Genomic DNA, 144,179 nt, shown 5'->3' on the forward strand with positions numbered 1-144,179 from the left:
GTCGCCGTCGCGTCTCATACTTCCATATCGATAAGGTTTGATTTCGTATGCGTCGCAAGCAGGGATGTAACGGAGCTCTGCTTCTGCTTCCGTTTCTGCGGAACTTCCGTTTTGTTTTACACATCCGCTTCTGTTCCGGTTCTGTTATTTTTCAAACGGAAGTTATAGCGGATGTCGGAACCTAGCGCGACGGTGGGACATGAGTGGCGTACATCAAAGACCAACAGGTCTATACCTGTCATTCGCTCATCTCTCAGCTTGCCACGTGCTGCGATACTAAACATCAATCGCTTCATTCCATTGCGCGCCAATATTTATCCTGTCCACCTAGTTAGTAGCGAGTGAACAACTATTCAGTGGTGCAGGGCTTATCTACGATCCCCTTAGAAGCAAACTGCCGGGAGATAAAGCTGCTAAGCTTTTGTTTATTAAATACAGTTTACTTCTTTTATAATCACTCCATTTAATTTAAAAATTTAATTGTGTGCTAACAATTACACATAATTTTTACTGGTTAGTTTTGGATTGTATTATAGGTACTACCTACGAGTAAGTTTTCTTTTCGTTTCTAAAATCTTTTACGACATAATAAAGGTCTAAAAGGATTCTTATGTGATTTTTAGTGATTACCTAAACAACTAAACATCTTAAAGTTCAAGGTGATTTAAATTTTTGGATTGTAATGAATGATATACTTAAGATAAAATATTAGGTAACTTTTCTTTTCGTTTTTAAAACCTAAGTGGGCCTAAAGGCTGATTACAGGTTGAACAGTAAACACCTAAAAGTTCTAGGTAATTTAGGTAGTTTTGGTTTATGTTATACCTATGTGGTATTTTTTCATTTCGTTTTTAACATCTATAACTTCCGCTTCTGGTTCCGCTTCTGCTTCCGTTAAACTAAATTCCAAACTTCCGCTTCCGCTTCCGGTTCCGTTAAAACCACATCCGTTACATCCCTGGTCGCAAGTAGTCGCAACGCCGTCGCGCGACCGTCGCCCACGCAAGTCACGGCGTAAAACCAGCCTAACTGCCTGCTGTTTAGCAATAGTGAATGTGTGTTCTATGATTGTAAGATAGGTTATGGATACATCGATTAGGAAATTAAACTTCGTTTCCAGCTTTGAGTATGTAAAATTTATTTCTAATTAAGAAAAGATCTTCGATTCTTCGTCTTCTTTAGGTAAACAATTTTGACTTAATCACAAAAGTTACGTCTATTTACAGTTTGTATAAAACACAACACTATAGGTACGCAAATATTCTTATACAACTTATTTTTCTTATAAACACACTTGACATAACATTCACATCATTAATAATTGTGTTTTCTTTATTTCTCAGTAATTCATTTGTTTGTTTATATTTCATTTTCTACGCCGACAAGTTAGGATCATTAGTGATATAAAATGATAACAATTTCGATACCTAGTCCCGAAAACTACCCGTATGACAAATATTTAAGCACTAGCAACGCGTAAGATATTTAATTTGACACTTCAATAGGTACGGTCAGCCAAGAAAGTTACCACTTTTCGACTCAATTTTTTTTAGCCCGAAAAGTGGTAAACCACTGTTTTGGCTAACTTTACGTATTTATCTATCTTTAACTAGAACCATTACTTTACTTTGGTTTCTTAATTCAGAAACCATTTAATTATAAAGTGAGTAATGGCATTCGGTACTAATGTTTAAGAGTAAAGGATATTTTTAGAGTAGATACTGTAGATAGTACTAGTAGAGTAATTCGGTGGATTTCGGCACTTTGCTAATGTTGCATCGTTCAATGTTCGATAAATACAGATAGGTCTACAATGTCTACAAGTCTGTAATAAAAGTTAAAGTAGCGCAAATATAAGACATCAATATCGTGGTCTCTTGAGAGATTCAGAATCTAAGTCAATCGTTTTAACGTATACCTAGGCCAAGTTGATGAATACACAATTTTCCACAAATGCATTGCAATGCGTTTCCGAAGCCATTAGCAACTAAAACCACACGAATGACGAAATCAGGGAAAATCGTGTTGTTATTTATTCCTTATTGCCGCGTTAACTGACCAGCAGTTTAGTACGATCATTTATTTACTTAAATATTAAAGACTAACATTGTTAACTTTGCAATGACAGTGTGGAAATGTCAGCAACGACGTCTTACGAAAATAATTATGAGTTTTAATAACACTACAGTTCTAGCTAGCTTAACTCAAGGGTGATTCAAATTGCTGTAAGAGTGCCATCATCAATCTCATAACCTTTTAAGACTATGTTAAGCATTGATCTCGCGACTTGAACATCAAAAATCAAATAATGTCAATAAACCTATACTCTACTAATACAACATATGATTGCGAAAATAGTTTATATGTTGATAGTTAATTGATTCTAATTTTAACTATTATAACTTATAAGGCATAAGGGTAAAGTGGAAATGAAGAAAAATTTATTAATCCCGTTAGTTTTAAATCAAAACCATGTAACTACCGTTGTACACCCTCCTTTATAGTATAGAGCCTTAATGCAAACAATTTCAAACTGTTACCCTGGTACCTACATTTTTCAAAACCATTTTTGCAATGATTTATTGTGATAAGGGTTGTTTAAAAAGTTATTAGCTGCTCTAATTTTATTAATAGGTTCATGTTAAAAATAAGCATCATCATCATCATAATTCTATATTCTTGTTTAAAGAGCAGAAAAATCAACAAACAATATAATATAACAGAGAACCATGACTATTTTAATAATTTACCTGTTTTTTAAAAATGCAAATTATCATTCAAAATGACAGTTTTGCAACCAGTTCTCGGTTCATGAGCATTTTAAATGCCTTGATTACATTGAACATGACCTTGTTATCTAAAATTTTATCTCTTTTAGCTATATATTTTTAACAACATTTTGGTAAGTTATTAAAATATAATCCCGTATTTGTATACAAATTTCACAAATTAGTTGTTATAAGATGTCATGGCACTCATAGCTAAAAATGTAATAAGACTAGTACAGAAAATTCAAGAACAATTCAAAAGTGGAAAGTGGAAAATCATGTATTGTGTATTAATTTAAGGTAAGAAATAGATCAGAGGACATAGATGCCCATGGAAGGTATCAGGATTTGAGAATAACAATAACATATGAAATGTTATTACTAGGTACTTAAGTATAAAGGAAAGATTTTTTGATGCACAATTGGTATTAAAATGAGTATTTTGAAGCTCAGATATTTCAAACAATGTTATGAAATTATAATTTAAATTGACTCCTCCAGGAATTCTGCCTTCTTGTAGTCAATCTGTTTAGTGTACTTAAAAATTATCTTACAAAATAATTGAAACTCATATCTCTGCATTTGAGTAGGTACACATTACTCAAATATTACAATTATATTTAGTCATACGTTTTTGATTATATATAGCTTTAAAGATCAGTACAAAGTTGGTTGTTGGTAGACTCCTCCGAAAACAATAGTGTTTGTGACCTTTTCCACAATAAGGTAACTAAAAGGCCTGTTGGCATCAAACCTTATAACTCCAATCCGATTTGCAAACTCAGCAGCAGTGGCTCCTGACGCAATGGTACCTTCCTCTGTAACTTCAATCTCTGCTTTATGGATGACTCTAGTCACATATAGGGGCTTGCGAGCTAAGCGGCCCAGATTGGCCTGTGCAGGATCAAAAAGGTCATATATTCCCATTCCCTTTTTAAAAATTTCAGTCAGTTCAATGTTAGATTCAATTTTGAAACGAGGAATAAAACAGTCTATTTCATCTTCACTGTACTCTTCTTGGGAGAGTTTGAGCTCTTGAAAGACAGTATCTAGAGGTACTTTTTTAAAGTTCAAGAACATATCTTCTAGAGTGACACCAGGATTCGGCAGCATTAACAGCATGGACAGACGGTTCTCAACACCATAAGGCAATTCAATTACTCTTGCTTGAATCTCCTTAATGTTAGCAAATGGATATGTGTATCTATTGTACATCATGTTTACTTCACCTATTTTCCCCCCAGTACTATTATAGAAATTTTGTTTAGTTGTAGATGAGGCATTAAAAGGAGCAGTCCACTGCCCTTTAAAATATACTGCACTAGTAATGATCATCTGTGCATCAATCAAATTACTTTCATCAATTAATTTGGGAATTCTGCCTTTGGTTGCTGATGACACAGCTCCATTTATGGTGGCAGCGGTTGCTGCGCTATTCCTAAAGTCTAGATCGACAGTTTGAGTATCATAAAATTCTTTCGAAGATTTACGGAAGTCATTTTCCAGAGATTTAGACTTGTCTACAAATATTCCGTTGAATTTCGCAAGATTCACCGTAGTTGTGTTTACTAATAGCCATCGCGCGATTTCTTGGAAGTTCTGTCTGGTGACCGTCCGGTTTCTTTTGATTCGTAAGGCAGAGTTCAGTTGAGTCCGCGTACTCCCCAGTGCGCCTTCCGACGTCACCGCCATCACCGTCCATGCTGTGATCGGCGACAAAATCAGATTCTGCTTCCCTTGTTGCCTTGCTGCATGATATAATAGCTCGACTGAGAAATTACCAGTCGCCTCGCTGAGGCCGTTGTGTAAGTTCGTGGGATGTTCCGGTTCATTGTGTCCTTTAACTCCGTGATTTTGACCAAAACACAACACAAAACACGCGCATAATTCGAGCACAAATATAAACATAATGGTTATCAGCGTAAACCACTAAGGACACTAGTAAACAGTATATCCCTTTAAGTTTTTGTTACCGAACACAATTAGCACAAAGTATTCGCCGCGGCGTATCGTTAGCCTAGCGACGACTGACTGACGATTCATACATCGGGTAACAGGAAAATGACCAGTTGCCGCTGCCGCGTTATCTACAGTAAAGTGTTTACACTAAAATGGACTGGACAAACATACATACCAACTAAAACCGGTTTCAAGAGATTGGATTCCCGGGCTCGGGGAATCATTTAAAAAAAAAGTTGTCAAGTGAAGTGACGTTTGACGTCCGAAACGCGATGTTGCTATGTTTTAATAAATTTGACATTTCAGTATTTTGTGTATTTTCCCGCAAATGTCTTTTTAGGGTTCCGTAGTCAACTAGGAACCCTTATAGTTTCGCCATGTCTGTCTGTCCGTCCGTCCGTCCGTCCGTCCGTCCGCGGATAATCTCAGTAACCGTAAGCACTAGAAAGCTGAAATTTGGTACCAATATGTATATCAATCACGCCAACAAAGTGCAAAAATAAAAAATGGAAAAAAATGTTTTATTAGGGTACCCCCCCTACATGTAAAGTGGGGGCTGATATTTTTTTTCATTCCAACCCCAACGTGTGATATATTGTTGGATAGGTATTTAAAAATGAATAAGGGTTTACTAAGATCGTTTTTTGATAATATTAATATTTTCGGAAATAATCGCTCCTAAAGGAAAAAAAGTGCGTCCCCCCTCTAACTTTTGAACCATATGTTTAAAAAATATGAAAAAAATCACAAAAGTAGAACTTTATAAAGACTTTCTAGGAAAATTGTTTTGAACTTGATAGGTTCAGTAGTTTTTGAGAAAAATACGGAAAACTACGGAACCCTACACTGAGCGTGGCCCGACACGCTCTTGGCCGGTTTTTAAAACAGGTAAAAGTTTATTCGGTCATGATTCTGCATATAATTTGTTTTAGTAAAATAATATGTAACGTCACGCGGGTAAAGAAACCGGCGGAATGGCGGTTCGCGCTTAGGCTTTTTTATACGATGTAAGGGGAGACCGCCATACGGTACCTTTTCCTGCGGAACGTCACAATTTTAGGTAATCCTAATCAAAATCATTTCCTCTTTTTTTTAGTGCTTATATTCTCTTTGTTTTTATCATTCGCTTCCTTTTATCCTTCCTTAACGCTCTCGACGTAAATGTGTAAATTTGCACCCCGTGTTTTTAGTGCATGAAAATGTATTAATATTTTTTAAGAAAAAAAACCGCCGCCTTTGGGGTTCTGGTGAAAACTACTTGCGAATGTTGGATTATGTAGAAATGTGTAGGTATTTTTTAAAATGGCTTTTAATACTTTAATTATTTGATGGCAACACAAATGAATATACGTATACCGCACAAACTACTAAGAAGATACTACGTATACCGTTAAGGTTTGAGGAGTTTCCTCAATTCCTCATGAATTCGATTATAAGAAATCGAAGCTTGACCAAATTTGACTTGAAAACTCAATATTCTTAACAAACATAACTAAATAAATGTCACTGTTCTGAACTTAAATGCAGGCTATTCTTATAAAAATACCAAAGTTACTATAAGTGTGCCGTTTAGATTTAAGGAGTTCCGTTCTGATTTTCATCAGCAGTTCCACTGCACCAAATCTCACTGTTCTGAACTTAAATGCATGCTGTTCTTATAAAAATACCAAAGTCACTATAAGTGTGCCGTTCAGATTTGAGGAGTTCGGTTCTGACCATCATCAGCAATTCCACTGCACCAAATGTCACTATTCTGGACGTAAGTGCATGCTGTTCTTATAAAAATACCAAAGTCACTATAAGCGTGCCGTTCAGGTTTGAGGAGTTCCGTTCTGACCATCATCAGCAGTTCCACTGCACCACATGTCACTGTTCTGGACGTAAGTGCATGCTGTTCTTATACCTAAAAATACCAAAGTCACTATAAGCGTGCTGTTCAGATTTGAGGAGTTCCGTTCTGACCATCATCAGGAGTTCCACTGCACCAAATGTCACTGTTCTGGACGTAAGGGCATGCTGTTCTTATAAAAATACCAAAGTCACTATAAGCGTGCCATTCAGATTTGAGGAGTTCCGTTCTGACCATCATGAGCAGTTCCACTGCACCAAATGTCACTGTTCCGTACACAAATGCATGCTGTTCCTTTAAAAACACAAAAATCACCATATGTATGCCTTTCAGATTTGAGGAGTTCCCTCGATTTCTCCAGGATCCCATCATCAGAACTGGGTTTTGAGAAAAATGGGACCAATCTGTATGCATATACATTCAATAAAAAAAAATTCAAAATCGGTCCAGTAACGACGGAGATATCGAGGAACAAACATAAAAAAAAAACAGACGAATTGAGAACCACCTTCCTTTGAGAGATTTGAGGCGGCGGTTAAAAAATACAGACGAATTGAGAACCACCTTCCTTTGAGATATTTGAGGCGGCGGTTAAAAAATACAGACGAATTGAGAACCACCTTCCTTTGAGATATTTGAGGCGGCGGTTAAAAATTACATTACCTTGACAGACAGGGAGACGCACTAGTTATTCAATAAGGGTTCCGTAACTATGCTTCCCTTCTGAGATACGGAACCGTAAAATTTATAAGTAATTATAAATAATATAATTCATTTATAATTTAAATCATGGGCATTTTGCCTTCTGCAAAAGTAAAAGAACATTGTGTCATATAATGGAAGTTTTGACGATTAACATTGCTAGGCCCGTTCGTATTGTAAGTAGGGATGTACCGACTAGTCGGCCACATTTGTAGTCGGCAAGTGATGGAAAAACATCAGTACAAACATAAATTGACAGCTGATATTGTTGTATTATGATACTATTTGTTACGCCTTTGTTAGTCAAAAGAACAAAATGTCCTACGCTTCCTAACCACTAAGCCAAACCGTTTGTTAATAATTTTTAAGAAAAAAAAACCGTCGCCTTTCGGGTTCTGGTGAAAGCTACTTGCGAATGTTGGATTATGTAGAAATGTGTAAGTATTTCTTAAAACTGCTTTTAATGCTTTAATTATTAGATGGCAACACAAATGAATATACGTATAACGTTAAGGTTTGAGGAGTTTCCTCAATTCCTCATGAATTAGATTATATTATAAGAAATCGAAGCTTGACAAACTTTGACTTGAAAACTCAATATGCTTAAGAAACATAACTAAATAAATGTCACTGTTCTGAACTAAATGCATGCTTTTCTTCCAAAAATACCAAAGTCACTATGAGTGTGCCGTTCAGATTTGAGGAGTTCGGTTCTGACTATCATCAGCAGTTCCACTGCACCAAATGTCACTGTTCTGGACGTAAGTGCATGCTGTTCTTATAAAAATACCAAAGTCACTATAAGCGTGCCGTTCAGATTTGAGGAGTTCGGTTCTGACCATCATCAGCAGTTCCACTGTTCCAAATGTCACTGTTCTAGACGTAAGCGCATGCTGTTCTTATAAAAATGGCAAAGTCACTATAAGCGTGCCGTTCAGATTTGAGGAGTTTAGGTTCTGGCCATCATCAGCAGTTCCACTGCACCAAATGTCACTGTTCTGGACGATAGTGCATGCTGTTCTTATTAAAATACCAAAGTCACTATAAGCGTGCCGTTCAGATTTGAGGAGTTCAGTTCTGACCATCATCAGCAATTCCACTGCACCAAATGTCACTGTTCTGGGCGAAAGTGCATGCTGTTCTTATAAAAATACCAAAGTCACTAGAAGTGTGCCGTTCAGGTTTGAGGAGTTCCGTTCTGACCATCATCAGCAGTTCCACTGCACCAAATGTCATTGTTCCGTACGAAAATGCACACTGTTCTTATAAAAACACAAAAATCACCATATTATGTATGCCTTTCAGATTTGAGGAGTTCCCTCGATTTCTCCAGGATCCCATCATCAGAACTGGGTTCTGAGAAAAATGGGACCAATCTGTATGCATATACATTCAATCAAAAAAAAATTTTTAAAAATCGGTCTAGTAACGACGGAGATATCGAGGAACAAACATTAAAAAAAATAAAAAAAACATACAGACGACTTGATAACCCCTTCCTTTGAGATTTGGAAGGCGGTTAAAAATACAGACGACTTGATAACCGTCCTTCTTGAGAGATATGAGGCGACGGTTAAAAAACCCGCCGCCTTTGGGGTTCAGGTGCCGTAGCCGAATGGCATTTCTGCGACGCGAAACGAAAACGAAACGCCGCGAAAGCTAATAGTCAGGCTCTGTCGCGCCAATATGCACGAGCGATAGAGATAGATATCTATTAGCGTTTCGTTTCGTGAGCGTTTATAGTATGAATTTTTTGAAACGAAAGTTTCTAAACAAAGGTATTGTTCCTTTTGTATTGAGCGAGAGCTTCTGTATTTGCACGCGCTAAGACAACAAGAAGCAACTGTATCCTGATAATTGTAAGGTTCAAATCTGTGCAGCAGCAAATTTGAGATAGATTATTTTGGAAATGTGAAGCGATAGACCACACCGCTATAGGTGCGAAAATACAGCGCTTCTAATACTTTGATACTTGGTGGTGGTGCTGTAAGTAATGAAACACGTATATTATCACTGTTATTTTTTATTAATGATTTTGTTAACAATCAACAATTGTATATAGCAATATATAAATAGTAATTACATAAATATTAGGTAAAAGTCTTGATACATAAAATAACATAAATAACTAAACAAACCGTAAACCGTATTTATAACAAAACATAACAATGGCGGTCAGATTTAAAAACCTTATCACGCCGTGTCTTGCGTGGGCGACGGTCGCGCGACCGTCGCCTTCAATCATCGAGGACATATCTGACCGCCATTTGTTTAGTTATTTATGTTATTTTATGTATCAAGACTTGTACCTAATATTTATGTAATTACTATTTATATATTGCTATATACAATTGTTGATTGTTAACAAAATCATTAATAAAAAATAACAGTGATAATATACGTGTTTCATTACTTACAGCACCACCGCCAAGTATCAAAGTATTAGAAGCGCTGTATTTTCGCACCTATTGGCTTCGTGCGGAGTGCATGGAGGGGGTAAGCAAAGCGATCGCAGTGCTTGCGGTGGTCAAAATCGACACTGATTGTGGTTGTCATCTATCAAAACTCATAAAATATAATACAATGTGTAATGTTTGATATGGGGCATCAATGCTGTTTCGTTGTTAATTGTAAAAATAATGGCATAAATAGTCGTTGCACGTTCTATGCGTTTCTTAGAGCACACTGGAAATTGGATCAAAGAACTAAATGGATAGCTACGGTGAAAAGAAAACGTAAGTGACATGTCAAAACAAAACATTATTATATATACATATTAAACATATTGTTCAATACGCTGTTAGTATTTTTCCTACCGTAAAAGATTATGCTTAAAGATTCAGGCCTAGCCTGGGAATAGGCCCGTGTCGGATATTTCTGCGGCCGCGGACATGACTAGGTACTTACGTTTAGATTTGTTTTATATGGCATTAACGGGACGGAGGTTTAGCGAATACCATATCACTAGCTCGAAGAACTTGTACCATTACTCCTATGTTCTTCAAGATTCCTTATATGCCCTGCCAGCACCAATTTATTGACTCTTTCTGTAGTCTGGGGTTGGAAGTTTATACCGTGAGTAATGGCTTTGGAAACTGATTTTTGGTATTATATCCATGTCTTTATAATCTATCTACCTAAATTACACTTGAAATAGTAGCTCTTGTTATTCGATGTATTTAAAATTAACGAAAAATCGTTAAAATATAATGTTTGTTTACATGTCATTTTTTGACATTTTCCACTTCAACTTCACGTGGTAGTGGGCGTAATTGTCGTGCACGTAGCCAATAGTGGTGTGGTCTATCGCTTCACATTTCCAAAATAATCTATCTCAAATTTGCTGCTGCACAGATTTGAACCTTACAATTATCAGGATACAGTTGCTTCTTGTTGTCTTAGCGCGTGCAAATACAGAAGCTCTCGCTCAACACAAAAGGAACAATACCTTTGTTAAGAAACGTTCGTTTCAAAAAATTCATACTATACATGTGCCATTCGGCTACGCACCCTGGTGAAAGGTACTTGCGAATGTTGGATTATGTAGAAATGTGTAGGTATTTTTTTAAACTGTTTTGAATGTAAGTCTTTGATTATTTGATGGAAACACAAATGAATATACGTACCTATACCGTTAAGGTTTGAAGAGTTTCCTCAATTCCTCATGAATCCGATATCCGATTACAAGAAATGGAGCTTGACAAAATTTGACTTGAAAACTCAATATTATGCTTAACAAACAAAATCAAAGAGAACAAATTAATCTCCTAACAAATAAATGTCACGGTTCTGAACTTAAATTCATGCTGTACTTATAAAAATACCGAAGTCACTATAAGTGTGCCGTTCAGATTTGAGGAGTTCCGTTCTGATCATCATCAGAAGTTCCACTGCACCAAATGTCACTGTTCTGAACGTAAATGCAAGCTGTTCTTATAAAAATACCAAAGTCATTATAAGCGTGCCGTTCAGATTTAAGAAGTTCCGTTCTGATCTTCATCAGCAGTTCTACTGCACCAAATGTCACTGTTCTGGACGTAAGTGCGTGCTGCACAGAGAACCTCCTATAGAGTAGAAATCTTGTATATTTTGTTCGCGATACGAGTCACCAGTGTTTGGGGTGCGAGGAGCGGGCGGGGAATGTATTAAGCGCGCTGTGATTGGCCGTTTCAAGGACGGCGGGCAGTCGCGCCAGATGAAAAGGGACAGAAGTATGACTGTCCCTCTACTGACGCGTAAGTAGCCAATGTAAGTTGACCTATGCCGGCTCTGAATAAATTATAAATATGACTTATTTGTGGAATATAATGCCGTCTGTTTTTAAATTTGAGCTTCTTGTTACCTTTCCACACCATTTCACACTACAGGTGGACATCTTTAAGGCATCAAAATACCCTTTTCCAATTTTTTAGTGCGAAAAACACGCGCTGCTTTCGGGTCTGTTACTTGGTCGATACTGATCGGGCACGGCGAGCGCCCGCGCTTATATCAGTGCAAATACTAGGAAGGCTGGCGACCGCGAGTCGTCTTGTAATGGATGTCTATAGGGGTTGGTCTGTGGCGTGCTGTTATTATAAAAATACCAAAGTCACTATAAGTGTGCCGTTCAGATTTGAGGAGTTCCGTTCTAACCATCATCAGCAGTTCCACTGCACCAAATGTCACTGTTTCGTACGTAAATGCATGCTGTTCTTATAAAAACACAAAAATCACCATATGTATGCCTTTCAGATTTGAGGAGTTCCCTCCATTTCTCCAGGATCCCATCATCAAAACTGGGTTCTGATAAAAATGGGACCAATATGTATGCATATACATTCAATCATAAAAAAAATTAAAATCAGTCGAGTAGCGACGGAGATATCGTGGAACAAACATAAAAAAAAACATACAGACGAATTGAAAACCACCTTCCTTGAGATTTGGGGCGGCGGTGAAAACTGGAAATTGTATATAAATATTCTCATTAACCTTTGAACCTTTAAAAAATTAGTTGAGAATTATGTTCTGGCCGACTAATCGGCCACCCAAGCAAATCAATAGTCGGTACATCCCTAATTGTAAGACGTTTGCTCTCGTGCAATGTGTTGCGATGATTGATTTCGATTGTTACCACACACCAGGGTTGCCTGAATAAAAAAATGCAAATATAATCAAAATATTTATTTATCTAAATTCTTCCATAATTCCAGTACGTTTATCTTCAAATTGCTTATGCGCTTCCACTAATATCCTGCCGATAGCTTTGACTAGCCTGATTTTGAACCTGGATACGGTTGTGTTCTCTTCATAAGAGATGGCGTTTGTGTCGCGTTCGACGTAATAATCAATCGTTCTGGACAGCATCTCTCTCGCGTTCAATATGTGCTCGACTTGACTAAAATGATAAATATCATTTATATGAAATGGACGTTTACTTTAAAAAATAATATGAACTATTAGTATCATCAAATTAAAGTAAAACATTGATTGGAATCTTACCTAGTTGGTACGTGTACGTCGAGCTTGTGTCGGGCGAGTCTCAGTACTGTAGTGTCGTCGTATGTTTCACCCTGCAAAAACACTCAAGGTTACAAACTGTTTAGAGTATTCTATTGTACAATGCAATACTACATTTGTCTAGTAGACTGGCGCTAGATCAAAAAGAAGCCGCCGAAGTATCTGACCAGTATGTATACTCGTATGTCGCAGGGAAATGGCCAAAACAGAGATTTCATCAAATCACTAAGGGATATGATCAAATCACGCAGGATGTCAAAATAGCGAATCCATTTTATCATTTCTCTAGAAAATTTCAGTCATTTGACTAAATCCCTGACTCTGTTTAGTGAAATCACAAAATCGACCAATAGACACGCCACGTTTTGTCATTTCACTAGATTTGTTTAAGGATTTGAAAAAATACCTGAACCACGTCAGTAAGTTGACGAAACGAGCTTATAAAGTCAACTAGTTTTATCATTTCGCTAAACAAGTTCAGTGAAAAGACAAAATGTTTTAATAAATATGAAAATAATTTAAAATGAAACATTTTTTAGCTTTGTTTCATCACTTATTCTATTTTTTTTTCTTATTTATAGAAAACCAAAAACTCTTAAAAACGGATTCAATTTTACCATTTCACTAATCTAGTTAAGGATTCAATCAAATCAAGTGACAAACCCTGAGTGTCTCAGGGCGGGACATCGACAAGATACCGACTTTTAAAGTCGAGAAAAGAAAAACTTTTTCAAATGTAATATATTTTTTTTATATACAATATTAGATTCTTGGCTTTGTCATTTCACGAAACCAGTTCAGACATTTGATCAAATCACCAGTTGAGACTATCATTTCCCTAAATTTGTTTAGGGAAATGTTAAAACTAGTTGACTTTTTGAGTTCGTTTCGTCAACTCATTGTCGCGGTTCAGGGATTTTATCAAATCCCTAAACAAATCTAGTGAAATGACAACACGTGGCGTGTCTATCGGCCGATTTTGTGATCTCACTAAACAGAGTCAGGGATTTAGTCAAATGACTAAAATTTTCTAGAGAAATGATGAAATGTATTCGCCATTTTGACATCCTGCGTGATTTGATCAAATCTCTAAGGGATTTGATCAAATCACGCATTTCTCTAGAAAATTTTAGTCATTTGACTAAATCCCTGACTCTGTTTAGTAAGATCACAAAATCGGCCAATAGACACGCCACGTGTTGTCATTTCAATAGATTTGTTTAGGGAATCAAATCTCTAAGGGATTTGATCAAATCACGCAGGATGTCAAAATGGCGAATACATTTCATCATTTCTCTAGAAAATTTTAGTCATTTGACTAAATCCCTGACTCTGTTTAGTGAGATCACAAAATCGGCCAATAGACACGCCACGTGTTGTCATTTCACTAGTTTTGGCCATTGCCCTGCGACATATACATGTTTTCAGCTGAGATCGCGTGAAAACAGAAAGGGAATCATGTCGGGACACCAAATACGGCCCGAAATCAGCTCACTCGCGAATAAGAGGCGTACGTTTTTAGACAAAGTTTAAGAGAAGATCATCGTAGTGACGTACCGTAACCACTGTTTTGAAGAGAAAAGAACGGAATGGAGATTACTCCACCACCCCTCTAGGCTCTCAATCGAATATAGTGATGATGTATGTGGCCATTTTCAGAATTTGGGACCCCCAATTAGCGTAAGTTGTTAACAAAAATTAACTCACTGTCAGTTTTGTGACGATAATTAAGCATGAAATTTCAATAAAAATATTGTTTTTGTGTTAATTACATAAACTTTAAGCGATAATCTACATTCAGAATGTGAAAAAAGTAGATTTTTATACAGATTTTATCCTTAATTGTCGTTACAAAACCGACAGCGAGTTAATTTTTGCTAGCAACTTACGCTAATTCTGGGGACTCAAATTCTGAAAATGCCCATGTACGTACTACAGACACGGCTCCCTGGGTCAGCGTCAGTACCGCCTGCGGACTGACGCGGGACGTTTGTACACGACGAGCGCCCGGCGCTCGAGCGAGTGGAAACCACCAAAGTAAGCGAGTAGGGTCCCGCGTTCCCGCTTTGCGTCGTGGTTCACGCTTTCGCCGCCAACGTGGGCGCGGTCGCCTTTGCTGAAGAGGAAAATAAAGGTTGCAGAATTTTTTAGGAGCTAGAGCTTTTGCTTCGATCGAGATAGTTTAACAATAACCAAAACATTCATTTTGAAAAATCCCCGACCGCGACATAGTGGACCGATTTTCATGAAACATGGCTAAGATCACTCCCGACTAACTTAGATATCATTAAAAAAAAACTAAATCTAAATCGGTTCATCCGTCCGGGAGCTACGATGCCACAGACAGACACACACAGACAAACAGACAGACGGACAGACAAACAGACAGACAGACACGTCGAACGCTTTTGCATCGGGGGTTAAAAATAGGTTAATATAGTTACAGTCACGTAATTACTGTTTTGGCAGAAAGCCAATCTCACAGTTTTGTGCAAAAAAAAGAGTAGAAACGGGTAAAACTACCAATTTTTTTTTATATAGCAACACTTGACTGTTCTCATACAAAAGTGTCAGAAGAGTTGCCACATGCAAAACGGTTTACATAGACGGTGGTCCCTATTATTTACTACTCTTTTTTGTCAGTCTATAATTGACAACGTTTCAAAATTTTCAATGTCCCTAAATCGAAAACCATTTCGAGATATACGCTTGTAGATCACATAAATATTTTTTTAAATTTTTTTTCCGTATTTTTAGTATAAAAAATCTTAAAAATAGTTTAAAGGGGAAGTGACGTCAAATAGCTTATTTAGAGCTGCCACTATAACAAAAAAATCTTCCAGTTGGGATGTCACTTGAGTTTGACAGTGACACTTATCAGAGTTCGTAGCAAAGATATTAAAAATTTCATGGCTTAGTATATGGTTCGTAGTCATTCACTGCATTCACTATTGGTTGACAGTGACACTTGACAGTCAGACATACCGGACTGTTTGAGGCTGACTGTTAAAACTTTTTTTTTAGAAATGATTTTGTCGTTTTCTTAGGTGTATGAAACAACACATGTGACGTCACAAAGCTGTGTCTTGACGTTTGTAACTTACGCTCTTTCTGCTCGAAGTAGTAATAAGAAGGGATTTTCTCATTAAAATAGCAGTTTTTGGAAAAATAAAAAAAATACGTGTGTCTATTGAGTTCTTTCAAACCAAACAATAAAAAGTAGTACTCAAAAATATAAAATGTCAATTATCTTCCCCGATAATTGTGGCTGGTTCATCTTACGTCCACACTATGATACTACATTGTATATTAGATACCTGGTGCGAAGTCTGACTTCAGGTTTCAACTTCCCCTTAGCCCTTAGCTTGGCGCTGGCGAGTAATATCGAGTTGGGACCACATAGTAACGCAGCGGGTGTTAGCTCGTCAATGCCTGAGAACCGCGACAGGTCTTCTACGTTGACAATCGGTTGCACTATGGGGCTTTTCAAGAGTTGTTCTAAGTACAGGTTGGTGATAGCTGGAAATTATAAATATATGGTCAGATGGGAAGTGGGAATTATGAGGATCATGGCAGATTGGAGTTCGCTTGGCTATTGACTTAGGCACTATATTTATAGTAATTACGATAGTAGCGCTTGTAATCTGACCTAGAACTCAACAGCTAGGCCTTAAGAGGGCTTTCGTGTGAAAAACAGTGAAATCGCAACCGAGCGCTTGATCATACCATGTGTGGTATCAAATTAAAGGACGTTGCGAGTAGTTTACAAATATATATCACATTATAGGACTTTTTCTACTTGGTCTAACAAAATATGAGAAAATGTTCAAAAGTGGTAATAATTGTACCGGTGAAGGCTCGTTTTCAAAAAAATTCCAAAAATAAAGAATAGTAATTTATAATCACTAAGGCATAACAGCAATTTTAGTAAACGTAGCAGATTAATTAAGCACAAAAATTACTTCGATGTGATGTAGATTTTCAAAGAAATTGTCTCTTAATATTAGGTAATTTCTGAAAGAAATTGAATTCGTCTTAGCCTCGTTTACTCTTTTTCAAAAGCTTATAATAAAAATGTAGTCTGAGAAGATTGTAGTACAGGATATACGAATTATAAATTTACCTGTTTTAGTATTCAATATTCTGCAAATTTTACAAATAAGATCGACTAATTCAGCTCTATACGTGAGTTTTTCTAAACGTGCATTAGAGAAAAATTCATAATTAATTCAGTGAATTAGTTTTCAAAAATCCAGTCTTATAAAAATCAAGATAATAAGATGCTTTAACCGAAACTTGAACTAAATAAATCTATTGGATAACAGAAAGTGTAGTATTTAACCGACAAAACTATCAATTTTACATTCTTTTGACGTTTTTTTTTTTGAAAGCAGCCTTAAAGAAATTAATTCAATTGCCACCCGATGTATTCTTTCACGAAAAAGCGACATGGGAAATATTATCATTACGTACAGCCAACCAGTCTGAATCCTAGGCCACGGTAGAACCCTTTCACAGTAAAAGTCAAACTGACTTCTATAGAAAATAAAGCACGGTATCAATATGGCAGGGTTCTAGAGTGGCCTTGGATTGTAATTGGTTGACTGTACATAAGTTCCGAAAAACTAAACACATGGTATGTACGACTACGAGCCAGGTTTTGAGCTACGACTTTCGGATTTTCTCACCGTACTGTTATTGCTATCTAGTTACTTACGAAATATATGTAGTAAAACAAACTTACAAGTAACATAGTTCAGGCGGTCTTTCCTCAATCCATAGCGCTCGCACCACGCTTCGACTGCTTTTTCGCCCTTCGTGCGCGTTCGCTCAAACTCCTCTTGGATCCAGTACAGGGCCACATGGTCTGATGTCGCGCTGAACTGGCGTTTTATCTCACGGATCTCTGAAATACAAATACTTATGTAAGTATACATATATTATGAAGGTACGTAATCCATTTGGTGCAGTGCTCCAAAATGAGTGGAATCAAGAAATACATAGGTTAAAGCACAGTATAAGGATAAATCAGTAGTTAATCTCCGGCAGCGGCGACGCGGTCGTTACTACTGCGCAAGGTCACGCAGGGTTGTACCTGTGCTACTGTCCTACTCGTAGTAACTGTGTATGGCGCTATGCTAGTACCCTACTCTTTCTACCTTTATATCTAATAAAGATTCAAGTACGTGTTTGTTTCTTAAATACTGACGAAATCGTATTTACATAAAATGTTTGAATAGATGTTTGCACAATATTTAAGTAGGTACCAAACTTTCGAGCTAGATAGATCGCAGCATCTACCTAAATGTCGTTACAGATAAATCCTTATTGATTTTAATGTATCATTCTAGCTTTAAATCTCACTTTTACGCCATTTACGTAAGCAATAATGTACCTAACACTGCAAAAATATAACAACCACTTACTTTTCTGGGTGTCTAGGAATTCTAAAGAACATTCTGACATTTCCGCATTTTGAAAACTGTTCTCCATACACCCATAAACACTACAGTAACGAAAATATGTCTTCGGTGCTGACGTCATTTTCTCCCGAACTCAACACGTCAACACAGCGCGCAAACGCGGCCCCGACTGTCCAGCCCAATACTTACCAGTTTCGCATGTATTCGGTGCATATGGAGAGTAGTTTTCGATACACCGCGCGGAGTGAAGTTTGTTAGAAGAGTTATTACTGCTTTATACTGTGGTTAAAGTCATAACGCCTGAAAAAAGGTTCGGGCAAACTTTTCCTATTTGATGGTTAAATAAAAACATTATACCAGAATAAATATATAAAGAAGAAATAAGTATATTATACCAGAATATGCAACATATTGTTTGATACAACATAATGATTAACTACGTCTCTAAAGACTTCTGTCGGCAGCGATATCAAAAGTGGAAGTGTCCACGTTGTCAGCGCAGTGAGTCAGCACGTTGTACTGTTTCCTAGTACCGAGGCTACTAACAGGCCTCGCGAGAGTGAGCGAGAGAGAAGATGGGAGACTCCTCTTCTTCTCGTCGGCCGCAGTTAGACACAGAGTAGCGAGTAGCAGCTACATACCTTCCTTCCTGTCAGCAACATTACTAAACACTCGACGTTGTCAGCGCAGTGAGTCAGCATGTTAGCTGCCGCTGTGCTATTTCCTAGCACCGTAATACTAGTAGCCTAGGATATTGTTTCTTCCTTTAACATGGTCCTTCAGCCGTGGAACAAGTAAGTGTTTTATTAAAATCAGTGCGTCAATTTGAGCGAATTCCATCAAGCAAAATTTCTGTTCGTCTCGTTCGGCGTAGCAGATTTTGAAGGTGTCGCCATTGTGCCGCGCCAGCAACGTTCGACGAGCCGGCAGCAACGCGTTCTATAAACGCATCTCCGAATTTACTGCGCTGCGCTGCGAGCCATATCGCGCGCGCGTGGAAAGGAGCGACAGAAACAAACAAGTAACGTTTGGGTTTGAATGTACTTGTCAATCATTTTGTTTCAGAAAATTTGGTGAAAAAATATAGTAAATTTAGCTTGTTGTGTGTGTGCACGTTAAAAGGTTATGCATGGTGTGGTGTTTTAAAACATGGAGAAATCCGAAGAAGAGCGTCGTGCGCTTGTAGCGCGCCGGGGCGCTAAAAAAGCAGCGCTAACGAGGATTAAAAACAAAATGGACTCGACCTACGTCAATGACATCGAGATGTTGAAATTGATGATAGAGAGGGCCCAGGAGGCATTCGATGGCTATGAGCAGCTCACACTGGATGTAGGAGACCAGGAGGATCCCGATCCCATCGAAACCACATACTTCGAGTGTGTCGCCGCGATGCGAAATCGCATCGTAGAGTTGTCTGGACCTGGACCCACCTCTTCAGTCGCTAGATCGGTAGCGCCAGCGACGCCCCACGTATCTTCTAAATTAAAATTACCTAATATAGAGATGCAAACTTTCTCAGGTAAATACACCGATTATAGACCTTTTATTGAAATGTTCAATGCCCTTATTCATAATAATGAAGGTTTTGACAGTGTGCAAAAGCTTTTTTACTTACGAAGCTTCCTAAAAGCTGAAGCATTTGATTTAATCAAAAACCTACCTGTCATAGGTCAAAGTTATGCCGAAGCTTTAAGAATTTTAGCAGATAGGTACGATAATAAATTTAGAATCATCAATGAACATATAAATGCATTGTTTGAGTTGCCTATGCTAACAAAATCGAATCATAGTGCCTTGCGCTCACTGATTTCTGTAACTAAACAGCATTTAGCTGCACTAAAGAACCTAGGTGAGGCTATAGAGAAATGGGACAGCATTCTCATTTGTCTGTTAATTAAAAAACTTGACCCAATATCCAACCGTGAGTATCATTTACGCAGGGATTCTTTGATGCAACCATCCTTAAGTGACTTTTTGAAATTTCTAGAAAGTCGGGCACTTGCCCTAGAGAACAGTGAGGGACGGGGTGATACAGCAAGCGGTGCTGCGAGTAAGGTAGCTGTAGCTAAGGCAGCTTCATCATCGTTTGTCACTACTAAACCATCCCAGGACTGCCTATACTGTGGTAAGCAACATAAATTATATGCATGCCCTAAGTTTTCTCTAGCTTCAATATCTGAGCGACTTGAGTTTGTTAAGGAAACAAAGCTTTGCAAAACATGCCTTAACACTCACCCAGGAAAGTGCAAATTTCATTTTAAGTGTAAGGAGTGCAAGGAAAACCACAATTCATTGCTGCATGTGAATGAAGAGAAGCCATCAGTGTCGTTGGCTAACGTTAATAATGAGCCACTGGTGTTGTTGCCAACGGTTAAGGTCAAGGTGATTTCCAAAAGCGGGAAAGAGATCATTGTCAAGGCTATGCTTGACTGTGCATCTCAGAATTCCTTTGTTACAGCAAAGCTGGCAAAGGAACTAGGTCATCCGCTCTCACCTGGAACTACTATAACTGGTGTAACTTTAAATGATAAATGCATCAAACATAGTTTGCAACTAGATATTTTCTCATGTGTTTATCCATTTAAAACAAATGTAAAACTGTTAGTGGTAGACAAGTTTACCAAGGAAATGTTGCCACAAACTGAAATTGATATTTCAAAAATTAAGATCCCTGAAAATATAACATTAGCCGATGACTCCTTTCATATCCCGAGCAAGATAGATATTTTATTGGCTGCAAATATCTTTTTTCAGTGCCTGTTGTCGCAGCCTGAGGAGCTGCGCGATCCTGATGCCGCACCCAGCTTGGTACACACACAGTTTGGTTACATTGTAGGAGGTGATGTTCCATCTTCTATTCTTAAGCGACCTGCTGTCACTCTTTTCTGTCAAGAATGTCAAACTGATATACGTGATACGATGTCCAATTTTTGGCATACAGAAAAAGTACCTGAAATATATGCGGAACATACATCTGAACAACAGCAGTGCGAAAAATTGTTCACTGAAACTGTCAAACTAGAAGATAATCAATTTACAGTTTCTTTGCCATTGAAAATACCTATCTATGATGTGAATAATACATTAGGAGATTCATTTGGGCTAGCTCTTAAAAGATTCTATAATCTAGAAAAGAGATTTCAGAAGGATCAGATGTTGTATGACGGGTATAAGGATTTCATACATGAATATATTGATTTAGGTCATGGATCATATGTTGACATTTCCTCATATGATCTTAATAAAGATCCTGTCTATTTTATGGGACATTCAGCTGTTTTGAGGCCCGATGCAGTCTCTACAAAGCTTCGTGTGGTTTTTGACGGATCAATGCTAACAAGCAATAAGATTTCGCTAAATAATATTTTAATGAATGGCCCAATTGTTCAGCAGGAGTTATTTGACATACTGTTGTCTTTCAGGGTACACAAGTATTTCATTGCTTGTGACATTAGGCGTATGTTCCGCAATATATTAATTCAAAAAGAGCAGCGTTCTTTGCAAAACATTCTTTGGCGAGACACTCCAAATGAGTCAATAAAGTGTATTCAATTAAACACTGTCTCCTATGGCATGAAGTCATCTAGTTATCTTTCAACAAAATGCCTGAATGAGCTGGCCACAAGATTTGAGAGGCAATATCCTCTGGCCAGTTCGGCAATACTTAACTCGACCTATGTAGATGACATCATACATACAGAGAATAGCTTGGCAAAGATTGTTGACACACAAAACCAATTGATAGAATTACTTGCTAAAGGTAGTTTTACTTTGCATAAATGGGCAGCCAATGACCCTTCAATTTTGACAAACATTCCAGTAGAACAGCAGGTTGTTGGGGAACTGGAACTCAATAAGGACATCAAAACTTTGGGTTTAAAGTTAGATATTGACTCTGATTCTTTTAAACTTTCATGTCCAATGTCAAAAAATGTCCCTAAGACAAAAAGGCAAATTTTAAGCTATATAAGCCAGTTTTATGACCCGTTAGGTCTAGCTGGACCCGTTTTTGTCCAAGCAAAAATAATCATGCAAAAGTTGACTCAGTCTTGTACTGACTGGGACTCTGAGCCCTCACCAATGCTATTTAAAGAATGGCTAGATTTTTACAATGATTTGCAGGCAATGAAAGAGATTAAAATCAAACGAAATGTTACTGTTGACAATATTCAGTCTGCTCAGCTTGTAGCATTTGGTGATGCCTCAGTTTCTGCATATGGGACTGCTATTTATCTAAGAGTCACTGACAAGCATGGTAAAGTATCTATGTCTCTTCTTTGTTCTAAGAGTCGCATTGCATCTAAAGACAAGAAATTGACTGTGCCACGATTAGAATTAAATGCATCACTTTTAATGGCAAAATTATGCTTGAGAGCATACAATACATTAAGTAAGAAGATTTCTATTGAAAGTGTGCATCTTTTCAGTGATTCTCAGGTTGTTCTGGCATGGCAAAAAACGGATCCAACAAAGTTAAATGCTTATGTTGCTAATAGAGTCAAATTAATCAACGAATATACAAAGGGTTTTCAATGGTTGTATATAAAAACTGACCTCAATCCCTCTGACTGTTTGAGTCGAGGTGTACAACCCAGCGAACTACAAGGTAACCAACTGTGGTGGTGTGGTCCAGCTTGCATGTCTGATCCAGAGTATAAATTCACCGATGACTGTAAGAATGTACCTGACAACTTACCGGAGATCAAGCATGCAGATGGATCCAAGCCGGTGTGCATGGCATCATATCAATCGGTTTCTCTTGCAAATGATTTGTTAGATAAGTTTTCTAACATTAATAAGGCAGTAAATGTGCTTGCTTATATACAAAGGTTCTGTAAAAATGTGAGGCTGGGTTCACAAAAAGTTAAGCTTAATTTCATTACATTTAGCGAGGCAACTCAGGCATTGCATTTAATTATAAAAAATGAACAGGAAAAGTTCTTTGATAAAGAGCTAGCCTCATTGCGGGCAGGTAGGCAAGTTGCATCGTATTTGCTGTCTGTCAATCCCTTCATTGATGCTAATGGCATTCTCAGAGTAGGTGGACGTTTGCAACATTCTTCCTTACCTTATAGTCAAAAGCATCAGATAATCTTACCTAAAGAGTCTAAGGTGACTCACCTTATTATTGAAAATGAACATTTGAAGCTGTTACATGCCAGTCAAAAAGAAGTGCTTAGCAATTTAAGTCAACGCTATTATATAGTAAATGGTTTGCGATTGGTAAAAAAGTTTGTAAATAGATGTCTCACATGTTTTAGACTAAAAGGTGTAACCGCAAAACAGCTGATGGGTTCATTGCCCGCTGGTAGGGTCAACATAGACCGTGCGTTTGCTAAGGTTGGCATAGACTTTGCGGGACCAATCCTAATAAAGCAGTCAAGAGTGAGAAGTGTCATCACTACAAAAGGTTACATTGCTGTGTATGTGTGCTTCGTTACCAAAGCAGTACATTTAGAGTTGGTGTCAGATCTGACTACTGATACATTCTTGGCTAGCTTCAAACGTTTCATTGCAAGACGTAATGTTCCAACCGAGGTTTATTGTGACAATGCTGCTACTTTTAAGTCAGCTAGTACTCAGTTGTCTGAGCTATATAAATTAAATAATAATAGATGTCATCAAATGCAAGTTCAAAATGTAACTGCCAAATTGGGAACAACATTCCATTTCATACCTAGTTACTCCCCTGTCTTCGGAGCCTTATGGGAAGCGGCGGTGAAAAGTTTGAAATACCATCTGAAAAGAATGTTGGGCTCACATGTTTTAACATATGAATTATTATACACACTACTTGTTCAAATTGAAGGTATTTTGAACAGTAGGCCGATAACGCCAATGTCATCAGATACAGAGGATCTTTCCTACTTAACGCCGGGGCATTTTTTAACCGGTGCTCCCTTAACTTGCTATCCTGAGCAGGATATCACGAACTTACCTGATAATAGATTAAAGTTTTGGCGGAAATGCACTGCATTGCAGCAACACTTTTGGCGATATTGGTCTAAACAATACCTAAATGTCTTGCAAAACCGTCCTAAATGGAAGACTGCTTTGCTAATATTAAAGTAGGTGCTCTAGTTATCTTGCGTGAAATAGATACTCCACCTATGACTTGGCCTATGGCTAGAGTAACCAAGGTTTTTCCAGGTCAGGATGGGAAGGTAAGAGCCTTAGAAGTAAAAAAGGCAAATGGTAAAGTGCATACAACTTCTATTACCAAAGTTTGTATACTGCCTTTAGATGAATAATATTTTTCTTTAAACAAAATGTGTTATGTGACACTTTCATAATATGCTATGTTGATATTTAGTTCAGTGTATTATGACATGGCTAAAAATCCTACTAAATTATAACTGTTCTATGAGTAGGTAGTCATGGTATGGATTATTTATGTTGATGCTGGTTGCATCCAATGTTTATTTTGTTCTATAAAATGTGTCTTATGTTATTTACTATTTCATAACTACATCAGCAATCTTGTGAAATTGCCTACATAGCTGCTTATTAAGTTTTTTAGTAAGTGTTAACATAATTTCAATTTACAAACCTTAAAAGATTACAGTCCACTCAAATATAAAGCTGTGTAATGCAACTATGCAAGAAGCTAATAAAAATGTAGTATATATATATTTAAGAAGCTATTGATTTCAAGCCTATTTGTTATTTTCTGTCGGCGGAGTATGTTGCAGAATGTAGTTTGTATACCTATGTATGTCTTATGACTAGCAACATTAATATTCATGGTTTCCATGGTAACATATGTACAATTTCTTCTTGGACAATATATCATTCGTCTCACACGTATTTCTGATTTTCTATTCATTTAAAATACTTTATAGGACCCTAGGACATTGTTTCTTCCTTTAACAGCACAGTAATACTAGTAGGCCTGTTCCCTAGCACCGAGGCAACTAACAAGCGCAAGCCTCGCGCGAGACGCGGGTGCACAGTGAACGCGGACAGACTCCCCGTCTTTACTTTGGTAGTAATCTGTAACACGGAGGTACTAGCAGCTACATACCTTCCTTCCTGTCGGCAGTATTACTAAACACCTCGACGTTGTCAGCGCAGTGAGTCAGCACATTAGCCGCGGCTGTTGAAATTCCAAGCACCGACACTACTAGTAGGCCTCGCGCGAGACGCGGGTGCACAGTGAACGCGGACAGACTCCCCGTCTTTACTTTGGTAGTAGTCTGTAACACTGAGGTACTAGCAGCTACATACCTTCCTTCCTGTCAGCAGCATTAGGTACTAAATACCTCGACGTTGTCAGCGCAGTGAGTCAGCACATTAGCCGCGGCTGTTGAAATTCCAAGCACCGACACTACTAGTAGGCCTCGCGCGAGACGCGGGTGCACAGTGAACGCGGACAGATTCCCCGTCTTTACTTTGGTAGTAGTCTGTAACACTGAGGTACTAGCAGCTACATACCTTCCTTCCTGTCAGCAGCATTACTAAACACCTCGACGTTGTCAGCGCAGTGAGTCAGCACGTTAGCTGCCGCTGTGCTATTTCCAAGTACCGAGGCTGCTAGTAGGCCTCGCGCGAGACGCGGGTGCACAGTGAACGCGGACAGACTCCCCGTTTTTACTTTGGTAGTAGTCTGTAACACTGAGGTACTGGCAGCTACATACCTTCCTTCCTGTCAGCAGCATTACTAAACACCTCAACGTTGTCAGCGCAGTGAGTAAGCACGTTAGCTGCCGCTGTGCTATTTCCAAGCACCGAGGCTACTAACTTAGTAGGCCTCGCGCGAGACGCGGGTGCACAGTGAACGCGGACAGACTCCCCGTCTTTACTTTGGTAGTAGTCTGTAACACTGAGGTACTAGCAGCTATATACCTTCCTTCCTGTCGGCAGCATTACTAAACACCTCGACGTTGTCAGCGCAGTGAGTCAGCACGTTAGCTGCCGCTGTGCTATTTCCAAGTACCGAGGCTACTATTAGGCCTCGCGCGAGACGCGGGTGCACAGTGAATGATGACAGGAGGTTCCCTAGGCGAGTCAGCTGCTCGCTTTCAGATAAGGCACCTGGAATTTAAACGAATTATAATTAGTTTCAGGTTACTGACAGGGTGTGGAATAGTTTTTGTAGATATTTTTTTTTATTTCAACTGAGTCTATTTGGACAACTGTTTAGTTTTAGGTCTGGTTTTAGTATACTGAATTATTAGTGTAAGTAATTACAATAGGCTAGTTTCCTACTAGTCAAATCAGCTTCTTTTTAAGAACTGTCAAAACGATTTGCTAATATGGAATTAATATGAAATACTGAGGAGTGACGTCACGGTCGATTAATTTACTGAATATCTTTCTCTTTGACTTACTAAATAGAAATTATGTTTAAACATAACCACTGTCCATATTTTTCTTCTAATTATGTGGTGCTTTATTTCGTGCACTGCATAAAATATTTTAATTTAAGTATAGGAAACTAGCCTATTGTGTAACCCTTGCATTTATCAGAAAAGTTTAGTGTTAATAGCAAATTATAGTTTTAAACTGTTGTTACAGTTTTTAGGGTTCCGTAGTCAACTAGGAACCCTTATAGTTTCGCCATGTCTGTCTGTCCGTCCGTCCGTCCGTCCGTCCGTCCGTCCGTCCGTCCGTCCGTCCGTCCGTCCGTCCGCGGATAATCTCAGTAACCGTTAGCACTAGAAAGCTGAAATTTGGTACCAATATGTATATCAATCACGCCAACAAAGTCCGAAAACAAAAAGTGGAAAAAAATGTTTTATTAGGGTACCCCCTACATGTAAAGTGGGGGCTGATTTTTTTTTTCATTCCAACCCCAACGTGTGATATATTGTTGGATAGGTATTTAAAAATGAATAAGGGTTTGCTAAGATTGTTTTTTGATAATATTAATATTTTCGGAAATAATCGCTCCTAAAGGAAAAAAAGTGCGTCCCCCCCCCTCTAACTTTTGAACCATATGTTTAAAAAATATGAAAAAAATCACAAAAGTAGAACTTTATAAGGACTTCCTAGGAAAATTATTTTGAACTTGATAGGTTCAGTAGTTTTTGAGAAAAAAACGGAAAACTACGGAACCCTACACTGAGCGTGGCCCGACACGCTCTTGGCCGGTTTTTTACTTACTGCACTGGCTCAGCGACCCGAAATGGATTTTGGCCTCCGACAATAAACTCCGCCATTTGCTCATATCCTGTGCGATCTGACCACTCGGTCACTTTAAGATCACACATGTCTTTCTGGACCTCATCGATCCATCAGTACCTGGGCCTTCTGGCATTTTTCAGTACATCGCCACAGGTAAGCTCTTTTATCCGCACGATCCTCTCCCATCCTCTCCACAATTTATTAAACCTTTGAATAACTTACCTAAGTCAATAAGGTCGTTTACTGCAATTTGTATAGCTTTAGATGACGGCGGCTCAGGCAGTTGTGACAGGAAATCTTCGACCTTATCGTCTGGAGCATACGACTTGCAATCCAACACTGTTTGCTCTAAAGGTACCCTGAAATAAAATAAAAGTTATGAATAAAAGTGTAGGTACAACATTTTCGTGCTTTTTAATGCCAGAGAGCAATTAGACCTTATTGGGATAATTTATTTACTTATTTAAACTTTATTGCACACAAATACATATGTATACATATACACATTCATACATAAACATAAGGGTAGGCACTAGGCATAGCACATGAAACTGCTCAATAAATTTTGCTTACCTTAGTATTTCCGGAGTGGAGAACGGCGTAAATTCACTTTCCTTTTCTTTTGTGTACAGTTTGAAGCAATACCCTGTAAAACATAACATTGATTAAGAAATAAAGTGCAGTAAAGGATATGATAAAGGTAGTGTTATTTATTAAAATAGTTGTAAAGTTTTTTGTTATGCGATAGCGTGCGTGTTTCTAAATTTAGAATAAAATCGTACAATCGAGCCATACTACGAAATATAAAAAAAAATAACATACATTTTTTTTATTTATTATCATCATAGTTTTTGCCCGATATTCACAAAAGCATCCAAAAAGGGTTTTACTTTTATGTTCCGTTACATTTTATTGAGTGTAGATAAAATATAAAAATTTTACCTTCCAATAAAATTGTTATTATTTTGCCTGGTATATCCGAGGTCTTTATAGAGAGTACGTCGTAGACGTCGCATCGGACCGATAGATGGCGCCATCGTTCGTTGTAAGTCGCTCCGGCGTCACACCGCCGCGATGTTGGTAGTCCCGTTTTTCCCCACCTGCAACATAAGGCTCCTCGCGCCCCGACCCGCCACCAGCCACCCTCATTGTTGAGGAGAAGTGCCGACGGTATATTAAGCCTACCAGGAAGGCATCACTCAGACCTCGGATATACCAGGCAAAATAATAACAATTTTATTGGAAGGTAAAATTTTTATATTATTTGTGCCGTTTGTATATCCGAGGTCTTTATAGAGACCTGTTTATCATCTCCTGGTGGCGAGTCAGCTGGCGCGCAAGCCTTTGGTAGCCCTATTGGCATAGCATAGAAGAATAAGTGAATCAGTTGTTGAACCGATTTGACAGATGTATCAGTCGAAATCGCCTTCGATCCGCGAATATCTCGGTGCCAGAAACGCCTAAAGAGATTTTCGTGATGACGTTTAGCTTTAGTCAGCGAATAGTTAGAGAAATGACATTATTATACATCGCAGATCAAAACCAAAAAAGATGTAGGCGAGGCTGACTTGAACAAGATACAAAAACCTTAGATACACTATTATTATTAACAGACACGTTATTTTATCGGGTTATAAACCCAATTTCAGACACAAAGTGTGGATATTAACTGTAAAAGTAGTGTAACTATCTGTACTGTAGCAGGGTAACGTAATTGATACTGCTTTTGTCAACCCTTCGTAAAAATTATCTAAATCAATATTAGCTTTGAAATGACTATTTAAAGTCCAACGTCTTACGTCCATATCAAACACAGAAAAAGGTCATCACTCACGCGCCCAAGGGCTATTTGTTACAATACTGGTATTTTCGATCAGACTATTTCGCGTCAAGCGAGCGCGGTTGCAAGCGAGACTCCTGAACTCTGAACTCTTTTTAGTGAGGGCATTTGAGGATACCGATCGCTCGGTAAAACTAGCCTAGAAGATGAAAAGTACGAGCGCTGTCGATTGTTACTACACTGGACGGAGGTATCAGTCGATTTCTTCAAGTCAGTCATTGACTCTAAGGGTAATCCATTACCTAATCCAAAACCCGATGCGACGGATTTCTACTTCGTGCAATGAAGGTCGACAGAGTAGACTGAGAGGTGGAGACGTCCGTGTCGCATCGCTGGTGGTCGCTGAACACGTCGTGGTAGCAGGTCAAGGGGTGAATTAAAACACCGCCACACATGCGCGCTTTAAGAGCGTAGGCGGAGCGCAATAATGGCGGTGCACCGCACAAACGCTGGCGTTGCGCCCAGCGGGCGCTAGCGGAAACTAACGAGCGCTGATTGCGAGCGCAACGCGCGCGGGACGCGAGCGGAATGCACGCGCATTCAGCGCGCTGATAGCGTAGCGTTAGCGAAGCGGAATGCGCTTTATGTGTGGCGGAGGCTTAATACGTACCGTTGTACGGCGTAATGCAGGGCTCTCGCAGACGAAGAGGTACGATGACGGGCGAAGCAGAAGAAGGCGAGGTCACCGAAGGTCACTTACTTGGCTCCCAGGGGATGCATACTGACCTCGTACGACAGTCTGTTGGAGTCAGCAGTTACTGTCGTAGTTAATCGTAACAGAAGAGATGTAGTCCTGCCATCGTACAGCATAACATAACATACAACCGAACTGTGCATAGCATATAGTGCTATGCGAACCTTAATCCGGCTGCATGTCACTTCAGTCGCCAGCGCCACCGCCTGTTGAAGATTATTTTCCATCGGAAGAGCTTTACTTCGTACAATGTGCCGATTATTGAAGGTCTTATCGGGCTGCAGATGCAAGAAAAACAGGGGCGATTGGCCTACCGCTATCGGCAGCTGTACGAGGTAATGCTGGAAACTGCAGCGGTGCAACCTTCCTCTGTAGACTACGAAAGTTGTGAAATTGATGAAATCAGGTTCTACGATCGAATCAAGCACTATATTAATTCAGTATAGTCGAGCCAGATGATAACTACTGAAGTTCTCCTGAGTTCCTGGCCCCTTTCGCTTTGAGCTGGAATCTCAAGTTCACTAAGGCGAAGCGGGTTTATTTTTCCCAATTTGTTTATTAGAGGCTCGGTGAATAAGTTAATCTCTCGAATGGACAGGGGGCGTCACAAGCCTCCGGGAAATCGTCGTGTACTTGGAACCCCCGCGGCCAGATTACCGATCGGTTTTGGTGTCCATCCGGTAAACAGACGCACGCTCAGGATGCAGGACGCTGGCTCGAATTCAGATCTGGACATTCTGAAAAAGATTTTTTTTTTTAATTCCGCAAACCTTTACGATGTCTTTGACCTACACAATGAGCGTGTACAGGAATCACAGGGTCGTCTCGCGAGGCGCCTCTCCGATTAGATAGCTCGCGAACATCGTCAGGACACCCTCGCAGCAGTGCGGCTCCTCGTCCGGTTATTGACGTCTTACCTCGTTCAACTATGGGTGTCCAAGCCACGTTAGGACGTAGCATCTTTAGAATTTATCTGTTCTCACTTCGGCGACGGAGGAGTCCTTGGTCAAAATAGAGTGTAAATACTGTCGTACTTCACGGAAACTGGAAAGAGAAGAGTGAATACCATAGTGTACGGGATGTCAGCTGATAGCGGCGCCCGGCGTCACATTGGAGGGTAGTATCAGCCTGGTCAGCAACAGAGTCTGCAACGATACCGTAGCAGACGGAGCCTGGATAGTCGTGGTCGTGGGACCATTGTAGGGGAAGACAGTGTTCGCGGTGAGCGTGACATCTTAGGCGCGACGGGCGTTATCAGCGTGGCGGCTAGCAGCACCAAGGGACCACATCCACAATCTTACCAGCTTGTCACTGCAGCAGACGCTGCGGTGCGACGTTCGGCGGTGAGATTGAGACGGCCGTCGTCAGCTCGAAAGGCGTCTCGATGCCCCTGTCGCGTCATCCAGTATCGTGCTCGGTGGCCCTCTCGAGGTCGCCGCCGTCAGCGCGGGAGGCACCGACGCCAGCGTGGCAGTCAGCTACATCGGTGAACAGCATCAACAGAGTTCGCGGCGTCGTCACGGCAAACGCGGCAGGAAAATTAGCGACGCCTTCGCGGCAGCCGCAGTATTGCGCTCGGTGGCGCGATGAAGGTCGTCGCGTCTGCAATCTTACCTCGTGCGATCGAGGCGACATCAAGGCGCCAGCATCAGCGTGTCGGCCGACGACACCGGTGGAAAACTTCAAGTAGCTTGCGGCGTTGTCACGGGCGTCACGGCAGACGCAGCAGAAGGATTGCGACGCCTGTGCAGCGGTTAACAGTATTACGCTCCGCATCACCACTGAGGCGCCAGCATAAGCGTGGCGGCCAGCAATACTGGTGGACAGCTTCGGCAGGGTCGCGGCGTTGTCACGGCAGATGAACGCTCTACATCACCATCGAGGCGCCAGCATAAGCGTGGCGGCCATCGATACTGGTGGACAGCTTCAGCAGGATCGCGGCGTTGTCACGGCAGATGAGCTCGCTGCATCACCATCGAGGCGCCAGCATAAGCGTGGCGGCCAGCGATACTGGTTGACAGCTACAGCAGGATCGCGGCGTTGTCAGGGCTGACGCACGCTCTGCATTACCATCGAGGCGCCAGCATAACCGTGGCGGCCAGCGATACTGGTGGACAGTCAGCAGGATCGCGGCGTTGTCACGGCAGACGAACGCTCTGCATCACCATCGAGGCGCCAGCATAAGCGTGGCGGCCAGCGATATTGGTGGACAGCTTCAGCAGGCTCGCGGCGTTGTCAAGGCAGACGCACGCTCTGCATCACCATCGAGGCGCCAGCATAAGCGTGGCGGCCAGCGATATTGGTGGACAGCTTCAGCAGGCTCGCGGCGTTGTGACGGGGGCAGGTGGCCGCGCTGGTAGCCTGCGTATTGACGACTGATCACTAACGGCGCGGCGCTCGCGTCGGGGCAGCAGCAGACATACTTACAGCGTCGCACGCGACGCCTATGCGGCGGCCACAACGTTGTTCGGCGGCACCGCAGAGATGGCCATCGTTAACGAGGAGGCAACTTCTACGCAACTTTGGCGGCGCCGACGCGGCGGACAACACTGCCGCGGTCAGCGGCGCTATCGCAGCGCTACAGTAAGTTTCGGCGCCGACCTCCGCACCGAATCGGAAACCGAACATGTTCTTTCTAAAATAATATGAATCTGCTCACCCATTCGTCGGAGAAATTCAAACCTCCTTGGAGCGCGGTATTCCTTCCCCGTGCCCTCCGCCGCCGCCGCCGCCGCAGCCCGCAGGTCGCGCAGCACGCGGTCGCGAAGCACGTGGTCCCCGGCGGAGCAACTTACCTACGTTACCGCTTATATTCTCGCGCGAAACTTTTAATACGCGGATAACACTTCCTACTTTAGTCTCGGAAATGCGAATAGTTTAAAAAGAAAACTGATTAACGGTAACGATTTTTGCAGCATGGAACTTTCTTACAAAAAAGTGGGTAGAATCATAAAGCACCGCTCGTTCATTTCTATAGTGAGAACCCCGAAAGACGAATAATGATCGCTAGCAAGGCATAATATATCTCATTATTCAAGACGAACGAGCGTAAATTAAAAGGGAAGAAAGAATTGACGGATGAAATTGAAAAATTTCATAATTCCGAAACGTTATAAGCCACTTTTTAAATAAAAACACGAATAACTCTGGTTTGACCAGAAGTAACGAGGAAATAGAAACTAAAAGATTAATTTCGAGACACCATGCTGTAAAAATGTTCGAACGGAATACGCGACAACCGGTCACTTTGGCGTTCGACGAAACAAATGAGGGTGGCTGGTGGCGGGTCGGGGCGCGAGGAGCCTTATGTTGCAGGTGGGGAAAAACGGGACTACCAACATCGCGGCGGTGTGACGCCGGAGCGACTTACAACGAACGATGGCGCCATCTATCGGTCCGATGCGACGTCTACGACGTACTCTCTATAAAGACCTCGGATATACAAACGGCACAAATAATAATAAATTATGCAAGTCATATCCATATTAATATTTAAATCGCTACCTGAAATCCGCTCTCTATTGATAATAGATAGCAGTGTACTGACCGGCTTGCACGCGACCCGCTCGGCCGGCGCGCTGCTTCGCGCCCGCGCCCGACACCCACACTGTGTCGAGGCTCGCCGTGCCTGCGAACAAAACAGGGTTAGGGCCGGTTGCATCTAACCGTCTGTTACCGTCAAAGCGTTCGTTACATTTTATTGTATGGGAAGTTCCAAAGACATTTACATCACTGCAGAATATACGAAGCCATAAATTAAATTCCTACCGGTTCCCTTCCCTGTTTGAGTCTGTTCTCCTCATGAGTGCCCGTGTCTTCGACATAAACAACGTCCGGGATGGTGATGCATGTCTCAGCGATGTTGTTAGCCAGTACCATCTCGATAAGTTCTCCATAAAAAGCTTGTGTTTTCTTTGAGCGTATTTTTGTTGAGCACTTGACATCTAAGTGCTGCAGAAAAGAGGTCATAAATGATTGCCTACCAGTGCCCTGTTTGAGCGTATTTTCCTTATGAGCTCCCGAATCGACGACGTAAACTACATCGGGGATGGTGATGGATGTCTCAGCAATGTTGGTGGCCAGTACTATCTTGCGGACGCCCGGCAGAGGTTTGTTGAACATGCGAGCTTGGTCTGTCGTAGATAACCTGAAATTTAAACAAATTGTATGTGTAAAATGATTGCCGTAAGCCATTAACGTTAGCAGTAAATTAATACGTTTTAAATTGGAGAACAAAAGAGCGTAAAAGTAACACTTTATTCAAGTTGCCTATAGGGACTCCTAATCCCTCCATTATTATTTTTTTCAATACTCGAGGATATAGGGACTGTGCACTAACCTGGAATGAACCGGCAACACCATGTGTGTGTTTTCATGGCAGCATACGTCGAGCAAGAGCTTCGCCTGTTTGATCTCGGCCCAACCGGGCAGGAAAACTAAGATGGCACCTTCTGGCTCCGTTCGGTCCACGGCTTTTACTACATCTACAACCTGGATGATAAAAGCCAAGGTTAAGGTTAATAGAAGGGTGGATAAGTTTCTTTACAATGCGGTATTTGATTGGCAGATTAAATTAGACTCTATAGACCGCAATCTACATATCAAATCGTATACGAGCTCGCGCGCCGTCTAAATAAGCCTTAGGAGCTGATAAAAGTTTGGTCCTAATCTAGCGATTTTAACCTCCTGGGGTTCGATGTCCTAATACTAGGACAAAATACCTACAATGAAATTTGAATCTGCGTGAAATAGAATTGAGTTGCTTTTGTTTTGATTCGTTCGATTTTCAAACAAAAGAAATTCAGCCCTGTTTTCTAGTACCATTGATTCAAATTAGATTGGCAAAATTTTTGTATGGTGGGTGGCTAGAGGTAAATAAAGTTCTATTTTGAAGCAAATTAAACACTTCGTCTCATTGAACGAGATCAGAAACAAGAATCTATTTCAAAAACAGGTACCTACAAACCTCTTGACAGTTAATTTGGGGTTTTCCGTCTTCTTTTTTGCAGTTTTCGAATGTGTTGGAAAGTTCCAAATTGTACTTCTGCTTGATGTCGTCCAAATAAAAGGATTCTACAGGAAATGTTCGTCCAGGCACTTCTACGACTGGACAAGAGTCGAAATATCTGCAAATTAATGTGTAATTTTTTACACTATATATGTACATTGTACGGCATACATTGGCGTGCGTTCATGTACCTATACATACTCACGCCTGACACAAAAGGGCACATGAAACTGCCCAAGTTTCAGTGCCACTCTAAGGGCCACTTGTACCAACGAAAATGGAGGGTTAACCCATTTTATATGGTATTTGACAGATGACAGCTCACTAACCCTGAGTTAAGTGGTTGGTGCAAGTGGGCCTTAGCAATTAAGGAGATGAATGAAAACGAAATTATGATATTGCAGTGACAGGTTGCTAGCTCATCGCCTCCAACACAAAATAACACAAACGGATTCTACTAAACTAACAGGAGGAAAGAGTGTGGTGAAATTATTAACCCGTAGCCACACAGGATATACTTAGTATAGGTACATTGTAAGTTGAATGTATTTTCAAATCGACAAAATGAGACTAAAGATGGAAAAAACGTATTGAAAAAGGTCTCATCAACAGGTCCTTGTTTGGTCTTACCTTGTAAATACGTCTGCGTCGAGCGTGGCACTCATGATGACCACGCGTAGTTCTGGGTTGAGGGTCACCGCTCGCTTCAGTAGAAGCAGCGTAATGTCAGTGTTGACGTCACGTTCGTGAGCTTCGTCGATGAATACACGGCTGCATCCGTGTAGACCTGTTAAATTAATATCTTTATTATTACCAGGATCATTATCTACAACTCAACTAGGTACATTACATTACATACATACATGTCATGTTTAATTTTAGTGACACATATTTTAAAAACACGGTTAATAGTGCGCGGCAAACTTTTAGACCACGAAGCCTTACCTGCGCAGAAGCGATTTTTCTTATTAGGTAGGTAGTTCTTTGCTCGTATGTGTACGATGCGCGAACTTATCCCCACCACCGCGCCTAATGGTCTAAAGTCTATGTTTATGTCTAAGTGTATGTATGGTATGGTCTAAGCTTGCCGCGCACTGTACTCACGTTTATTATGACACGTTTTGTGTACTGGTGGTCTTTAGTATATAAAGTGTAGCCGTCGCCTGAACTCATGTCATGCCTAAAGAAAGAATCGATAACTGAATGTGATTTAACATGTCGCTAATAGCAATAAAATAAACGTAAGGAAGACCGTATGTTTTTATTCTTTAATACTTTTGCCCGTGTGGTGACGGGTTAAGAATTTCACCACCCCCTTTCTTCTCGTGGGTGTCGTAGAAGGCGACTGTGGGATATGGGTTAAATTGTGGCGTAGGCGAGAGGCTGGCAACCTGTCACTTCAATGTCACAGTTTCGTTTTCTTTCAACCCCTTATTTGCCAAGAGTGGCACTGAAACTTGAGTAGTTTCATGTGCTCTGCCTACCCCTAATGGGATACAGGCGTGATTGTATGTATTGTATGTATGTATGTACTTTTGGTCATTAGGTTTTGGTTTTTGGTTTAAAGATAAGAAAATAATTGCTATAATATTTCCAATAAAATCGTTCAAGAAGATTGAACTTACCAGGGTTAGTCTGTAGCCTGCGTAGCAACACTCCAGATGTGCAGTATAGTATGCAGCCCCCAGGAGGCCGAGGTGGCTTCGAGTCCAGACGGACTTGATAGCCTACTGTTTCGCCCACCTAGAATATTATTCAGATATTATATGTCAGTTATTTATTGTTCCTACAATGATAGGTGGCGAAGGATATTGTGACAATCTATAGTTTTTAACCGACTTCAAAAAAGGAGGAGGTTCTCAATTCGACTGAATGTTTTTTTTTTTTTTTTTTTTTTTTTGTATGTATGTTATTCGATATCTCCGAGAATCGTGGACCGATTTTCAAAATTTTTTTTTTGATCGAACCGGTATAACCCCGAGATGGTCCCATTGGCACCAAGTCAGGGTCTGATGATGGGATCCTGGAGAAATCGAGGGAACTCTTCAAATGTTATAGGCACATGTAATGTTTTTAGTCTATTTTTCAAAGGTACACCAGTATTTACGTCTGATGGTAATAATTTTATGTGGCTGAGCTGATGATGGAAGGTCAACTCCTCAATGGTTAGGAGTTTAAGGATAATTCTTTCACTACTGTACATGTATTCGGACTGATACATATAATATCACTAGGAACCACTAAAAATCAACAAATAAATAAACTTTTTAACAAAAAATAAAACCGCCTTCAAAAATAAGCGCGTTACAAAACACGGAGAAACTAAAAAGCCAAAAATAATAAACCTTTCAATTCAGATTTCTTATCGTATTGCAATAAGCTAAACATCCAAATTATAAACAAATCAATTATTTTTGGAGTCGGTACCAGCCTGTGTATGGTTGGGTGGGGCAAACAGGCAATAGCAAGGCGACGAACAGGTCTGGTACCGACTACAAAAATAATTGATTTGTTTATAATTTGGATGTTTAGCTTATTGCAATACGATAAGAAATCTGAATTGAAAGGTTTATTATTTTTGGCTTTTTAGTTTCTCCGTGTTTTGTAACGCGCTTATTTTTGAAGGCGGTTTTATTTTTTGTTAAAAAGTTTATTTTGTTAGGGCCAGTTGCATCAACCACGGTTAGACACATCAATACATTAACGTCACGCAGTAAAAGTGTATGGAAATTCACATACATAAAAATTTAACGAACGCCAAATTCGGTAACAGACTGTTTGACACCGACCCTAAATGTTAGAGCGTAGTGCGAAACCGCTCTTCCTACTATTAGGCATTTGATTTGATCAAGATGAAGTAGCTTCCGGGCTTAAACTCAAACCGAAAGGTAATTTTAATAACATAATTCCTTTTTCGCAAGTGTATCAGACTATGCAATGGCCATCCTTTTCATGTGAAGAGGCAGGCAGGCAGGTTCTAAAACGCAAACTCAGAAGGAGCCAGAGTTGCTTGTCTCATTATAAAAACTAGAACCTTCTGGATGCCGTCAAACTTTCTTACTTAACTCGCTAACAACCTGCCTTGCAATTCCAACATTACCAAGGTAGCAAAGCGACGAGAGGAGTCCGCGTTACTTATCCAGTATCCTTTTATATTATCTAGAAGATTCGGTGTTTTCTAAACCATATGACGACTAACCTTCTCTCCCAGCTCGCCGTTGACCCACCTCGCGAGTCCAACCGCGGCGACCCGCCTCGGATCTGATAATATCACGGTGGCTTCGGGGCAGATTCGCAACACCGCCAGAGGAGCGCGACTTGCTTGTCCTATTGTATCTAGAAGTTTCGGTGCTTTCTAAACCATATGACGACTAACCTTTTCTCCCAGCTAGCCGGCGACCCGCCTCGCGAGTCCAACCGCGGCGACCCGCCTCGGATCTGATACTATCACGGTGGCTTCGGGGCAGATTCGCAACACCGCCAGAGGAGCGCGACTTGCTTGTCCTATTTTATCTAGAAGTTTCGGTGTTTTCTAAACCATATGACGACTAACCTTCTCTCCCAGCTCGCCGGCGACCCAGCTCGCGAGTCCAACCGCGGCGACCCGCCTCGGATCTGATACTATCACGGTGGCTTCGGGGCAGATTCGCAACACCGCCAGAGGAGCGCGACTTGCTTGTCCTAATATTTTATCGAGAAGTTTCGGTGCTTTCTAAACCATATGACGACTAACCTTCTCTGCTCGCCGGCGACCCACCTCGCGAGTCCAACCGCGGCAACCCGCCTCGGATCTGATACTATCACGGTGGCTTCGGGACAGATTCGCAACACCGCCAGAGGAGCGCGACTTGTCCTATTTTATCTAGAAGTTTCGGTGCTTTCTAAACCATATGACGACTAACCTTTTCTCCCAGCTAGCCGGCGACCCGCCTCGCGAGTCCAACCGCGGCGACCCGCCTCGGATCTGATAATATCACGGTGGCTTCGGGGCAGATTCGCAACACCGCCAGAGGAGCGCGACTTGCTTGTCCTATTGTATCTAGAAGTTTCGGTGTTTTCTAAACCATATGACGACTAACCTTCTCTCCCAGCTCGCTGGCGATCCACCTCGCGAGTCCAACCGCGGCAACCCGCCTCGGATCTGATACTATCACGGTGGCTTCGGGGCAAATTCGCAACACCGCCAGAGGAGCGCGACTTGCTTGTCCTATTTTATCTAGAAGTTTCGGTGCTTTCTAAACCATATGACGACTAACCTTTTCTCCCAGCTCGCCGGCGACCCGCCTCGCGAGTCCAACCGCGGCGACCCGCCTCGGATCTGATAATATCACGGTGGCTTCGGGGCAGATTCGCAACACCGCCAGAGGAGCGCGACTTGCTTGTCCTATTTTATCTAGAAGTTTCGGTGTTTTCTAAACCATATGACGACTAACCTTCTCTCCCAGCTCGCCGGCGACCCGCCTCGCGAGTCCAACCGCGGCGACCCGCCTCGGACCGGACACTATCACGGTGGCTTCGGGGCAGCTTCGCAACACCGCCAGCGGAGCGCGGGTTGACTTCCCGCAACCCGCTGCCCCGACGATCACCGAAACTTGGGATTGGGATATCGCTGAAGTTATTTCTTCGCTGTAAAGATATAGGGATGTATTGTAAGATTAATGTCAGTGATGTTCAAGTTCTTATTGAAGTTGAAACCTTTATGTTTGTGTTGGTATACTTGGTATAGGTATTACTAACAGGATATCCTACATATAATGGGCAAGTTTGTAACGACTGACAGCACCTTAGGCCGGTACAGAAAATACAATTCAAAATGATAGGTTTAAGTAGTAAAAGTTCCGTGACTTTCAATATTACTTATTTAATTTTACTTTGTGGCACTTAATTTCACTTTTAGTGTGCCATTGGCCATTGGTAATATAAATTATGTGTAGCACCATAGATTAAATATAATAAGATCATACCATCCCATACATTAAAATGTGACCGCCTAAAAACGTGCAAAGATGGCGCCACAAAAAAAGTGTCTTGTAGCTTTCGATTATACTTGTAGATGGCGTTAAGTGTCACTTTTGACATAGATTTATGGCTCGAAAGTGACACTTAACGCCAATCTACAAATAATCGATGGCAACAAGGCATTTTTTGGCGCCATCTATGTGTGGTGTAGTGTATGCGCGTTCTTATTAGGTGGTCGCATTTTTAACCCCCGACGCAAAGACGGGGTGTTATAAGTTTGACGTGTCTGTCTGTGTGTCGGTCTGTCTGTTTGTCTGTGTGTGTGTCTGTCTGTGGAATCGTAGCTCCCGAACGGATTAACCGATTTAAATTTTGTTTTTTTTGTCTGAAAGCTGAGTTAGTCGGGAGTGTTCTTAGCCATGTTTCATGAAAATCGGTCTACTATGTCGTGGTCGGGAGTTTTTAAAAAATTTTGATTGTGGTTAGGTTATAATGTATGGGATGGTATGATCTCCTTATATTTAATCTATGGTAGCACCCAAGTACCCAAAAGAGTTGGCAGAACACATAAAATTGCTCAATTTTAAATGCCACTCTTAGCAATTAAGTAAGAGTAGTCTGTGTTATACCCCTTCAGAATCAAGAAAGTCGGTCATTCTGATCTCCATACATTTTACTAGGTGACGAGTTCTTCCAGCTTTAGTAATCCATGTTGGTTTAAAAAAAGAACTCAAGTAGAAGTAGTGCGCAGAATAGAGAGAGGTTAAGGCTGGGATTGAAAATAAAATATCGCAATGTTTTTATTGTTTAATTCTGTTCATATTTAATTCCATTTAAACGTTAGGTGGTAATAAATAACTAAGCGCATATTAGACAGGTCATAACTATTAAAATAGATGTTTCTAATCTTTCTAAGTGAAAAACTTTATAATGCTCGAAGTTGAAGAGATAAACACAACATTTAGACTTGACGACCGGTCTGGCCTAGCGCGTAGTGACCCTGCCTGCTAAGCCGCGGTCCCGGGTTCGAATCCCGGCAAGGGCATTTATTTGTGTGAGGAACACAGATATTTGTTGCTGAGTCATGGATGTTTTCTATGTAAGGTAACGGACCCAATCATGGACAGTTTAAGAAAATTTTTCGCCTCTTTTTGATATTTCACTGATAAATGTAAAAATTCTACCGCTAAGCGTGTTAAATCTTGAATGTCCAATCCTTCTTTTACATTTCAAGCGTATTGCAGTATGGATACTCCTATTGCTTTCGTCATAGTTAACAAATTAAAAATAGGTGTTTTTTCTCCAATTATGGACGGCAGTTCTCCAGTAATGGATCCCCCATTATGGACAGTGAAATAAGTTTAAAATTTTACTTTTAAAGCCAACTGATACTCAATGATTCAATATTATATACCATAAATGCAATTAGTTTGAGTTATTTTAACATAGGATTGTTTCTTGTAAATTTTGGTTTTGTAAATTGTTCCTTGTCCATCATAGGAGGTAGGCAGTTTTTCGGTTCCAGTAATGGACACTCGCAAAATAACGCCATTTCTTTATATCTTTGGAGCAACAAACTAGTATGTTTTATACCTTATCTCATGCCTAATGCAGTAAGTAAAACGCATTCAAGTTTACACCGAGTATTATTTTTTTATTATTTTTTACATGAACTCAACTCTCTTAGCAACATTACTAAGAATTCGTCTTGATATTTTTTTCAGTAAACTGATGAATTTTATCTTGTCGCCAAATCCTTCAGAAATAACCGAATTAATTGAAACTTCAAAATGAAACAGCTCTACAACTCTAGTTTATGGTACATAGCCGTCAGTTTTTAGAAACTAATTTTAGATACTTATTTTTAAGGATTTGTGTTTTTTTGTCCATAATGGCATCACCGTCCATTATGGGGTATTTCACCTTATATAATTATTTGTATATTATATATATCGTTGTCTGAGTGTCCACAACACAAGCCTTCTTGGGTTTACCGTGGGACTCAGTCAATCTGTGTAATAATGTCCTATAATATTTATTTATTTAGATAGTTATGAATTATACATACTAACTCGTACTTATTTAAATTTAAAGCGGACCCCAGGCTCTCATGAGCCTAGGCAAATGCCGGGATAATGCAAGGAGGATGATTTAAATTTAATAAAAAGGTGATAACAATTTGGAATCATTACACATCACAAATTATATAGTAAAGTCAAAATACAATTAACAATAATACAGTCAAAATACAATTAACAATAATTTTGCATATAATTTAATAGTTATGTCTTATATATATGTAGCTCTAACAGCGACATTTTACTCCTACTTATTTGGTGGCCATTATGAATAATTGATAGGTTTATTTCGTGTGGTTATTTGAGGCACATTTTACTGTCGCAATTTTTTTTGTTCCTGAGTTATGGATGTTTTCTAATGTATATGAGTGTGTATTTGTTTATATAAGTATGTACCTAAATATACAGTCAAAATACAATTAACAATAATTTTGCATATACTTTAATAGTTATGTCTTATATTTATGTAGCTCTAACAGTGACATTTTACTCCTACTTATTTGGTGGCTATTATGAATAATTGATAGGTTTATTTCGTGTGGTTATTTGAGGCACATTTTACTGTCGCAATTTTTTTTTGTTCCTGAGTTATGGATGTTTTCTAATGTATATATGAGTGTGCATTTGTTTATATAAGTATGTAAATATACAGTCAAAATACAATTAACAATAATTTTGCATATACTTTAATAGTTATGTCTTATATTTATGTAGCTCTAACAGTGACATTTTATTCCTACTTATTTGGTGGCTATTATGAATAATTGATAGGTTTATTTCGTGTGGTTATTTGAGGCACATTTTACTGTCGCATTTTTTTTTTGTTCCTGAGTCATGGATGTTTTCTATGGATCTCACATCCATAGAAAACATCCATGATGTATTTATCTATATAAGTATGTAAATATATCGTCCCCTATTAGCACCCATAGTACAAGCTTTGTTTAGTTTGGGGCTAGGTTGATCCGTGTAAGGTGTCCCCCAATATATATATATATATTTTTAATCTTTTAGAAATTTTAGTTATAATCTCGAAGTAAATTCTATATCTTGGTCTTGTTTAAGATTTTCGAGCCGATGTCGATTGCAGTATTGCTTCTCTATTTCTGATAAGTCTTTACCTCGAGTTTCCGGTGACAACCATTGTAATAGCATCACCGCTACTAGCGCCACACTGGTAAATAAATATAATGAAATATATAAAGGAAAACTATAACGATAATTTAAAGACAGTATAGGGAAGTGAATGTGTGAAAGGTAATATATGAGAGAATAAATACACGAAATGTACGTGTAGTATTTTTGAGGTATGATCTCAATAGATAATGCGAGACTGAGATTAAATGGACCGCATTCAAGGAGAATGTTACAGATCAATACTGTCACATAAAATGCAAAGGCGTTATTACTTGTTTGCCCTTTATGTGCCCAAATAGATAAAATTAAAACTAGAACCAAGGGCAAAACCGAAGTGTAAAGATAAAGGATCTTACGTTTAACTTTATACGATATAAGAACAAATAAAAGTGAAATAACTACACAACCACATAGTGTCGCTACGAGTGATGATTGGCGGTTTAAAGTTTCATTGTCGCGGTCTAAAGTTACTAAGATTGATACTGCTGAATAAGAGCACTTGGCTACAATAACAGACAGAACGGCGACAAGAAGGGAAAGACAGAAGCTTTTTGCGCGGCGCGGGGTTTCTAGGGCTTGGAGCTCGGCACGCGCCGCGACGTTCTCCGCTCGCAGCCACAGCAGCGAGGCCCTACTCTCCTCTACTCGTCCTTGACTGGCTAACCAGTATGGAGACTCCGGCCACCAGTACACCGATACCATGCACGCTAATGTTATCACAATTGCAACCGATGATACGTATCGCGTGTCCACGCTCAATATGTCTGTTACTTGAGCACTTAACAGTTTCAAAGACTGATCGGCAACAAGGTAAGCGAACCTGTGCTTCGGACCGCAGTATTCACATATAGCTAAAGCGGTTATTGTCCAAGCTCCTCCCCTAGCTAAGGCTACGATAACATTGCCTATCACGATTAATGGCACTTGTGGGAAATAGTTTACAGTTAATGACAGCAGGTACAGAAAATATAGGAACATGAAGGCAGGCTTGCGTCCACGGATGTCCATCAAGAGCGGCACTACGAATATTCCTGGTATTGCACCTACTGTATTTAATATTCCTGAAACAAGTTAATATTTATATTTCATATATGTACTATATGTAGTAGCAATGCGATAATAATGGTAACTACAATTTAAAGCTTTTTAAGATATAACCCTAAGATATCGGATTAATGTGGAATGAAATTATACATTTCTGTGTACAGTCTAATTCGTTTCTACACACATGTAGATGTAGGTAAACTAATTCGAATGGATATGTTTACTTATCTGGTGCTCCCATACTGGGCTGTTATAAATGTTAAATAACATTTGTAACAGCCCAGTGTGGGAGCACCATTGGCAGAAGATACTTTTATCTATTGAACCCCGGCCACACATGCGCGTTTTGAGAGCGTAGGCGGAGCGTTAGCGGAGCGAAATGATAGTGGTGCGCCGGACGAACACTGCATGGCGTTTCGCGCAGAAGACGCCGGCGGGGACTAACGAGCGCGGATTGCGAGCGGAACGCCGGCGTTCGTCTGGCGCACCGCTATCATTGCGCTCCGCTAACGCTACGCTATCAAAACGCTTTATGTGTGGCGATGGCTTTAGTGATATTTATTACTACTTACGTAGTTACGAGATTTCTGTTGGATTCTCATATTCTTAAAGGGATTCTAGAATAGCCTTATTAGATGCCCTAGTTAAAAATATAATACATATAACTATATCGTCACTACTTTTAAAAAAACCTGTATCTTCGTCTGTCAATAAAAAGAAAATTGTAGTAAGTATGTATGGAATGCATATAGACTTACTGCGTTATAACTTTGAGGAACAGCGTAAGATACGAGATTTTTTAAAGTAGTGACGATATGTAGTTAGTTATATACTGACATATTTATAAATAAGTAAGTATTATAAACCTTTATTCTTACCATAATAGAAATATGTTGTTGTTGTCCAACTATAATCACCCTTTACTAGAGCAAAAAGCGCTGTCCGATTTACGGTGGATGAAATTCCTTGCAACAACGACAGACAGATAATTGGTGTAAGTAAAATACGCTGAAACAAAACGCCATTTTATGTCTAACTAAATATTTGAATGAATCTGTTCTATTAAGCAACTACTTAATTCGTCAATACACCAACAATAATAAGAATCCTTATACTTTTCATACGAATTATCATGCTGACAAAAGTTGCTAAGTGGGTCAGAAATAATTTGGTGGGATATAAGTAGGTACTGTGTCAATATTTAATTCATGATATAGGATATATAATAAAAAAACCGGCCAAGAGCGTGTCGGGCCACGTTCAGTGTAGGGTTCCGTAGTTTTCCGTATTTTTCTCAAAAACTACTGAACCTATCAAGTTCAAAATAATTTTCCTAGAAAGTCTTTATAAAGTTCTACTTTTGTGATTTTTTTCATATTTTTTAAACATATGGTTCAAAAGTTAGAGGGGGGGGACGCACTTTTTTTTCCTTTAGGAGCGATTATTTCCGAAAATATTAATATTATCAAAAAACGATCTTAGTAAACCCTTATTCATTTTTAAATACCTATCCAACAATATATCACACGTTGGGGTTGGAATGAAAAAAAAAACAGCCCCCACTTTACATGTAGGGGGGGGGGTACCCTAATAAAACATTTTTTTCCTTTTTTATATTTTGCACTTTGTTGGCGTGATTGATATACATATTGGTACCAAATTTCAGCTTTCTAGTGCTTACGGTTACTGAGATTATCCGCGGACGGACGGACGGACGGACGGACAGACAGACATGGCGAAACTATAAGGGTTCCTAGTTGACTACGGAACCCTAAAAAACATTATAAGGATAAGCAATCTGCATATACAGCTACAGTAATTATATTTCGATCTGATCCAAACAAGTGCGAAATAACTTCATGTAAATACTTTGCCGTCTTCAAACTGGTCAGTGGTTTCTCCCGACAGACGCGGGATGAGGAAAAACATACGCAGCAGTATAAATACGCTTGCGCAAACCGGTTCTTAGTAAATATCTTCGAAACACATTAATATGAAATAGATATTATTGACGTTTGCAAAAAAAAAATACTAAATGAAAATGTACAACATAAACATGATTACAAATAAGTAGTCAAAGTAGTGTACAGTGTACAAATTACTCACATAACCTCAAATTCCTACACAAATACCGCGTAGCTATTTATTTTGATGGCAGAAATTAACATTGCAGATTCCCGGTTTCAAACATTTGAGAAAGTAAAAAAAAATTAACAAGTTTAAAGTAGGCAAGCTTTTTTAGATAACAAGGGGCTATTTACCTCTTTATATTTAAATTTTTCATTTTGTTGATTATTATCATTTTCAGTTCCAATTTCCAATTTGTCCATGGCGTTTTTTTAAATCACATTTCTCCAACTGAAGTTATTATATGTTTAGTCGAGGTTTAAATAAAATATGTGTGAAAAAAGACGCGAGCGCCAGGGCCCGCAGGAAACTGGATACTGTGGCAGTGTGGGAGTAAATCGACGACTCAAAATATTATAAGTAGATGACGCGAGCTGTGCTGCACCGTTATATTATATTACACACTAGCTTTTACCCGCGGCTTCGCCCGCGTAATAAAAGTATTCTTATTGAAACGTTTACAAAAAATAAGATTTTCATTTGGATCCGTAGGTTTCTTTGTAGGTAGGTTCGACTCTATTGATCGAAAAGTGGTAAACCACTTTTTTGGCTGACTGTACCTTACACATATTACTATTGTTTTAAAAGAAATTCTTGCAATGATTGTAGAATTGTTACACAGCGACCACAGCGTAGGTAGTAGGTACGAATATGTATGTATTTTACCTATATAAATATTTATAGTGGGGAAACTTCATACAACCCACATAGCCAGTATCTCGACGCTATGGTCGGTAAGGTAAAAAATACTTCCTTGCATTATCGCTTACAATTTTTTCCATTTTGCTTATACTAATTGCAAACGTAAACATATAAAAGGCAAGCAAACAACGATTCTCTTACAGCACATTGAATGTAAAAGTTATTACGGATGCAGGATACTCACCGATGCCTACTTACATACTAATCCCTTCCCACTGAGCCACCTGCATTTTACACTGCCTAGATATCGATTGCCGACCGATTATTCCGACCCCAATCCCTATTCTTATCCCCGTCCGTATCTCTATCCTTGTCCCCGTCCCCGTCCCGTCCCTGTCCCCGTCCCTCCTCTATCCCTGTCCCCGTCCCTTCCCTATTCCTATCTTCGTCCCCATCCCCTATTCCTATCCCTATCCCCGTCCCCATCCCCTATTCCTATCCCTATCCCTATTCTTATCCCCGTCCCTATCTCTATCCTTGTCCCCGTCCCCGTTTCCGTCCCGTCCCTGTCCCCGTCCCTCCCCTATCCCTATCCCCGTCCCCTATCCCTATCCCTATCCCTTCCCTAATTTCCCTATCCCTATCCCTATCCCTAACCCTTTCCCGTTCCTGTTCCTGTCCCTGTCCCTGTCAAATTATCATGCTAGGAGGTGAACTTTGAATAATCCTTTCTTAGTGCTCCTCTAAGGAACTTCCGTGTCAATTTGAAATCTCTTGAACCAGAAGTAAAGATAAAAACAACCTATACTTATGGCTATTTTGGATATTTTAACCCCATTGTACAACAACAGGGGAGAAAATTTATTTTCCACCTCATTAGATTTTAAAATCGTTGTTTTTATCGTGATCAGCGACCCGATAAACCATAAAAACGATACCCATATTGTGATTTTGACTTACCCCTTTTGCACCCCTTTAGGGGTCAAATTTTCAAAAAACTGAAACATGTATTTAGTCATATGTCTTTAAGAATGTCTTTAGGAATCCTCTTGTGAAGTTTCGAATAAAATAGTCAAACTAATGTTGTTTCCCCATACAAACTTTGAACCCCCATTTCACCCTTTTAAGAGGAGAATTTTGAAAAATCCTTTCTTAGTGCTCCTCTACGCCATATAAGGAACGGATGTGCCAAATTTGAAATCTCTAGGACCAGCGGTTTCGGCTGTGTGTTGATATATTATGTCAGTTAGTCAGTCAGTCAGTTTCTTCTTTTATATATTTTTTGATATTTAAACCCCATTGCACTACAACAGGGGAGAAGGTATTTCACTTCCGCCTTGTTAGATTTTAAAAACGTTGTATTTATCGTGATCAGCGACCCAATAAACCGTAAAAACGATACCCATATTAGTTATTTGACTTTATCACCCCCTTTTCACCCTTTTAGGGATTAAATTTTCAAAAAACCTGAAACACGTCATTAATCATATGTTTTAAGGATCCCTCCTGTGAAGTTTCGAATAAAACAGTGAAACAAACATTGTTCCCCTTACAAACTTTGAACCCCCATTTGACCCCCTTAAGAGGCGAATTTTGAAAAATCCTTTCTTAGTGCTCCTCTACACTATATTAGGAACCTACGTGCCAAATTTGACATCTCTAGGACCAGCGGTTTCGGCTGTGCGTTGATATGTCTGTCAGTCAGTCAATATCTTCTTTTATATATTTTTTTGATATTTAAACCCCATTGCACCACAACAGGGGAGAAGGTATTTCACTTCCGCCTCGTTAGATTTTAAAAACGTTGTATTTATCGTGATCAGAGACCCGATAAACCATAAAAACGATACCCATATTGATTTTTTGACTTTATCACCCCCTTTTCACCCTTTTAGGGGTTACATTTTCAAAAAACCTGAAACACGTATTCAGTCATATGTCTTAAAGAATCTTCCTGTGAAGTTTCGAATAAAATAGTCAAACTAATCTTGTTTCCCCATACAAACTTTGAACCCCTATTTGACCCCCTTAGGAGGTGAATTTTGGAAAATCCTTTCTTAGTGCTCCTCTACACTATATAAGGAACCTACGTGCCAAATTTGAAATCTCTAGGACCAGCGGTTTCGGCTGTGCGTTGATATGTCAGTCAGTCAGTCAGTCAGTCAGCTTCTTCTTTTATATATTTAGATTCAGGAAATTAACTAAAGAAAAGAAAGAAATATTATAAATATAAAAATGGGTTACATTTTGTACGGAACCCTGATGGGCGAGTGAGTCCGGCTCGCACTTGGTCGGTCTTTTTTTATATTAAGCATAAAAAAACTAAAATCCTATTTTGAAATTGAGTCCTTCAAAAGAATTGGAGGAACTATATTTTTTGATAACCTGATGAAATATCTCTTTTGTTATTCTTATTAACTATTCATGGCACCGCACACATACAAAAAACTCATTTCGAGGACTTTCTAAGTGCACACGGAGTCTAATAATGTTGAAAACGGTCAAAATTCACGCCGAACAGACTTAAATTGCCAATAGGTAACTTGAAAACGGTGCGGTGCCACTTTTACTGGGGTCATGTTAGGTAGATTGGAACCCTCTTGGGCTGGTCTACCTTCAGTGTCACTGTAGTGTGTCCTTTCTGGGACACCCTGTATAGCGTCTAAGTATTTGGTTTTCGTTATGAGGCGAAACAATCATGTCACTAACGAGAGTCGTACAGATCCAAATAATGAAGCCAATCATGGTAAAACGCCTACGAAAAACAATCAGCAACTTATCACGTATAAACACTTTGTAAACTTGAAATATCTTTAGGAACATACCTACAGTTAAAATCCTTTGGGTTCTTTCAGATTAGAGCTTACTCCACCATTACCTAAGTTTAGACGAGTATCAGGAATAATTTCACCCTTAAAAAATGTTTTTATTTCAAGCATGCTGTATATTAATTTATGACTTATCCATACTAATATTATAAATGGGAAAGTGTGTGTGTCTGTTTGTTTCATTTGTTTGTCCGTCTAAACGGAGCGACGAATTGACGTCATTTTTAAATGGAGATAGTTGAAGAGATGGAGAGTGACATAGGCTACTTTTTGTCCCTTTCTAATACGTGCGAAGCCGCGGGCAAAAGCTAGTCAAATATAATGAAAAGTAAAAGTGAACAGTGTGACGTAGTGGTAGTTTCGGCGGTAAAAAGTGAGAGCACTTTCAATTTCTATGAATATTTCACTAAGTACCTACATGACGTAGGCTGAGGCTTTACGTCAAAATCGTCGAAAGTCATAGAGGTTCCCTATAAAAAGTGTGCTGTACCTAGTGTTTTTCATAGTTTTCGTTGGTTGCTTGACAGCCTACTGATACCGGCTACAATAGCTACATGTTACACATATTTAGGTACTTACTTGTATAATAACAGGTGACAAATTTGGTCCCATTCTATCACTTTTATTTCCCTTTCAAGGTTTCGAGCAATCCCTTATTTTTAACCGCCTTCCAAATCTCAAAGGAAGGGGTTATCAAGTCGTCTGTATGTTTTTTTTCCCCTCACTAGCTCGGAAACACGTGTTTTGTCCTTTAATACCAGCGGGTAAAAACGCATTTTATCCACTAGTGGGTAAAGTAATTTGACCTTGAATAAAGTCAAATTAACTGCTTAAAAATTGATAAAAGTAGTAAAGTGATGATTTACCACCTGTGGAACTACTGGAAGCAGTGATAAACGCATTTTTTGCGTTGTAGTTTCTTCGCTATAGTGAGGGGAAAAGTTTTGTGTTACACTCGGGTGCAAATGTATTTTACTTCTCGTGTGTTAAAAAACTCGCAAGTTCAGGATTCTATTCTCGAACCACTCGCTTCGCTCGTGGTTCAACTATAGAATCCTTTCACTTGCTCGTTTTTCAATTCCACACACGGCGTTAAAATACAACTTTGCCCCCTTGTATAACAAATAACTATTTTTTCTTTTTGTTTTTTTTTTATGTTTGTTCCTCGATATCTCCGTCGTTACTAGACCGATTTTGAAATTTTTTTTTTTGATTGAATGTATATGCATACAGATTGGTCCCATTTTTCTCAGAACCCAGTTCTGATGATGGGATCCTGGAGAAATCGAGGGAACTCCTCAAATCTGAAAGGCATACATATGGTGATTTTTGTGTTTTTGAAGGAACAGCATGCATTTACGTACGGAACAGTGACATTTGGTGCAGTGGAACTCCTGATGATGGTCAGAATGGAACTCCTCAAATCTAAACGGCACACTTATAGTGACTTTGGTATTTTTATAAGAACAGCATGCACTTACGTCCAGAACAGTGATATTTGGTGCAGTGGAATTGCTGATGATGGTCAGAACGGAACTCCTCAAATCTGAACGGCACACTTATAGTGACTTTGGTATTTTTATAAGAACAGCATGCACTTACGTCCAGAACAGTGACATTTCGTGCAGTGGAACTGCTGATGAAGAGTGAGCCGCCCCTGGTTAGAGTTCCGTTCTGATAATCATTCTCATCTGTAAGTACTTCAGAATCATCCAGATTTCAAAATTGGTTCAGAAATGACGGAGATATCGAATAACAAACATTAAAAAATATACAGACGAATTGATAACATAATCCAACATTTGAAAGTATTTATCACCAGAACCCCAAACGAAGGCGGTTTTTTTTTTCTTAAAAATTATTTCCAATGTGAAAGAAAGTGACGAATAAGAAAAAAACTACAAAGTGAGTTGCATATTTGAATTCAAGAACTAGAAAACGAGATGATTTAAATACGACCAAATTAGTTGCCTAAAATGACATGGGAAAAATTTCCCATTCTTTAAACTTAGGTGTTTCCCGATTCTATCGTTGACAGTACAGTCAACGGCATAAATAAGACAAGTGATGATTTCTGTACCTTGTCATATTAACGTCTTGTTTGAAATGTCAAACAAAATTGTCAAACAATAAAAGCGATAAGGTAAGGTACAGAAATCATCACTTCTTTATGCCGGTGACTGTACTTACCCAATACCCATCTTAGTCTACGGGTTATAGCACACACTGGCAACAATGGCAACACTGCATTCTCTGAGTGTGTCAACGTCATGCTCTAAAAACCTAGATTTAAAAGCGGGAAAGTGAATGATGTGACGTCGTACCTTTTCGGCAATCGAAAGTAGATAGGTGCTTGAAAGTGAGAGTACTTTAATTTCTTCTAACTTTTTTTTCTGACGTAGCCCCTACGTCATAATCGTCAGTCACTGACGTAGTACCATAAAAAAGAAGCGTGTAAGGTACCTAGTGTTGATCATATGTTATGTAGGTATCAGCGAGAATATTATACCTATGTTTACCTATATATTAAAAGATAGATATTTTTTCGAGCTTAAAACGAAAGTTTTAAGTAGGTAACTAATAAGCGAGCCCTAGATTTGGCTATTGTAATTAAGAACACTTTTATTATTAAAACTGTCGAGCTATTGTCACTTCATGAGCGTCTTGCACCGATAGCATACCTACGGTCGCGCAATGAACGATAAAACATCAGGCCGTCCCTATCGCACTTACAAATAGTGCGAAAGGGACGGCCTGATGTTATATCATTTATCGCGCGACCATGATTGCCTGCTTGGTGTGTACCTAAGTCAAAATCGTCAGCACTTATTGGATTAAGCTTACCTAAGAATAGTCACATAATAATAGGTCATGTTCCTGCTTACAGAACAACTATAGATTAGACTTGTTAAAAAATTATAAAATTCATAATTTTGCATCTTTTTGGAGTTGCGGGGAAGGGTCACATGTTGATTACAATGCTTTATATTTAGATGTTTAGACTTACGATGTTTTATGAAAACTGAATATCCGGTAACGGTCGCAGGTTAGCAATTGACCATTTTCTTCAAAATAATTATGGCACCTACACACACGTTACAAGTCAAGGCTAAATAAGGGGGTCGCGGTTCTACGAGAATTCTCCATACTTCATCTAACCGCGATACTGTCAATTCAAGGTCAGATAAGAAGCCAAACAGCTGTGTCTCGACATCCAAAGATGACACCAAAATCCTAAACAGTCAAGGTCAACCGGCTGAGGTCTCAGATTGGGGTGACCTAGCGAAGGTCGCGGGCGCGTATCGGGGTCGGCCAAGTGGGCCGCGCGCCGAATCGGGGGCGCGAAACGGGGTTACGGGAACGGGAGTCCTGCCACTGAATGCCCAATTACGGGGTTAACTGGTAATCTCGGTGATGACATGTGACGGGCTTATTTTGATGTATTTAACCCCCGACGCAAAAACGACGGGGTGTTATAAGTTTGACGTGTCTGTCTGTCTGTCCGTCTGTCTGTCTGTCTGTCTGTTTGTCTGACTGTGTGTGTGTCTGTCTGTGGCATCGTAGCTCCTGAACGGATGAATCGATTTCGATTTAGTTTTTTTTATTTGAAAGCTGTGTTAGTCGGGAGTGTTCTTAGCCATGTTTCATGAAAATCGGTCCGCTAGGTCGCGGTCGGGGGTTTTTTTCAAAATTTTTATTTTGTGGTTAGGTTATTTAGATATGAAATGTAATAACGTAATAAATTATACAGTGCTTAGGAAATATCTCATCTAAGAGGGTTTATTTAGAATGCATAGTTATGTATACGGAATAGTTATGTATACGGAACACTCGGTGGGCGAGTTCGACTCGAACTTGGCCGCTTTTTTTAAATTATTTAATAGGTTTTAATTGTCGGGAAAGGAATAATTATTTTATTTAAAAACTGTTAACAAAATTTATCTAAGAAGTAAAAAGCCCAGACATAATATTATATTATCTAGGTCTTAGATTCTAGGTCATGATTGTTCGCCATGTGTTCTGTCCGAGAGATGGACAATTTAGTGCTACGGTAGGTACTTTAGCCCTAGCCTAGCCTAGCCCAGAACTGTAAGCCGGGCTGGGGAGTGGTGAAGCTAAATCAACTTTTGACAACATACAGTTATACAGAGAAAATATTTATGAAGCAATCTGTAACTTTTAAAAACTTGAACAAAATGTCTATACAGGCATCAAAAACACACCAGATCATTCGGTCGGATTAAAAATAAAAAATAAACTAATCGTCACCACGTGACGTTTCAACTTTGACAGTTCAATACTTTCCCGCAAAAGTTTCGCGCCAAAACGTCAAAAGAGAACGGCCGCGCGACCCCAATACTGTTCGAGCTGACACCATAACCTCCTTACGGCGAAGAGAAACTAGTGAAATTGGTCCGATCAGCTGCTCTGACGTAAACGCGTTCACTTTTGTTTGGCTGACGTAAACACCGTCCACAAACTTAAGTTTACCGGTGGTTAAAAAGAAAATGTTCACCAATTGTGTAGAACAGATTTGCTGCCAGGAACCGTTACGCAATCACACAATTTATTGTTCATGCGAACTTTTTAGATCAACATGCCAAGTGTCGAAGTGTCCATAAAGTACGATTTCCCTGGGATCACGTAAAATTATAAAAATTGAGAAACATACCCAAAACATCAATGGGCAATTGTAGTCTTAAGAAAAAGCAGATCAAGCATGCACCAACCGCAAAAGTAACTTTGTTATAAATCTACGTAACATTCGCTTTCGGTTTCATTTCTCGACGTCACACGACGTAAGCAGATAGAAACATCACACGACGTAAGCACAGAAAAACGTCACAATTGTGTACTTGTGTAGCCTTATTTAGTTCAGTATAAAAGACAGAGATAGAAGGGAACCGCGTCATAATAGGTTAGCGTGACAGCCAAATGTATACCTCATAGCGTAATATACAAGACACTTTTTAGCATATTGCGTCTAGCATGCCTTTCACCTAGGGAATCGGTTTAACTGCTGCAGAGAGAGCTGCTGTCATTCAAGATGGCGCGCAGTTTTTTTTTTTATTCAATTTCTTACCTGTGTTCATCAATGGGTAATGGAGTGCGTTCATCGTCGTAGACTTGGAAAGATTTCATCAGCTGCCTCTTTCTTCTGTCTAGCGCCGTCTTTGTCGGAGCTGATATTTGTCTGCCGTAGACAGGGTGCACGGGGATTTTTGATTCTGTCCATATAAAAAGTACCTTAATGATGATATCATCAACAGACAAGGGATAGACTCCTCAGACCAAAAAGCATTTCTTTTGCTTTGATTTTTTTTATAAATATATAAATATTCAATAAAAACTTTTTACAAAAAAAGAGACCAACTTCAAAAAGGACGAAATAAAATATTAAAGTACTTAATATTAAATATATGTGTTACCATAAATTAAATATAAGAAAATCATACCATATATCCCATACATTAAAATGCGACCGCCTAAGAACGCGCATACACTACAACACACATAGATGGCGCCAGAAAAAAATGCCTTGTTGCCATCGATTATTTGTAGATTGGCGTTAAGTGTCCCTTTCGAGCCATAAATCTATGTCAAAAGTGACAACGCCATCTATAAGTATAATCGAAAGCTACAAGACATTTTTTTGTGGCGCCATCTGTGTGGTGTAATGTATGCGCGTTCTTAGGCGGTCGCATTTTAATGTATGGGATTGTATGATCTTTTTATATTTAATCTATGGTGTTACCAACGGATATGTTTGAAGTCTACTTAATTTGTGAATATCCTGAGGTTTTGAAGTAAGGAGTTGTTTTATTAAACTACGTCCATATTACATTTAATTATCCTGTTTACTTACCTGATAAAACATCAGATTCATTCTCCAAATCAGCGTTTTGTAGCTGTTCATCTGTAACAACAAAAAATATAGCGACATACAATCTAGTACGAAAACACAAAATTACATATGAGGTCAGTGAGACATATGTAACTCCGTATAGACAGCTACAGTCTAAGAAAAAAACGTTCCTCAGAACCATATAGAAAAAGGTACGGTGGCCTAGATGGCGTTACACCTTTGGGGGACGCTCGGCTAGATGGCGCTAATATTAATTTATGACATTTTAACACATATCAAGCTAAAAATATGGTCCAAATTGTCAAAATTGATGTTTAAAAGTTTCAAGCTTGTGTCGAGAGATGGCAGTCTATGTCTGTGCTATGCAATGTAATTAAACTTTTTACGTTGACAGTTAACTCTCTATAATACTCGATCCTCTTTGGTGAGGGCGAAAACGGTCTTTCGTCGATTTCAAATAAATAAAGGTTACCTAACATTTACAGATTTTGGAAAAACATAATATATGGGTGCCAGAAAATGTTGTTTTACATATTTAAAGTCACATACAGGTCGAAGGCGATTAATTAATAATATTTTACCTTTTTTGCCAACGTTTCGGCCAGGTTGCACTGGCCGTGGTCGCGGAGGACAGGCCAGTGCAACCTGGCCGAAACGTTCGCGTTCGACCTGTATGTGACTTTAAATATTTGTACAAAGCGCGAGAACTTAGTGTTATAAATGATAATGTTGTTTTATTCGCCAATCGAACGAACCCATTCATATGCAGGATCAAAAGCTAATATGGGCCAAAAAAATTCGGCGTCTGTCACCGAATTTAGCATTTGCTTAATATTTTGTGACAAAATTCCCATAGGCTTCTTCTGTGTTACATTGATGTGTCTATTAACCTCTTGTATGCCGGAACGCGGATCCGCATACGAGGAAACCATGAAAAATACCAGAGGCATACGAGAGGTTAACTGTGGTTGATGCAACTGGCCCTATGTCTACTTTCCCATAATATGTTCAAAGTGTTTAAGAAGTAAATACTGTCCGTATAAATAAGAAGAATATGTTACCTTCTTCATCAATGGTAGAATCTTTTGTTAAAACTGCTGGTGACCCAATAACTCTCTTTGATGCTGCTTCAAATGTCACTGTGTAGATGCCCTCTACAACAAAAAATTAAAAATAAAACAACTATAAATAAATAAATAAATAAATAAATTTTGAGGACACCTTACACAGATTGTCTTAGCCCCAAACCAAAGGCTATAACTCCGTATAGACAGATAAAGTCTAAGAAAAAACGTACCTCAGTACTATTGGCTACGTGCACGACAATTACGCCCACTACCATGTGAACCTGAAGTGGAAAATGTCAAAAAATGACATGTAAACAAACATTATATTTTAACGATTTTTCGTTAATTTTAAATAAATCGAATAACAAGAGCTACTATTTCAAGTGTAATTTAGGTAGATAGATTATAAAGAAATGGATATAATACCAAAAATCAGTTTCCAAAGCATTACTCACGGTATAAACTTCCAACCCCAGACTACAGAAAGAGGCAATAAATTGGTGCTGGCAGGGCATATAAGGAGTCTTGAAGAACATAGGAGTAATGGTACAAGTTCTTCGAGCTAGTGATATGGTATTCGCTAAACCTCCGTCCCGTTAATGCCATATAAAACAAATCTAAACGTAAGTACCTAGTCATGTCCGCGGCCGCAGAAATATCCAACACGAGGCTATTCCCAGGCTAGGCCTGAATCTTCAAGCATAATCTTTTACGGTAGGACAACTACTAACAGACTATTGAACAATATTTGGTAAACAAAGCTTAAATATAACTTATTATAATATTTATAATGTTTTGTTTTGACATGTCACTTACGTTTTCTCTTCACCGTAGCTATCCATTTAGTTCTTTGATCCTATTTCCAGTGTGCTCTAAGAAACGCATAGAACGTGCAACGACTATTTATGCCATTATTTGTACAATTAACAACGAAACAACATTGATGCCCCATATCAAACATTACACATTGTATTATATTGTGTGAGTTTTGATAGATGACAACCACAATCAGTGTCGATTTTGACCACCGCAAGCACTGCGATCGCTTTGCTTACCCCCTCCATGCACTTCGCACGAAGCCAATACAGAAAAAGGTATGGTGGCCTACATAGCATTACACCTTTGGGGTACACTCAGCTATTATAGATGGCGCTAATTTAAATATTTGACATTTTAAAACATATCAAGCTAAGAATATGGGCCAAATTGTCAAAACTGAGGTTCAAAAATTTTAAGCCTGTGTCAAGAGATGGTAGTATATGCACTGTGATTACACATTTTACTTTGACAGTAACTCTCTACACGGTGTTTCCGGTATCACTCAAAACCTCAGACACCCCAACTGATTTTTATTTTTTTAAACTCATCTAGAGTATTCATCTTTTAATCTGATCGTTACTTTTTTTTTAATTGAATTTTTAATTTTCTGTACAGCTCTACTTGACTTTTAGCTCTACACTCAATAAAATAATTGCCAACTACCATCATAAACCATAACACTATTTATTTGTGTACGTTACTGCAACGACATAAGGTTTACCAATAGACAGCTAAGATGTCACTGTAAAACACTTTAAAGCTTTGTCACAGTAAACTTCAAATTGGACAGGTAATCGCAGTAAGCAAATAAACTCAATATTCAAAATGACAAGGTTGTAATTAGGTACGAGTTCAATTTGTTATGACTTATGATAAACATTATGATTAAACTGACAAACAACGTCAAACTAGTAGCGGAAAAAATAATCGTCCAAGTAACCGGCCAGTATTAATACCCCTAAATACTGAAAAAAGGTAAACAACCTCTAGCAATGCGATATACACAATGTTGTATTACGAGTACAATATAATGGGCACGTAAAAAATAATTAATAATACTAATTTAAATAAAAATATTACCCCCATCAAGATATAGCTCAATCGATTCTACTCTCGATTCTGAACAAACTGTTTTCAGGTTTTTAGTGTTAAGTGAAACACGGTGTATAATACTCGATCCTCTTTGCCCCAAACTAAGCAAAGCTTGTACAATCTATGGGTGCTAAGCGATGATATACTTAAATAGATAAATACATACATATATACATAGAAAACATCCATGATTCACAAACAAATATCTGTGCTCATCACTGCATCACACAAATAAATGCCCTTACCGGGATTCAAACCCAGGACCGTGGCTTAGCAGGCAGGGTCACTACCGACTGAGCCAGACCAGTTTTCAAACTATATTATGACGTTATGTAAAAATACATGCCATAACATAACATATGGCATTGCCATAAAGAAATATAGGTAAGCTAAGGCTAAATGTAAGTATATATTTTCTTCAGAGTCATTTGATTAGAGCTGAGATTTGTTGTTTACACAAACAACTATTGTATGCTTAATTTGTGTGACATTTGTATTTGTATAGCATATCTGACAAATGTTTACATTATTCACTTTCAAAATATTTATATCCACGCCATCTGTATCCATACTTTGGAACTACTACATACAACTAATCAGCTTACAGTAAGAAAATTATTTCTTCAACATCAATATGAATATTGCATGTACATCTGTTAGAATGGTAAAGTTTCAGTGAAAAATCTGTAGTATTCTAACAGATAGGAGTTACCAGTTAAAATTGTTCCTAATTCCGCTCCTCGGAATCAACTTCCCACAAGCAATGATTAGTTGCGCAATATTTTCATAGATGGCGCTAAACTCACCTATTCCATTTTTATAGTCTTCCCATATTCGGCTAAGTCTTTCCTGAGAGTTCTCACTGATACTGGCTTTGATTGGTTCATTTAATGTATTGTTTATTTCTTCTATAACAGTTCTATCAAATATGGGATGTCCTTTATTGTCTATTCTTTTGTTTTTTTGCAGCCAGTGAAGAGCTTGAATGGCTGCTTTCTCAGCAGCTAGACGTTTTGACTTTGCTGTGCTGGAACATAATTATGAAACATAATTCACACCTTTAGAATTGTACCGACCTAATGTTCATACAAGTTTTACAAGTTGTATGAACATTCGGTCGGTACAATTCTAAAGGTGCAATATGTTATTAACTCTTGTACCTGCTAAATTTTAGCCCTGAAAAATGAATATTATATCCATATTGATGAACTAATAGCAAATTCACTGTAAATTAAATTAAATCATGTATTAACTTCTTAGAGGCCACTTACCTTTAGGCTGGCCAGCCCAGCATACTTGTACGAGTACAAAATTATATTTGAGTTTTGAACTCTATTAGAAATAAAAGAAAATTAATAGGCTACTGCAAGAAAAATTACCTTTCAAATTTTATTTTCTGTGGCCAAACAAATGAATATGTACAGGTCCAGTCATTTTGTACAGCTTTTTTCGAACACCTTTTGGAGCGACAGAAGATTGTTTGTACAGGATATCAAACACATGGTCTGGGCACTTAGCTGTTAGTTCATTCAGTGTGGCCCGAGGGGTTGGGAATATCTCCAACAGGTTTTTTAGTTCTGAAAGATATCAATATTTTAAGTTTCACAGACATTTTGGACGCACAGACATTTTGCGCACCAGACCCTTTAGCACAACTTGCCTTGTCGAGCGCGAGTCCATACATCAAGCGCGACTTCATGTAGGGACTTGCCCGTCGCGGCAAGTTGTGCTAGAGGGGCTAGAATTGCCCAGCGAGTCTGGACCCAGACTACATACAGCAATAAATGTATAACTAAGGCCTCATAATGTACCAACAGTAGTTATTCAACAACTTCCTTTCCTGTCATCAACGTCACATCACTCACCTTTCTCTTTTATTGCATTCTGAAAGTCCAAAGTGTCACCATCCAGCAGACCTCTTGAGTAATACCTTTGCACTTGACATTTGCAACATGCAATGTGAGGTAAAATAAATTCTGTTTGCAATTTTTGTTTGCTTATTGTATAAGACTCTGAAAAAAGGTTACAGTAGGTTTATTTAAGACTTCAAATTTACACATTTCCATTCTATGCATCTATTTTAACACCTGTTACAATACAAATTTCAAGTAATTGAACACATTATTTTTATTTATAAGTGGTTTAAGTGTTGCAGTGATTAATGTTTAATTCTTATGATTTTTATTAACTAAGACAAATGCAAATAGAAAAAGATCTCGAAGAGCCTCTGGGATATTAGAAGATATTTGTTCAACTTTTAATAAACAAAGAGAAGCCGGTGATAGGTTATGATGCTAATACTACTCTATACTTACGTCCGTAATTTCTAAGTGGAGTAAATTTACATGGAGCATGAACATTATGTGCCGCTGCTATTAAATATTTTTTATAAACCTGTACACTTGTGCAAAAACGTTTTAAAATCATCGTTGTATGATGAAATACTCGAAAGTATTAGACATCTATCAAAAACGTAATATTTTCCCTATAAAATTCTGGTTTCAGCCTCAACTGATTGTGAGAAGCAGTTTGTTTCGTCACTTTTCAAGTCTGCAATAAATGTACCTACACAGCTAGAAAACCGAAAACAAATTTACAGAAAATTCCATGAAAATTCCGAAAAATCCCACCTTGGTTGGACAAACTTAGCTGTCACTGTCACGGTGACATTAATGTCACTGTCACTGTCAGTGTGGTATTTTTTTATGTGTTGGTTAGACTAAGACCAATAGGCGTACTGCCTCATCTCGAGGACCGGAATCTCGGGTAGGCGATTTACACTCCGGCAGAGCAACCCTGTCAGTAGAAAAAGGTAGTAAATTGTAAGTCCGAAGAGTTGACTTCCAATTTTTTTTTAGAATTTCGCCTTTTCCTACTTACAAGTTGGATGTGTTTGTCACTAAAAAAAGGCAATATAGAATAGATATTTATAGCTCTCATCAAAGAGCATTGAATCACTACGTTTTAAGAGTCGGCACTCTCGAACCGATTTATGCAGGCGTTTTTTCGACGGTCGTGAGACTCGTGAGGTCATGTCACTGCTACCAACACAAAGCAAAAGTCGCTAGGGCTCGACCAACCCAGTCCCTAATATTTATCGATATCGATAAATGTGCGATATTTCGCAGTATGGCGACTTAACATTAAATTTATACATATATTTAAAAAAATGTCTGGGATGGCTGTCAGAGGCGTATTTCAAGGATTTGGCGTTGGCATCCAGAGCCAGTCAGGATTACCGCCCCGTTAAGTGACGATAAAGTATGAAATTTAAGAAAAAATGCTGCTTTGCTACCCTAAAAAGAGCCTGCCGCCTTTAATACGCCCCTGTATAAAATGAATAAAACAAAAGCAAAATATAACATCACTTTTCTTTTACATGAAGTAATTTTTCAACTACTTTACAGCACTTCTCAGTTGAACTAATTTTGAGGCGTTTGCAGAAAATTCCTATGATTTACTGTGCCTGACGTTCATATTTGGCACTGCCTCCTAATTAAGAGTTTTGTTATAAGCCAGTATTTGTTGCTTCATTTAATCTTCGTGTTCCTTGCATGTTTACCAGGGAAAGTTAATATTTACTGCAAAAAGCCTTGAAAACCTTTGCCCAACATTATCTTCATACAGGAGATGGATAAATATGACGATTCTTCGTTACCTGTTAAAATTACCCATAAACGTCATCTGAAATAAAGAGATTATCGATAAGTTGGTCACACTCTATTGGTACTCGTATTTTAGGTTATTTGTTTGTTTACGCAAAACTTATTTACAGAATGTTTTCGCTTAAATCGTAGACTGTACATGATTAGTACCTACTACTTTAAATTGATTAAATGAGTAATAGGCTAGTTTCCTACTAGTCAAATCAGCTTCTTTTTATGAACTGTCAAAACGATTTGTTAGTATGGAATTACTATGCAATACTGAGGAGTGACGTCACGGTCAATTAATTTACTTTATATCTTTCGCTTTGACTTATGAAATAGAAATTATGTTTAAGAATATCTACTGTCCATATTTTTCTTCTAATTATGTGGTGCTTAATTTCGTGCACTGCATAAAATATTTTATTTTAAGTGTAGGAAACTAGCCTATTGTTAGCAACTCGAAACGAAAATAGAATAAAATACCTACTAATAGTTACCGACCTGCATATATCCAGTGCAAAGCTAGGTAAAAACAAGCCACAAGTTGATATTTTCAAATATCTAACACCACTTATTTCACACTTTCTTATTGGTTTGCCCGAAATTTCAATAATTGTATTATTTACTTAACTTACAAAATTCAAACGAGTTACGACAGATGTGACGTTGACGACTTGACGTTTGACGTTTTGAAAAAAAAACACGTAGGTCAGGCCATAGACTAAGGAAATATGAAACTCTATTATCTATGTATTTGTGCTACCAAAATATAATGGACTTTAGTACTATTAACAATAGATGTAATTTTGATTTGATAGCATTTTTTTTGTGTCGTAATGTTGGCAATCAAGTCTTGATGATATTATCATACTATGGAGTGACGACGGGCTGGCTCTCATAGCTGAATATTATGCAATTCTTCTTCAACCTAGCGTTTTCCCGGCCTAGCGCCAGGGTCCGCTTTCCTGCTCAGCCTTCTTCACTTTGCCCGGTCTTCGGCATCCTGAGGTGAGAGATTGTTCTCTTCCATGTCCGCTGTCACGACGTCCAGCCAGCGCTTCTTAGGCCTACCGCGGCCGCGTGACCTAGGGCCTTGGACGGTGAGGTTGAGGCATCTGTTTCCGACGTAGTCTACCGGTCTGCGGCGTATGTGGCCATACCATCGGAGGTGACTTTCCTGCAGCTTATCCGCCACGTCACGGATTCCGAGTCTGCCACGGATGTGTTCGTTACGTATGCGATCTAGTGTAACGATCTTCATCTCTGTGACGTGAAGCTGCTGGACATGCCTTCCGAGAGCAGGCCAGGTCTCGCTACCATATAGTAAGACTGGTCGGATGATGCTCTTGTACACATTAAGGGTCTTGTGTACAAGAGCATCATGCGACCGAGCTTCACCGGTATCCTGGGGTCGCAGAGGACACCGGTTACTTCTCGCCATTTTGCCCAAGCAGCGCTAATTCGGGCCTGGACGTCGTGATCGATCTCGCCTGATTCGTGCAGTACAGACCCAAGGTATTTGAATTTATCTGTTTTCAGAACAGATTCGCCTCCTACCGTTATGGGGTCGGGGTCTGTGCCGCCACATGCCATGTACTCGGTCTTCGCAACATTTAGTTTCAGACCGCCGTCCTCTAGCGCACCCTTCCATTGGTTCTCTTTGTGCTCCAGTTTCTGTTTGTCCTCAGCTGAATATAATGCAATTACTTTATTTTTTTTTACACCAAAGAGTATACTTAGGATTAAAGACTGTAGAAAGTATACGTCACAGCAACCTGACAACTGCTAACAACCCTGACAAACATCTGACAAAATGCAAATGGAACGAGCGTTGAACACTTCGCCATTTTCTATAGGTAAAACTAAAACGTGAACTGATAGGTATGTGTCAAATACCTAACAAGTAATAATTCGCAGCAATGGAACATGAAAATAATGATTCGGAGTAGGTAAGCCTAGAGTACTCTTTACATTTACAGCTGCAGCGGTCTCAGGGCATCGACCAAGTAAGAATACTTATGATTTTTGGTACCTAGGTTTATTAGTAGGTAGCTATAGGTACATAGTTACTTTAATTTAGTTTGGTATCAGATATGTAAGTACGTATACTTACATATCTATCTAATTGTAAACTTAGAAACTTACCACCCAATATTAAAAGACGATTGAATTTCACGAGAAGTCAATTCATTTGATATGATACATTGTTTGCAATTTATTTTTCACTTTTCTAATTTAGATGTTTCTGAAATATTTGAACGCTCTTCTTAGATAGAACTCGACTGGTTTAATGACTATTAAACCATACGTACCTATTAGTATCTTCTTAGTAGGATGCGGCGCTTACAAAAAAAAACTGTCCCAATCACAACTTGGTCTTTCTCTGTATGATACACATGCACTACATATCCCCAAATTGTCTTAAAATAAAATGTTCTTTTGTTTTTTTGTTTTGTATGTATGCCATGTATGGCCCCTTTGACTCGACCCCATTGAACTTTCCATATCTACGTGCTTGCATACTAAATGTTAACTCAATAGATCTAGCGTCGTAGGCGCCTAGGCGGATAAAAATACAGATATATCAGCTCACTTATAGCCCTATAAATATTAGGGGTTCCATTTTTTCGAAGTACGGAGCCCTAAAAAAACAATATTCGCTAAAATTATGCTGTCATGTGAAAAACAATGTGAATGACACTCAAAAAATACAATAGGATCTGCGAGTCTATCCGGCTTGACTGCCAAGGCCCAAGGCCAATGCATTGTAAAATTTGCAATAAAGTTTATTGTTCTCGTTAGGCGCTAGGTGTTGCTTGGGGGTCATCCATTAATTACGTCATATATTCAGGGGAAGTGAAAAAGTTCAAGAAAATGTGGTTTTAAATAGTGCAAATAACATGGTGCACTGAGACAATAACGTTTACAACGAATTTTAATTCAATACATCATCAATTTCGTATGTTACCGTCTTTTGGGAATGTTACTGGTAACATTGGGAACTTACTAGTAATGTTCCCAAATGGAAACTTACTGGTAACGGGAATGTTTCCACCGCCCATCACTAACCCCCAAGCAACACCTAGCGCCTAACGAGAACAATAAACTTTATTGTTCTCGTTAGGCGCTAGGTGTTGCTTGGGGGTCATCCATTAATTACGTCATATATTCAGGGGAAGTGAAAAAGTTCAAGAAAATGTGGTTTAAATAGTGAAAGGTGAGAGGTAGAATTTTGTGATGGACGTCACTTTGATAGTAGGTAGTAAAGTTTTTGTGTGGGTACGCAAAAAAGACTTCAGATTGCGTGGCGTGGTTGCGTTAGCAATAACACAGCTTCCTCAATCTACACGTTTTAATAGGTTCTTGTTAATTTACCACTAATTGAATTACCACATATTGAATGTTCTACTATTTTTCCTCAATCAACAGGCTTCCATCATCATAACAATTTTCGGATACAAGTAGAAATCCAAACTTTACAATTCTTTTTACACATTCTGAGTACTTAGGCACCTAAACGGACTCGCATCAAAATTTAGTAACTATCACTAATTAGTTCCAAGAATCCAACAGGAACAGGAATGTGAGATTTGGACATGGCAATGAAAAGCAGAAACAACTAAAATACGTTATACCTATGTAACGTCTTCTTTATTTAATCTAACGTGGGGAGTGAAAACTCAGTACTCTGTGAAATGAAAAACAACTCTAATTCTAGCTGAGCATTTCTTTTTTTTGCCACTTTTATGAAGTGTGATACTTTAAAAAAAAATGCTATTTCTACTCAGAATTACTAGCTTTTTCAATCCAGTTAAAAAAATTGTCCCATACGATTTTTTCTCATTTTGTTACCATTTTCCGTACATGTTGTATGGGGTAACAAAAGAGGAAAGTAACAAAAATGTATGGAAATTCTGGGACACTTTTTGTCTCCCAGTGAGATTGAAAGTACTCGTGATTCTGAGTACAATTGACCTAAAACTACCTAAAACAATCAAAATCTTTTTATTGGCAAAAAAAAAAGAAATGCTCAGCTGATGATAAAATATGGTATCTATAGCTGCGATATGTAAGCATTCTTAGGATTATATACCTACCCGAATGGTTGCAATCGGAATAGGGAGCGTATTACCTACATACACATAGTAATAGGGTTTTTAGAAAACTCTTGCACTACGTATAAGTACCGCTGAAATAACAAATAAAATAATAGTTATTTGTTTTACAAGGGGGCAAAGTAGTTGTTTAACCGCACGTGCCAACGCGAAAGATTCCAATATTAAACCGCGAGCGTAGAGAGTGGTTCAAAAAGTGAAATCTAGAGCGTTGTGAGGGTTTCAAGGCACGAAGGTTAAACAAACCTTGCCACCGAGTGAAACACAAAATTTTTCAACACACCAACACGAACAAAACACTTACTATAAAACATGAAATTAAATCAAATCCATCGATTTATTCAATATTTATGATTCAAAATCATCATTTATAGGTAAATTCTATCAGCGGCAACAAGTTAAAATTTGTATGAAATTACTTTGCACTCTTGTGGATAAAATGCAATTTTTCTATCTGAATAGCAAAGTACCGTTGATGTGGTGAAATAGTTATTAGTTTTACAAGGGGGCAAAGTAGTTGTTTAACCGCACGTGCCAATATTGATTCGAGCAAGCGAAACATTCCAATATTGAACCACGAGTATAGCGAGTGGTTCAAAAAAACTACAAACGTAAAAAATTCATTTATCACTGGTTAAGTTCCACACAAATCATCTTTATGTCACTAGTGATTCACAAAATTTTTCACCACACCAACACGAACAAAATACTTTGACTATAAAACATCCAAATAAATGAAATCCATTAATTTATTCAATATTTATGATTCAAAATCAGAATTTATAGGCAAAATCTAGCAGCCAGATTAAACATGCGAGTTAAAGGACAAAAATTCGAGTATGAAATTAATTTAGTATCTGTTTTAAAACATGAAACTAAATCACCCGTTGGTGTGGTGAAAAATCTATTATCTATTTGGTTACCGGAATCATCCCTGTGGGATCGAAAGTCTTATTTAAATAGACAAAAAAAGGGACTAGGTACGTTGGATTACCGGTAGTGTTGGAAAATGCTCAATGTGGTATATCAAAATGTCAATGAAGCGTGTATCGGGCACATATTGTAAAAAATGTGTTGTAGTACCTAATCATGGACGTCGTGGTATGAATTCCTTGGGGACCTTGGGGCTTGGGGTCGAGTAGTTTGTTCCACTATTGGCCGGATTTAAATTGTCTTAAATAGTTCTTATACTAGGCACCAACAGTTAAAAATGCTTATACTTACTACTTTATGTGTGGAGATCTTTAAACAGCAATTCCCGAAAAGTTTGTACATTTGGATCACGTCTCCGATTTTGATAAAAATTGGTAGGCTGATAGAGTCCATGACGCTGAGCAAGATCCACTAGGTTTCCCAAAATGTCCTAGGTAGTTTGTATGAAACCTTCCTTTTTTGTTACCAGATTTCTATACATTTTAGGTAACAAAAAAGGAAAGATTCATACAAACTACCTGGGACATTTTTGGAAACCTAGTGGGTCTTGCTCAGCATCATTTCAGCAGCATTTTGACGACCGGTCTGGCGCAGTCGGTAGTGACACTAGTGACCTTACCTGCTGCGCCGCGCTCCCGGGTTCGAATCCCGGTAAGGGCATTTATTTGTGTGATGAGTGGATATTTGTTCCTGAGTTTTGGATGTTTTCTATGTATATTAAGTATTTATATATTATATATATCGTTGTCTGAGTAGAGTACCCACAACACAAGCTTTCTTGAGCTTACCGTGGGCCTCAGTCAATCTGTGTAAGAATGTTCTATAATATTTAATTTATATTATTTATTATTTATCATGGACTCTATCAGCCTATCAATTTATATCAAAATCGGAGACGTGATCCAAATGTACAAACTTTTCGGGAATTGCTCTAAGTATTAATGTATAATAAACAAATAATGTACCTATGGCCTCAAACTGTACGCAATACATATAACTGGTCCATTTTTTCCATGTTTTACAATGTTTGCATTATTAAATAGAGTGTCCACCGGTTATATATGGTAGGCGTGTTCAGTGGATACATGTAGAACAGCAGCATCATAGTGTAATAATGAAAAAAACGGATTAGTTACAATTGTCCCCCAGTCGAGATTTGCCCCGCTGTACCTTACCTATTCAAAGTAAAATATATGAATTAAAAAAATAACTTTAAAAATGCCCAGGGAAAATCGATCACGAGAAAACGAATTCCAGGGCAAAACATGATGGCAATCGTAGATTAGGATAGGACAAGTAATAAATAATAAAAATAAACCAACAACTTTTAAAAGCAACATTTTAATGTAAAAAAAGTATTAATTATTAAAAAAAAACAGTAAACCTAAATATTTAAATTCAGTCTGCCTTTGAACTTACAACTACAATACAAACGCGACAGGATACGCAGGACTTAGCTTAGGATATGAAATGGGACAGCGTTTTTTTATTTTGATGTTAATACATGTACATTATTCTGATAGTTACTTATTAGTAGGCACTTGGCTGACTCAAATTAGCTTTTTACTCCTATGTAATCTCGAGCATTAGGAAAAACATAAATTTATGACACTTTCTGGCACTTGGTTAGTAAAAGAATTTAAAATGAACGATTTACATTACACACAACATTAATAAACAGTAGGTTTTGAATAGATGCCACCAAAAATAACAGTCGTCGTAGTTTTCTCAATAATAAAGTACAGAAAAGGCTTATTAGCCCTTATAAGTGGCGTCGATATCCTATCGGCGAAATTGGCTGAAGTGGAAGCAGATGCTACCGTCCCAGTTTCAGTGACTTCAATGTCAGCTTTGTGTACAATAGCCGAGACGTAAATATTCTCATTCGTGACACGTTTAAAACTGGCCGCATCTGGTTCAAAAATATCATAAACACCCATGTCATTTAATGGCTTATTCATAACAACATTCGTACTAATCTTAAATCTTGGGAGTTTAATGTCAACGTCAGTCGCCCCATATTCGTCCATATCACTTTGTAATTTCTTTGTTATTTCTGTAAGAGTCACATTCTCTAGCCTTCTGTACACGCCGTCCAGCTTTACTCGGGGATGAGGAAGAATTAACAACATTGAATATTTTCCATCATTCCCATAAGGTAATTCGACAACAAACGCTTTTAGTTCAACGATGTTGGAGAATGGAAACTCCGCTCTCTGATACATCATGTTGACTTGTCCTACGACCTCATTGTTTTCGTTGTAAAAGTTTTCAACTGTTGTCTCGCTCGCGTTGAAAGGAGATGACCACAAGCCTTTAAAGGATATCACATTCGTCAAAATCATTCTGGACTCGGCAAAATCATCTGACGTTAGCACGTTAGAGACACGACCTCCGGAATTTTGAATAAAATTGTTCGCTTTTCCGGCTGCCAGATCAGGATTCTTAAAATCCAGTACTTTAATTGTTGCGTCGAAATCTGTGCTAATAGTTTTCCGAAAGTCCGGATTCAAAGTGAAATCGTCGTCGATGAATACAAAGTTTTTGCTCGTCAGTGACACTCCGTTTGTGGACGGATTTAGCACGGCTTTTGTCAGTTCTTTGTAGCCGGCAATAACGGTTTTCTTGCTTCTTGGGAGGATAAATGCGCGTTGCAACTCCGCGAAACTGTTGCCCGTTGCACCGAGCGCGACTCCGGTCATTAGGGTCCATATTCCAAAAGGCGATATAACTACATGGCCACCAGTTTGTTTCTGTGTATGATGCAGAAGTTCGATGCTGAAGTTTCTTGACCGCGCACTAAACTCCTCGGCATAGCTTGTCGCGACAAATAATAGGAAAACTATGGTCTTCATGGCGTGTGGCCTCGACCGCGGTCGTCAATGTACTGGCGGCGATTAACGTGCTAATGTCAAGGTAGTATCTAAAGCAGGTTTCCGGCAATATCACGGTAATATAATTTGTCCTTTTGATGGATTATATGCTTTACAGTTATAGAAATACGTTGCTATTTGGATTGATTTATCTAATGTTTTTGATAATGTCAACTAGACTTCGGTCGTCGGCTGCTGAGACTAAATGGTCGTTTTTTCCATTATCCGTACATATGTTTAGTTATAGGTACCTATGTATTATCAGACGAGGTAAATAATTATGTTTTATGCCAAGAGAGTCAAAGTTTTTCAAAGTTCAGTTTTGTACAATGGGCCAAGAGAATGTTGTCACACTCAGTGTAAGGGTTGCAGAGATAAGTCATCTGCATGCAAGCAAGGATAAATTTAATCTTAGAAAATGTTCTAATTATATTTCATTAGTATTATGCATGTATACGTATAAACTCTTTATTGTACAAAACACAAAACATAAATATGACACAGGATAGACAGTACAAAGGCGAACCTATCCCTTTAAGGGGTTTCTTTCAGCTAACCCTTTGAGTAGGTGAAATGTGATGAAGAATGACATTAGTAGTATTATATGTATTATTCCACGCCAATCCAATGTCACGTTCGTACCCATTAGCTGTGCCATGGATTTCCCCATAATCTGCGTGCCGTAATTATAATCATATACGAATCGTGACTTCATATAAATTACAGATAATTAGGTACTCTAACGTACCTACAGAGTTCTACTAAATCAACGAGACTACTCGATTACGATGAGATACTTCGATGAAAAACATTGTTTAGGCCTGGTGGATTTTTAAATGCGGCTCGGACGACAGAATGGCAGACCGAAATGGTCTTTCCTCATTATTTGATTGCCCTTTAACACATTAATTTAAGGTGGACGCAGCATGTCTTCTTCTTCCATATGTCGAATCTCCATCGGCCGTCATCTCATCATTCATTCCTTCCTTCCTCCGTTCCTTCGTTCCATATCGTCCTTCCTAACCTTCCCAACCGTCCTTCCCTCCCTAACCTTCCCCTTACTCTTTTTACCTTCTTCTTTTTACTTGACCTTACTTAACCTTTAGAACCTTCTTCCGTTTCATATCGTCTCTCCACGCCCACACACTCTCACAGCCCATCCACGTTATCTTCGATTTCTTTTTCTCGCTTTATCTGTCTGAAATCAGAAATTGAAAAAAAAATTCGCGAACTAATTAGCACACCAAGGCAGACTTTTTCCACTTTTAAATTTAAAAATATTCTGCCGTCCGATCACTAAAACCCCTCTAAGCTGCATATTACCAGTTTTCATTTGGATAAATATTCTTAAATAGGAAAGAATTCCCCATCGACTGGTCTTGGAACCATATTTTTATCATTTTTAGTTACCGAGATACAGAGTCGACATACCTCGCTAAGTGCACTATTTTATAACCCTTTTCAATAGTATAAAACCGCAAACCCACATTTGTCTTCTATAACTTATATTAAAGCGCTTAGCAGTTGTTTATCTTCATAGTTTTATCACACGATACATAACTATAACAACGTTACTTGACATAAGCTTCATAAATTCCCATTAAAGCCGTTTAATTGCGTTATTACATTTTATAACATTCACTTTTTTAAATAAAATACTACGCTTAAACACGGCTAAAGTCCTTTAACCGTGTATTTAAAGACTTTCATTGTAATTTCGGTTACAAATACATCACTAAAACCTAGTTACTGCGCTTTACGGTGAATTTATTACTAAAAAATATTCATAATGCCACACTGAAACCATTGAGTAATTATTACTTCGTATAGAGGAGCTATAGCAAACAACGAACGTGTCACAGCCTGTAAGCTGAAGGCGGTCGAGGGGGCGGGGTGTGAACCAATGGCCTGCTTCCGTAACGTCGCAAGCGCTACGATTTTACTTGGCGCTTACGACCTTTCGGTCGCGATGATGAGCCCTGCATAGAGTGCATAGATTAGAAGTCGTAGTATAGAAATGACATGGGTTTACATGGGCATTTTTTTAATTTATGACTCTCAATTAGCGTGAGTTGTTAACAAAAAACATAAATCGCTGTTAGTTTTGTAACGACAATGAAGCTTGAAGTCTGTATTTAAAATTAAACTTTTTTCACGTTCTGAATTTAGATTATAGCTTAGTATAATTTACAAAATTAAAACAAAAACGATGTTTTTATTGAAATTCCATGTTTAATTATCGTTGCAAAACTGACAGCGATTTAACGTTATTTTAACATTTGCATTAAGTTGTAGGCAGTAAAACATGAGTGTTGTTTTTGTTGTGTTAATAAGATAACATGAGTGTTTTAATGCCTAATTATGTATAGTCGCATACATAACTTTATCTACATCCATGTATGTATGGGCGCGGGTTTATCGTCCCATAGAAAATTTGAATTTCGCGCGTTTTTATACTCTCATAATTTGCTTGACCGTCTACCTACCCAAATTCATTCAGGCAGGTTAGATACTGCACTTACATTTACATACTCACATTAAAATTCGACACGCATATTTATATATCCGACATGTCTGTCTATACAGAATCTGTATTGACAGACATGTCGGAAAACTGTGCAATTCTGACAATAATAATTAAAATAACCTTTTTTTGCGTCGATAAATGTATATCGATACCTCTGGGTTCAATTGGCGTAAAGGACATTTTGGCGAAAATGAGTTATATATACAGTTTTGTTCAGAATTTCAAGCGCTATCGATCTGTGTAGTTAAAATTTCGATATCTCTTAAAAAGTTGCCTTTACGACCAAGATTTTCTACTATGGACTTGCAAAAATAGCTTTTCTGAAGGGGCGTAAATATCAAGTCATTAATTATAAATTATTATTTGTGTCGTAAAGGAAATCTACAAATAAAAATATAGTCGTAAGTCACCTTGATATATATTATTGCCCTTTAAGCCCTTACTTTTTAAGGATCACTTTCTATAGTAGTGTGGTAAAGTTGGGCGTAAAGGACAAGTTTTTTTGTTCTTCGTCCTTTACGACCAGCACTAAAAATATTTTATCCGCAACTGTAATCGATATCATTGGGTTCAATTGTCGTAAAGGACATATAATGCAGGTTTCCAAGAGAAAGATAAACCCACTTTTTTGTTTTTTTGGCCTATATTTGTGACGTGTATAAGAAAAATATGCAGATTACGAGTATCTTTAACCTAGTGTAACAACCGTAGTGATAAACTAAACGATTTAGAAGATAGATGGTTGTAAAGGACACGTCAAAAGCTATTAACGTCCTTTACACCCATGATTTGATAGGGTCGTAAATGACGGTCTTAGATGATTTTTATACAAAACCGGGGCGTAATTGTAACCGAAATGGTACAAATGTGCTAAGTTTACAATTAAAAACTGGAAAAATGTGTCAAAACGTACTTAATATGGCATAGAATAGACATTAGTTTAATGCAGTGTATTATTTATCTAAGCTATCTTAGAAACAAAAAAGAACAAGACTATTTTATATCCCGTTTTGTAATAAAGAAACAATATTTGCTTAAAAACGATCTACTAATACTTTGGCAACAAGCTCAAAGTTATTTTTTTAGTATTCGCCGCTGTTGAATAGTCAGTAGGTTACGCATTCAGCCTTTAATTCTAGCGGGGAAACGCTTTCGTAGTATTATTATACTGCGACGAGATGTAGGTAATTTAAAAAAAACACTATGGTAATCAGGGTACGTACCCACAACGTATGCACAAACGCTCACGATAATATCTATTTCGTAGCTATATATTTTTTTCGTAGCTATAGCTATAGCTTTATCGCTCTTGCGTATTGCACCAGACTGCATTTTTGTCGGCGTCTGGCGTCGACGATTGCCATTCAGCTACGCCGCCAGTAAATTTTAACAGTAGACTATACTAACATTTATTGCGACAATAACAGGTGCGTTTCGCTAGCGAATGAGCGTTAGCGTTTGGTGACTTGGCTATGTACCCACAGGTACTTAAAGCATTGACTATAATATTTCTAGGATTGAACTCATAATTAAGATTATTCTTACTTAACAGGTTAAAGACTAAATAACAATCTTCTGTTTTAAAATTATCAAAAATATGCATCAACATAGTAGGTAGTCTTGACTACAGTTACTATTATTTATTAGTTGGTCACAGTTTGTATACGCGTCTTAACTTGCGTTTATAAATTGGTACTTAACTCTTAGTTATTCTTAGAACTTCTTTCTACTTTATACTTAAAATTACTGTCGTATTAATATAGTCTACTGTTCACAGTTGCTGATTAAAGTTTACGTTATTACCATTAGTGTTTTTATATTTACTTAAACTACGAAAGCGTTTCCCTGCTAGAATTAAATACTGAATGCGTAACTTATTGAGAGTTGAGACAGCGGCGAGTACTAAAATAATAACTTTCCAAAATACTAGATAGTTTTTAAGCAAATGTTGTTTCTTTATTGCAAAACTGGATATAAAATAGTCTTGTTCTTTGTCTCTGCTAAATATTTAGATAAATATACACTGTAACACTAATGTGGCTATTCTATGCCATATTAACTACGTTTTGATACATTTTTCAAGTTTCTCAATTGTAAACTAAGCTAAAAACAGTTGCCATTTGTACCATTCCGGTTACATTTACGCCCCGAATTTGTATAAAAATCATCTAAGACCGTCATTTACGACCCTATCAACTCTAATTGTTCAAAAAAATCGTGGGTGTAAAGGACGTCCATAGCATTTTGACGTGTCCTTTACAACCATCTAACTTCTAAACCGTTTAGTTTATCACTACGGTTGCTACACTAGGTGAAGGATACTAAAAATCTACATATTTTTCTATATACGTCACAAATATAGGTCAAAAAACAAAAAAGATATAAACATTTTTCTAAAAAAAAAGTTGTTTTTTGCTTCTCCTGAAAACCTGCATTTTGTCCTTTACGCCAATTGAACCCAAAGGTATCGATTATAATTTAATGTATGATAGGAAACTTGAACTAACTTGCGATATTGTCACATCTGCTTTTGTTGCATTTTTTACTCTTTGGTTTCAACGAAACATGGCCGCCGCAACATGGCGCTTCGGCATGAGTTTATATTGATACATTTTTTTTAAAGTAAGCGTGTTTAAACAAAAATGCAGTAAACCTACGTATGAAAAGTCACTCCTTGGCTTTTGTTAGATTTTCCTGAGCAGTTTGTACAGTACCTCACTACACATGACGGCATTATTTAGACGAAATATTTTTCATAGCGATACGTCAATCTACCACAGCCGTTCGGCACAGACTAAGCGCGTTTGTGCCGATCGGCTCTAAGTGTTGTTACACAAAATCAAGTTGAGGTGCCCTCTCTAGTTAACATAATTACTCAAAGACTGAAACAGGACAAACCAGCAAAGCTACGCTAAAACCCCGCTAGTTGTAAAAGTATACCTTCCAAAGTTATTGCGCCAGTCCGACAGTCGGCCGAGCGGCTCGCGCGCAGAAGGTTGTGCGAAGGCTGTAGTGACCGGTGAATGAACATTTTCTCCTTAAAATGTTAAGAAACCGAAGACCAGGTAAGTGTTAAATATCTTTTTTTTAAGGTTTTTTTCAAGCACAACTTGCGTTTTGCTAACGTATTATCACACGTTTGCCGCGACAAGTAAATACCTAACTCATAAGTTATTCGATCAAGAGCCCAGTTAAAACTATATATTGTGTACAAATAAAGCGTAAACAAAAAAGTCAAGAAATTACATTGTACCATCCTATTGCTATGTAGGCATTGCCATAGCCACATACATTTTGTAAGCATTTATTTACCTTACAATGTTTTAGTACCTATGTAGGTATGGATTACTTGCGCAACATTATATTACCGTCAAGCTGATTTAATAATGCAGTCAAAAATCAAATTAATTAATGTTATTTCTTTTAGGCTTGTTACGAACTTCAGGATACAAATGATAACAGAGATCTGCGAATAAAATGAATACCGAAAAACCGACCACAAGTCATCACACCAGCAGTAAGTTTAGTAAATGTAGAACAGAAGGGGATTGCTCAACTCGATCTTTACCAAGGAACATTCTATCGTTGTGTATTGTTTCAAGAATTTTTGAGATTGATACCTCAGAATTCTTTGCCTAACTTAGCCACGTCGAACTTTTCTGCTTTAATTTTCAATGCTGACGAAAATACATTAATTTTAAAACTCCCTTTTACTGGTCCAAGCTAAAACCGTTGCTGACGATCATCGAATTTGGGTTTATCCTTCGTTGTAACAAAATCGAACAACGTTTACTTCTTTAATCATTCGTAAAATGCTTCTCATCTTGATATAAGGAAAGAAGGTTTTTGACTATTCCGTCGCAGACGCATTGAAACTACAAGTGATGACTCGAAAGAAGAAGAACTCTATACCTAGCATGTAAAAATTGTAAAATGACAACATATGTATCATCCAAAATGAAGCTTTATCTTGATTTATCCGCTCCAATTCATACAAACAACAGAGAAACAGACTTAAATTTAACCTAGTTAATACAATTTTAAGCAATGATGCACCTGATTTTACCAGAAATTGTTAACAAAGATCTCTATATTGATTCTAGTTTAAAGAAAAAAAAAATGTATGATATATAAGTATTCTGCTGTACCAATTCATTCAGACCCTTCAAATCCAGAAGTACATATAACCATTTATCGATGTAGAACCACCGTCGATATAGAGCACTACACTCGTAATATTAATATTAATAATACAACTGTCGAAAACCAAACGCACAAAAAAAGAAAAATAAATTTTAAGAAGAACGGAATCAAGCGGAAAGAGAGAAAATTATTATGTCAAACAATCCTAAATGTATTTTGAATTTTTGAAGTATTAAATAAATAAAGATTGCTATTTTCACTTGCTTGGCGAATAATAAATGAAATCCGTGTTTCTTTTTGTAAGAACTGCCAATGTCAACCGTTTTTAACCTTATATAACTCGGTAATAAAAACATTATTTTAATAGTGTATTATAGTAATAATACGAATAACTTTGGATATCCAAGAGCGACACCTTTCGCCGTGTCGGTATAGCAAATTGATTTGTTGCAATGTAAAAAGCGAATTTTATTGTTTCATATTAATGTTATGTTAGTTTTCACTAATGTTAGAATATTATATTAAGTTTAAATATGTTAATTTGTAACATAACTTATAACGAGGTTTTTTATGCATGCAAATAAATGGTTACAATATCATACAGTTGTCTTTTATTCATTTAACAAATTGAATTGCTCTTGAAACTTAGTGCAGGTACTGCAGGTAAACGGGACATTGCTAAAATGATAAACTCCTTTTAAAAAGAATGACAATGCTAAAACCTAGTAATCGTCGCTGGTTTGTCATATAGCGGGCTTTTAGATTAGGAATGCATACAAATTATTTCGATGTTAGTAGTCATTGCATAGCTTAAAAACGGTTATAGCATTTTTTTAGAGCATATACGATAGTATAAAATTGTTTAGTGTCTTTGCGGTTATTAAGCTATGTTTTTAGATTATTATGCATTGCTCAGTTACGATTACTATAAACACGTAAATTTACTTTGCCGTTATTAAGCCATGTTTTATGTATTATTCAATCCTAAAAAACGGCTAAAGTATACTTAACCGTGTTTTAACAGTAAAATCATACATATTTTAGGAATTATTTGCATAACTTAAACACAAAATGGCGAATTTCTAATAAATTAAACAATATTTAATTAAATTGATTTTAAATAATGTTAGCGTGAATTTAGTTTTAATTTAAGAATAAAAGAAATCTGGACTAAATCGACACATTTCCTAGAGATATGGGTTTTTATGTTTTTTGCCCATATCTCAAAACTATCATTTGTGGGTTAGATGGGTTTTAGTGATAGGACGGCAGTATTATTTAGTAAATACATTATCTATTGTTGTATTTTGCCTTGGACCTTGTAGTACCTATAGGTACTCTTGTATATGCGAACTAAAGCCAAGCGATAAAAGGTAGCTGAATAATGTCAGATTGTACGACAACGAGAAACGTGAGAAGAGGGCACCTTACAGAAAATCGACATTAAGGTTTAGTAAAAGTCGCCTGGTTTTCGAGATTTTCACACTTTTTAAAATTTTAGGTAGTAGGTATTAAAATTTAAAAAATTGTGAAAATCTCGAAAACCAGGCGACTTTTACTAAACCTTAAAGTCGATTTTCTGAACCAATATAAGGTGCCACTCTTGGCAAATAAGGGGTTAAAAGAAAACGAAACTATGGCATTGCAGTGACAGGTTGCCAGCCTCTCGCCTACACCACAATTTAACCCATATCCCATAGATTTTCTGGACCAGTATAAGGTGCCCTCTTGGTGGTTAAAAGGTTGTCCATTAATTACCGGGCACCCTGTATAATATTAAATCGTACGAGAGCAGCGAACGTGTGCAGGCATCGAAGGGAGCCGACCGCGCGAATGATGAGTTCGCGCGGCGAATCCCGCGTGACATCGTCCATCGACACCCCTCCTCCCTCCCAACCCGCCTGCAGCGGCGCGCGGTGTCTCCGCCCGCCTGTGTATCGTCCTTCAATTTCTTTACATATCGAAACTTATTACTGAAGAAGAAGGTTCAAAATTGAATGAATACAGGTGTATAGATATTTATGTAGCTGACCGTACGATAAAAAGTATAATTCATACACTTAATTGTAAAAATGTAATGTATACGGATTAATTAATTTAATATAGATAGGTAATTATTGATATATGGCAAAACGAAGGAAATTGTTTACACCTCCGCAAATAAGTATCTAATGATAATTTTTAATTTACCATGTTACTTCACGTACCTAGGTACTTATTTTAAAAACCCTAAAAATGTCTATTGAGTTTCTGCCACAGACCACCATGTGGTTTCTGCATATTTTTCGCTGTGCATAGAATTTGCAGAGACATTGCAGAGAGTGCACGCAGACACCGGCGCGGCGCCAGTGGACGCGTCTGTGTGCGTGAGCTAGGTATGCGTACAACTACAACTACTGTAGGCACCGCCCCCCTCAGTAGATCGATGCGATAACATCAATTTAAAAACTTCCCGAGCCTCGTGGCGCCCACCATACAAAATTTTTGCTAGGGAATTTTGATTCTTATTGTACTTGAGATTGAATTCAATTTCAGTTATTCGAAAAATTTTATAAACAAAAGAAATTATATTTTATTTGTTTATGAGAGTTAAAATTCCATTGAAACCATTATGTACTTTAGAAAGTACCAGGGACCGGACAACCCCTTCCGCGCTACAAGCCTTTCATTGGGAATCCCTAACGTAAGGACGACCCAATCGAGAGACTCTCCCTTTCGAACTGCAAGCCCATTCATTTGACTAGCCCTTACAAAAAACTTAGCACAACAATAAAGCTAGCCCTGTGCATTGGCTTACCGCTATCCGATACGGCTTGCAAGCCTTTAATAAGGGTTACCCTTATTTTAAGCGCTATTTATAAGGCTTTCCCTTTTGTTAAAGCGTAGTCGAGCCTTGCGTGAAAGAGACAGGATTACGAATCTAAGCTAGTGTAAGAACAGGAAGGAAAATGCACTGTTGCCACTCCGCACTATGAGCCCCATTTTTAATTTTGCAACGAAACATGTTTTCGTTGGATAGAAGTAGAACACGGCTAGAAATTATTTTTAATGAACTGGGAGACAAGGGACTGATGGATCGCCTGATGGTAAATGATCATCGTCGCCCATAGATCAGTATGTATGTTCGTACGTATGAATGTATGTAGGTATGTATGAATGTATGTAGGTATGTATGTATGAATATAAATATGCGGCAAAAGTACTCGGCGCTCACCAACTACCTGTTCGTCCCGGTAGCTGTAGAGACGTCCGGTTGCTGGTGCGCGGAGGCAAAAGTCTTCCACCGTGAATTGGGGCGCCGCTTACGGGAAAGAGGCCTAGACCCGCGCTCAGGGTCATTCCTTTTGCAGAGGCTGTTCATTGCCATTCAACGCGGTAACGCGGCGAGTGTAATGGGCACCTTTGCACCAGGGGTTGCGTGGGGAGGCCTCTTCCAGTAGGTTTTTTTTTTGTTTTATACTCGATGTACGTTTTTTAGTTTTACAGTTATTTAAGTTTTTAAGTAGATTTAATTTCATTTTATTTGTAAGCTAATTTGTACCCCTTTTTAATTAAATAAGTTTATATTTCAGATATAAATATGTAAATATGTATGTATGCATGTAAATATACAGTGTTGGCCGAAAATCAATACAATTAACCATTATCATTACACATTGAAAACGTTAATTGCCAACATAAAAATAAGCCGTTTTCGTCATCCAACTCGCCTTGATGAGTTAATTGGGTGAGCAGTTTCTAAGATAGAGCTGATGCTGAACCCTGGCTTTTCCCAGGGGAACGCGGGTTTGGTTTAACATAGGCAAGCGCTGTTTTCGTCATCGGACTTGTTTTGATGAGTACTTGAGTGAGCAGTAACCAAGGTAGAGCTGATGCTGAACCCTGGCTATTTCTAGGGGAACTCGGGTTTCGTGCAACATAGGCAAACGCTGTTTACGTCATCGGACTTGTATTGATGAGTACTTGAGTGAGCAGTAACCAAGGTAGAGCTGATGCTGAACCCTGCCTTTTCCCAGGGGAACGCGGGTTTGGAGTAACATAGGCAAGCGCTGTTTTCGTCATCGGACTTGTCTTGATGAGTACTTGTGTGAGCAGTAACCAAGGTAGAGCTGATGCTGAACCCTGGCTATTCCTAAGGGAACTCGGGTTTCGTGCAACATAGGCAAACGCTGTTTTCGTCATCGGACTTGTATTGATGAGTACTTGAGTGAGCAGTAACCAAAGTAGAGCTGATGCTGAACCCTGGCTTTTCCCAGGGGAACGCGGGTTTGGAGTAACGTAGGCAAGCGCTGTTTTCGTCATCGGACTTGTCTTGATGAGTACTTGTGTGAGCAGTAACCAAGGTAGAGCTGATGCTGAACCCTGGCTATTCCTAAGGGAACTCGGGTTTCGTGCAACATAGGCAAACGCTGTTTTCGTCATCGGATTTGTATTGATGAGTACTTGAGTGAGCAGTAACCAAGGTAGAGCTGATGCTGAACCCTGGCTATTCCTAAGGGAACTCGGGTTTCGTGCAACATAGGCAAACGCTGTTTTCGTCATCGGAATTGTCTTGATGAGTACTTGAGTGAGTAGTAACCAAGGTAGAGCTGATGCTGAACCCTGACTTTTCCCAGGGGAACGCGGGTTTGGAGTAACATAGGCAAGCGCTGTTTTCGTCATCGGACTTGTCTTGATGAGTACTTGTGTGAGCAGTAACCAAGGTAGAGCTGATGCTGAACCCTGGCTTTTCCCAGGGGAACGCGGGTTTGGTTTAACATAGGCAAGCGCTGTTTTCGTCATCGGACTTGTTTTGATGAGTACTTGAGTGAGCAGTAACCAAGGTAGAGCTGATGCTGAACCCTGGCTATTTCTAGGGGAACTCGGGTTTCGTGCAACATAGGCAAACGCTGTTTTCGTCATCGGACTTGTATTGATGAGTACTTGAGTGAGCAGTAACCAAGGTAGAGCTGATGCTGAACCCTGGCTTTTCCCAGGGGAACGCGGGTTTGGAGTAACATAGGCAAGCGCTGTTTTCGTCATCGGACTTGTCTTGATGAGTACTTGTGTGAGCAGTAACCAAGGTAGAGCTGATGCTGAACCCTGGCTATTCCTAAGGGAACTCGGGGTTCTTGCAACATAGGCAAACGCTGTTTTCGTCATCGGACTTGTATTGATGAGTACTTGAGTGAGCAGTAACCAAGGTAGAGCTGATGCTGAACCCTGGCTTTTCCCAGGGGAACGCGGGTTTGGAGTAACATAGGCAAGCGCTGTTTTCGTCATCGGACTTGTCTTGATGAGTACTTGTGTGAGCAGTAACCAAGGTAGAGCTGATGCTGAACCCTGGCTATTCCTAAGGGAACTCGGGTTTCGTGCAACATAGGCAAACGCTGTTTTCGTCATCGGACTTGTATTGATGAGTACTTGAGTGAGCAGTAACCAAGGTAGAGCTGATGCTGAACCCTGGCTTTTCCCAGGGGAACGCGGGCTTGGAGTAACATAGGCAAGCGCTGTTTTCGTCATCGGACTTGTCTTGATGAGTACTTGTGTGAGCAGTAACCAAGGTAGAGCTGATGCTGAACCCTGGCTTTTCCTAGGGGAACGCGGGTTTGGTGTAACATAGGCAAGCGCTGTTTTCGTCATCGGACTTGTTTTGGTGAGTACTTGAGTGAGCAGTAACCAGGGCAGAGCTGATGCTGAACCCTGGCTATTCCTAAGGGAACTCGGGTTTCGTGCAACATAGGCAAACGCTGTTTTCGTCATCGGATTTTTATTGATGAGTACTTGAGTGAGCACTGTGAGCAGTAACCAAGGTAGAGAGCTGATGCTGAACCCTGGCTATTCCTAAGGGAACTCGGGTTTCGTGCAACATATGCAAACGCTGTTTTGCCATCGGACTCGTATTGATGAGTACTTGAGTGAGCAGTAACCAAGGTAGAGCTGATGCTGAACTCGGGCTATTCCTAGAGGAACTCGGGTTTCGTGCAACATAGGTAAAACGTTTTTGTCATCGTGAAATATCTGAGACTCGTCTTTATGACTGGTACTTGGTTGAGTTGAGTAGTACCATAGAATCTGTCAAACTATTTCTGTTGATTGTTGTGAATTCTATGAAGATCGTTTGAAACAGAAATACTTTTCTGGTGGCAATCAAGCATACAGCGCGCGCGCGCGTCTTAGTAGATAGTAAGTAGTTACCGCAGTCTATGGACGCTTGGAACTCCTAGTGTGTTACTATTAGTGAAATCGACTGTACTTAATTTTGATATTCAAATGGATATACATACGTATTTTTATACACAAATAAAGTGTTTCATGTATGGCAAATTAATAAATGTGTTCTAACTACTTGATGTTAATATTCACTTCTGGTAAGATTTTTGTTCAGTTAATATTATGTTGTTATGCCTAACTTGAGATTGCATGAAATATTTCTATATTATAATGTACCGAAACCAGAGTTGCCCTAGATACCGCCAGGGCTCAGCTACAGCGCTGTCTTGGCTACTGCGCACCCAAGTCCTCGTCAAGACATGTCCGATGACGCAAACAGCGTTTGGGTAGTTCTATCATTTCGTGCAAATCGGCAAAATTTGGGAGAATTTTTTAATTTCCATTTTTTTGTGTGGTAATGGTAAGAACTATGAAAAAGAAACATTTTTAAATAATGCATTTTCTATTATACGCAAAATTTACCGATTTATGAACAAAAGATTTTCCAAAAGAAATGGTAATGAAGTATAGAATATGGTAATGATGATAGATATTTATGGGAATGAAAATGCGATGATGGTAATGAAGTGTCAAATAAAAAAGCCAAAAACACAAAAAAAGAGAAACAGTAATTAATAATAACATATTCTATTTTAATATACCTACTGAAAACGTAGTTTTGAATATTTACTTGTTACTTTCAATAGTCAGGAGGATGCTAATAAACGAGAATGGTAATTAACATAAAATGATGGTAATGAATTTAATACTGCAATTCATTACCACCGTTTTATGTTCATTACCATTCTCTTTATAGTAAACAGTAAATTACGGTAATGGAAAGAATGGTAATGAGTTTTCTTTACCTTTTGTCGATTAACTCTTTAAAAGCAAATGCTATTCTAGGTATATTTATTCACTAAGCTTTCGAATAGAATATTCATTATTTAAATATTCATAGTTCAATAAAACACGTAACAATTAAATAGCAAAACAGTGCAAATGGTAATGAAGAAAAAACGTACCAAATCCAAATCTCCGGCGCGATATATTTTTTTATAAAAAAATGGCACACGTCAGTCCTGTTCACTGTTTACTGGCCGACTGATGTGGTGATCGCGGTCAGAGCGAACGTCGTATAGAATAACACTTGCAATGCCTACTGGCCAATTCCATTGTTGCAAATTAAACTTATGGTAATGAAATTATTTTCTGTACAAAAATATTTTGAAGCGGTGGATATAAATATCAATGTTAATACTGTATAAACCACCAAATTTTTTCCCTTATAAGTACTTCATCTAAATTAAGAGGTTAAATTAAAGCAGTACATGTAATAGTTATGTAATTTGCTCTCGAATCTATAAATCTAGGTTCTAACTGGTAATGGTAATGAAGTTTTAGCATGTTTATATTTTATTTATATATTTTATATTGCAATAATATAATTCATTTTAGATGCAAAGTATACCTATGAACCTTACGCAACATATAAAAATATTTGAAATGAATTTAGGAGTTAGTATATGTTTTATATCAACAAACATATGATTTGCACGAAATGGTAGAACTACCCGTTTGCCTATGTTACACCAAACCCGAGTTCCCCTAGGTACAGCCAGGTTTCAGCATCAGCTCTATCTTGGGTACAGCTCACCCAAATACTCATTAAGACAAGTCCGATGACGAAAACAGCGTTTGCCTGTGTTACACTAAACCCGAGTTCCCCTAGGTGCAAACCGAGTTCAGCATCAGCTGGACTTTGGGTACTGCTCACTCGAGTACTCATCAAGACAAGTCCGATGACGAAAACAGCGTTTGCCTGTGTAACACTAAACCCGAGTTCCCCTAGGTGCAGCCAGGGTTCAGCATCAAGTGCACTTCGGGTACTGCTCACTCGAGTACTCATCAAGACAAGTCCGATGACGAAAACAGCGTTTGCCTGTGTTACACTAAACCCGAGTTCCTCTAGATGCAGCCAGGGTTCAGCATCAGCTGGACTTCGGGTACTGCTCACTCGAGTACTCATCAAGACAAGTCCGATGACGAAAACAGCGTTTGCCTGTGTTACACTAAACCCGAGTTCCCCTAGGTGCAGCCAGAGTTCAGCATCAGCTGGACTTTGGGTACTGCTTGCTCGAGTACTCATCAAGACAAGTCCGATGACGAAAACAGCGTTTGCCTGGGTTACACTAAACCCGAGTTCCCCTAGCTGCAGCCAGGGTTTAGCATCAGCTGGATTTGGGTACTGCTCACTCGAGTACTCATCAAGACAATTCCGATGACGAAAACAGCGTTTGCCTGTGTAACACTAAGCCCGAGTTCCCCTAGGTGCAGCCAGGGTTCAGCATCAACTGCACTTCGGGTACTGCTCACTTGAGGACTCATCAAGACAAGTGCGATGACGAAAACAGCGTTTGCCTGTGTTACACTAAACCCGAGTTCTCCTAGATGCAGCCAGGGTTCAGCATCAGCTGGACTTCGGGTACTGCTCACTCGAGTATTCATCAAGACAAGTCCGATGATGAAAACAGTGTTTGCCTGTGTTACACTAAACCCGAGTTCCCATAGGAGCAGCCAGAGTTCAGCATCAGCTGGACTTTGGGTACTGCTCGCTCGAGTACTCATCAAGACAAGTCCGATGACGAAAACAGCGTTTGCCTGGGTTACACTAAACCCGAGTTCCCATAGGTGCAGCCAGGGTTCTGCATCAGCTGGACTTTGGGTACTGCTCACTCGAGTACTCATCAAGACAAGTCCGATGACGAAAACAGCGTTTGCCTGTGTAACACTAAACCCGAGTTCCCCTAGGTGCAGCCAGGGTTCAGCATCAGCTGGACTTCGGGTACTGCTCACTCGAGTACTCATCAAGACAAGTCCGATGATGAAAACAGCGTTTGCCTGTGTTACACTAAACCCGAGTTCCCATAGGAGCAGCCAGAGTTCAGCATCAGCTGGACTTTGGGTACTGCTCGCTCGAGTACTCATCAAGACAAGTCCGATGACGAAAACAGCGTTTGCCTGGGTAACACTAAGCCCGAGTTCCCCTATGTACAGCCAGGGTTCAGCATCAGCTGGACTTCGGGTACTGCTCACTCGAGTACTCATCAAGACAAGTCCGATGACGAAAACAGCGTTTGCCTGTATTACGCTAAACCCGAGTTCTCCTAGGTGCAGCCAGGGTTCAGCATCAGCTAGACTTCGGGTACTCATCAAGACAAGTCCGATAAAAAAAACCGGCCAAGAGCGTGTCGGGCCACGATCAGTGTAGGGTTCCGAAGTTTTTCATATTTTTCTCAAAAACTACTGAACCTATCAAGTTCAAAACAATTTTCCTAGAAAGTCGTTATAAAGTTCTAGTTTTGTGATTTTTTTCATATTTTTTAAACTTATGGTTCAAAAGTTAGAGGTGGGGGGGACGCACTTTTTTTTCCTTTAGGAGCGATTATTTCCGAAAATATCAATATTATCAAAAAACAATCTTAGTAAACCCTTATTCATTTTTAAATACCTATGTAACAATATATCACACGTTGTGGTTGGAATGAAAAAAAAAATCAGCCCCCACTTTACATGTAGGGTGGGGGGTACCTAATAAAACATTTCTGCCATTTTTTATTTTTGAACTTTGTTGGCGTGATTGATATACATATTGGGACCAAATTTCAGCTTTCTAGTGCTAACGGTTACTGAGATTATCCGCGGACGGACGGACGGACAGACAGACATGGCGAAACTATATAAGGGTTCCTAGTTGACTACGGAACCCTAAAAAGCAGCGTTTGCCTGTGTTACACCTGAGCAAAGCAGGAGCCTATCATAACTATAAGTATTTGGTATTGAAAATTAAACCTTATTTTATCTACAGCCGTTTCCATTAAACAGAAACCGCAAATATCACACACAGTGCCGCCATAGGTAACGATCGTATGTTATTTCGTTCGGAGTAATGTGTGCTTTATGAGCGAGGTACAGGATTTAAACTCGCACGATATGATCTATAAGGGAAAGCAAATAAAACCCAATATAAGGCTCACCCTTATGGCGTTAGGCTGAGCCGATGATAAGGGTTTTGAAAGGGTATTGGGCTATTTTAGGTAAGCGCTTTCGTTAGGGCTTTAAAAGCAAAATGAAAGGGTATCGCGTCAAAAGGGTAGGGTAAGTTAAGCCTAACGAAATACCCATACAAAACCCCGTATAAGGGATAGCGGGCCGGTCCCTGGAAAGTACATTCGGCGCCACGAGGCTAGATACACTGTCACCTACAAAGTCGACACTCAAAAGTGTCCGATCGCTTAGTTGCAAATGTGTGCGTCTAGTTGACAAACGAAAACTTCGCAATGTAGTAAAAACTACTTTCATTTTTTTACAAAACAACGTTATTTCTTAGTAATTAAAGTTCAATTTCAAATGCAAGTAATTGGCGGTTATGACATTAATAAATGTGATCATCGCGCAAGCCATAAAATTTTATTACCGCAGGTGGCAAGTGTGCATATCTTTAAACAAATCTACGTCTTATTGCAACCAACATAAGTTTAATTCAGTTCGCGCTGCTGCGCGGTAGTTTAGAACGATGCGATAGTCCATCGATAATCAGATAATCACCTAAAAACGCGACGAACGCCGTCCACTGCCGCGATCTAGATAATGAATATGACACTGAATTGTGCAAACTATTGGACATAAACCGTGGACGTGGCCTTGAGCGTTCGGATGAATCGGATGCAAACTTACGCCGTGTCTTGCGTGGGCGACGGTCGCGCGACCGTCGCCTTCACGTCTCATCGCATCGTCTACTTCCATATGAATGAATGAATGAATGATTTATTGCGTATATGTTAATTCAGGTTACAATAGCAGGTACAGGTGCATATTATAAAACAGTTCCACTGAACAATACCTTTACAGGTGTATACGCTAACATAACTTACACTAATAAAATAAAAATAAAAGAATACAAGAATTTTATTACAAAATGTCATGACATGTCAAAATATATGGTAATGTAAATTATAACGTATTAAAATAATTAAAATGAAATTGTACATAATTATGTGTTTTCAGCATCCATATATTCTTTTAAACTATAAAATATCGATAAGGTTTGATTTCGTATGCGTCGCATCGCCATAGCGCGACCGTCGCCCACGCAAGTCATCGGCTTATCAGTCGCGGTCGTCAGCCGCGTCCGTCAGACGCGTTCCATAATTTGTTTCAAGCTTTATACACAAGTTTTCCTTTCAATAGCAATAGCTAACGTAACGCTTGGCTTCAGTAATAAAAACTGTATAGTTAAATTAATGAAATATGTATAAATAGGATATTGAAATCTTCTTTCTTCGTTGAGCCATCACAGCTAACTTTAACTTACAAACGGTTTTAAGCACCTGCACTTCTGAAGGCGCTTAAGTCATTTTTGCTAATAAAAAAAAACCACAAAGTTCTATGAACATTGGTCAAGTGCGAGTCGGTTTTCGACTTTTCCATACAAAGAACTCATGAGCGCCTGAACGACTATGATGGCAAAGTTAACGTTTCGCACTTTCAAGACTTTACGTATATATCTCGGAAACGATAAGAGATAGAGCAAAATGGACTTCAGATTTGGGCTTTCGGTGGCACAAATTCTATGTTTTCGTCAACAGACACCTTTTTTTGGACCGATTTGAATAAAATTTAGCTCAGTCAATTTATAAACAGTCTTAAGCGCCTCCTTTTTAGTAGGAACTTAAGTCATTTTGTACAAAAGTAGTAGGGTACCCCCGATACGGACCCGGGTCTGGGGCCTGCTCCCAGGACCCCACCACCGCCCATCCATGGCCTTACTGAACCTAAAAAAAAAAAAAAAAAAAAAAAAAAAAAAAAAAAAAAAAAAAAAAACTAATAGCCCCCCATTTAGATTCATTGCGCTGGGTCTCGACGCTCTCAGAAGCCTCCTTCTAGTATTTACAGAATACGTTCTTTACACAATACACCTTGTGCACGACGGTCACAAAAGGATTACCGACCCTTTCTATTGTTCGATCTGGACTCGGCGCTAGACCATTGTTACCCTACCCAGCTACCTGGCAGTGTCATGCACACCTTTTCCTTGTGTGTCATACTGATAGGTATTTTATAATTATTTTTAGTATAACTTTGTGATCATATGGATTGCGATTCTAACCTAACCTAACCTAATTAAAATACCTAACTTTTCCATTCGTAACCTAACCAAATTTAATTAAAACCTACTCTTAGTTAACCTAAGTAGTCTAGACTTACCTTTATGAAACCTAACTGAGTTTCACCTACTTTTACTTTTATTTCTATAAATGTAGGTATTTATGAAATGTATTATAATTACGTTTTAACTTAAGAACTTCTGAGTTACATTTAAGTTTATCCAAATACCTAAACTTAACGATCCTATCTAGCGTATCTTTCTTTTTCTCGAATATTTATGATATCTTATACCTATTTCTATCATACATCTCTTTGTTGTATTACCAAATTTGTACATATGATTAATAAGTCAATTTTTTGATTACGTCTTAATAAAAGTTAATTTCCCATCTTATCAAACTTTTTTTTTACATATATTTCAAAGTTTTGTATCTGAATAAACCTCGGTAATTTTGTGAAGTTGCGTTTTTGCTTTATTTATTGTACCTTCTTTGAATAATTTACTTACCTATGTCTATTATTATTTTTTATGACTTGTGTATTGTTTAAGAGAATGCATACTTTCAATAAACTTGTTAAGACGTGAGAAACTGAGAACCGGTTAAAACATGTTTAAGGCTAATTCTATGTGAATAAAAATGTCTTTTGTGCATTTTTAAAGATAACATATATTTATTGTTTCCGTTTATTTGAATAATTCGGGTTTTGGGTAAAGAGATCCTTCGACGAACATGTCAAGGCATGATACTTTGTATTCATATTTAACAAAGAGCATTAACTGGTGTAAACATGTTTTAGACTAACGCACCGGTAATTCTTGTGACTTGAATTTTTTATTGTAACAACTTAGTTGCTTTATTATAGATGTTTATTGTATTGTAAAATGACAAAAAGTTTATTGTTTGCGTTCAGGTATAAGATGAACTGGTTGAAACAAGATTTATGGTACGTTCCCCTGCTCTCTACCATATTACGAGTATAAAAGCCAAAGAGAGTCGAGGCTGAATAAGTATTCCTGTAGAGGCAGCCTTCTGTACCAGAGCTCCTTGTATCTAGTGTGGTATATAGAGAAGTGGTGTGCGTTCAAAAGTGAAGTGTTTATAGACAGATCCAACAATGGACGTGAGTATGTTTTTAATTACTGTATCCTAGATAGAGCTTGTGTGTACTGTGTTTATTTATTTCTCTTCTGTTGTTTGTATTTAATCCACAATATTGTAAACAGTGTATTAATTATTGTTTTATATTGTTTCAGTTCTCTGAAAATACATTCAAGAACTATTACTACCCTGAAAATAAAGATGAATCAAGCGATGAAGAAGGTACAGCTGGTTTCAAAGTAAAACAGATCCTCGCAAAGAAACGTTCAGGAAATGATATCGATAGCTTTTTCGAACGTCCTAAAAAGCAGAGTAAGATCCTGAAACGGTCTTCGATTGTAAGCAAAAGTTCGGAGGACGGTGTTGCAAACTTATCATCGGGGCAAGACGACGGAGCATATGCATCCCATTTTATTAAAATTGAGATTTATGATGCACAAAAAATTAAAAAAATACCACCCATGGAACAATGGAAGCACGCGGACATCAGATTAAAATATTTTGCGTTGGAAGATGATGCAGAACTACAAAGTACGCGAAATATTATATATAACATTACAAAACAATTAGCTTCTAAGGATAGTTGTGTGAAATATTTTATAGACAATAAGAAACCGTGATATTTATAATTGTTAATGATAGTAGTAATCTTAAGTTATAGTGTTTAGGTATTCTTATCTTTCCTTATAGTAACTTGAATTCATTTTCCTTGTAAGAGATTCTTTTAAAATGTTTTGTAATTTCCGTATGTCATAAAACAATAAAAATGTTAAGAAATAAATAATATAATAGCTTGAGAAATTCGAAAAGTAACATTTTTAAATTGTATACAAAAGTATTAAGAGATAACAATAGCTTTTGTTATCTTTCCTAGTTACGAGTTAAGTAGCTCCATTTTTCTTTGTAAAAGATTATTTTGTATTATACCCAATTACAACACGTTATAATTAGGTGAATCCCTGGTGTTATCTTTCCTGTTAATGAGTAAAGACCATTTCGCTGTAAAAGATTATCTTGCATTGTATCGCAATACAACACGTTTTAATTTTGATAATTTTTATATGGAAAGTATTGCCAAACTGTTTATGACTTAAGTAAATTTCCTTGTAAGATATTCTTTTACATTGTTTCATGTTCCAAACAAAATAAATATGAACTAAAATTGTATCAAATGTCTGTAGTTTTATTAAGGTTACTATGTGAGGCTTAAAAATAAAAAACCTTATTACCAATACACGTATTTTTATTTATTTCACAAAAAAGGTCTTAAACATATTTCGTAATACTAGATCATTACATAAAGAATTATCAGAAAACAAGTTAAGCATATGTTTCATAGATTTTCCATGAAACTTAAAATACAAATAAACTAAACAATATTCACCACAAACAGAAGTGAAATGGTTTTGAAGTGATTTATTATTGTAAAACCACCGTCTCGTATTTCTATCTAGAAATGACTTATGATAACCAGAAGGTTTCCTGCCAAAGGAGTCAAAATATTCACCTACACCATTTACATCAATGTGTATAGCAACCCAGTGGGAACCCGGTTTTGAATCAGGGTCCAAATTACTGACAATAAAGGTAGGTAGATTAACCCGAATAGGTATTGTGTTGGCAGCAAAAACATTTGAATTAAACAATGGGTTTAGTTTCCTCATACAAAATTGAATTTCTTTAGTATCCATAGTTAAGTAACATATACAAATTATTGATGATCATGCAAACAATGATGAATTCCAAATAAAATAAATTAAAGAGAACGGGGTATTTATATGTTTCTTAACTATTGTAATCTACAGATACATCACGATTTTTATTTATTTCAATTATATTATCAAATTCTGCATACACAATACAATTAATGGTACTAGTTAGAGCGGAATCAAAACGTACTTCTATCCGAACGCTACCATGTCTAACAAGATTCCAGTGTGAAGTTGAATTAGCAGATAAATCAGGAGTTAAATCAAAACACAATAAACAATAACCTTGACCAAAATCTGTTCTGCTTATTCCATTACCCTCGTTATGGAAATGAATACCAGTTCCAGAAAATAGAGTGTGATATGCTGCTGCTATTGTACCAGAACTAAATGAAGGTTGTAATGTTTTAGAAGGAACTTCATGACCATCTACGAACAAACTAAATGAATTCATATTATAATGTTGAAAATTAAACGGATTTAATGCTAAATTACCATTAAAACCTGAATTTGATATAAATCCAATAATACATCTTTTAGGAATTTGTCCGAGAAATATATTATCTAATGTTTTACCCTGAACCCCCGTCGGTATTGTGAGAACCTTAACTTCTGCCCTCGTAATGGGGTACTTCGCAGTTGTTGTGGCTAATACTTTTTGATGGGCTAACAAAACACTAGGATTGATTCTCGTTCTCCTTACAATGAGGCTGGCATCCATTATTTGTACTTTGAATTTTTTATCTTGGTGGCAAATAAGATTGAATGATTCTTTTGAGCGAACTAACTTAATACGTAGTTCTACACCATTTATTAAGAATTTCTCTTGATTAAATATATCACCATGTAAATGACCAATCATTTCTACTTCCTTACTCTCCTTGATAAATTCCAGCCTTTTGTTAAACCCTTTGTTGTTAACGTCAACAGTATCCATATAGCCCGGCGTATCTTCATACCACAATCCACAAGTAAGATGAGTTGTTTTGGCTGCTGGTCCGTAGTTGAGAAGATTTTCCATATAAGCACGGTAGGCATATGTATTGTTTGGTGGTGATATGAGTTTTTGATTTAAATATACATCAAGTTGATTAAAAAGAGAATGTAACCAGTTATTGGTGGGCCCAACTGCAGCATCTGCTTTTAATTTAGTACCATCTTGGTTCAACACTTTAGCAGTAATGTGTATCATTGTGTGTGATAGATCTATGTAGTCATCACCTGATCCAGGTACTTGAAATTCGATTGGACCGTCATCGCTTAAAGATGAAATTGGTTTATAATGAATCCACTGTCCGCTTTCAATGCTTGTTTGAGTTGATGGAAGGGCAAATATATCTAATTCAGATTTCGCACACTCACATGAATGATTATGTAAAAATGACATTATTTAGTTTGAAAATATATCGTTATTTATATATTTTTTATTTTTTTTACTTCCTCTTCGTCGCGATGCTTTTAGAGCAATGAGCGGTTCCCTTCTTTTATTGAGCATTTTATACCCAGATCCTGACATAAGGGAATCAATTTTTTCATCGGCCTTTCTTTTCAGGTTTGCACTTGCTTCCTTGAATCGTGATCGTATGGAACTGTCTATAGGGCGAGCATTTACCATATCAGATAAGAGCCCAACTCCTGCTCCTAAAGTTTCTTTTCCAATGGTTTTTAAACCACTAGATAATAAAGGGAGTACGGATCTAAATAGTCCTCCCAAAAAACTGCCTATACCATGTCCTCTTTGATATGGAACTCCCTTATAGACAATTCCTACACCAGAGCCGGCTTGGTGTGAATAATAATGTTCGTAAGGACAAGAGGTTGATGATCTGTTATACATCATTTTACACGTTGAAAGTGTAGTTTCACGCAAGAAGACCCAAATTGAAATGGTACTCTGACACCGGTTGTTGTTCTTATATCTATTTCAATTGTATCAAACTCTCTTCGTAAAACTGGTACATAGTGAGCAGGTGAGAAAATATGTGTTTTATAAGCTCCATAAATGAACTTAGTTGGATCTAAAGGTATTATTCTAAGTAACGATGTTATAACATCTCCAACTACTTGTGGATGAATGATATCTGTATAAACAAATATTTGAGATGGTAAACCTAAATATAAATTTGCTGGGTTTTTTCCCAATGTGATTTGTTTAAAATTTGTTCTTGGTTTAAAACCCATTTGAAGACTTAGTATTGGGGTTGTTATGATAGAAGTGATATCTTTATTTGATGTTGTTACTCCTATCATTTTTGTTAGTTCATCATAACGAAATTTAACATTATTTTTTAACTGAGGGTTTTCATTAAACGCTTGAAGAAAGTGATCTATATTATCGTAAGTAGTGGCTGGTATATGAGTTTTTATATCCACAATTTTTGAAGTCTTGTCAGCAGGTGAAAACACTTTTTTCTTTAAATAAATTATGTTTTCATGCTCTTGTACATTATACATAGAACAAGGGTATTGAAATTCCACCAAACCAACTACCCATTCTCCATCCAATTTAATGGTCTTTGGTAATTTTGTTAAAAAATGTGCAGTCGTATTATCTGTGTAATAATCGGATGAACTATTACTTAACAAAGTTAAATAAAAGCTATTATCACTCATATTTTCTTTAAGCTTGATTCAGGTATCCAAGAATTAAATTTATTAGGATAACCTTGCCACTTCACTAGTATTTCCTTTCTGCCAGCAACTCGACGTGAACGTAATATTTTATCTATTTTATACTCGTTGGAGGGGAGGTAAGTTACTTTTTGTATTTCTTTTGAATAAAACGTTCCAATTATGCGTTCGCCTTCCAAATCCCTTAGTGTATAAACAATCCGAGGAGATCTTTTAATAATTGAATTAATTATAAATATTTCATCACTCCAATTACTTTCGTAACCTTTTTGAAATATATGTTTGTATTTAGTGATTCTAACATGATCTCCTACGTTTAGTTTTGCAGTTTCTGGTGAGCTTTGTCTATCTGTATTGCGATCATATAAATTACACCAAACAGTCATAATATTATTAGAGTTAACATCAACTGGACACATTTTTATGCTTGAATGATAGCTGTGGTTGTAAGAATAAAGAAGATCTTGTAGAACATTTATGTAATTATATGTATTCTTATGAGTGAAGTAACGCCACATTTTCGTTTTAAGAGTTCTCTGGAACCTTTCTACTATACTTGCTTTAATATCAGGGTTATTAGTGGTATAATAATTAATATGTTTACTTTTGAAATAATCTCTTACCACCTTTGAAACGAATTCCGTACCTTTATCAGATTGGATATGACGAGGAACTGAGTTGGCTTCAGTAAATATGCTTTCAAAACAATGTTTAACTGTTGCTGAATCCTTCTTCTTCATGGCTCTTGCAAAAGCATATTTACTGAATACATCGATAACACAAAGAATATATTTGTAACCATCATTAAATTGACTATATGTACTCATGTCACTCAAATCAGCTTGCCAAAGTTCATTAAAGTTAGATAGAATGTATCTATTTCTAGTAAACCGCCTATGAACAGGTTTATGTAGTGTATACGTGTCTTGAGATTGTAACCATTTTTTTACATCTTCTTTATTCATTTGACCTTTCATTTCCTTTGTTAAATTATTTAAACTGCTATAACCAGCGGGATGAGAGATATCATAGTAGATTCTGTTAATATCTAATAAGGAGTCCATCTTTCCCAATTTATAGTTTTTGCAGATGATTTTTGTACTCGTGTAGTAAGAGGAGTAGATGTGTTGTTTTCTTTATCTAACGAGGCTCGTGTTCTTATAGAAGTAGAGGGGGTAAAGGACTCAATCAAAGGAGTGTCATTAATAAATGCTAAATTTGTAGGATTACCTATGCATGACTTAGGAACTTTGATATCTTTTAAAAGTAAAGCAAACACTTCCCAGCCAATTGGTTTAGGACGTTTAAGACATCTAACCGTGTCGCTCACCAAATCAGTAATATTGCTATTTTGAATAGTCTGGTTGTTTATAACAACTTCACCAGTCTGCTTCCACCAAATTTTAGGTTTACTTAAAACAATGTAATCTAATAGCGTTCTAGCTTTTTTTTCATAAGATTTAGGTAATATCTCTATTATTTTTGATGGACTGATCGGCATTGATTCTTGATTTATTTCACCAGGTGTCGTGTTAAACAAAGATGGTGCAGCTATCTCAGTTACATCACCTTTCGCTGATTCCTTATATTCTGTCTCCTCCTTTTTGGGTATCTTTGAATTTATGATATCATTACTTTCTTTGTTGAATTGATCGAACCCCTCCATTACTATAGGTATCTTAAACGGTTTTCGATCTGTTTCAATAAAATGTAGAAACCGCTGCAATGCTTGAGAATAAAGCATCCATTTTTCACGATCGTTCATTTTACTTTTGAGAATTTTTTGCATCTCTTCATCTAGCCGAGATGAGGAATTTTCAGGAGGGTTCTCATTGCGTTTTAACTTTTCAATAAAGTCCGATTCAACTAATAACATTTTTTTCGTGTTTTCCATTTTGTTTATTTATGATAAAGAGTTAACTAAGGCACTTAGAACTGCCCCTAAAATAATAGGTAAAAAGGCACCTCCTTTTTGAATTATAACAGTTTTTCTTAATTTATGTTTACCTTTTGAAACTAATTTCCTTAATATGTCTTTGTACTTTTTTAACTTTGTTTTTTCCTTTTTTTCTAAAGGAATTTTCCCATTCAGAACGTTATAAATGCACTCGCATATAATGTTGATCTCTTCATCATCACAAGATTTAAGTAATGCAGTACGATATTTGGGTTTAAGCAAGTGCAATGCTTCTAATAAATGTTTATATGTGTTTACTCTTGCATGCATCATGTAGAACTGACTAAAATTTGTTGATTTTTATCATATTTAAATCCTTTTTTGGGTACATACACTATACAATGTCCGTCAAAAGGAAATATATTAGTTTTAAAACGACATATGTCATTTGTATTTTGTTTCAAATCAATCATAAGGTAACCGTGAGCATCCTTTGTAGCATCTTTGTAGGCTTCATCTACGAATTTTGAGTTTTCAGGATAAACTTGTCGTGACAAGTGTCGTATTTGGGTTTTATCTCTGGGGTTCTTAAAAAACACAATGTAGCTTGTGTTTAGTGAAATATCACGTTGACCTCTTCCTTGATGAAATATGTTTTGTGTTATATAAAAAACACTTAAATTTCTATGATGGCTACCTTTAGTAAAAATATCAACTATTCGTCCATCCGATTCTCTCATCAAATCATCTATTATTAGAAGTTTAGGTTTTTTTCCATCGAAAATCGAGAAATCTGGTATTCCTTGACTATAATTTACATTTTCTAGATTATAGAGAGGTTGCATTTCATCGTAACACCAAATAATTTCATCAAACTCTATACTACATATCTCTTTAGTATTATTCAAAAAATTTGAAACAAATTGTGTTTTACCACACCCACTGGGCCCTGCAACAATGGTAGTGAAAGGATGACAAAAATGAATCATTATTAATTTTCAGTGTTGATATGAAAACGAGTGGAGTTAGAATGATGCTATTCATAAAAACAGTAACTATTTAAACATTCTAGGTAGAATTGACTAAAGAAAAAAAAAAAAAAAAAAAAAAAAAACAAATTGCAGAAAAAAAACATTTATTTTTTATCTTATGTTTAAACTTTTTTTTTTAATCGAGTACGCTACCAGTGCTTCAAAAAAAAAATTATTGATGAGAAGAAGCACCGTAAGAAACTCATCAATACTCTTTTTTTTTTTCCAATTTTGAAATTTACAAATACATATACATTTAAAGCAACTTACATTTTTAACATGCATTCTTATAAAAGATAATAAAATAAACAAACATGACATGACATTCACATATATACAATTAATATCTTGAAAATACAGTGTACAAACAATAATTTGAAATCAAATGTTCTGTAAATCTATACGTTATAATATTAAAACTATTGTGGTATTTTATAATGTCCCCATGCAAGAGTATCATAGGAGTTTTCAATCAAATACCGTTTTGTGTCATCATGGGATAGTGATATTTTATTTATTTTTTGAGTATAAATCACATGTTTTAAAGATTTAAATCTCAGCATTTGAGCACGTTGCACACTTTTATCAAATAAACACGTCTTGTAATTATCCAGAGTAAACTTTTTGTGACACATACATTGACCCCTTTGGCTTTTGATAGAATACCATATTTGTTTGGGTTGTTGTCATTCTCATCATATTTTGCAATATCTAGAGCATACATTTTAGATCGCAAACCTACAAATTCTTTGAAAATCCTACCGTTGTTTTCATCTTTGAAAAATCCTAATCTTTTTTTATTTATTAACGGGAAATTATATTTATTGTTAGGGGGATAGTCAGATGTATCAAAATATGAATTAAGATCTGATTTTATATCTGCATAATAGTTTTCTGTAAAAATTTGGTATACTAAGCTATCAGTATCAGTATAAAGAAGCTTAAGATTCTCTGGGTATTTGGTTTTCATGTAGTCGTAATGAAAGTCGTACATTAATGTTTTCGATATATCTAATATACAAAATCCTAAATAAATTGGTTTATTATAAAAGATTTGAGTTTTTTTTAACTGAACGGCTGCTAAATTTTCAGAGAATATAGATAAACTGTGGAACTCAGGTTTTGCTATCAAAGACTGTACTCCCAGTGATTTTCCCCGTTTTTCCCAGTTGTTAACTAATTTAACATTTACACGCTTTGCCACATTCTCCATAGTTTTACCAAACACTGAGTTATTCATTAATTTAAAGAAGTCTTTTTCGAAATCAGATGATGCCCGCGATCGCATGTGGGTGTTCAAATCTATGTAACTTTTTAACCACTTAGATTGTTGAAATTTAAGAATGCGATGAATCTTACTTAACTTCAAACCATTTTTCAAACACTGCTTTAGATTCCTATAATGAATAACATAATTTATTTTTTTATTTAAATTAGGAATTAATTTTTTCTTTTGTATTACCCAAACAAACATTTTCAGGGCAGAATGGTAAATCTGAATGAGAGTCATGCAATTCATTAGGGTATTCCAAATCAACTTCCAAAATGTAACCATAATCAGCGTCATCAGATATATTGAAGTCTGTATCTACATTAACCCATTCAAATTTACCGGTAGGAAGACATTGTGACATAGCCCACCCATAAAGGTTATTCGCATCAAAGTACATAAGAAATGACGAAGGGATATTTTCATTATAATCTTCTAAAAACTTGTTATTTGCTTTCGCATGTCTATTACTACACTGCGATATACCCCCGAATATTTTTCGCTATGAAGGCCACTTTGTCAATATCAGTTAGTAATTCAAGTTTTATTTTTGTACTCCTTAACATTGCATCCCAACTTAACCCCGGTGCAGTGTAATAATGAGCTGGATCTAAACCATACGTGTCGATGCAAAGGTTTCTAAAATTTTCAAATATATCAGCTAGTAAGAGAACATCTGTTTTTAGGTATAAATCGGAATAATCACCCATGTTTTTGCATTGAAAATGGGACCAAACGTCTTTTGCGTGATTATAATCGTTTTCTGAAATGTGACTATCAGACAAAGAACTAAAGAATTTGTCTATGGAGGGAAGACAAGTTAATTTTAAACAATCATATGACGTCATGTATTCGTACGGATATACACCTTTCCGTAGTAGTCGTTTGAAATCCTCCGCGCGAGGAAAATTTAATTTTAATTCATGAAACTGTTCAGGTAACAAGTTTTTTGCTAGTTTGTCTAGACTACTAGACATAAATTTTAGTGAGTCGAGAAATCTTAGTTTGAGTGTGCGATTATTTATTCGCAAGCACTTAGAAAACGAAATATATTTCTCTTTGTTTTCTGGAATCAATTCAATGTTACCTTCAGCCAAACCAAGTCCATGCACAATAAAGTGACTGTCATAATTACTCAAATTATGGAAAAATACCGGTACAAAATTAGGGGCTCTGTATTTTTCAGAACAAAATTTATGTGCTACTCCCTCATACACTCCAGTATGATCATTGTAGGAAATAACAGAATCATCATTTAAAGGTCTATTACAAACGTAACATGCAGTACTCTGAGCAATGTGTACATTATTGGCATTGGTTAAAGGCAACGGAGTTTTTACAAAAGTATTTTTCCTGCAAATATCCTTTAAGTCTTTTTCCATGTACTTCATAAATACCTGTGTGCAATCTTTACCTTTATATGTTCTATACACTGACAACTTATCATCATACGAACACTTAATATAGTAACCAAAACTATATACCTCATGTTTTTGTATATTTGTCGTTGAAGATGGCATAGATTTAGATGATTGTGTTTCAATTGGTTTTCCAGTTGTAGTAGAATTATCTGACTGTGTTTCGATTGGGTTTAGAAAAGCCTCAAAATCAGCATAAATAACAAAAGGCACCCGCAGTTTACGCTCGTAGTTATCAAATGTGATTTGATTAGAGGGGACGATTTCATTAAACCAGTTTTTAATTGTTTTCTGTTCGGAAGGTAAATGCGTACACACATGAAAACAATCGTTTTTTTGATGATTTGTTAAATGGTCGCGAGATGTGAAATTACATAAACAACCATCACAAATATGTGCGGCGTGCTGTGTATTCGACAATTGTTTGGATACTAACCTAGATAAGTTTTTAATAAAGCAATAATGACCCTGTCTGTCTTTCGTTATGTATAATAAGTTCAAGTGCTTTTGTTTTCTACATTTTGTTAAGTGTAACGGTCCTACTACATCATGCTTTTTACTTTGTGAATTAAATTCAAGTCCAAAAACATTTATACTTATATCATTCATATTTTCAAATTTGTGGATATCCCCAATCTTAAGTGGGAAAGGTAAATTTTTAAAATTTAATTTATTTTTATGTTCTTTATAAGAATTAGTTTCATTTGCACGATGATTCGCGGGTGGATATAAACCTGACAAAATAGCCCACTTAAAACATTCATGATCTCTATTTTTAACATTGATAACCGCATTTTTGTTCTTAATATCCCGAGGCAGTTCAATAAAAGATGATCCACACAACGGATTAAATTTATTTACATTAACATCCAGGTAGTTGAATTTAACTAAACTCCACCCACTATCTTTTCTCTGAAAGTTAGATAATTTAGTTAATATATCTTGAACCACTATCTCGAATATATCATCTTTGTTACTACCAGAATCAATTATATTGTTACTTAATTGAAAATCAAAAGTGTTATTTATATGTTTACACTCTTGAGTGAAATCTGCATTAAGGATAAAGTTAACTTTTAACGCAAAATGATTAGCGAGGGAACGATCTAATAAAGCGAAGACCTTACGTTTGTTATCTTGTAAAATCACCTCGGGAACATATGGTTGATGAATATTTTCCTCGAATAGAACTCTGTAGGTAGCCACCCTATTCTTAAAAGCGTTTTCTATTAACTTTACGTTATCACATTCAAGATCTGCCTTTAAAACATTATTTTTGTGAATATTACTCCTCAAATGGTTTTGGTAATATCTTTTAGAAACAAACTTATTGCACACAGAACATTTGATTTCATCATTATTATTTGTACTCACAGTAATATTAGGTGCTGGTGCGGATGAGGTCGATGCTACAGGGGCAGGTGCTGGTGCAGCGGATGAGCTCGATGCTACAGGGGCAGGTGCTGGTGCAGCGGATGAGCTCGATGCTACAGGAGCAGGTGCTGGTGCAGCGGATGAGCTCGATGCTACAGGGGCAGGTGCTGGTGCAGCGGATGAGGTCGATGCTACAGGTTCAGAAGGTGCTGGGGTGTGGCGAGGTTTCTTTGTTACGACTTTTTCCACATCCAAAACTGCAGCGGTCCTCTTAATACCACGTCCTATTTGAGAAGATCTATAACAAAAAATAATAAACATAAACATCTTAATGTTAAATAATAATAAAAATGGTTGACTGATTGATACTAACTTAAATCATTTCGACACTGTCTACAATAAGCCTGCATTATCAAAACTCCATCAATTGCATCTATCGATTGATTATTTCCTTTAGATTTTTGAATGTGACCATCACATTTTTTTTTTTTTTTTTTTCTTTATTGAAAGAGCTTTGTCACTGAGTGACGATGTCGCTCTGTATGTACTACATTAAATAAGTATCATCGTCTACTTAAGCCTACATTTACAAGCTTATAAATTAACCTAGCAGCCTCTGACAGCGGCTGAGATAAGATGTAATTACAACCACCAATCTTAAAAAAGTTTTCCTCGTGAATCTCTCGCCGCACCGATTCGTTGCGGACACATTCCATCAAAATGTGATAAACATCTTCTTCTACATCGCACTCAGAACAATTCGGTGATGGGACCTTACGCATCAAGTGAGCAAATTTGTTTAATGGAATGTGTCCACTTCGAAGTCTCATAGCAAGTGTTGTTTCCAGGCGATTTAAATTACAATTATCAAACCAAATTGACCTCGGAAGTTGTGGCTGAACCGTTCTGTACCAAATCCCCTTTTCCCGTGATCTTTGGTCATAGAACTCGCTCCACATTTCATGACATCGAACTTTTGCCAGTCTTAGGCGATCAGAAAAAGTAGGAACATAATGAAAATCTACCCCGTCAGTACAAGCTTCTCTTGCCAGTATATCCACAATTTCGTTTTCTGTAATGCCAATATGGGATGGTATCCATTGCAGCTTGATCGTCTTTGACTGCTTACTTAAGGTCAATAATGTTTCCAAAACTGAGTAGGCTATCGGTGCTCCTCGAAACTTCGAGGTGCATCGAGCCAAATGTTGCAGAGAGCTTCTAGAGTCAGTCAAAATTACAAATTTGTCACCCTGTATTGATTGAATCAAAGATAATGCCTCTGCAATAGCAATCAGTTCTACTTGCATAATTGAAATATCACTGCATATTTTGAGTTTGATTGATGATTGAGCTTGAGGATCATACAATGCTGCACCAGCACAATCTTTGTCTTTAGAACCATCCGTGTATATTTGGTAAAATGAATTATAATTAGCATCTAGGTATTCAAGACAGACATGTTTCAGCTGGTTGCGACTGTAGGATTTTTTAGGTTTAGTTATACAATCCAAATGAGCTCGATGCTACAGGAGCAGGTGCTGGTGCAGCGGATGAGCTCGATGCTACAGGGGCAGGTGCTGGTGCAGCGGATGAGGTCGATGCTACAGGTTCAGAAGGTGCTGGGGTGTGGCGAGGTTTCTTTGTTACGACTTTTTCCACATCCAAAACTGCAGCGGTCCTCTTAATACCACGTCCTATTTGAGAAGATCTATAACAAAAAATAATAAACATAAACATCTTAATGTTAAATAATAATAAAAATGGTTGACTGATTGATACTAACTTAAATCATTTCGACACTGTCTACAATAAGCCTGCATTATCAAAACTCCATCAATTGCATCTATCGATTGATTATTTCCTTTAGATTTTTGAATGTGACCATCACATGGTGTATAATACGGTATAATATCCGAATCTTCCAGTAAGGTGTAAGGTAATTTATTTGCCATATACCACAACCTAATATTTCTATGAAAATGCTTCAAAATAAATTCTTTGTTCAATTCTTCAATATCATCACATGGCAAAGTGAGATCAATCAGAAAGGATGAATAAACCATGTTTTCTATTTGTTTAAAAGAATGATACAAAAGTCAAAGAAAAATCACGGTATCAAAACACTGAATGACGACATTGATGGGTAAACCGTTTATATAAGGAAACGTCCCCACTCTAACAATAAATTCAAGTTAAAACAAGTCGCGTGCACAACTTTTAGTTAGACAGGTATTGATACGATGTTATAAACATGTACAGACAAGAATATTTTCAATAAAATTAGTACTTACGCCTCTCGATGAAGTTGACTGACAAGTTGGGCAGCCTCACATAGTTCTTCATCTTCTTCTATTTCTTCACAGAGTCTCATAAGTTCAGGGTCATAGACATCACAGCTCAGAGAGTCCATTATGAAATGAGGTATCGTACAAGAAGGTCTTTCACTTAAATAGTTAAGAACAGGTATAAGGGTATATATTTTTAAAAGTGGGGACAACAACCTTTCCATATAAAAATTATCAAAATTAAAACGTGTTGTATTGCGATACAATGCAAGATAATCTTTTACAGCGAAATGGTCTTTACTCATTAACAGGAAAGATAACACCAGGGATTCACCTAATTATAACGTGTTGTAATTGGGTATAATACAAAATAATCTTTTACAAAGAAAAATGGAGCTACTTAACTCGTAACTAGGAAAGATAACAAAAGCTATTGTTATCTCTTAATACTTTTGTATACAATTTAAAAATGTTACTTTTCGAATTTCTCAAGCTATTATATTATTTATTTCTTAACATTTTTATTGTTTTATGACATACGGAAATTACAAAACATTTTAAAAGAATCTCTTACAAGGAAAATGAATTCAAGTTACTATAAGGAAAGATAAGAATACCTAAACACTATAACTTAAGATTACTACTATCATTAACAATTATAAATATCACGGTTTCTTATTGTCTATAAAATATTTCACACAACTATCCTTAGAAGCTAATTGTTTTGTAATGTTATATATAATATTTCGCGTACTTTGTAGTTCTGCATCATCTTCCAACGCAAAATATTTTAATCTGATGTCCGCGTGCTTCCATTGTTCCATGGGTGGTATTTTTTTAATTTTTTGTGCATCATAAATCTCAATTTTAATAAAATGGGATGCATATGCTCCGTCGTCTTGCCCCGATGATAAGTTTGCAACACCGTCCTCCGAACTTTTGCTTACAATCGAAGACCGTTTCAGGATCTTACTCTGCTTTTTAGGACGTTCGAAAAAGCTATCGATATCATTTCCTGAACGTTTCTTTGCGAGGATCTGTTTTACTTTGAAACCAGCTGTACCTTCTTCATCGCTTGATTCATCTTTATTTTCAGGGTAGTAATAGTTCTTGAATGTATTTTCAGAGAACTGAAACAATATAAAACAATAATTAATACACTGTTTACAATATTGTGGATTAAATACAAACAACAGAAGAGAAATAAATAAACACAGTACACACAAGCTCTATCTAGGATACAGTAATTAAAAACATACTCACGTCCATTGTTGGATCTGTCTATAAACACTTCACTTTTGAACGCACACCACTTCTCTATATACCACACTAGATACAAGGAGCTCTGGTACAGAAGGCTGCCTCTACAGGAATACTTATTCAGCCTCGACTCTCTTTGGCTTTTATACTCGTAATATGGTAGAGAGCAGGGGAACGTACCATAAATCTTGTTTCAACCAGTTCATCTTATACCTGAACGCAAACAATAAACTTTTTGTCATTTTACAATACAATAAACATCTATAATAAAGCAACTAAGTTGTTACAATAAAAAATTCAAGTCACAAGAATTACCGGTGCGTTAGTCTAAAACATGTTTACACCAGTTAATGCTCTTTGTTAAATATGAATACAAAGTATCATGCCTTGACATGTTCGTCGAAGGATCTCTTTACCCAAAACCCGAATTATTCAAATAAACGGAAACAATAAATATATGTTATCTTTAAAAATGCACAAAAGACATTTTTATTCACATAGAATTAGCCTTAAACATGTTTTAACCGGTTCTCAGTTTCTCACGTCTTAACAAGTTTATTGAAAGTATGCATTCTCTTAAACAATACACAAGTCATAAAAAATAATAATAGACATAGGTAAGTAAATTATTCAAAGAAGGTACAATAAATAAAGCAAAAACGCAACTTCACAAAATTACCGAGGTTTATTCAGATACAAAACATTGAAATATATGTAAAAAAAAAAGTTTGATAAGATGGGAAATTAACTTTTATTAAGACGTAATCAAAAAATTGACTTATTAATCATATGTACAAATTTGGTAATACAACAAAGAGATGTATGATAGAAATAGGTATAAGATATCATAAATATTCGAGAAAAAGAAAGATACGCTAGATAGGATCGTTAAGTTTAGGTATTTGGATAAACTTAAATGTAACTCAGAAGTTCTTAAGTTAAAACGTAATTATAATACATTTCATAAATACCTACATTTATAGAAATAAAAGTAAAAGTAGGTGAAACTCAGTTAGGTTTCATAAAGGTAAGTCTAGACTACTTAGGTTAACTAAGAGTAGGTTTTAATTAAATTTGGTTAGGTTACGAATGGAAAAGTTAGGTATTTTAATTAGGTTAGGTTAGGTTAGAATCGCAATCCATATGATCACAAAGTTATACTAAAAATAATTATAAAATACCTATCAGTATGACACACAAGGAAAAGGTGTGCATGACACTGCCAGGTAGCTGGGTAGGGTAACAATGGTCTAGCGCCGAGTCCAGATCGAACAATAGAAAGGGTCGGTAATCCTTTTGTGACCGTCGTGCACAAGGTGTATTGTGTAAAGAACGTATTCTGTAAATACTAGAAGGAGGCTTCTGAGAGCGTCGAGACCCAGCGCAATGAATCTAAATGGGGGGCTATTAGTTTTTTTTAGGTTCAGTAAGGCCATGGATGGGCGGTGGTGGGGTCCTGGGAGCAGGCCCCAGACCCGGGTCCGTATCGGGGGTACCCTACTACTTACAAATGAAAAAAAATTTGAACAAGTTCTAAAAGGAAAAAGACAGAAATGAATTTCTTTATACCTGTCCAACTCGCTTACACAATTTTAAACGTTTAGTAACTACTTGCAGCGGCAGTGAGTGAAATTCGTAATCTGAGTTTTTTTCTCTTAAGTCCGACTTACGCTTGACTGTAGATTTCTAATAGGTTTTCCTGTAATCTACAGGGAGAGGGCTATCTCGTGTATTTTTTTGAAAATTTTACGCTAAAGGGTTCCGTTTTTCCTCTTTGAGGTACGGAAAAAAAACATAAAATCGAGATGTAGTTCTTGATCTTGCTGTCGTTCCTCCTCCAAAACTTAACCAATTTTAACGAAATTAAAATATTTAAATCAAGAAAAACCCTTCAGTCTTGGTCGGCGTCGTCGTTATTATATTATGCTCATATTATTTATTATTTAATTTGTATATTGGTTCAAAGCAAGAGCGGATTAAGTAAGACCAATCTATTGTTTTTTTACTCACAGAAAAACGATTTTACATCTTGGCACTCCTTTAGCTCTTCAGTATGGGCCCTTTTTCCGACTTTTAATCATAGGTATCGCACAAAACAATGTAACACATTGTGTTATTCAATTTCACATAGTTACTTCCAAGGACGAGCAACAATGGTCTTTATTTTGTCTCTCCAGACCAGATAAGTGTAACTGTATTTGGATCTTAATGGTTCTTTTGTTTAAGAAACAATCACATTTTGTACTTATTTAAGAATCTCAAGGTCTATTTGCTTCGTTTGATGTGAATTTTCATGTGTGCTTCTTGAACTGCTTCATTTGTTGGGTTACAATAGGTACTATCATCTTAACTCACGTGATTTTTTTTTCATAAAAGGCGCTCTAAGTTGCTGCTACATAAAATTAATCAAACATTACAATCCTCCGCTATGTAGGCATAGGCATGCACTGTTACTGAAAGTGACTTAGAGATTCGCATGCACAAGCTCGTAGCTACCTGCTGGAAGCACGAAACTGTAGGAGCTCAAACTATTTAGTATTTATTCTACCCAATACAGCTTAATGTGATTATTCTATTTTTTCGAGCAGTCCTGCAAAGTTTGAGTATCGTTGAACAATGACTCATGCGAGAATCGGAAAATACGCCACATTAACATCATAAACAATTCTGTCGAACGTACGGGTACTACTTACGTCTACTTGTCATAGGGGTATAAATACTCCGATTTTCATCATGCATACGACAAGCATAGAAGCATACAACCTAAAAGGGATTCCGTAGGTACTTAAATTTTTTGGGAACATGGCTAAATATCCATAAGATAAAAGTACTAGTGCTCGACACGCTATTGCTCAATAGATTACAGCCTTCTTTCACATTTATTGGCCACGAGCAGTGGTACTTTTACCTTAATTTATTTTCCCAATTCAAATAAAACAATAGCTACATTTTCGGATCAGATGGTCTGAGGTAGGTACCTATTTATATAATTCTGTGGGCCTAGTGAAAAAGGGTATAACTCAAATTGACTCGGTGAAAAAGGTCACAAGTCCGAGATGGGACTTGTGCCCTTTTTCACCGAGTCAATTTGAGTTATACCCTTTTTCACTAGGCCCACAGAATTATACTATGCTAATAGAATGTTAGTTTCATATGTTCTGTTTTCAAAGCAAAAAAATCATATAGGTAGGCTTACACCTTCCTAGGTACTTTAACAAAGTTTAACAAACTTATTCTTGACTCATTTCTCATTTGTTACACACTAAGGGTTGAACCAAACCGTCTGTCACCGTTAAAGCGTTCGTTTAATTTAATTGTTTGGGAAGTTCTATAGACGTCTGCTGCGTGACGATGATGTGTCTGTCAAATGTGGTTGATGCAACTGGCCCTAAGTTGTCCCCGATTTAACACCATTAAAGAATATTGAGTCACATTCTTAATAGCGGTATTCCCTCCACATCGAAAGTGGGTTGTTAGGATTACCTATTGTCCTTAATTTAACTGATATTATTTTGATGACGTACATATATATCGACATAACATTATTGAAAGCTGTGATTTGGGTGTACTGTTGAGCAGCAAGATTATTTGAGCGAAAAAGAAAATAAACATAGGTATTAAGGTGATAGTAAAAGTTCGTTATCTGCATTCAATGGATACATTTTATCATGTTAGTTATTATGAATTATAATACCTCTATATCACAATCTTGTTACTTCCTCCTAAACACATCTATGCGAAGCCCTTGGTTATCCTCTTAATTAATACTTATACGAAGTTCTACGTACAGGCATTATAGTAAACAGGCTTGAGTTCAAAAGATCACTATGGACCTACTTAACACAGCCGGGTCCTCACAGAACGAGGCACGTCACGAGGCATGCTATGGGGAGATTCGGCCCTGGGTACGTAGCCGAATGTCACAAACGCTCACGAAGTGAAACGCTCGTAGATATCTATCTCTATCGCTCTTGCGTACTGGCGCAACCGAGCCAGACTACCTTTAGCGGCGTTTCGTTTTCGTTTCACGTCGCAGAAATGCCAATTCGGCTGATTCGGCTACGGCACCTAGCCTAGCCGAATGACAATCGTCGACGCCAGAAGCCGATCGAAACACAGTCTGGTTCTGTCACGGTAATACGGAAGTGCGATAGAGAGATAGCTACGAAACAGATATAATCGTGAGCGTTTATGCATTTGGGAACGTACCCATCAAGCAGTGTAGGTACCCGTTTTGTAAGTACATCTATTATACTGGAAGTTGCACGTTGCCCCGTGACATGCCTCGCTCGGTGTGGACCCGGCATTATTGCTGTATTGCATCCATAGGTACAAAATGCATTTGATTACCCTTTAAGCACAACTATTGGAAGCATTAGTAGTCATTTAATGCTATTCTATGTTAATATGTGGCCATGTCATGATGGTGATGTACAACTGCATTAATATTAGCTAAATGGTAGAATAATATAATAATATACCTATAATATATAATTAGGTACTTTAATTATAATTAACACATTTGATTTCATATACAGTAATAATAATAAGATATACTTACCTAATTTTAAAGCAAATTGGAGCTAACATCTTTAAATAAATAGATGTGATATACAGTGTGTCACCACCACCCGGATCTTTAATAAAACCATTAACAACACAGTCATTTAGCAATCGTTTGCGCATATCAGCTAATCATAGTTATTTAAATTAACTGAAACCACAAAATGTTGATGGTGAGATATTGTTGCACAATTCTTCAAAATATGCCAGCAATGCGATTTCAGAGAAAGTTGAAACATTTTTTTGCAATTTCCATGTCATAAAACAATCATAACATTTTTGCTACGCTGTATCCGACTTTTCAGGTAACAAATTGTCAGTCACTTTGAGCGCCATAGCCTTGATTTCTTAGGGAGTATATTGTTCACCAGAATCACTCATAATTACTTAAGTTTTTGCACAACGTCGACTTAAAATAAAGTATAAAATACTAAAATAGTTCAAATATTTTTTTAAAAAGTTTACAAATGCGGGAACCAATAATGCACAGCCAGAGAATGCTCAACCCAAGAATTTACGACCCAGGAATTGGCGTCCATGATGTACGAGAGTTCTTGGGCCGTGAATTGATGGGTTGGGCATTCTCGGGCTGTACACGTTTGGTCCGGGCGATAATTCGAAGCCACTTTTTTTACAGGGCGGCAGTATTGTACGACCCCGTAATTCGCGTCCAAAAAAGTGGACGCCGATTTTGGGCTGTACATTTCTGGGTCGTACATTAACCGAACTCTTCATGCCATAGACAAGAGAAATAGAAAATAAGCCGGTTTTCAATTACGAAAAATGTGGTTGCGTTCAAGAATATTTAAATGTCAAATGTAAAATTATTTGATAAACTTATGATTTTTACCTTTGTTTTGCAATATCTAATATGTAAAACGCATTTCAGTTTATTTTTTCATCTTGATTTAAATTATGAACCTAAATATTATATTATTTATTAAGAGTTATTTATTATTGCAAATGAAAACATACCTGATAAATGGAAGTTGTACTTTTAAAAATAAACTTACAGAACTCCTATATTCATATGAATACTGCTCAGCAGTTATCATATGAACCTATAGACAAATAGACTTTTCTATCGTTACTCAAATGAACTTAATTTGGATACCGCTGACAATAATCTAATTGACAGATTTAAGTGCTGGAGTAGAAAAACATAATTTTCCGAAATCCCAACATTCAATCTAACGCGTGCACTTCTTAATTGTCATTAGGTACTCATACTCATCGCTCATACTTACGAGCTGTCATTGCCCTCACTTGACAAGTGTATAAAGTTTTTGTTAGAAAGTTTATACTTAAAGTCTAAATTTTTAATGATTAATTAAATTAAAGTCTACAAAAAATACAACAAAAAATTTTAATGATTAATTAAATTAGGGCATGGTTAAGTTGAATAACTATTTAAGTTAGATTACTTTCCTTTAAAAAAAGCCCACTTGTTGGTAACACACTGTATAATTTGTGAGACTGTCTGGTCAATGCCATTTTATGAAGAGTGGTAGTACTTACACCATTTTGTTATAATATTTACAAAAAAGATTTATCTAAAAGAGACACAGCGCCTGCGCCCTCCGGGATTTGGGTTCGAGCTTGGTGTGGGAGATGGTCTAGCCACGTGTTCTTCCAATATCACAATTCCGTTTTCTTTCAAATCGTTAATTGTAAGAGAGGCACAAACTTGAACAGTTTAATGTGCTCTGTCTACTTTTAAGAATACAGACGTGAATTTATGTGTGTATTATGTATGTAGTAGTAGAGATGATTTATTGTCTTCTTTTCAGGAATTCGTATTTTGTAGGTACTTTTATGTTTTATTTTTGCAACAAAGTTTAAATAAATACATACCTACCTATTTGAATATTATCTGCTCCTTTATTTAGTAAAACCAATATTGCACCAGCTTCAAGTTTCGTCACACGTGTAGCAAAGATTGGGTATAAAGCAACTTTGTTGATCTGTTTGTAAAATGGATGACATTTAATTAATGGCTTTAGTTGCGTGGATCTAACTGTTGCAACGGATTCGGCGGATATCGATAGGTATCAGGGTCAGACACAGTAAAAATGTCATTTCTGTTTCTGGATTGTAACGTATTGGATAAGTAAAGCTGCGTTTTCACTAATAAATAGTTCTACTATAGCACTATATATTGAATTTTTGTATACGTTTCTCGTACCTGACTGTACCTGCTACTGCGCACTTTTGGCCAATCCTTGAATTTAACTTTCTTATTCTATTGTCTCCTATTAAACTAATTGCACTTAACTGCATCCTAGTGTAATAGCGATAAAGAAAACAGTAGGCGCAACTTGTTACAACTACTCATTAGATGGAAACATGAAGAAAATTTGAACATTAACAGGATAGGAAGATAGATACTAATGAAAATGACATATTTACTTAATCGATTATATCAAAACAAAAACTCATGAAAGTGTGTCGTTAGAAAAAATCATAACGAAAAAGAAACAAAATCATAATGATTAATCAAAGGTAAATATTTAAACAACATCGTTTCTTACATATGTTCATCAGATTTCTGATAAATTAGTTTTGTGATATAAGAACAACAATGTTAAAAGCACCTTTTATGACATGAGTAGCCAGCCATTATTTTGCGAATATATTAGTTTTTCTTGATTTTTTTGTATACTTACATGGACACATAAATGAAGCTTAATCATTGGATTCATATTTTAGAGTCATCGGCAATAATATAACATTGACTCAATCTTATTTCTAGAGCCATAAGAGCATGTCTTTAATTGACCGCCTTATTTTTGTACAGCGTTATTGCCGGTGACTGTACCTATGAAAATCATCCAAAAATGGCTTGGATCCTTTGGGCTTCTGGTGATAAATACTTTCAAATGTTGGATTATGTTATCAATTCGTCTGTATATTTTTTAATGTTTGTTATTCGATATCTCCGTCATTTCTGAACCAATTTTGAAATTTGGATGATTCTGAAGTACTTACAGATGAGAATGATTATCAGAACGGAACTCTAACCAGGGGCGGCTCACTCTTCATCAGCAGTTCCACTGCACCAAATGTCACTGTTCTGGACGTAAGTGCATGCTGTTCTTATAAAAATACCAAAGTCACTATAAGTGTGCCGTTCAGATTTGAGGAGTTCCATTCTGACCATCATCAGGAGTTCCACTGCACCAAATCCCACTGTTCCGTACGTAAATGCATGCTGTTCCTTTAAAAACACAAAAATCACCATATGTATGCCTTTCAGATTTGAGGAGTTCCCTCGATTTCTCAAGGATCCCATCATCAGAACTGGGTTATGAGAAAAATGGGACCAATCTGTATGCATATATATTCAATCAATAAAAAAAAATTTTCAAAATCGGTCCAGTAACGACGGAGATATCGAGGAACGAACATTAAAAAAAAAATACAGACGAATTCAGAACCCCTTCCCTTGAGATTTGGAAGGCGGTTAAAAACACCTACCTATTTCAACTAAAATCCCAATAAAAACAAACAAACTGTAGATAAAAATAGCGTATTCAAAATGCAAAGTCCTTTTAAGACTTGGCTATCGGAAGATTAATCTCACGATACGACACGTTGACATGTTGGCATGAATGTGAAGTGGGTTGAGGATGTTTCCCTCCTGCGAGGTGCCAGGTTCGTGACTACGTGGGTCATTGGTAGTTGTTGGCCGTCGTCGCTTGCAAATTAAATACTTTTGCACATCACCTGTTCGGATAAGGTTTTATTATTCCCTGCGTCATAGTCTTTTGTACATATTTAAAAATAATAGACAAATGTATATTAGTATTGATATCACATAAATTCATATGTCATATATCACTTAAATTCATGTCATATGAATTTATGTGATATTAATACTCTTTGTGAGTTTTCACATTATCCGATCCGATATCGGATGTCGGAAGGATTTCAAAGTCAAAAATCAAAGATGGTGTCTGAAATGTATGGAATATCGGTCCTAAATCCGATATCGGATCGGATAATATAAAAACGCACTTACGTGTGTTATTGCCTTTATTTTAATTAAATTTTAAAAGTCAAGATCGCACTCGTAAGGTTATCATGGCTGTTAGAGTTAACACTTAACATTCGCAAAACTGTGGTCAATAAAATCCAATTCACCTACATATCTGAGTGTTCTTAAATTGTAAATAAAAATGCAATCGCAATGAAAAAATTAACACAAATCTGTCTAACGTGGTACTCGAACCTATTATAGACAGATTAATAAATAGTTATATACCTACTCCATATCCCTGTATTGCCGCATTGCTAGTCAATGCGTTACCTAATTCTAACAAACAAAACTAAACTTATGTTATGACAAACATTTATGGTTATGTTATACTATATGTACAATTGTACATATGTAGGTACATAATATTTTAAATTTTTCCTTACTGTATTTTTGTAAAATTGTGTAATGAACCATACAATTTGTATATTATACCGTGTCGAAGTTACGCTTCGTCGGTTGTGTCCATAAAATTACTATTTGTATACTTAACGTAATTTACTTAGCAACTATCAACAGTATGGATGTGGTCCTTCCGACCGTATGAATCTTAACTGTATTTGGTACTAGTTTTAAATTGTTGTTTAAAACTATTATCATAACAACTCATAAGAGTCAGCAGACAACTTAGTCAAGGAAAATATTGATCACCGCTGAAATCAATAAACATTTTTACTGACAGTGATTTGCTCGTAATGTGAGACTATGATTACCGCAAATTACCTAACCTGATGAGAGCAATTTGTAATTGTAACGTTTGAAGTGGTTAATACAATTACACTACTAATAGCTGTGGACGGGTTCTTCCTTGGGTAATTTATGAGTTTTATGACTCAATACATTAATAATCAGTTCTTAGATTATTAGGCACATATTCTATTGGTAATGCTGCAGTTTGTTTTGGTGGGCCTGCAATTTTATGAGGTATTTAACAGTTTCAGATTTAGGTACCTATTTACAAATACAAATAGCAGGTATGAGGTATGACTTAGCCTGATGGAGTCTAGAACTTTCCAAATAATTAGATTTTATCCACTGGTTTGTATACGTATACAGTACGGATTGTACTTACTTATATAAGCAACACATTAGTAGAAATGCAAAACAACAAATTTAGGTTACATGTATTTAGACGTCATTTTGTTGTAGAGTCTGTGTAGGTATTTTCGAATTGACTTGTTTTATGAATATCCTTGAGTTGCTGCTCGCCATCCCTCTGGTTGTGTATTCAGTCCAGCATAAAAAACCAAGAGCTTGACATATCATCCAAGAATGTCTTCTTGGTAGGTACTCTAATGTCATTGAAACTTTAATTGTTGTTATAAGTGACGCCAACTTTAATTACAACCGGTTCCAATGCCATCTTATAAGCACACTATACGTACAGTGTACAGTGTCAATGATGCGTTTATTTATTTCCTTATTTCAACATGGCCTTTAATAATAACCTTAACTTTATCTTCATAACATCTACATTCTACATCGTATTTTTGACATATTTTGGTCAGTTCAAAATTCAAAACGACATTTCTTCGTGAGGGATTATAGAATCGTTAAATTAGGACAGATAGGTACTTACTTAATACTTACTATTCCATCTCCTTCACTAAACGCTGAATGTTGGATCCTAAATTCACCCCTATTAAAAAAAAACCCCAACGATTATTTGTAAAATATGAATTAATAGCTAGTAGTACCTTTACTCATACTAAACTTCCGCCACATTTAAGAACAAATTAAATTACTTTCATAGAAAATGTTTTCATTTGTATTTTTAAGTAGTCACACTACTATTTATACTATAAACATGAAATAAATGGTACTTATTGGATGGGCCGAATATGGACTTTGCCGAATACGAATATTCGGCCGAACATTCGGTTCAGCTCTTACCGAACCGAACATTCGGCCGAATATTCGGTTACGCCATATTTTTTAAGGGGTTTCATTAAAACTATTAAATGATTGATAATCATTACATATGTTACTACAACCATCTACAACTATGTTTTTATGATTTAGTGGATAACTAAAACTTAATTAAAACAACTCTGAATTCTTCTCAACTCTTAAACTACGGTTTTTTAACTTATTTAAAAAACAATTGTATTTATATTTTGACGCATAGGTTTCTCTCTTTTTAGCAGTTCCTTAAAAAGCTACTAAAATAGGAGCTTATTATCCAATGGAATACGTAAGATCTTCATTAGTTATTTACTTTGTTTATTCGGTAAATATTCGGCAATGCAATCGAATAATTCGGCCGAATACGAACAATTAAAAACTTGCCGAATATGCCGAATACCGAATATTTACCGAATATTCGGCCCATCTCTAGTACTTATACAAAAAAAATAGTGGCCAAGGCCTTCAAGTGTCCCGAGCTGGAATTGAACCAGCGTCGTCCGTTTACCGGACGGATGCCTGAACCACTCTATTATTTCATGTTACCGCCATATTACTAAGTATTGCATGTTTCAGTCGTTTGCACAGAATTTTTAGAATAGAATAGAATATCTTTATTGCGAACCATGGTACACGTAGAGTTGTTACATTTCATTAAAATAGAGCGACATGGCGCCCTGAGAGGGCATTGCAAAGCAGTCTTATATCTAGTTATCGTAAAACAAAACAAATACTTAAAAGTAGTGTTTACATATTAGCGAATTATTTTGTCCTAGCCTATTTTTGTATTCAGTAAGTAGGAATACTTACTAATATTTAGGTATACTCAAGAGAGCACATAGGTTAGGAAAATAATAGTTATTAGTAGTATCTTAAGTATATCTTAAGTATATTTTCCACACAAACACGTACAAATCGTACAGTTCATACCCTTATTATGTCACAATTATAGTCACAGTAGATACACATAGATGCTAGAATGACCTCCACTAAGTTATACCTTTATTTGAGTCGTTTATAAACTAGAGATGGGCCGAATAAGGATTTTGCCTAATACGAATATTCGGCCGAACATTCGGTTAAGCTCTTACCGAACCGAACATTCGGCCGAAAATTCGGTTGCGACGTATTTTCAAAGCTGATGTTGAGTTCAAAACTTATAAATGTTTAATATTTGAGTTTTGATACTTATTTATATGTACATATTATGTTTAATAACGATGGCGCTTAATGTTCCTAATGTTACTATCATTTACCTGATTTTGAAAAAATCTACTGATCTACTGCTTTTTTGTAATTTTACGCTTTTTCCCAAATCGGTATTTTTTAGTATAAACGATTGGATTGGCTTCAAATTTTTACTATAGACGGTCCAACAACTTTGTCAAGGCGATAAATTAAATTTTTTTAAAGTTGCTGCTTTGTTTCTAGTGAAAAAAATCGCTTGACAGACTTTATATCTGTGATTGTTCGTATTGTAGTGGTAGCTTGGTATTAGTAATAGCGATTTAGGCGGGTGCAAGAAGTTTGATGTTTGTATTCTAACTGGTTTTATATGTGTTCATATCAAATAATAGTACATTACGTCAGATGCCGGGAAGGAAGGGCTTAGACATGCTGTGTAGGTAGGTATATCCAGCTGAGTAGGATAGTGATACGGCTTGTAAGCCCTTTTCACGGCGAGGCATGTATAGCGCTTTTCTCAAACTTGCAATGAAATGCAGAAAAAAGAATTTCTTGATAGTTTTGATAGAATTGGGCAAAAAGAAAACTTTTCTAATTCCGCACCAAATTTTTTTTAACTCTGAGATAACCAAACGGTGACATTCAGGTGCATTAGTACTATTTTTTTCTGATTACTAAATGTTATGGTGTAGTGTCAGCATTTGACGTTTAGAAACAAATGAAGGGTGCATTACAGGCTTTGGTGTGAACTGTACTATGAAATTCCTTTACATATCATCATCTTCACTCAGCTCACCGGATACGTAGTAGTCCCGTCATTTCATTGCAAGTTTGAGAAAAAGTTCTTATTTGTGCAACTGCCCCATCGATACTGAATAGGAATGGAATCAATTGAATGCGAACACCTTATAAAACAAAGTCCCCCTTCGCGTCTGTCTATGTGTGTTCGCGATAAACTCAAAAACTACTGAACGGATTTTCATGCGGTTTTCACCCATGAGTTAGTGATTCTTGGGGGAGGTTTAGGCATATGATTTGTTGAGACTTTGTTTGAAATATGACGATATTTGGTAAACAAGTCGGACAAAATCCCACTGGCTGAGAGCCTTAATCGAAAACGCTGCCCAAACCGTTTGAGCTATATCAGAGAGCTGTACATAGGTAGGCTGTAGGGTTTTGCCATAGGGCAAAATATTGTAAGGTGCATGCATGCATTAGGGTAATTCCGAATGACAGAAATGCTCTGGTAATTCCGAAAGGGGAATCTTGATATGATAGAAATAATGGTGATTTTTGTGTGACTTTCGAAATTAGACGACTTTTGGAATTAAATTACAATAATGCACCTTATCTCTCTTCAAGTTTTAATCTTCGTAAAAACTGTATGGGATAAGTAGGTAAGTTTTTCTTGACTGTGGCCTTTAGTCGGTTTTTTTTTTCCATACACACATTTGATCATTTTGATCATGGATAAGAAAGAAAAAAAGTTTGTCAAAAATTACCTTTGTACCTATTTTTTCCAAATCCTATAAACGCCAATCTTCATGAATTTGAAATCGCGAGAAGTGTTTTAAGAGTTCTAGGACCGTTTTCGTGTAACAGTATAATTTTTCTTTCATTCTTCTGCACTTGGTATCAATATTTGTAATCTACTGCTTTTTCTCCCGATCTACTGGTTTTTTATTCATTTTTCTACTGTATACTTCAGATTCCGTCTGGCAACACTGTGGATAACTAAAGCTTTGATTTTATTTCATGAGCTACTGTTATTTTGTCCTTTATTGCATAAGAATTGTATTTTTATTATAAAATGTATTTATATCTTTTTTGTAGATCCTTAAAATCATAAAATGCTGAAATAGGATTCATTGTTCGATGAATTACGGGACAACTTATGCTACTTGTTTACTTTGTTTATTCGGCAATTCAACCGAACTATTCGGCCGAATACGAACATTGAAAATCTTGCCGAATATGCCGAATACCGAATATTTACCGAATATTCGGCCCATCTCTAGTAGTAACGATCCCTCATTCTAAGTATTTATGTATTGGTTTTCAATATCCATAATCCATAATCCATAATAATAATAATTAAAATTGGATACCGTTTTATTTAGTCCATCACTTTCATCAAAATAGACCAGTTCTTTTTAGATTCCATTAACTCTCAAATAGTCCTTACACCCTGGCGGGTGTTGCCTCTGCGTGTGTCCCATGATACGGGCAAGGGCAACATCCGCTCGGTGTACCCCTTACATTTCATTAAAGTGTCGAAAGGGCCTCTACGTGTTGGCTTCGGCCCCGCGCACGCCTCCCAAAGGTCCGGAATACCATTGTTCCGTGATGGGAAAGACATACAAATAATTATTATAAATGGGAAAGTGTGTATGTCTGTTTGTTTGTCCGCCTTTCACGGCTAAACGGAGCGACGAATTGTCGTGATTTTTTAAGTGGAGATTGTTGAAGGGATGGAGAGTGACATAGGCTACTTTTTGTCTCTTTCTAACGCGAGCGAAGCCGCGGACAAAAGCTAGTACTTAATATAAATCACCTATTTTGTATCATACCGTATCGATCGGGAATAAATATGTATGAATATCAATAACACCATTTAAATGAACAGAGTAAAGAAACGGCATAGAGACAATGATTTATGATACCTTTTGATTGGTGTTGCGATTTATAGCACCTACAGAGTTTTTTATTTGCTAGCTTCGTTTTCCATCATCAGGCCCCGTACCCGAATGGCATTTCTACGACGCGAAACGAAAACGACACGCCGCGAAAGGTAGTCTGGCTCTGTCGTGCTAATACGCAAGAGCGATAGAGATAGATATCTACGAACGTTTCGTTTCGTGAGCGTTTCGTGAGCGTTGGTGCATTCGGCTACGCACGCAGATCATCTTGACGATAATCAGTGTTCCCCAAAATTACACAGACACAGATCATTTGTCAATAACATTAATTAAATAGCATGAAATATCTACCGTACCAGGTCCAAATGACACCAAATATTTATTATACAAATTAATCTACCTGCACGAATAATATAAAACATACAATAGATATCGGCATAAATACTTTTAGCACTGTTCATCTTCTTTATACTTTGAATTTAAATTAATAAGTTTTACGATAACGTCTGACCCCGCAACCACTTATATTATAAAACTATATCTGATGACGGTGACAGATAAGATAATGCTTAGTATTGAATCCAAATATACAAAAATGATATTTAATTCCTGACCACTAGGTGACAAGTAACAGGTAGGTGTAAGGTGAAAGTCATTAATGCATAATATTTAAAGTATTATTTTAAAATCCTGTCGGAATTTTAGGGTTCTTTAATCAAAATTATAATATGTCACAACCATTTTAGTTACTTGGAAAGTATAATTGGTTAATTTCGTACACTATTAATAAATTAATACATTAAAATCAAATAAACTAAATTATAAACATCCAGTATAAACATCCCAAACCCTCATTTCTCCAAAAAAAAACGTAAATGGGATATAAATATATAAATCTTTGAGCCCTGAACCCTGCGTAAAGACGTAGGTAAATATCGACTTGGCCTATTTTTAGAATAGGTAATGGATTCAAAGATACCTGCAGGAGGGGCTAGCTATCTGTGTTATATGTTTACTGTGCATTTTATAAATGAATTATTACACCGTTCTCACACACTCAACTTCTCCAGTTTCTCAACGAATAAAAACACAATTATCCTAAAATAATTTAATTCACACAACAGCAGGGTCACTATACACGCCGGCAAATAAGATTACGTTTGATTTTCTATGTGTGATCAAGAAAACAAACTCTTTGTTAGCCTCAAACCGCTGGGAAAGAAACCGATTCTCTAACCCAACCACTGTAGCTGCAGCTGCAACCGTACCTTCTTCTCTTACGTCTATTTCTACATTTTGAATTGTTTTAGACACAAACAAGGGACTGTCAGAAATACCAGGCAACTGTGCCTTCTCACTGTCGAAAATTGTATGAATACCAGTGTATTTCAAAGCTGGAATCAAATCAATTTGCGAAGATATTTTGAAACGAGGAATAAACACATCAATTTCCGGTCGTTTATCGTCTCGTTTGAAGTCCATTATCCAGTCCAAAGGAGATGAGACTAAATTGCTAAGTAGTGTTTTTAGTGGCATACCTTCAAAAGGTAACAGTATCAACATTGAAAATTCTTCATTTTTCCCATATGTCATTTCGAGGACCTGTGCACCTATTGAATTTGAGTCTCCTACATTGTGAGATGCTTTGTGAAACATCATGTTTACTCGTCCAATTGTTTTCCCTTGGCCATTGTAGAAATCTTCTTCTCTAGTTGCAGTCGGGTCGAAAGGATGTGTCCAATTTGCTCTGAAGTACAAGGCATCAACTATCAACAATCTTAAATCTCTAAGAAATTCTTCTTTCACTGCATTTCTTATTTGTCCCTCTGTAGCCACACAAATATAGTAATTTATATCATCTGCCAGTCTAGTAGTGTTTGTAATATCAACGGAATATACACCTGTTCTGTACATGTTAGCTGCTTGACAAAACTCCTGGTGTATATCTAATGAGCATTCAGGGAACAAAGCGGCTTGTTTGTGAATCACTAGATCAGGATCGTTGCTTCTTAAAATGCCATCCGCCGCTATATGTAATTCTTGAGTTGCCCTCAAGTCCTGAGGTAACTGTAGTTCCTTCATAAGTTCTTGGAAGGTGTCTCCTGCTGATCCTTCAGCAAGTAGCGAGAAGACGCTCCATACTGATAATGGAGAAACTGCAAAGTTATGCCGCCCAAAGTTTTCTTGGAAAGCATATGCGTTGTCTAGAAGTCTGAGAGCGAATTGATTGATGGGTGCGAAGTCGACGCGATCGTCGACCGGAGCGGTGACCACCAGGCTCGTGCACGCGGCTATTATGACCTTCCACATTTCGCGCGGCTTAACGCCACGATGCTTACTGCAATACTGTTAGGCCGTACGCGATTCTATCAATTTGAATGGGAGGTTTCTCACGTGCGGCGCCCACAATGAATATCGTTTAAGTGGTTAGGCAATACAATGTGTGTGATTTAAGAGTACTATTTATACGATGCCTATCGGGACGCGCTTGTTTCGAAATTCTAGCGATGTAAAGGTATTTTAAAAGTCTATTTGTTATCGATTGTCTACGTCACATTAAATCGGACGTCAGTTGCGTCCCCTATACCTGTTTTCTTTGTATAAATGTTTGGCTTTGACATGTCACTGAATTTTTAATCAGCTTTATTAAATGTAATAGTTATTTATTAAAACTAAAAATGACGCTATGTTAAGACCTGCTGAATTTTGTGACATAAGTACATACATGCTTAGTATTATTTATGTAGTTGAGTGTATGAAGTTTTAAGAATAAGCGTGTAAAAGAAAATTAAATTCTTACATCTCTTACGTTACCATCCGATAGCGAGTATTATACATTATTTTATGATGACAAAAAGTATCATAATTACAAGGAAAACTATTACTTATTACGCAAGGAACACTGAGATTTCCAAGTTTTTAAGTTATGTGATTTAAACAATGCACGTGTTCACTTGCACCTTTATTGAATTACGCTGCTAAGACGCACTTAATAATAATTGTAGAGGTACATAACCGCTTTTAATGATTTATATAATAATTTAATGCTTCAAAAAACCAATTAAATAATTGTTTTCGGAAATCTTGGATAGGTACAGCTTAATCCCCTATTTCATACTCTCGTCGGTTTTCACAGAGTTCCAAGGCAGGTATTTGGGGAACACCCCAATTCAATGATTCGGGTGCCTCTTGTAAGTCGGTATCGTAACATATTTTAGTTATTGATGTTTACTCCAAAAAATGTACCGAAAAGTCCCAACTCACGGTATAATTTAAACACGCACATTGAGTTAATTGAATAAATAGTAAATGGAAATCCAAGTATTTAGTCATTTGCATCATTTCATTAACGTTAAACCTGTTATCAAAACCACAATTAATTTACGCTGGCTGATGATCAAACTCCAGCATTCCGCTCATACGTTAATGCATTTTGTGGATATTTTAACTTTAGCCAAAATTATTAGGTTCGAATGTGCAAACTCGTATTCGACATAAAAAGTATCTACCTAAATCCTACCATTCGATTTCGACAGATAGCATATGCGAGCGTTACTGCATATTTTTACAAGCTTTTATTCAACTTGCCTTGTTAGTATGTTAGTTTGGGTCAAAACGTAGGAGCTAAATTTGACCCACTTCCCGGTTTCCGATTGAGCTGAAATTTTGCACACAAATGTAAATCACGTGACAATGCAATATTATGGTGTCATGGAGCTGATTTGATGATATAGCAGAATGGTGGTCATAAGAACTCTGTTATGAAACGTATCCCCATCGAGTAAGGGGTTTTTAGAAACTTCTCGGAGAGCAGTAGATGACTGTTGAAAGAAAGGTACAATCGGCGATTAAAGCTTGTGCCAAAAATGACATTTTTGCAAATCAAAACTTCATAAATTAAAGAAAGAATGCAGAAGCACCGGCAATGCCGAAGGTTATACACTGGGAATACAGAAAGTCGTAAGTTCAAGTCCTGCGATCTGAGTGTGAATATTTCTATTTTGCCCACTTGCACCAACCACTTAACTCAGAGTTAGTGGGCTGTCAACTATCAAATTCCATATAAAATGGTGGGTTAACCCTCGGGTTAACCCTCCATTTTCGTTGGTGTAAGTGGCCCTTAGGAATTTACGGGAGCTAGGTATTATCTTTCTTCATTCCGTGACGCTGTAACATGTTTTAAAACATCAAAAGCTCATGGCAGAAGCTCTAATAATGTTGATGTAAATTCTGACATGGACACAGTTTAAATAACAAGGATTTATTTTACTTAGAAATTAGCACCGCTTTTGATTGGATGAGTGTTGGCAAAAAATAAATCTTTTTATTGATGCTGCTGGTACATAATTCATAGGTATATCGTTATTTTGGTGTAGTTTTTTATTTAGTTTGGTCACGTAACTAATTCCTGTTTTTGTCTACATTAATGTAATTGGCAGAGTTGCCTTGTGAAATCTAATAAAATTAAGCATCTTATAATTCTTATAAAATGATGTCATCACGGATATCACGATAAAAAGATGGTATTTGGGATAAAAAAGTATTGAATCCGTTTAGTAATATAGAAGAAGTATAGTTACGTAGGAACGAGGTACGAATTGAAGTAAATTATACTTTATACATAAAAAAAGATTTGTTTGCTATATTATATGTATACAGTGTAACTACCATAAAATTGTGATTTCGCATTAAAGTGAGACAATATCTGATTAGTCACCAAGGGACGTGGTGTCTTTCAACTACTTTCATCAGTCATTTTGTTTCCCAAGAGTGTAGAAGTATAAGGTTTCCGGGCATCGATTAGAACAGCACTTGCCTTTCTTCTTTCTTCGCGTTACCCCATAAGTAAAAGTGTGCATTTTTCAAAATTATCAAACACAGCGTACATCTGAGTACCTAAGTATATATGGGTAAGGTACAGCGGGGCAAATCTCGACTGGGGACAATTGTAACTAATCCATTTTTAACCGCCTTCCAAATCTCAAAGGAAGGGGTTATCAAGTCGTCTGTATGTTTTTTTTTTTTTTTTTTTTTTTTTTTTTTTTAATGTTTGTTCCTCGATATCTCCGTCGTTACTAGACCGATTTTGAAATTTTTTTTTGATTGAATGTATATACATACAGATTGGTCCCATTTCTCTCAGAACCCAGTTCTGATGATGGGATCCTGAAGAAATCGAGGGAACTCCTCGAATCTGAAAGGCATACATATGGTGATTTTTGTGTTTTTAAAGGAACAGCATGCATTTACGTACGGAACAGTGACATTTGGTGCAGTGGAACTCCTGATGATGGTCAGAATGGAACTCCTCAAATCTGAACGGCACACTTATAGTGACTTTGGTATTTTTATAAGAACAGCATGCACTTACGTCCAGAACAGTGATATTTGGTGCAGTGGAATTGCTGATGATGGTCAGAACGGAACTCCTCAAATCTGAACGGCACACTTATAGTGACTTTGGTATTTTTATAAGAACAGCATGCACTTACGTCCAGAACAGTGACATTTGGTGCAGTGGAACTGCTGATGAAGAGTGAGCCGCCCCTGGTTAGAGTTCCGTTCTGATAATCATTCTCATCTGTAAGTACTTCAGAATCATCCAGATTTCAAAATAGGTTCAGAAATGACGGAGATATCGAATAACAACAAACGAATTGAAAAATGAAAAAAATGAATGAAAAATATTTTAAAAATATACAGTAACGATAAATTGATAACATAATCCAACATTTGAAAGTATTTATCACCAGAACCCCAAAGGAAGGCGGTTTTTTTTCTTAAAAATTATTTAACCGACTTCTTTACTGAAAATAAAGAAGGAGAGCTAGGTTATATTCGGGTTCATTTTATGTATGATACCTGATTACTCCTGAACCAGTGGTCCGATTTCAATTGTTTTTTTGTTTGAAAGAAGCTAACTTCAAGGTGGTCCCATATTAATTTGGAGCTGTTCTGATGATGGGATCCATGAAGAGTTGAGGGAACTCCTCAAATTTTAAAGGCACATATATGCTGATTTCGGTGTTTTCTTGACAAACTTGAGCAGTTTCTCTCGAAAATGAGCACATTCATAAAGTGGACTTGATGATGATGATTGTTTTGGTGACAGTGATGATGATTTCTTAAACAATATATGTTGACCGACTACTCCAAGACCCGTAGGCCGATTTCAATAATTCTTTTTTTGTTTGAAAGGAGCTACCTACAAGGTAGTCACATATTAATCTGGAGCTGTTCTGATGATGGGATCCATGAAGAGTTGAGGGAACTCCTCAATTTTTAAAGGCACATGTATGGTGATTTCGGTGTTTTCTTAACTCTTACACTTAACTCGAGTAGTTTCTCTCGAGAACTGGCACTTTTATAAAGTGAACTCATGATGATGATTGTTCTTTTTGAAGTCGGTTGTATTTTTTTGTAAAAAGTTTTTATTATTCATCAGTTTTTTTTTATTATTGTTACCTATTTCATTATTTCACTATGATATTGAGTTCTACATGTATCCACTGAACATGCCTACCATATATAACCGGTGGACACTCTATTTAATAATGCAAACATTGCAAAACATGAAAAAAATGGACCAGTTACATTTGCCCCCCAGTCGAGATTTGTCCCGCTGTAACTTATATGGTTTTAATTTGCATTCGATAACTTTGGGCGTTCCGGAGATTAAAGATTTTGATAGACAGACGGATGTACAGTAATTATTTCGTTTAGGTGCATTGAATTCTAAAAAAAACTGAAATGCACAGTTTCTAGAACAACAACAATCTCGCTTTCGGTCATAACTAATTAGATTGTTATTTCTTTGTTTCTCCGAGCAGGAAGATGGCCAATACCACATCTCGGACACTGGCGATCAAATTATATGAAAGAAGCGCGTTCCTAGCACACATTCTAAGCTCGTGTAGGTGAACGCGTACTATGCTTGTATAAGTGAAATATGACAGGTCGACTGGTCGCGTTTTTGACAGTCGGTAACTGCGAGGTAACCGAGAGGGGGTGAGCGGCGCTTTCAGCGGGGAGCGTAAGTGGCCATACTGTACGATAGTACTCTTTATTATACTGTGCCAATACGGTACCTATTTTTATAGAGTAAAATAACAGTTATAAGTACTTAACACCAAAGCTGATAAGATAACATCGTTTACTAAATAGCAAGGCAAAATTCAAATTTCAAATAAGTTTTTGTATGGCATACCTGCACATAACGCACATCAGCCCCTATTGTCAATGCTGCGAGGAATTTACTACGCAAGAAACTAATCATTCGGCCAACTGCGAGTAATACGCTCGTCGACGCACATTTCGCATCAATGCACATTTGAAAATTTAAAAGTTTGGATTTCTAATGCTTTCGTATCATGACAAGACCAAGTTTCATGTTTATGTTTTACGTTTTAAGTACCAATGTGGTTTTAATTATATTATCATAATTATTATATTGGAAAAAACAACACACATACATAGGTAAACACGTACTTTCTAAATTTTAATGGAGTAGGTACCTATGTTTGTGTTTAACGTTAGCTTCTCTTTTGATTGATAATTCACTGGAGCGATATAAGTACGTAAGTTATTTGGTAAAATGTTAACAGTGACAAAATTTAAATAAGTATCGAAATACTGCCATCTAATTGGTATCGTGTTAACCTTCGCGTGCTGAGTTATAGCGATGTACGGCACCATACCGCTTGTTACGCTAGTCATATAACCAAATAGTGTATGACGTGATCGAGAGATGGCGTGGAAGCGGTGGAAGTCAATAAACAGTTTTGTTGTGTTCAACAATATTCTAGGGTACTCTATCCTAGGTTTGTGTTTATAATGATATTGTTGACAAAAAGTAGGTACAAATGAATCTTTAAATTAAAGGAAATAAATCATTTCTGCCAACCAATTGGACCGGTGCACGGTGTTCCAATAGTCGCAGGTTCGAGTCATGCCTGATTCCTTTGATTTAAAAATCTGGTTTCACTTGTAAGATGCTGTACCTACATAATAACAATTTTACCCGTACCAATACAACCTTTTTGTGAGAAATAGTACATTGTGCAACAAGGGGAGGAAGTTGAATATTACTAACGAGAGTGTTAAATCGCGACGGCTTGCGGTACCGAGTTAGTAATATTCATAAGTTAACAATGTTTTTCATACTCAATGTAAAAAATATGTAAATAGATGTAAAAAAGTTAAGTTTGGTACAAGAAATTTCATTATTCCCTTGGGAGAACGATTTTTCTATAACTCACGTTCCGCCTGCGCGCAATAGCACATTTAAAGTGCGGGTGTGATGAAAACCTTTGAACCGATTTAGACGAACTATGTAATGGTAACTGGTAGGTAAGTATGTTAACATCTAGCCCCCCAAAGGTATAATATGTAAAGTTCCATAGTATTATTAACATTAAGAGTTTTGAATGATTCACGGTTATTTTCATTAGACTTATATTGACCGGGATATAGACCGTGATTACCTTTTTGATTTTTGTCGAGCTCCCGATATTTCGACGCAGTTGCATGCATCATGATCACGGAATTATTAACATTACTTTGAACTGTGCTTAGAAAAATAAAAATAATAATTTAGGTTAATTACCTATGATGTGACGAGAAGCCCGTGCCTTGTAACTTGTAAACTATAGGCTCGTGAATTACAATTGACATAATTAAATACTATGTCTGATTTTCCAAATTACGTTAACAATACCGTATTGTATGCGTGTTACATTAACAAGGGCCAGAATTAACTAACAACTTCATATTGCTATAACTACATGATTACTAATGTGAACCTTAACGTTCTATCAATTAGATATATTTATCATTTGATCAGAAAACAATAACCTGCCTATTGTAGCTGCCATATCCCATTGATAAATTCAAAAACGTCGTATTTCTCCATTCACTGTCAACGAATTTTGTATTATTTCTGTTTGTAACATGGTTAATTTTCCAGTATTAAAATTCGGTCCGGGTCAGTATTTAGGATAATCGATGTTAGGACTGTGTTCGCGCAATAATATTGCTTAATTAACCACAGGAGTGGTCGTGACAGCTTGTTAGTATTATATTGTAGTACTATAATTAAACTATCTATGTACTTTCAGCATCAATAGTATAGCAGATGAAAAAACGCTATACTTAGTACCTAACTCTTAGTACCTAAATCTTGAATAACTTTTCTAAATATTGATTAATAATTATGTACTATTAGCTGCAAAAGTGCATGGTGAATTTATCAATGAAGTCATTCATAATTTCTCCGTGCAGTTTTGCAGCTCACTGTACGGTTCGCGGTCAGACATGTTAAAGTTTAATCATTCTTACCTGTAACTATAATAGACACACATCTGTTTGATGCTGACTGTCCTAGGTGAGTAATATTTATTTTAGAAACCTTTGAGATGTTATGCAGCTTTTTACTTCGCAACGTTCCTAAACTATTCGTTTGCACTAAACTCATTCTCACGTAGTAGGCGCTTTTCGCTACATGCACATTTCCCCATGTTATCGGCTACGCCTGTAGCACATAGCACGCGCTGGCACTGAAAATGTTTCACCAACATGTTATGTATATTAAAAAATGCACCTAAACAAACCATACAACAAATAAAGTCAATGGTAGTGAAAAGTTAAAATGACCAGACAAAACAAATCTTTGTAAAAAAAATAATAATTGTATCTTGTGAGAATGTGAGAACTCAATACAATATTGTGTTGGGTAATTATTTTCAAGTTTAGGTAATTAAAATCTAAGCAGAACGCCTGCCAAGCTAATAGATTTATCACCGTAATCTCCCGGGTATTTTCTCTAGGCAAGATCGCGCTGGCTAAACACTAAACATCCGCTAGAAGATATTACGGACGGAGCCTAGGTACTCTTAGTTCTCGAACGCACTGTAAGTAAACAAGGTGTGACACGGTGATAAGTTTTTTTAATTACACGGCCAAGTTATATTTTCATCAAGATTGTACCTAATATAGGCACCTGATGCATTTAGTGTACATAGGTTTTTCATGCACATAAATGGTTTTTTCGGCACCTACACATGAATAAATTTTCAAATCCTGTGAACATTTTACTAGGCTGCCATTTATAGAGGTATAGTGTAACTTGAAACATTGGCCTTACCCAAAAGCTGGCTTGATTACCTGGTACTCAATTAATAAAATAAGCATAGAAGTCACTTACAGTAGTTACAGTCATCATCCTCCTTGCGTTATCCCGGCATTTTTGCCACGGCTCATGGGAGCCTGCGGTCCGCTTTTGACAACTAATCCCAAGATTTGGTGTAGGCACTAGTTTTTACGAAAGCGACTGCCATCTGACCTTCCAACCCGAAGGGCAACTAGGCCTTATTGAAATTAGTCCGGTTTCCTCTCGATGTTTTCCTTCACCGAAAAGCGACTGGCAAATATCAAACGACATTTCGCACATAAGTTCCGAAAAACTCATTTATTTATTTATTTATTTAGTTACAAGAACGATTTACCAATTACACTTGTACATACGAGTATACATACATACGAGTATATACATACGAGTACATCTCATTGGTACGAGCCGGGGTTCGAACCCGCGACCTCCGGATTGAAAGTCGCACGCTCTTACCGCTAGGCCACCAGCGCTCATAGAAGTCACTTACAGTATTTTGAAGAAAACGTGGTATCGCTAGGCGTGTGAATCAGCCAGGTGATTCTCGAAAATTGCCTGCGCCGCGCCCACAGGCAAGAATTTTATTATCACTAGACGGGCTTTGCACCCGAGGCACCCGAGCCTATCAATTGTAAGATCAGACGCTTATGGTATCCATTGATAAAAAATGGATACTCGTCAGCAAATATTACTTACTTACATTACTTTTGCGATAAAAAATGAAGTTTGATATTTGGGTTCGCTTTGGGTTTCTTTCTGTTATAATAGGCTATAGTTTCCTATACTTAAAATAAAATATTAACAGTGCATGAAATAAAGCACCACAAAATTAGAAGAAATATATGGATAGTAGTTATGTTTTAACATAATTTATATTTAATAAGTCAAAGAGAAGGATAAAAAGTACATGAATTGACCGTGACGTCACTCCTCAGTACCTATTTCATAGTAATTCCATATTAGCAAAGAAGCTGATTTGACTGGTAAGAAACTAGCCTATTTGTGGTTTAGATGCTTAAAAGCTTTATTGCACAATAAAAAACTATCAAATTAAAGAAAAATCGAATTATGAGGGACGTCCAAAATGTAATTAAAGCTGGGTTTATCCTTTGTTAGTAACATCAATAAAAAAAGTTCGTATAGATACATTTTCAAACGGTATGGTATCCAAAAAAACTCTAGGTGCTGTTTTGGGTCATGTTCACGATTTTTACAGATTATCACGAAAATTGAGAATATAGATTGGAAACAAAATTACGTTAGTATTAAAGAAGAACATACAATCATTTTAATATAAAAAAAATGATTAGTTACAATAAGAACATTTTGAACAAACAAATAATAATATTTTTGGCCTTCAAAATGACAGTCGACAGGGCCGAACCCTCAAATTGCCGAGGGTGCTGCTCAAGTTAGTGTATTTAAAGCTACAAGTGACATATCTAATATTGAAGGTAATATAAGGATCATTAATATTTTATACCCGACCTTTAAATAAAATTGTAAAATAATCGCTACTCTGAAGTATAATGAAGTGAAGTGCTTACTGACATGGTATTTAGACTATCGTAAAGATTTTAATTTTTAAAGGGGGCAAACAAATAATAATTGAAAAAATTTAATATGTAAATAAATCACAAAAGAGTTACTTTTAATTATAAAAATATAAGGATACTCATATTCTTATGTTTTAATACTCATTATCATTACTTATTGAACGCCCCTCGTATGCCGCTGCCCTCCCTAGGAGAAACATTAAGAAAAGCTACTAGCTGGGTGTTGAGAATGAGAAGATCGTACTAAAATGAGGGCCTTTTAAAAATTTCTTACAGTCTACATATTTCATATCTCACTGCTGAGCACTGGCTTTCTTACTTCTTCCACTTATCATGGTTTGATGGAAATGAAATGATGGAACGCGTCGACTCGTTGCCATAATTTTTGCTGTTACATTGGTAAAACGCGTCGACTCGTCGAGATCGCCCGCCATGGCGCCACAAAAAAAAATTTTGTAGACTTCTATGTCAAAAGTGCGACTAACCGCCATCTACCATATAATCGAAAGCTAACATTTTTTTTGTGGCGCCATCTATGTGTGGTTGGTTGCTCAGTAAATATCTTGTTATATTTATATGTATTATTAGTATTTTAAAATTGTTTATAAACCGCGTTTAAAACATTCGCTAATATGGCTTTGGTTCTGTTGATGGCAGTCATTATAAACCGCGTTTAAAACATTCGCTAATGTGGCTTTGGTTCTTGATGGCAGTCATTCGAAAATGGGTTTAGTAAACAGACTACTGTCTATCAGCAATTTATCAGCAAGCGACATAAGTAAAATATATACGAAATAAACTTATGCCCTAAATGTGCGCAATACGTAGTTTCTCTAATACATCAAATTATCCAGCACTTTTTGATAGTTGTATTTGTGATAAAAACTTTTGTTTCCATTTATTTATAGAACCAATTATTATTTTCAGCGAAATAGTGTGCAATTTTGTAGTGTCAGCGCTTTGTTTCAGGTTTCTGTTTAATGAAGCGAGTTATTATGGCGGCGGCATAATTAATTGTACGCCGCTTCCGCATCTGCCGGCCATTTTGGGTGTGTTCCGTTGCGGAGCTCTATCTTTTCTTCTTGGTTAATAATTATAAATGGGAGTGAGAAAATGTACAACCTTTTTGGGTTATCGTTATCGATCATTTCCGTCAGCAAGAATAAAATCAAAAAGCTACGAGCAGCTACATACTCATGTACCTATTTTTAATGTCTCTTATAGACTAAAATACGAAATCAAAGAAAAAAAAGAAGTGCAGTAACTTCCTTTTTAGAAGTTTTTCTGTTACATCTTAAATTTTAGTTCAATGCCATTTTAAAAAGTTTTCGCGCTTTCTTTAATACTCTTAATTAACCACGGAAAATGCAAGTGCCTATAAATAAGCATTTTCTTCTCCCCATGAAATTTAATATTGATTAAGTCAATATTAAATCTGAGATTCATTTATTTAACCTTTATTGCACAAAGAAAACCTTACGGTACAAAAGGCGAACGTAATGCCATATGCGTTCTGTACTAGTCAACCTTTAGGCGAAGCAGAGAAATTGAGATTCTTGAATATGAATTCCTGGGGAGGGGAGAAATGATCTAACAAGTAGCGTAAGAGTAGGAGAAAAAGCGATATTATTCATTGTCTTTTCCTCTAACATTTTTTTGGTGGGTAACAAATAAATTCGTAGGTCAACTTTAGTATATGTACTCGTATATTGTACGGAAAACGTGTTTTTAATTTCGTCGCATTTCGTATGTTTTGTCCCTCTCTGGCGCACGCAAACCGCACGTCCATATTAATTACTACGTCTATGACGTAGCACTAAAGGGTCCTAACGAGAATCCCCGCAGGGTTGTTATCGCAGCACACGTTGCTTAATTTAATGTTAATTAATATTACAGTGTGCTTTGTTATCATTCTGCTAAGTCAACTTGAGCTGCGCGCGTTCGCATGTGCACCGGTTAAGAATCATGTTTCATGCATCGCTAAAATGTGTGTTCAAGGAACCCAGACTTTGAGCGAGCTTTGTACGAAGTATAAACTTTTTAACAAAAAATAAAACCGCCTTCAAAAATAAGCGTGTTACAAAACACAGAGAAACTAAAAAGCCAAAAATAATAAACCTTTGAATTCAGATTTCTTATCGGATTGCAATAATCTAAACATCCAAATTATAAACAAATCAATTATTTTTGTAGTCGGTACCAGACCTGTTCGTCGCCTTGCTATTTCCTGTTTGCCCCACCCAACCATACGCAGGCTGGCCCCGACTCCAAAAATAATTGATTTGTTTATAATTTGGATGTTTAGATTATTGCAATCCGATAAGAAATCTGAATTCAAAGGTTTATTATTTTTGGCTTTTTAGTTTCTCTGTGTTTTGTAACACGCTTATTTTTGAAGGCGGTTTTATTTTTTGTTAAATTTTTTTTTATTTGTTGATTTTTAGTGGTTCCTAGAGATATTATATGTTTTGTTAAAAAGTTAATTTATTTGTTGATTTTTAGTGGTTCCTAGTGATATTATATGTATCAGTCCGAATATATGTACAGTAGTGAAAGAATTATCCTTTAACTCCTAACCATTGAGGAGTTGACCTTCCATCATCAGCTCAGCCACATAAAATTATTACCATCAGGCGTAAATACTGGTGTACCTTTGAAAAATACACTAAAAACATTACATGTGCCTATAACATTTGAAGAGTTCCCTCGATTTCTCCAAGATCCCATCATCAGACCCCAACTTGGTGCCAATGGGACCGTATAGGGGTTATACCCGTTCGATCAAAAAAAAAATTTGAAAATCGGTCCACGATTCTCGGAGATATCGAGTAACATACATAAAAAAAAAAAACATTCAGTCGAATTGAGTACCTCCTCCTTTTTTTGAAGTCGGTTAAAAATTGAACAATATTTCTGTTTTGATCCAATGTAAATCGTTTTTAACCTATTTGATCAAATTATCACAGTTTTTGATGAGATGGCGTCTGATCTTTAAGCTCAACTGTTTTGAATGTAATTAATAATTATATTGAGAAACTTTTACTATGGGACCAATCTTGAGATTGCGAAAAACAAAGTTTACTTTCCCGTAGAAAATGATCAATGTCACACAGTCAAAATGTATGGAGTATCTAGCAGTGGCGGCTGGTGAAAATTTCTGCTAGGTAACACTGAGCAAAAAGGAACCTACCTTTACATTAGCTACTTGTAATCAATTTTTGGCAAGCCTGTGGGAATCGGCTTGTATGGATCAGCCGCTGCTGGTACCTAGGCAATTTGTTCCCCTAATTTTAAGATTGCTCTCATAGTTTGCCCAAAAGATGCTCAGTATGACCTATTTTATATGAAGGTTCACCCAGTTATTATTGCAGTCGACTAAATAAACTCATCAAATGTTGAATTCCGATATGTTGAAGTGTAAGAAGATGTCATCAGGGACGTATTCCCCCTATTACGGTCGACAAAGATGTCACGTCACGTTTAACACTGCGCCTGTAGCGCGATGTAGATAGCTGGTGTGCCGCCATAGAGTAGCTACAGCTCCTGGGGTGATTTTATGATATTTATTATGTCAACACATTTCCCGGGCGTAACTGAGATGAGTCGTTTGTTCGACGTTTACGAAACGCTATCCTATCGTACTGATTTGGAAGAGTGATAGAGAGACCAAAAAGGTTTTATCATTGCAACAGATTTTCATTTTGGGTAGGCCTGTTATGAAATTTAAACATGCATTATTGGATATTATCATATTATATTATAGTTCGTGCTGTGTTGTCTCAGTTCATTATTTTCTTACACGTCTATAGATGTATTTCATTATTTTTGTGCGTCTGGACTATGTCTATTTATAATTGAGTATCTGTCATGTCTATGTATTTTGCTTATTAAGTGTTCTACCTCTATAATCCAATTTGTTATTAGGATTACCTTTTCATTAAACTTATAATAATGTCACGTGTAAAACAAACACTGGAAAAAAACTAAATTGCCCTTACCTCGAAAACAAATATTATGCCTAATAGCTTTACCCTATCTGACCTGGTAATACAAAACACAGAACTAGATTTAGATAGAAATAACAAGTTCATCTATTTGTTTAGGGACCGCCTATCATGGATATGTAGAATCAATACTTCGTTATGGCTTAATATTATGGGGAAACTCTACAAACAAAAAACTAGTATTAGGTGCTCAAAAAAAATGTGTACGTGCCATCTGTGGACTAAAACAGACTGAAAGTTGTAAACTATATTTTAAGGATCTAAACATAATGTCAAGCTGGCTGCTTTTACGTTTATGAAATGTCAGTTTTTGTCAAATCAAACCCTGATTTGTGCCCACTAGTTTCAGAAAACTCTAGGAACAGGCGTTTCAAGTACAAAATTAACCCAATAGCTGGAAAAACTGCGCTTTTGCGAAACAGCATACTAGGTAATACTACCTCTAAAGTACCATACGGCCTCTAAAGTATATAACCACTTACCAGAGCAGTTGAAAGAGTTTCACCTTAATCTATTCAAAAGAAAATTAAAGGCTGAGCTCATTAATAAAACATATTACAGAATAGATACTTTTTTCAGCGATACTTTGTTAATGTAATTTTATTTAAGATAGTAAGTAATGAATAATGTAGGTAATACTAGGACAAGGAAACTGCTCTTTAATAAATATGATTGAATGACATAATAATTATAAGTATCAATAGTAATATAATATAGGCATGCACTAGAAGCCCTCCAATGAGAGGCAGATATTAGTGAGTGCAGTGATTTGTGATTGATTACGAGCTTTATGCTAGTATGTTATTATTATGTCAACAGACATTAGTGTGTGTTTATAACAAACTACACTTTTTTTCCCAAATAGTGTTCCATGAAATAGTTTCTCATGAGAGTACAAGATTGGTAAGGATACATGAATTGATTTGAGTAATCAAAATTTAACTGTACTTCATAAGAAATAGAATAAGCAGGCTATGCCTACACCAATTTTCACATGCCTAACGGCCGAATGTATTAAGGCTCTGTATCTTCATTTGTAACATCTTATGTACCATATATTCTTGTGAATAAATGAAATCTATCTATCTATCTATCTACCGAGCGTGTCGTATTTTGTACTGAAGTTACTTGCCTGTGATTTTAAATATGTCTCAGGCCCTTGAGTGTTCATAATTTTTGTGTTGTTGCAATTAAATATCACGTAAAAAGGCATTTTTAATGTTTTTGTTGACTTCAACTTAAAGACGGACAACTCAGAGGATTTTATTGAGTTCAATTGACACGCTAAATAGATACGTTTGCTTGATCTAGCGATACAAAGTTTATCATAAATCTACCTGTGACAGTTTCTGATTTGCTCCTACTCTGTGTTTCAACAGGCAAGCATTCAGGAAGAGCGCGTGCTTATCTTTCAACTGACAACAAATTCACAGCGCATTTAGCTACCTTCCGAATATAAACTGTACTTCATCAACCTCGTATCCAACTTCACATTTTAGCTGCAAAAACAACCTTGACAGTTCTGATTACAGTTCAAAATTTATAATTATCGAAAGATTAGATACGATAGTGCGATTGTTAGCTGTCGATATTCGTTTGGCTTCACAATTATCAAACGCTTCTCTAAAAACTGCACGTTTCACATCCTGTTTTAAACGGTAATTTTCTGTGTACATGTTTTCCTCTGGTTTTAATTCACGTTATACAGACATAGTAAGATCAGAGCTGTGAAAAGGTATGTTGGTTGTACTTACACGTACTCTTAACTGAATTGAATACCTTTTTGCTGTCTTCTGATGATGTTATTAAGTTCAGTAATTTTTATTGTTTAGGTATTTTGTTATTGTCACATGTTTGATGACGATGCTTTGTCAGATTGTATAGAATGTGATACAAAGAAAGGATTACCAAGGTATCTCACAGAAAATTAATTTCGCCCAAATCCAACTGACAACGTTAACCCATTACTCTCTTAAAAGCATAATATCTTAGCACAGCCTCAACTCCTTGTGTCTTTTGTACTGCATGCCACATAAATCTTAAAGCACCCATTACACAGAACAATTCACACGTTATCCCTTAAGCACAAAGTTTCTTCTTGATTATCACTTCTTGCTGAAAACTCAAAGGAATCTTTCCCACGATCGACCAGTTGATGTTGAACTCTGGAGTTACATGAGTTTGGCTGAAACCGTTACATTTACACGGGGTAAGAGGGTCGCGGGAGACTTTTGTAAGTTGGTCGTTCATAGAATAAAGGTGGTTAAATAGCGATGCTGTGAAGGGAGGCGATATGGTTGATGTATGAGCTATTGTTATTTACATGGAATTTCGGGAATTGTTCAGAAGCGTTTTACTGAGATGTTTTTAAGCATTCCTGATAAATCATTGTATAAGTATTTTGTTGATATGTTAATCTACTTATCGGCCAGAATTTTATAATTTATTGAATAATTCGCATATTAACTCATCTCCATATTAATTTATTCATCGTAAGATTTTGTTAAGACTTAAAAATGGTTAGGTTATTCAAGCCCAAAGAAATAATTATTAAATACTTACTAAAATCTTTGAACAGAGATAAAATTAAAGGTCCCTATATCCAGTAAGAAAGCATGGTTGTACGTATAATCCCCTGAAAACGCGCTACGTTTCTGTTATGAGTATTTCTGATCTATATGAAAGTATTGTTTATCACGTTTCACCCGCGGTTTACGGCCAATCTGTCAGGTTTATGGAAATTAAAGGTTTTTATGAAACCCGCTTCATAAAGTGACGGCACATTTGTGAAAAGTATAGAACAAAGTAAGAATGTTTATTGTATGGTGTAGGGTAAAAGCACCAGTGCCCAGCCGTGCGCTAGTGGTCAGCCTTTTTTGTACATTTCGGACTGTAATTATCAAAGTTTTTGTCAAATTCGTGTCAAAATTAGATAAAATCATAGAATGATTAAATGGTAATTGTAAAATATCTCAATATTTACAATTGATTTCAAGAATTAAGCACAAAAAAAATTTCAAAGAGGTGCAGTCTTCTGACATGAAGCATTATGTGCTTTCGCCATTTTTTTTATAATGTCACATGGTATTTTGCTAAGATGTTAGCAGCCAAATTATGATTTATTGGTTAAAGAAGAAGAACTTTTTCACTTAATTAATACTTAAACTATCTGAATACAGTAAAAAAAATATAAAAATGTATGTGAAAACCAGATTTTGAAGGAGGCTGGTTATTGGAAACTACTTTTTTACACAAAATCTAATAGTCAGCCACCTGCGGCTGACCACTGGGTTCAAGGAAATATGTCATAATTCCAGAAGTCAGCCTCCCCGGCTGACTATAGGATTTAAGACTTCTTTTTCTTTTCAAATTGTACGTAAGTCTATAAATCAATGACCCTTAAACATTTATGCACTTATAACTATATTTGCTTGACATACATAAAATATCCAGTAGTCAGCCCATGGTTGACCACTGGGTACTGAGGTCACGGAACACAGAACCCACTAGTCGGCCGAGGGCTGGGAACTGGATACTTAGTAGGCTGTATATTGGTGCTCAGGAGGCTGAGTACTGGCAAGGATGCCCTTTTATTATATTAAACGAAATATTTCAAAAACAAACAATAAGTTAAAGTTTATTCTTTTCAAAAATTAAACTTAATTAAATACTTGAACTGTAAAAACATTAATCATTCAAATCGGTCTATTGGAGATCAAATTAGACGGCTTTGAAAATAGAATTTTCGATTTGAGGCTGACTACTGGTGCCTTTACCCTAAGCTGTTCCTGGCCGTTATGCGTGTTGATGATGATGCACTTAGTTTTTTGCTGTGGAGTGCTACCTATACGTTAAATCATAAAGTTTATCCCTATTCTTATATGGAGGATTTATATTACAGTATTAAACATAATTTAATTGTTAATGCATGCTGCCGCATAAATTGAACAAAGTGTTAAATTACACAAGCGTCTTCTATAAATAAGAATGACTCCAGCCTCATCAGTACTAAGGCTAAAACTTTTCAATGAAGCAAGGGTAGACAAACCAGCATCCGCGCAATTTGTCACAGGGCCCGCGGGTGGGCTTAACTCGGCGCTAACTAACAAATATCGGTACAGCGCAGTAAGAATTTTTAGTATTTTTACATGAAGCTGGAGATACGTAAGGGTACAACTCGTCTTGGAGCCAAAATACAATTAAAAACCAATCATATCAACACTGTAGTGAAGACTCGTCGTGTAGTAGAACAGTATGATATAGTGTCATGTGTGTGTTACTGTTACTGCTACTGTGTTTTATACATTACAATGAGTAAACGTTGCATATAAATACCTACTTACCTGGGCTCGGGCTAGTTCCAGCAGGGCGTCTTCTTGAGGACGGGGCGTTGGCGGACAGTAGCTGAACCATTGTGACATGATTCACATGTAGTCCTAAGGCACCCCAGAGGTGCAAGGGGCCTTTACAAGCTCGCGCCACTCTTTCCTATCTTCAGCGACCCTTGTAGCCTCGCTCCAGATCAAACCAGCCGTTCGAAGGTCATTGCACTCGTAGCTGTGTCCAGGTGTCTAAACCTTTTATGTATTTCAGGTTTAATTTTGTTAAATTCATTATAATTTAAGTTCTAATGGAATAGTTATGATGTGATCCCATGGAGCAGAAATAAATAAATCAAATTGAATTGAAATACCAACTCACCCGTCCGAAGCTACTGGGTGGCCTAGTTAGTCTGCGTGCAAGTCGGGGATGTGTTGAATGCGGGCCAAATAACCCGTGAGATATTACATTTCCAATTGGAAATTACGTTTGATCCTTTGACTCTTGGCTGTACCGGTCTTGTTTTCTCTGAGTTCGGGAGATATATTTTTGATTGAGTTATTGACATACTGAGTCTTCGGCTATAGTGGGGGTACTTGGACCTTTTTGAGAAACTCACCAGTTGTAATTCAAAACCGGGACAAATGGAATAAGTGGGGAAGCCTTTGTTTGGCAGTGAGACACAATTAACAGGCTTGTAAAAGATATGTAGATTCAACGTACTTTTGATTTTTTCTTAAGAATGTACTATGCAGTGGGTGTGACAGAAGTGAGAATAGCACTAGGTACCATTAGATACCATCAAGGAGTTTTGAAATGGAAATCCTTTTTGCATACGACTTTCGTACTTTTTACAAAGACCTTAAAATATTTTTAATAATTATTATAATTGCTTTTTGTAATTATTAGCTCGCGGCAAACTAAAGAGACAAAAAGTCTGTCACTCTCCATCCCTTCAACTATCTCCACTTAAAAAATCACATCAATTCGCCGCTTCGTTTTGCCGTGAAAGACGGACAAACAAACAGACACACACACTTTCCCATTTATAATATTAGTATGGACTAACTTTTGCCCGAGGCTTCGCTCGCATTAGAAAGGGACAAAAAGTAGCCTACTCTCCATCCCTTCAACTATCTCCACTTAAAAAATCACGTCAATTCGCCGCTTCGTTTTGCCGTGAAATACGGACAAACAAAAGGACACACACACTTTCCCATTTATAATATTAGTATAGACTAACTTTTGCCCGCGGCTTCGCTCGCATTAGAAAGAGACAAAAAGCAGCCTACTCTCCATCCCTTCAACTATCTCCACTTAAAATATCACGTTAATTCGCCGCTTCGTTTTGCCGTGAAATACGGCCATAGACATATAGTATGGATGGATGTAGTTTTTCGTATTTTTCTCAAAAACTACTTACGAAATCGTATGCATATGGTTCAAAAGTTGTAAAACATATCGTCACTACGTTTTTGAAAAAAATAAAAAACTTGTATCCGCGGACGGACGGACGGACGGACGGACGGACGGACGGACGGACGGACGGACGGACAGACAGACATGGCGAAACTATAAGGGTTCCTAGTTGACTACGGAACCCTTCGTCTGTCAATGAAAAGAAAATTGTAGTAAGTATGTATGGAATGCTTATAGACTTACTGCGTTTTAACTTTGAGGAACAGCGTGAGATACGAGATTTTTAAAAAGTAGTGACGATATTGTTTCTACGCTCAGCGTTCTTGTGAATGGCTCGTTTAGCGAATGTTCCGCGCTGCGAGGTTGTTATCACCCGGTATCCGGCTTATTACCACATCGTAGCTACATACCGTATAGCCTCATAGTCTCAGGCTACCCTCTTTGGGGGCAGGGATGACGCTACTGAAAGAAAGCATTCATAGAGAGGAGATTTCGTGTTGTATTCTATGACGATGTAATAAGTTGCTATAAAATCATACTACTGTAACTAGAAATTAGAATTTATATAATTTCCAATTTAAAAAGATCAAATGAGGTGCTAAAGTTTTTGGGTGCAAGCAACTTGAATCCCTTACTTGAGACTCCGATCATCGGTGATTGAAATAGATACCTAACCTAAAATCAGGAAAAAAAAAATGCCTACATTGCAGTGTAAGTGCCATCTACTTTAAATCAATGTACCTCTAATATAATTTTCCCCTCACTAGCTCGGAAATACGTGTTTTGTCCTTTAATACCAGCGGGTAAAAACGCACTTTATCCACTAGTGAATAAAGTAATTTGACCTTGAATAAAATCAAATTAACTGCTTTAAAATTGACAAAAGTATGTGAATCTAGTAATAAAGATGATTTACCACCTGTGAAACTACTGGAAGCAGTGATAAACGCATTTTTTGCGTGGTAGTTTCCTCGCTATAGTGAGGGGAAAAATTTTGTGTTACACTCGGGTGCAAATGTATTTTACTTCTCGTGTGTTAAAAATCTCGCAAGTTCAGGATTCTATTCTCGAACCACTCGCTTCGCTCGTGGTTCAACTATAGAATCCTTTCACTTGCTTGTTTTTCAATTCCGCACTCGGCGTTAAAATACAACTTTGCCCCCTTGTATAACAAATAACTATTGTTGCTTTAAATGTTGCTACTTTATGTCTACTCTTTATCCAGGCTATACAGAGTGGGGCCTGTAACCAAGGTGAAGAATTGAACTGTAGGCTATTCTCCTTGTACTGATCAACATTTGTTCAGTGACTTTTAAAAATTATGAAGTCTTTAAATTTTTAATTTTTCATACAAAATAAATATTAGCTTCAATGTACGCCATTATTGTTGTCATTGACGTTGTCTGTCACACTTTAGACTTAACAGAATTCGCAATACATTACCTCTTAGAAAAAACTTTCAAGGGTAATAAAAATCAAAATACAAGTTATTTTTAAAAGTCGCCGAACAAATGTTGATCAGTATAAGGAGAATAGCCTACAGTTCAATTCTTCACCTTGGTTACAGGCCCCACTCTGTATAAGAAATCATGTCAATGTCCCAGGATCTCACGAGCTCGCCGAAAGCTCGCTGATCGCCGATCTTAGGAAAACGCTGTAAAATACATACATACATACATACAATTACGCCTGTGTCCCATGAAGGGGTAGGCAGAGCACATGAAACTACTCAGGTTTCAGTGCCACTCTTGGCAAATAGGGGTTGAAGGAAAACGAAACTGTCACGCTGTAAAATTTATAAAAAATATTGAATAAGATTACAGTTTAACACTTCTAGGTATCTAAATGACTAAAAACCTTAAAGAATATGGCTTGTTACATTGCATCATTGTAATACCACACCTCGGACACTGGCGATCAAATATATGAAAGAGGCGCGTTCTTAGCACACATTCTAAGCTCGTGTAGGTGAACGCGTACCATGCTTGTATGAGTGAGATATGACAGGTCGACAGTTCGCGTTTTTGACAGGCGGTAACTGTGAGGTAACCGAGAGAGGGTAGGCGGCACTTTCAGCGGGGAGCGGGAGTGGCCATACTGTACGATAGTACTCTTTATTATACTGTGGTAATACCTACCTTTTATATCGCAGCTGCCTGCGTACATTTGTTAAATAATAAGTTTTCAAAGTTACCAACCCTACTAAACTTTGTGCACGTACATTTCCGTTTATTAAAAAAATGTACAAGCAATCTGACTTTTATACCCGCAGATATTAGAAAATATGTAGGATTTCATTATAATCTACCTTATTGGCTTTAAGCTACCTAGTGGTGAATCCTAGGCATCTTTCTGGAATCATGCTCATCTCATAAGGCACAGTTTTGAGTTGAATTAAAAACATAAACCTAATTTAAACTGAAACTTCATCGTAAACTTCGGTCATACAGTGGCGAGTCTAACTATCTAAGAACGGGTTCGTTTTGTGAGCGAAATGGTGATATGAACATTATAAACATACACAGTAGGTATGCATAGATACCTACGCGTACAATTAACAATATACAGATGTATTTTTTCGTTTTTGGATACCGCTGTGGTGCATTAATCTCGGATGACTTATTTTCATGGCATTTGTATTTAATTAAAACATGTACAAAAATAAATTGCAATTTAACGTTAGCTTCTATGTATGAATACCATCGACCAGTCAATGCAAATAGGTACGCGATAAGTCGCAGTAGTATTTTTTACAATTAAGTAAGTTGAAATACCTATAAACCAAGCATAGTATCAGTAAACGCGAGATTCCTAGTAAAATTAAACAACAACATTGTAGGGTGAAATATCGTTCTCGGGGGAGTCTTCAATTGTTAAAACAATGTAGCATTTCATTCTAGCCGTTTAAGTTCATTTTGTGTTAAGATACGAGTACGAGTACCTAGTGTGGTTAAAGTAAGGTTGCGATATTTTTAGAGAGGAGCGGAGAAGCAATATTTTTATTATTTCCATTTTCCTTGAATATAAGTACACACATTAGGTATGTAGTTGTAAGTACTCTGTAAACTATCTGATTAAAACACATCCAATACATCCATAGTCAAAATTTGGACCATTAGACAAGTTGCAAATCGATCACGCTATTCACGCTCCGTAGCTTATCGTAACTAAGTATATCACTTCATCGCTCTCCCGTATTGGCGCGAAGCACGAACAAAATATAAGGATTTAAGTCAAACCTAAATTATAATTTTTCGCTTAACTGCGGCAGCCGCTTGCCGCGC

At 37.2% G+C, this 144,179-nt stretch overlaps 7 protein-coding genes and 1 pseudogene across 7 annotated transcripts; 2 read left to right on the top strand and 6 right to left on the bottom strand.

Annotated features, from left to right (window-relative positions):
• Positions 1-1,113: 1,113 nt before the first annotated feature.
• Positions 1,114-4,876, bottom strand: LOC125240000 (serine protease inhibitor 77Ba-like). Its single transcript, XM_048147799.1, has one exon. The coding sequence runs from the start codon at positions 4,674-4,676 to the stop codon at positions 3,426-3,428; it is 1,251 nt and encodes a 416-aa protein (XP_048003756.1). The 5' UTR covers positions 4,677-4,876; the 3' UTR covers positions 1,114-3,425.
• Positions 4,877-12,426: 7,550 nt separating this feature from the next.
• LOC125238616 (ATP-dependent RNA helicase DHX30-like) lies at positions 12,427-62,684 on the bottom strand. Its single transcript, XM_048145981.1, is given in 23 exon segments — positions 12,427-12,655; positions 12,760-12,830; positions 14,711-14,769; positions 14,772-14,893; positions 16,095-16,296; positions 17,522-17,683; positions 26,046-26,234; positions 27,549-27,685; positions 27,900-27,972; positions 33,408-33,488; positions 33,844-34,007; positions 34,200-34,351; positions 34,827-34,986; positions 35,499-35,655; positions 36,494-36,611; positions 39,302-39,494; positions 54,767-54,911; positions 55,550-55,600; positions 56,611-56,703; positions 59,334-59,554; positions 59,907-59,982; positions 59,985-60,104; positions 62,675-62,684. Coding segments are annotated over 23 exon segments (2,967 nt in total). The 3' UTR covers positions 12,427-12,444.
• LOC125242413 lies at positions 19,640-25,041 on the top strand. The gene is made up of 4 exons (XM_048151224.1): positions 19,640-19,719; positions 20,188-20,325; positions 20,955-23,832; positions 24,426-25,041. The coding sequence occupies exons 3-4, from the start codon at positions 21,120-21,122 to the stop codon at positions 24,449-24,451; spliced, it is 2,739 nt and encodes a 912-aa protein (XP_048007181.1). The 5' UTR covers positions 19,640-19,719; positions 20,188-20,325; positions 20,955-21,119; the 3' UTR covers positions 24,452-25,041.
• Positions 50,757-70,293, bottom strand: LOC125242414 (serine protease inhibitor 2.1-like). Its single transcript, XM_048151225.1, has 2 exons — positions 68,865-70,293; positions 50,757-50,814 (listed from the first exon to the last, which is right to left on the bottom strand). The coding sequence occupies exon 1, from the start codon at positions 70,078-70,080 to the stop codon at positions 68,896-68,898; it is 1,185 nt and encodes a 394-aa protein (XP_048007182.1). The 5' UTR covers positions 70,081-70,293; the 3' UTR covers positions 50,757-50,814; positions 68,865-68,895.
• Positions 63,133-65,239, bottom strand: LOC125238626 (annotated as a pseudogene).
• A 19,919-nt stretch (positions 70,294-90,212) lies between the features above and the next one.
• On the top strand, positions 90,213-91,413 carry LOC125242416. Its single transcript, XM_048151227.1, has 2 exons — positions 90,213-90,250; positions 90,384-91,413. Exons 1-2 carry the CDS (start codon positions 90,245-90,247, stop codon positions 90,846-90,848), a joined length of 471 nt encoding a protein of 156 aa, XP_048007184.1. The 5' UTR covers positions 90,213-90,244; the 3' UTR covers positions 90,849-91,413.
• Positions 91,414-103,119: 11,706 nt separating this feature from the next.
• LOC125242415 lies at positions 103,120-105,144 on the bottom strand. The gene is made up of 3 exons (XM_048151226.1): positions 105,107-105,144; positions 103,850-104,973; positions 103,120-103,266 (listed from the first exon to the last, which is right to left on the bottom strand). Exons 1-2 carry the CDS (start codon positions 105,110-105,112, stop codon positions 104,509-104,511), a joined length of 471 nt encoding a protein of 156 aa, XP_048007183.1. The 5' UTR covers positions 105,113-105,144; the 3' UTR covers positions 103,120-103,266; positions 103,850-104,508.
• Positions 105,145-120,524: 15,380 nt separating this feature from the next.
• On the bottom strand, positions 120,525-121,870 carry LOC125239663 (serine protease inhibitor 77Ba-like). The gene has a single exon (XM_048147308.1). The coding sequence runs from the start codon at positions 121,739-121,741 to the stop codon at positions 120,545-120,547; it is 1,197 nt and encodes a 398-aa protein (XP_048003265.1). The 5' UTR covers positions 121,742-121,870; the 3' UTR covers positions 120,525-120,544.
• Positions 121,871-144,179: the final 22,309 nt, after the last annotated feature.

This window comes from Leguminivora glycinivorella, chromosome 2 (genome assembly GCF_023078275.1).
Source record: "Leguminivora glycinivorella isolate SPB_JAAS2020 chromosome 2, LegGlyc_1.1, whole genome shotgun sequence".
NCBI classification, from domain to species: domain Eukaryota; kingdom Metazoa; phylum Arthropoda; class Insecta; order Lepidoptera; family Tortricidae; genus Leguminivora; species Leguminivora glycinivorella.

Coding starts and splice junctions, on each gene's coding strand:
- LOC125240000 (XM_048147799.1), bottom strand. CDS start 4,676: ATGTTTATATTTGTGCTCGAATTATGCGCGTGTTTTGTGTTGTGTTTT.
- LOC125242413 (XM_048151224.1), top strand. CDS start 21,120: ATGTCCAATTTTTGGCATACAGAAAAAGTACCTGAAATATATGCGGAA. Junction 23,833..24,425: donor TAGATGTCATCAAATGCAAG/TTCAAAATGTAA, acceptor CTATTACCAAAG/TTTGTATACTGCCTTTAGAT.
- LOC125242414 (XM_048151225.1), bottom strand. CDS start 70,080: ATGAAGACCATAGTTTTCCTATTATTTGTCGCGACAAGCTATGCCGAG.
- LOC125239663 (XM_048147308.1), bottom strand. CDS start 121,741: ATGTGGAAGGTCATAATAGCCGCGTGCACGAGCCTGGTGGTCACCGCT.